Source organism: Pongo abelii, chromosome 2 (assembly GCF_028885655.2).
Source record: "Pongo abelii isolate AG06213 chromosome 2, NHGRI_mPonAbe1-v2.0_pri, whole genome shotgun sequence".
Lineage (NCBI taxonomy): Eukaryota > Metazoa > Chordata > Mammalia > Primates > Hominidae > Pongo > Pongo abelii.
Genome location: NC_085928.1, coordinates 27,503,818 through 27,647,996, shown reverse-complemented (window position 1 = coordinate 27,647,996; position 144,179 = coordinate 27,503,818). Strand labels below are relative to the sequence as shown.

At 36.4% G+C, this 144,179-nt stretch overlaps 1 long non-coding RNA gene and 1 other non-coding gene across 2 annotated transcripts; one reads left to right on the top strand and one right to left on the bottom strand.

Annotated features, from left to right (window-relative positions):
* Positions 1 to 49,340: 49,340 nt before the first annotated feature.
* On the bottom strand, positions 49,341 to 49,461 carry LOC112132912 (U6atac minor spliceosomal RNA). Its single transcript, XR_002914613.1, has one exon. It is a non-coding gene; the product is annotated as a U6atac minor spliceosomal RNA (small nuclear RNA).
* A 13,002-nt stretch (positions 49,462 to 62,463) lies between these two features.
* LOC129058482 (uncharacterized) lies at positions 62,464 to 100,434 on the top strand. Its single transcript, XR_008523607.2, has 3 exons — positions 62,464 to 62,577; positions 62,741 to 62,783; positions 100,101 to 100,434. It is a non-coding gene; the product is annotated as an uncharacterized LOC129058482 (long non-coding RNA).
* The last annotated feature ends 43,745 nt before the right edge of the window (positions 100,435 to 144,179 follow it).

Sequence of the window (144,179 nt, the reverse complement as noted above, 5' to 3'; positions counted from 1 at the left end):
ATTTAAGCTCTCTAAACTTGTGTTTTCTTTTCTGTAAAAGACTTATAATAGGCCGGGAGCAGTGGCTCACGCCTGTAATCCCAGCACTTTGGGAGGCCAAGGCGGGTGGATCACGAGGTCAAGTGATCGAGACCATCCTGGCCAACCAACCAGTAGAGACGAGGTTTCACCTCATCTCTACTAAAAATACAAATATTACCTGGACATAGTGGCACACACCTGTAGTCCCAGCTACTCGGGAGGCTGAGGCAGGAGAATCACTTGAACCTGGAGGGGGAGGTTGCAGTGAGCCAAGATCTTGCCACTGCACTCCAGCCTGGGTGACAGAGTGAGAGGAAAAAAAAAAAAAAGATGTATAATAATAGTATTGAACTCATAAGTTTGTCTGAAGACCAAAGAAGTTAATATATAAAGGTTTATTAGAAGAGTGTCTGACATAGAAATGTTAGCTGTTATTGTTTTGTAGCATTAGTACTGTTGTTAATATTATTATGTTCTAGAGAAATAGCATTGACTTTACAAACATAGACTTTTTGATGATGTCTATATAGTTTATACAGTGGATTTTGATTTTAAACCCAAGTTGAAAAAAGAATACATACAACATTTCTATCTGGAAGGTGTTATTTTAAAAAGACCTTTCTTCCAGGCAGGTGAATAAAAATCTAACAATGCTGGTTATCCGTGTCACCCAGATCAGGTAGTTATTATTAACTTTCAACATTTTCTTTACAGCATTCTCAGGTATGACCCCTAATTTTTTTTTCTTTTTATTATTATTATTATTATACTTTAGGCTCTATGGTACATGTGCGCAACGTGCAGGTAAGTTACATATGTATACATGTGCCATGCTGGTGCGCTGCACCCACCAACTCGTCATCTAGCATTAGGTATATCTCCCTAATATTTTAAGATTCATCAGAGTGATTTTTTTGTGTGTGATTATGTATGGCCAAATGTATCCTGGATGTAGGAAGTATGCCCAACTTTGTATCCTTTCTTTTTATAATTTGACACACAGTTATGCCTGTTATCACTTATTTGTGGGAGCTAAAAGTGAAAACAATTGAACTCATGGAGATAAAGAGTAGAAGAATGGTTACCAGAGGCTGTGACGGGTACTGAAGGAGTGGGAAAGAAGTGGGGATGATAAATGGTTACAAAAAGAGAAAAAATGAATAAACCTAGTGTTTGCTAGTACAACAGGGTGACTAGAGTCAAAAATAATTTAATTATACATTTTAATATAGCTAAAAGAATATAATTGAATTGATGTAACACAAAGGATAAATGCTTGAAGTGATGAATACCCCATTTACCCTGATGTGATTATTATGCATTACATGCCTCTATCCAAATCTCATGTACCCACAAATATATACACCTACTTCGTAATTACAAAAATTAAAAATAAAAAATTTGTAAAAAGGAATGTGGCATGGATTGTGTCAAAATACTACAAGAGAACATTCACTTTTAAGTTTTATATTTTTAATTCTAAATGATTTCGTCTCTACTAATAGATTAAGTTTGAGGCAGAAGGTGGCATTTTCAGGCTTTTTTATAAAACTTGCTCCTCAAAATATACTTTTCTATCCTCAGCAGGAAAAAGGCAGTCCTAAGTTCTTCAACTTAGCCTGTCTTTAACTCTGACCCCTGAAGTATTCACAAGAGGAAAAAAGAGCTGGTTTTAAGCTACCTGTGAAGTGGGCAAAGTATATCTTTAGTACCAGATAAGTGCTGTTTCGCTAAATGGGCAAGTTCTTTATCTGTCTTTATACACCTACAATGTTGTCTGTTCTGGTCTTCAGCTCTAAGTCAAGGATTCCATACACCCACAGGCTGTAGAATCTTCCCTGGGCGTATGTACAGGCTCCTAGGACAGACCTCATGTGTCCACTGGCACAGATGCTTGCCCCATGGAAACTGCCCTGTGTTACTCGTCTAGCCACTGATTCCATGGGCAGCCAGGCCTCTCCTGGTCTTTGACAATACCTATTCATTCTTCACTACTGCCATTAATAATAGAAACTGTATCTTATGTTGCCAAGCTGTTGAAGTTGTCCAGCCCTGGCAATCTTGTTGAATGTGTTTGAGGTCGGTTTTCCTGCATGCACTGCCCACATCTGGCACACAGACAGTATTCTGAAAGCCTTTGTCCCAATAAACTCTAGAGATGCAGATTTTCTAGTTCTTTCAACCCTCTACAGTCTACCATCAGAGAAGTTATAAGGCCTCTCATCTTTTGTGAATAGATTTATCTGGCCAGGTATGATGGCTCATGCCTATAATCCCAGCAGTTTGGGAGGCGAAGGTGAGAGGATAGTTTGAGGCCAGAAGTTTGAGGCCAGCCTGAAAAGCATAGTAAAACCTGTCTTCTCAAATAATAATAATAAAGTAGCCAGGTGTAGTAATGCATGCCTGTAGTCTCAGTTGCTTGGGAGGCTGATATGGTTTGGCTCTGGGCTCCACCCAGATCTCATCTTCAATTCCCACGTGTTATGGGAGGGACACAGTAGGAGATAATTGAATCATGGGGGCAGGTTTTTCCTGTGCTGTTCTTGTGATAGTGAGTAAGTCTCATGAGATCTGTCACTTTTATAAAGGCAAGTTTCACTCCACAAGCTCTGTTTTTTTGCCTGCTGCCCTCCATATAAGGTGACTTGCTCCTCCTTGCTTTTCGCCATTATTATGAGGCTTCCCCAGCCACGTGGAACTGTAAGTCCATTAAACCTCTTTCTTTTTTAATTTGCTCAGTCTCAGGCATGTCTTTATCAGCAGCGTGAGAATTAACTAATACAGAGGCTAAGGCAGTTAGCAACTGCACCCTAGTCTGAGCAAGAGAGCAAGACTCTGTTTCTGGAAAAAAAAAAAAAAAAAAAAAAAAGATTTCTTAGATGTGGTCAAATGAGAGTCAGACTCTAATCCACCAAGCTCCAGGGGATATATATGTAATACTTGACTTGGGAGACAAGGGTTCACCATTTCTCCTCCATGGCTAGAGCACTTTGGGAGGGAGATAATATAAAGCATATTGATAGTTCTTTCTAAAAACCCTTTTTTAACATCCATCTTGACATTTAGAAATACTTAGATATTGATAAGTATCAATAAATAATACTAATAAATAATAAAAATACTTAGATATTGATAAGGGGTTGGTAAGGAGTTAATTCATAAACTCGAATTGGCTACCTCCTGGCCAACACTTGCATGATGGCCCCTCACTGAATTTTGAAATGTTTTAGGGGTTCCAACAAAGCTGACATTAAAATAGCTTTTGTTCATGTGTTTTTTCTTTTTTCTTTTTCTTTTCTTTTCTTTTCTTTCTTTTCTTTTTTTTTTTTTTTTTTTTTTCTTTTTGCAACAAGGTCTCACTCTGGTAGCCCAGGCTGGAGTGCAGTGGCACAATCTCAGCTCACTGCAGCCTCGATCTCCTGGGCTCAAGTGATTCTTCCACCTCAACCTCCTGAGTAGCAGGCACTACCGGCATGTGCCACCATGCCAGATTAATTTTTTTGTGTTTCTGGTAGAGGTGAGGTTTTACTATGTTGCCCAGGGTGGTCTCGAACTCCTGACTCAAGCAATCTGCCTGCCTTGGCCTCCCAGAGTGCTGGGGTTACAGATGTGAGCAACTGCACCCAGCCTAAAATAGTTTGATTTCAAAATAATATTAAGAATGCATAAAATACTATGGAAGTAGTAAAAGGAGACTTCATTTTTGTTACATGAAACTCAAAAACTTTACTGGCCAAATTGTCCAGAAAAATCCCACGGAAATTGAGATTTCATTGACCTTCAGGAAACTATGCTTTTTAAATAACAAGGCTATGGAAAGGATAGTGATTAATGCAATCTGAAGTAAATAATTATAGCTTTTTCAAATATCAGTTGAAAGCATTATTTAAAAGGAGTCTTCCAAGTTTTGCAAAGATTTCTTCACATCCCTATGCCTATAATGACTACAAGATCAATTATTAGCAAAAGAAGACTCAAAACTGTTAAGTATATTTAGATTTTGTTTTCTACCAGTTCTATGCAATAGATTTTTTCATAAGATTTAAATTCAAAATAAGCTAAGCATGTGTACAGAGGAGCAATGGTAAAGAAATCAACAAAAGGAAAAAAGAGACAAAATTATTAAGACTCAACCTGTGCATCACCCATGCTTAAGCTGCCATCTGCTTTACTGAGCAGTTGTTTCTTCTTTTAGCCACACTAATATTGTTCACCATGCAAGGAATATTGGTTTCTCTCCATTTATGTATTTGTTTCCCACTACAGATTAGAAACTTATTTATTTATTTATTTATTCCGTAGGTTATTGGAATACAGGTAGTGTTTGTTTACATGAGTAAGTTCTTTAGTGGTGATTTGTGAGATTTTGGTGCACCCATCACCCGAGCAGTATACACTGTATGCTATTTGTAGTCTTTTATCCCTTGTCTGCCTCCCACCCTTCTGCCCAGTTCCCCAAAGTCCATTGTATCATTCTTATGCCTTTGCATTATCATAGCTTAGCTCCAACATATCAGTGAGAACATACTATGTTTGGTTTTCAATTCCTGAGTTACTTCACTTCACAATCTCATCCAGATCACTGCAAGTGCTGTTAATTCATTCCTTTTTATGCCTGCATAGTATTCCATCTTATTTATATACCACAGTTTCTTTATCCACTTGTTGATTGATGGGCATTTGGGTTGGTTCCATGATTTTGCAATTGCAAATTGTGCTGCTATGAACATGTGTTTGCAAGTAAGTATCTTTTTCATATAATGACTTTTTCCTCTGGTAGATACCCAGCAGTGGGATTGCTGGATCAAATGTTAGTTCTACTTTTAGTTCTTTAAGGAATCTCCACACTGTTTTCCATCATGGTTGTACTAGTTTACATTCCCATCAGCAGTGTAGAAGTGTTCCCTGATCACTGCATCCATGCCAACATCTGTTTTTTTTATGTTTTGATTATGGCCATTCTTGCAAGAGTAACGTGGTATCGCATTGTGGTTTTGATTTGCATTTCCCTGATCATTAGTGATGTTGAGCATTTTCTCATATGTTTGTTGACCATTTGTATATCTTCTTTCAGAATTGTCTATTCATGTTTTTAGCCTGCTTTTTGATGGGATTGTTTGTTTTTTCTTACTGATTTGTTTGAGTTTGTTGTAGATTCTAGATATTAGTCGTTTGTCAGATGTATAGATTGTGAAGATTTTCTGCCACTCTGTGGGTTGTCTGTTTACTCTGCTGACTGTTCCTTTTGCCATGCAAAAGCTCTTTAGTTTAATTAGGTCCCAGCTATTTATCTTTGTTTTTATTGCATTTGCTTTTGGGTTCTTGGTCATGAAATCTTTGCCTATGCCAATGCTTAGAAGGATTTTTCCAATGTTACCTTCTAGAATTTTTATAGTTTCAGGTCTCAGATTTAAGTCCTTAATCCATCTTGAGTTGATTTTTGTATAAGATGAAAGATGAGGATCCAGTTTCATTCTCCTACATGTGGCTAGCCAATTATGAAGCCAGCACCATTTGCTGAAAAGGATGTCCTTTCCCTACTTTATGTTTTTGTTTGCTTTGTCAAAGATCAGTTGGCTGTAAGTATTTGGGTTTATTTCTGGGATCTCTATTCTGTTCCATTGGTCTCTGTGACTATTTCTGTACCAGTACCACACTGTTTTGGTGACTACGGTTTTATACTATAGTTTGAAATCAGGTAGTGTGATGCCTCTAGATACGTTCTTTTTGCTTAGTCTTGCTTTGGCTACATGTGTTCTTTTTGGTTCCATCTGAATTTTAGAATGGTTTTTTCTAATTCTGTGAAAATGGTGGTATTTTGATGGGAATTGCATTGAATTTGTAGACTTCTTTTGGCAGTATGGTCATTTTCATAATATTGATTTTATCCATCCATGAGCATGGGATGTGTTTCCATTTGTTTGTGTCATCTATGATTTCTTTCAGCAGTGTTTTGTAGTTTTCCTTGTAGAGGTCTTTCACCTCCTTGGTTAGGTATACTCCTAAATATTTTATTTTATTTTTTGTAGCCATTGTAAAAGGGATTGAGTTATTGATCTGATTCTCAGCTTGGTCACTGTTGTTGTATAGAAGAGCTACTGATTTGTGTACGTTACACTAAATTCTTTTCTCAGTTCTAATAGCTCTCTGCAGGAGTCTTTAGGTTTTTCAAGGTAAATGATCATATCAGCAGCAAACAGTGGCAGTTTGACATTCTCTTTACCAATTTGGATGCCCTTTATTTCTTTCTCTTGTCTGATTGCTTTGGGTAGGACTTCCAGTTCTATGTTGAAGATGAGTGGTGAGAGTGGGCATCCTTGCCTTGTTCCAATTCTCAGAGGGAATGCTTTCAAGTATTCCCCATTTAGTATTGTGTTTACTTTGGGTTTGTCATAGACGGCTTTTTATTACATTGAGGTATGTCCCTTGTATGCTGATTTTGCTGAGAATTTTAATCATAAAGAGATGCTGGATTTTGCTGAATGTTTTTTCTGCATCTATTGAGATGATCATGTGATTTTTGTTTTTAATTGTTTATGTGGTGTATCGCATTTATTGACTTGTGTATGTTAAACCATCCCTGCATCCCTGGTATGAAACCCACTTGATATTGGTGGATTATCTTTTTGATATGTTGTTGGATTCAATTAGCTAGTATTTTGTTAAGGATTTTAGCATCTATGTTCATCAGGGATATCAGTGTGTAGTTTTCATTTGGGTTATGTCCTTTCCTGGTTTTGGTATTAGAGTAATGCTGGCTTCATAGAATGAATTAGGGAGGGCTCCCTATTTCTCTATCTTGTGGAATAGTGTCAATAGGATTGGTACCGATTCTTATTTGAATGTCTGGTAGAATTCTGTTGTGAATCCATCTGGTCCTGGAATTTTTTTTTGGTTGGTTTTTTTAAATTAATGTTTCAATCTTGCTGCTTGTTATTAGCTTGTTCAGGGTATCTAATTCTTCCTGATTTAAGGAGGGTTGTATCTTTCCAGGAATTTATCCATCTCTTCTAGGTTTTCTAGTTTATTCATGTAAAGGTGTTCATAGTAAGCTTGAATGATCTTTTGTATTTCTGTAGTGTCAGTTGTAATATCTCCCATTTCATTTCTTATTGAGGTTATTTGGATTTTCTCTCTTTTTCTTGGTTAATCTTCCCAGTGGTCTATCAATTTTGTTTGTCTTTTCAAAACAAAACAGCTTTTTGTTTCATTTATCTTTTGTGTTTTTTATTGTTTCACTTTTATTTAGTTCTTCTCTGATCTTGGTTATTTCCTTTCTTCTGCTGGGTTTGGGTTTGGTTTATTCTTGTTTCCCTAGTTCCTTGAGATGTGACTTTAGATTGTCAGTTTGTGTTCTTTCAGTCTTTTTCATGTAAGCATTTAGGGCTATGAACTTACCTCTTAGCTGTATCCCAGAGGTTTTGGTAGGTTGTGTCTCTATTGTCATCCAGTTCAAATAATTTTTAAATTTTTATCTTGATTTCGTTTTTGACCCCATGATCATTCAGGAGCAGGCTATTTAATTTTCATGTATTTGCATGGTTTTGAAGTTTCCTTTTAGAATTGATTTCCAGTTTTATTACACTGTTGTCTGAGAGAATGCTTGATATAATTTCAAATTTCTTAAATTTATTGAGGCTCATTTTGTGACCAATTGTATGGTCTATCTTGGAGAAAGTTCTATGCACTGTTGATTAGAATGTGTATTCTGTGGTTGTTGGATGGAATGTTCTGCATGTACCTGTTAAGTCCATTTGTTCCTAGGTATAGTTTAAATCCATTTTTTCTTTGTTGACTTTCTGTCTTGATGACCTGCCTAGTGCTATCAGTGGAGTATTGAAGTGTTGCTCTCTACTTCATTTCTTAGGTCTATTAGTAATTGTTTTATAAATTTGGGAGCTCCAACGTTAGGTGCATATATGTTTAGGATTGTGATATTTTCCTGTTGGACAAGTCCTTTTACCATTATAAAATGTCCCTCTTTTTCTCTCTTAACTGCTGTTGCTTTAAAGTTCATTTTGTCTAATATAAGAATAGCTACTCCTGCTCACTTTTGATGTCCATTTGCATGAAATGCTAGCAGGTAGGTGGTTGTTGAGTTCTTATCCATTCTGCAGTTGTGTATCTTTTAAGTGGAGCATTTAGGTCATTTACATTCTATGCTAATATTGAAATGTGGGGTACCATTGAATTCATCATCCTCTTTCCTGTGTACTTTGGGTTTTCTTTTTTTTTTTTTTTTTTTTTTTGCTTTTTAACTAGTATTTTTGTTTTATATATCCTGTGAGATTTATGTTTTAAAGAGATACTGTTTTGTTGTATTTCCAGGATTTGTTTCAAGACTTAGAGCCCCTTTTAGCAGTTCTTGTAGTGGTGGTTTGGTAGTGGCAAATTCTTTCAGCATTTGTTTGTCTGAAAAATACTATATCTTTCCTTCATATATTATGCTTAGTTTCTCTGGTTACAGAATTCTTGGCGATAATTGTTTCGTTTGAGGAGGCTGAAGACAGGGCCGCAATATCTTCTAGCTTATAGGGTTTCTGCTGAGAAATCTGCTGTTAATCTGAGAAGTTTTTTTAATAAGTTCTCACTTATTAAAAAAGCTTCTGTCTCACAGCTCTTAAGATTCTTTCCTTTGTCTTAACTTTGGATAACCCGATGACAATGTGCCTACGTGAAGATCGTTTTGTGATGAATTTCCCATGTGTTCTTTGTCCTTCTTATATTTGCATGTCTGGGGCTCTCTCAAGGCTGAGGAAGTTTTCCTCGATTATTCCTCCAAATATGTTTTCCAGGCTTTCAGAATTTTCTTCCTCAGGTACCCCGATTATTCATATCCCAGACTTCTTGAAGGCTTTGTTCATATTTTCTTATTCTTTTCTTTGTCTTTGTTGGATTGGGTTAATTCGAAGACTTTGTCTTCGACCTCTGAATTTCTTGCTTCTACTTGTTCAATTCTATTACTGAGATGTTTCAGAGCATTTAGCATTTCTAAAAGTATTTCCAAAGTTTCCTGAATTTTTGACTGCTTTTTCTTTAAGCTAGCTATTTCCATGAATATTTCTCTCTTCATTTCTTGTGTCATTTTTTGGATTTCCTTGCATTGGGCTTTGCCTTTCTCTGGTGCCTCCCTGATTAGCCTAATAACTAACCTCCTGAATTCTTTTTCAGGCAAATCAGGGATTTCTTCTTGGTTTGGATCCATTGCTGTTTAACTAGTGTGATTTTTGCGGGGTGTTGAAGAGCCTTGTTTTGTCATATTACCAGGGTTGGTTTTCTGGTTCCTTCTCATTTGGGTAGGCTCTGTCAGAGGGAAGGTCTAGGGCTGAAGGCTGCTGTTCAGATTCTTTTGTCCCATGGGGTGTTCCCTTGATGTAGACTCTCCCCTTTTCCTATGGATGTGGCTTTCTGTGGGCTGAACTGCAGTGATCATTGTATCTCCTCTGGGTCTAGCCACCTAGAGAGTCCACACGGCTCTGGGCTGGTACTGGGGGTTGTCTGCACAGAGTCCTGTGATGTGAACCATCTATGGGGTGTCTCAGCCATGGATACCAGCGCTTGTTCTGGTGGAGGTAGCAGAGGGGTGAAATGGACTCTGTAGGGTTCTTAGCTTTGGTGGTTTAATGCTCTATTTTTGTGCTGGTTGGCCTCCTGCTGGGAGGTGGCACTTTTCAGAGAGCATAAGCTATGGTAGTATAGAGAGGAACCGATGGTGGGCAGGGCCCTTGAACTCCCAAGAGTATATGCCCTTTGTGTTCAGTTACTAGGGTGGGTACAGAAGGACCATCAGGTGGGGGCAGGGCTAGGTGTGCCTGAGCTCAGACTCTTCTTGGGCAGGTCTTGCTGTGGCTGCTGTTGAAAATGGGGTTGCAGTTCCTGGGTCAATGGAATTATGTAACTAGAATTATGGCTGGCTCTGCTGAGTCAGGCAGGTTTTCAGGGAAGTGGGGGAAACCCAACAGTCATAGACCTCACCTCGTTCCCACGCAATCCGAAGGGCCAGTCTCATTCCCACCATGCCCTAGCTTCTGTTTTCAGGAAGTGGGCAAGCAAGGCTGAGAACTTGTCCCAGCCTGTGAAAGAAGGTAGGGTTTAGTTCTTCCTCTGCCTGTGGAGTCTGCACGCCAGATTTGTGCCCTCCCCTGAGTTCTGGCCAGGAGGTTTCTTGACCAGTTCAAATTGTTACAAAGTTCAGCTGGAGATTTCCTTCTCTCTGTGGCATTTTCCCCCATGCCTCTGGCTGCCCCCCGCCCCCGAAGGATCCCTGTGATGTCCGGCAGAAATGGCCTGCTTGGGGACCCAGCTAGCTCACAGGACCTTTCCCACTGCTTCCTCTACCCCTGTATTTTGCTCAGCTCTCTAAATTGACTCAGTTTCAGGTAAGGTTGGAATCTTCTCTTGTAAGCTAGACCTTCAGTTTCTCCAGTGCGGGTGTGTATTCGGGGGGGCAGAGGCCCTCCTTTTCCCGCTTTCACAGTTTGGGCACTCACAGTATTTGGGGTGTCTCCCAGGTCTGCAGGAGCAATCCACTTCCTTCAGAGGATCTGTGGGTCCTGTCAGATTTCCTGATTTATTCCTGTAGTCATTCTGGTTAAATGATGCAAGCCTCCACATGCTGCTCTCTCTGTCCAAGTCGGAGCTGCAATCTGGTCCTGCCTCCCATTTGCCATGATGCTTATTTGCCTCAGGAGCTATGTTTAAACTCCTTAAACCTTGTTTTTATAAATGCTCCCCGCTGAACACACAAAGACTCTATTCCTCCTTTCTTTCTCTTCTTTTTTTTTTTTTTTTTTTTTTTTTAATAGAAATCACTCTCCTCTCACTATTCCATGCACTTTCATCTTTCAATTTACGTCCTGGCAATTTTCAGATATTTTTCCAAATTGAGCCCTGCATATAATCCTTGTGACCCATTCTTACTCCTGTGTTTCTTTAATAAGACCAAATGTCCTTTGAGGTTTCCGACTTGTAAGTTGGGCAGAGGCTAGAACATTGGCACCTCACAAAGCCTCACCAGGAGATTATTCTAGGTATGACAAACTAATTCCTGCTCTTTATGTAAAGAGAAAAGGGAAGAAACATACATTTCTTTTTATTTCTGATGGTGTCAGGCAAATTGATTATTTTATATTGTCTGACAAAGTTTATATCACATCAGCTTATACATTGCATTAGAAAAATAATTTTATACTGGGCACCATTTGTGCAAAGCATACAAATATTCAAGCTATCCTTGAGTTTGGCAAGTAATCTGTAGTGAAGATATCTGATAAAATCCACCTTTGATACTTCAGCCTGTCATTAGTTTTAAAATGACTATATTGGTCTATCTAAAATTAAATTTTATTCATCTCTCATCAGGCTTAGCTCAGTGTTACTTATATTCACGAAACACTACTTTATGAGAGTTCACAAAAAAAAGAAATGCAATAATAATTTAATTTTTATAATAGCAATGAGAGCACAAGCTTAAAAATAGGTTATTTTATATGCTAAGATTGAATAATCACACTAAATATAAAATAGAAATAAAAATGTAAATAGAATTCCTCTTAACAGAAAAGATATAAATTGTGAATTTGATTCTCAACAAAAACAAATAAAAAACTAATAAATATATAGTCTCCTTTTAAATAAATTGGAAGCACACATTATCAGTAAGAAATTGTTAATCTTTTTAATTTTTTTAATTTTTAATTTGTGTGGGTACATCATAGGTGTGTATATTTACGGAGTACATGAGATGTTCAGATACAGACATGCAATGCATAATGATCACATCATGGAGGATGGAGCATCCATGCTCTCAAGCATTTATCCTTTGTGTTACAGCTGTTAATTTTTTTAAGGCATAAATTACTGCACACATTTACAAAGCTATTTTAAATGTTTCAAGAATATTAAAAATCTTTCTATCCTTTAACCCAGTTTCAAGACTTAAAAAGATGCATAAGTTACTTACAGTTGAGGATTTTCAAGGCTTTATTTATAATAGAAAACAAAGGCCTGGTGCAGTGGCTCACACCTGTAATCCCAGCCCTTTGGGAGTCCAAGGCGGGCAGATCACGAGGTCAAGAGTTCGAGACCAGCCTGGTTAACATGGTGAAACCATGTGTCTACCAAGAACACAAAAATTAGCTGGGCATGATGGCAGGCACCTGTAATCCCAGCTACTCTGGAGGCTGAGGCAGGAGAATTGCTTGAACTTGAACCTAGGAGGCAGAGGTTGCAGTAAGCTGAGATCATGCCACTACACTCCAGCCTGGGTGACAAAGCAAGACTCTGTCTCGACAAAAAAAAAAAAAAGGAAAAGAAAAAGAAAAAAGAAACTAGAAATAATGCCTATATCCAAAATTAGGCTAAATAATTTGCATTGTACACTTAAAATATTATACACATTTTACAAATCATGTTTTCAAGGAATAATGATATTAAAAATACCCTGAAGAGAAGGAAAACTGGTATAAAATTGTTTTTAAAAGGTTCTCTTATATGTTCTTATATATAAGTATGTAAATATTTAAAAATGTATGGATAAAGCAATATGGAAATGGAAGAGAACAGCACCGGAAAAAATACTCTAAGTGTTTAATAGTGGTCATTTCTTGGTGATAGATATAATTTTTGTTTACATACTTCAGTAAGCATATATTACTTTTATGATCAGAAAAGATGAAAGGATCATTTTATTTGTTATAGTTGGGAGTTTCTTATTGTATCTTTAATTGATATAGTTGTACAAATTTTAGAGATACATGTGATATTTTGCTACATGTACACAATGTAACGAACAAATCAGAGTAAATTGGGATATCCATCATCTTTAACACTTATCTTCTTTTGTGTGTTGGGTACATTACAATTCTTCTAGATATTTTGAATCACACAATAAATTATTAACTATAATTTTTCTAGTGTACTGTAAAATACTAGAACTTATTCTATCTAACTGTATTCTAGTGCCCATTAATCTACTTCTCTCCATCCCCCTTCCTCCTTTCCCTTCCCAGACTCTAGTAATCACCATACTAGTCTCTACCTCCATAAGACCCATTATTTTAACTCCCACATATGAGTGAGAATATACAAGCTTTGTCTTTCTGTGCCTGGCTTACTTCCCTTAACAGTTTCCTCCAGTTCCATCCATGCCACCGCAAATGACATTTCATTCTTTTTTATAGCTAAGTAGTATTCCATTGTGTATATGTACCACATATTCTTTATCCATTTATCCTTTGATGGATATTTAGGTTTATTCCATATCTTGGCTATTGTGAATAATAACATGGGATGATTATGCAATAAACATGGGAATGCAGATGTCTCTTCCATGTACTGATTTTCTCTCTTTTTGATATATTCCCAGCAGTGAGATTGCTATATCATATGGTATCTCTAGTTTTAGTTTTTTGAGGGACCTCTGTACTGTTTTTCATAATGACTGTATTACTTTACATTCACAGTAACAGTATACAAGAAAAATGATGTAGTAAAAAAGAACAGTATACATCAAAATGATGTAGATAAGGATGGAAGAAAACAATCGATTTGATAATAAATCAAAGGAAAAGAGAGAGAAACAGAAATGAAAGGAGAGAGAAAGAGGAGTGAAGAAAGGGTAAGAAAGTGAAAAAGGACCAATATGGCGAAACCAAACATTGGATACGCTCAGAAGGAGCACCGGAATTTCTGTCTAGGAAGGGCTTGGCACAATCCTACTAGGAAAATAAAATGAAATTTTAATTCTCTAATTGTTATATAAAATTATAACAATACTGTATTTAAGCTTTCTGTCACTCCTAGAACTATTAATAGACATTTCGGGCTTTTGAATAAACACTATATAAAACCCAGAGAAGAATACTACTGTTGTCATATTCCATTACCTTCTCTTGAACTAGTTATTTTTAATGATTTAAGTATTAACAAATATATTTATTCCCAAGTCTACAAGGATATTGGTGAGAATAAATTATCACCCTCTTCTGAAAAAACGACATTTGTTGAACTTATAATATATGACAGCCATAACTAGGTGCTCTGGAACAACCATACAACAAAGAGATTATTTTCCCCCCTCTTTTTTTTTTTTTTTTTCTGAGACAGTGTCTCACTCTGTCGCCCAGGCTGGAGTACAGTGGCATGATCTTGGCGCACTGCACGCTCTGCCTCCCAGGCTCAAGCGATCCTCCCACATTAGCCTTCTGAGTAGCTGGGACTTCAGGCATTCACCACCACACCCAGCTAATTTTCTAATTCTGTGTAGACACAGGGATTCCCCATGTTGCCCAGCCTGGTCTTGAACGCCTGATCTCAAGCAATCCACCCACCCACATTGGCTTCCCAAAGTGCTGACATTACAGGCCTGAGCTGCCACGCCCAGCTTATTTTCCCCATTTTGTAGTTTATCAAACTGAGGTTTAGACTGCTTAAGTCGTTTGCTCAAAGTCACACAATTAGGAATTCCTAAGTCATAATATATCCCTATTCTTCAACTGCTCCTTCTCACCACAATGCCTTTACTTAATGAACTCACTAATGATTTTTTCTCCTGCTCTATAAGCATCCTGCTAATGTATTCTTACTGAACAATCATTGGCTTAATAAGGAGACATTTCTATTTTCTGTTATTGTCTCAATCTATAACCAAGAGGACTATCTCTATTTACTGTGGAAAGTTCTCCATGAATCATTCAACGGATGCTCTAGTCTATAGCTAAAATAATTTCAATGGATACTGCTATGTACCACCTAGATCTCTCATCCAGATCTGTGACACTTAATCCCCCAGTTTCTCAGCATGTTGGCAGCTAAGTGTTCTCGGGTGAGTACATTTCCAGTACTTACTCAAAGTCATGCCCTGTTTCCTAAAGCCATGCGTATCCAATGACTGGTTTATTTGAGAATATAAAGACCCTTGTATCTATCTCAGACCATTTTTAAGGGTCATCCCAACACCAGCACTCCCTGTCAGATTGGTTAGGGCCTCTAACATAACTTCCCTGTAGTTAAATCTCTACCTCTGCCAGATCCTGCTTTCTTCACTTTCACCATTCCTAGATATTGATTCTGGGAGAAATTCCTAGTAAACGTTTTCCATGGACATTTTTAATCTCAGAAGCTGCTTTCTGGGAAACCCAATCTGAAACAGTTGTTGCTAAAAGTGGTCTGAGAAAACAACTCAAAAATGGAATTTTAAAACTGGATCACCTGCTGGCTAGCTGGCAAGGAGAATTCCATTACTAGTAGTAAATGTACAGATACAGTCCTTTGCAGGTGATAATAGTACTATTGTTACAATTTCTACTTGTTGTGAATTGAGATGGTACTGGTAAAAAGAAATGCACTGGTAGATGCAATATATAAAGCAATTGAGAAATATATGCGAATTATTATGATAAGGATTATGACTTTTGATGACTGTTGGGGCAATTGATGATTTGAAAAAAGACAATGGAAGACTAAAAGGTGATTAATCACCAATTAAGGATTAAATGTGAAAGACAGATGATCTTAATGACTCATTCGTTGCAGCTAGAGAGCTTCAGCATACAGTTGACCCTTGAACAACATGTATTGGAACTGTATGGTTCTGTTATATGCATATGTTTTTTAACCAAAAGGGGATAAAAAATGCAGCATTCACGGGATGTGAAAACTGCACACTTGCCACTTTTAGCTCACTCACTTCAATTAACATGATGTCATTGATGTAGTAAGTAGTGAACAAGTGTGATATTCTATGGGATGTCCTTGTGGCCCTATTAAACCTCAGGCTACAGGTGCCTGCCAGTTAACTTCAGACTCCTTGTGCCAAGACACCAACAAGCAAAGATGAGAAATCAATGTTTGGAAGTTTGGGAGGCTATTATACAGTTGGGACAGTGAATAATATGTTTGGCACCAAGTGATCTTACATAAATCACTTAACCTTGATGCCTTAATTGTCCCAATATTTATAATGAAGATAGTAATAGTGGTAATAATAAGGTTATTGTGAGAATTAAGTAGATTAATACATGTAAAAAATTTAGGACAATTGCTGGTATGTAAGTACTGTATAGTACTAGCTATCATTGGCAAGTCCATGCCTAAATTTTATTGGCCAAATTTACATTTTTTAAAGATATTGTATTTTTATTCCATTATTCCATCAGGGATTACTCAGATTTTTAAAATCTTGTTCTTCCTTCTTTTTTTTTTTTTTTTTTGCACTGCGTTGCTGTAGGATTTATTTTCACCTCATGAATTTGTGCAACTACAATGCTACTTTAAGGAAAAATTAATTTACTGCTAGGCACTGATCCACAGTTCAGTTGACTACCTTCACATTAATAACAGATGATGACCGTCGTTCTTGTATAGGCAGATAAACCTTTCTAAGCATGGTTGATGCAGAATACAAGACTAAAAAGACTATTTCCTAGATTTTCTCATTCAGAACCAGAAAATACAAAGTATAGTCTGATTTTGCTACTCATAGTATGGATTTTCTACCGTGTGATTATGCCATTCTTCATATGCTATATGTATCTGGAAACTGAATCTAATAGTTTACAGTATTGGTAGCCTAAATATGAAGCAAACCTACTATTTTCTTCATCAGTAGATTACAAAGGGGAAACTGGGTATGTATAAAAATCATAAGAATGTTTTACTAAACTACAATATCACTTTTACAGCTTTACACCATTTTATATGCTAAAACCATTCCCACATTGGGGTAGGCAGGGATGTTGGACATGAGCAACTGGAAAATTTCCGGTTAATTCTGGCAACTCCCCATGGTCAGCAGCCAATGCTTCATTCCTCTGATTTAAAACTCAGCTAAATCCTCTTCTTCCACTCTGCCCCTAATTGTGTTAATGAAACTCATTAAACCTCTGTACAGTTTGGCTTCTTGAGATTTTTCTTCCGACATTACTAGCAGAATTGTCTTCTCATTACCTGTGATGCTTCAAATCTGGCTATTTCTTAAGACCATGACTCCGAACTTTCTATATTATTGTCTCTAGAAAGTCCTTAAAGTTACTTGCTCTTTTTTTTTCTATCTTTTGATAGAACTTTATTTTAAAAGGCACTCAAATGTATTTTAGATAGTTGACTATTGGCCTGTTATCTTCTTGAGGTCTTCCTTGAAAATGGGTCTCTGCCTCATCCAACCATGTGTCCCCAGCATCTATTCCAATGCCTGGCACATAGCAAAAGCTTACTGTGTATTTTTCCATTTTCCATTGAGAAGTTAACATAAGAGGGTATAATCACTCTCCCTCTTTTCTTTATATAATAATTACCATGGGAAATTACTTAAAAAGTAGATGTTAGCCTCTTCCAGAAGAGAATTGTATTCAGTACATTACAGAAGGACTTAAGTAATCTGTCTTTTCAAAAACCATCCAGTGATTTTAATAATGATGGTCATTAGAACAGTTGAAAAAACAAGAATCTAGAGTCTAGTCTACACTTTCACAGGTTCAGAAACTTGATTTTGCCAGTAAACACAAAGGTGATGAGAATCAGAGCAACTATCTCACAATACACTTGACTATACTGGTAATATAATTTTTTTTATATTCAGGGTCTGGTTCTGTTTCCCAGGCTAGAGTTCAGTGCCAGGATCATAGCTCACTACAGCGTCCAACTCCTGGGCTCAAATAATCTTTCCACCTCAGCCGCTAAACTAGCTGGAACTACAGGCACATGCCACCACACCCAGCTATTTTTATTTATTTATTTATTTTTACTTTAGAGATTGTGTCTCACTATGTTGCCCAGGCTGGTTTCAAACTCCTAGTCTCAAGTGATCCTCCCACTTCAGCCTCCCAGGCTTCTAGGATTAGAGCCATGAGCCATCACACTTGGCAATATATTAATTTTAAATGAGAAATGAAACTGTAGAAAGACTAATCAGTGAGTCAGTTAATTCTCACCTATACGAAAATTAACATAAAATATTATAAAATTTTAATTAGAAAATTGTTTTGTGAACAAGGCCAGTTCTGTGGGTGATGTTCGACTTGTGTCTTCTGACACAGAAAGGTGGATGCTCTGGTCTCCACTTAGAAGTCCACCTGCCCAGCAGCCCATATAGTGTTAGTCAGTAAGCTAGAATGTACTAGCAAATGTTTGCCTTCAGAATCCCCACTTTCCATATGCCATGCAGGCATCGTCCCTTAGAAGTACATTCTTCTTAAGGACACGCTACTTTAAAATTGACATTCTATCATCTTTATTGGACTTACTAATCACTTTTTCAAGTGAGACAAATATATACAGTTCTGGTTACTTTAAAAAAACTTCCTTCATAATTTAATTCTCATTTCATAGATTCATTCCCAATTCCTAAGAATACTTTTAACTGTCTCAAAATAGTTTTGGTCATACGTTTCATAATTATTGCCATAAACAGACAAGTCTTTAACCTCTCTGACTCTGAAATTGGAGTGACAATAAATGGCCTATTTGAATTGTTTTGTAAATAAGAAATTGATATCATATAATGTATGTTTAATTATTTTTATTACTGTAAAGTTATTTTCAACAAACAAGTTCTAACTTTGCTGCAGAGTTTGGTATTTTGTTTCTATTGGATTGCAGTTTCTGGGAAAGGTACTGTGCATTTTCACTTGGCAGGCGAAGGAATTTCATGTGGATATGCACATGCACACACTATGTACTCATGCCAAAGCTAGATAAGATGAAACAGGGTGCCTTTACACATTGCAGGGGAAACTACAGAAACATAGGAAAAGGGCTGACTCACACCATCATCATCAGAGGCTAACTAGGCAATTCTACACAAACATTTACTGGCAACTGAAAAAAAGCACCAATTTTTTATCTATAAACAAAATAAGAAACCTCACAGAGAACTAAAGTGGCAGAACACACTCAGAAAAAACTTAAAGTAAAAGAATAGATTTGGATGAGACGAGAAACTGAGTAGAAATCTAGGAGGAGGCCCAAAAAAAGCAGCTTAATTCCCGAAGATGTTCACATAAATAAGATTGTAGAAAATATCCTTCTTCTCTTTGTTTTCCCCAAGACCAGTTGTTTAAAATAAATGTATGGAGCCAAAAGTTCTAAAATTTCAACTTGTGCTTATTGAGAATTAAGTAGATTTTCATGAGTAAAATATATTAACTAGCCAAAACTTTATAATATCTACTTGACATGAGAGGTTAATTTTCAAAGGATAAGGGAAAATAGCTATTTCAATCTGTAGAATCAGTAGGATAAAATCATCATGGAAAAAATGATTAGTCAAGTAGCTTTTTGTAGTATGTGTCTAGAACATCAGAGACTAAAACATTAGGAAATATGGTGATGAAAAAAAGCATTAAATTGAGAAAAGATTTTATTTGCACAAAAGCTGCTCATGCACATAAACAAGAATCTTTAAGATGTCATTCTGGTGGATTTTAACATACAGGATAGATTATTCACTTAAAAACCCTTCAGCAAGTAGAGAGTCAGATACTTAAAGAATGAAGAGCTCTATATACAATTGTTTTCACTGCTCTGACACCAATTTACCAAAAAACCTTGGTAGTAAGTCATTTGCTCCAAGCCTCTGTGTCTTCATTATTTTAAAAACATTAATAAGCCCTACAAATATGGGGCCTTAGTTAAACAAATAGCATAGGGTAGACTAAAGGCAGTCATGGAATCTTGGCTATTGCTTCTATTGAGAGATCAAGTCACTCTTCTAGTTGAATGTCAGCTTGCCCTAGGAATTACTCAAGTAGTAGAATGCAGAAATGATGTTCTGGAGCTTCTGAGGTTAGGTCACAAAAAGAATTGCATCTTTTATCTGGGACTCTTGGAATGCTTCTTCTGGGAAATTCAGTCACATGTAAAAAAGTCACACTTAGTCTAGGACTGCCGTACTGTCAGGAAGCCTAAGCTAGCCATGGGGTCACATGGATAGAGAAAGCAAACCAACTTTCAGAGCTCTAGGCTCTCAGGCCATGTGTCAGCTATGTACATGAAGAAACTTCAGATGACTCCAGCCCCAGCTACTATCCATTTGACTGCAATTACATGGGAAACCCCAAACAAGAATTGCCCAAGACGGGAGGGAATACACAGCATGAAGGTGAAGTGGATCACCTGTGGGATATGCGATAGACTGGGTGCAAAGGAGAGTCCTGGGAGGGGACTAGTAAGGGAGAAATAGAGAATCTCTTAAATTATCTAAATTATATTCTTATTTTAATGGAAAAATTTGGAAATTTTTGCCATTCCAGCTTTGAAGAGCTAAGAAGCCCTTTTTTGGGCCAAAGTCAGAGCAGAGAAATAAAGTGGTAAATAAGGAAGTAATACTGGATATCATTATTTAAATCTAAATGCACAAAGGAGTTTAAATGAAGTGACAGGTCCATTTAATGAGAAGTAATATTTTTAGCACTGTTGGTAATAACTAATTGAATGACTGAGCATGTGTGGAGCTAAGAAACCCTATAACTAGAGAGAACAAGAGGAATGTCAAAGTGGATCATCCAAAGTCTCACAACTTTTGACTTGGGAGAATCAGCTTATTTCTACTTCCTTTAGTGGTGGCATTCAGAGTTATATCATCATTGGAGGAAAGGAGACTCAACCTGGGATTTATTTGTCCTTATTCTACCACATCTTATTATATATGTTTATAGGTAAGTTTTCTTTTTTTTGTCTTTGTGAATACAAAGGCTGGCACAGTACCTTGAATGTATTAGATTTCTGGTAAATATTGAAATACATGAGTAAGAAAAAAAATATATACCTAATTGGTCCTGGTTTCTACTTCTTATTTTTGTTTGGGAGCAAAAAATATTGTACTCTAAAATCAGGTTTAAGATGAATTTAATATGATATTCCAGCTAGTCATAGGTACTCTATACCTATTTTTAAGATATTAATGATATACTCATGATGTAAGAATCTGAGGACAAAATCCAGTTAATTTCCATGTGAAAAAAGTCTTGAGAGTAAAATATTCAGCAATAATATGTTAAACTGACGAAGTCCTTATAATGAAAATTGGCTTTAGTTGGCTATTCCTGTTTCCAGATATACTTCTACTTCTTTACTATGATATGGCCACATGAATTTGAGGTGTTAATAATTTTCCAAAATAGAAAACTATCTTATTGATATTTTATAAGTCTTATAATTCACTCTATTTTCTTAGGAAAATCTAGGTTTATAATTTTAGAACTCTGGTAGTTCCTGTATTAACTTATGGCATGGTTTGGCTCTGTGTCTCCCCGCAAATATCATCTTGTTGCTCCTATAAATCCCATGTGTTGTGGGAGGCATCTGGTGGGAGATGATTGAATCATGGGGGTGGGTCTTTCCCATGCTGGTCTCGTGATAGTGAACAGGTCTCAGAAGATCTGATGGTTTTAAAAAACAGAAGTTTCTCTGCACAAGCTTCTTTTTTGTTTTTTTGTTTTTGCCATCCACGTAAGATGTGACTTGCTCCTCCTTGCCTTCCACCATGATTGTGAGGCCTCCCCAGCCATGTGGAACTGTAAGTCCATTAAACCTCTTTCTTTTGCAAATTGCGCAGTCTCGGGTATGTCTTTATCAGGAGTGTGAAAACGAACTAACACAGCAAATTAGTACCAGTAGAGTGGGGCATTGCTAAAAAGATACCCGAAAATGTGGAAGCGATTTTGGAAATGGGTAACAGGCAGAGGTTGGAACAGTTTGGAGGGCTCAGAAGAAGACAGAAAAATGTGGGAAAATTCGGAACTTTCTAGAGACTTGTTGAATGGCTTTGACAAAAATGCTGATAGTGATGTGAAAAATAAGGTCCAGGCTGAAGTGGTCTTAGATAGAGATAAGGAACTTGCTGGGAACTGGAGCAAAAGTGACTCTTGTTATGTTTTAGCAAAGAGACTGGTGGCATTTTGCCCCTGGCCTAGAGATTTGTGAAACTTTGAACTTGAGAGAGATGATTTACGGTATCTGGCAGAAGAAATTCCTAAGCAGCAAGGCATTCAAGAGGTGACTTAGATGCTGTTAAAGGCATTCAGTTTTATCGGAGCATAAAAGCTCAGAAAATTTGCAACCTGAAAATGCAATAGAAAAGAAAATTCCATTTTCTGAGGAGAAATTCAAGCTGCTTGCAGAAATTTGCATAAATAACGAAGAGCCAAATGTTAGTCCTCAAGACAATGAGGAAAATGTTTCCAGGGCATGTCAGAGGTTTGCATGGCAGCCCCTCCCATCACAGGCCCAGAGGTCTAGGAGAAAAAAGTGGTTCCATGGGCTGGGCCCAGGATCCCATGCTGTGTGCAGCCTAGGGACTTGGTGCCCTGCATTCCAGCCACTCCAGCTATGGTTCAAAGGGGCCAACATAGAGCTTGGACTGTTGCTTCAGAGGGTGTAACCCTCAAGCCTTGGCAGCTTTCATATGGTGTTGAGCCTGCAAGTGCACAGAAGTCAAGAGTTGAGGTTTGGGAACCTCTGCCTAGATTTCAGAAGATGTATGGAAATACTTGGATGCTCATGCAGTGTTTGCTGCAGGGGTGGAGCCCTCATGGAGAACATCTGCTAGAGCAGTGCAGAAGGGAAATGTGGGGTGGGAGCCCACACAGAGAGTTCCTGCTGGGGGACTGCTTAGTAGAGCTGTGAGATAAGGGCCACCATCCTCCAGACCCCAGAATGGTAGATCCACTGACAGCTTGCACTGTGCACCTGGAAAAGCCACAGATACTCAATGCCAGCCGTGAAGGCAACTGGGTGGGAGACTGCACCCTGCACAGCCACAGGGACAGAGCTGCCCAAGATCATGGGAACCCACCTCTTGCATCAGCATGACCTGGATGTGATACCTGGAGTCAAAGGAGATCATTCTGGAGCTTTAAAATTTGACTGCACTGCTACATTTTGGACTTGCATGGGGCCTGTAACTCCTTCATTTTGGCCATTTTCTCACATGTGGAATGATTGTATTTGCCCAGTGCCTGTACCCCCATTGTATCTAGGAAGTAACTAACTTGCTTCTGATTTTACAGGCTCATAGGCAGAAGAGACCTGCCTTGTCTCAGATGAGACTTTAGACTGTGAATTTTTGAGTTAATGCTGAAATCAGTTGAGACTTTGGGGGACTGTTGGGAAAGCATGATTAATTTTGAAATGTAGAAATAAGAGATTTGGGAGGGGTGAGGAGCAGAATGATATGGCTTGGCTCTGTGTCCCCTCCCAAATCTCATCTTTTAGCTCCCATGATTCCCACGTGTTGTGGGAGGGACCTGGTGGGAGATCATTGAATCATGGCGTCAGGTGTTTCCTGTGCTATTCTCGTGATAGTAAATGGGTCTCACAAGATCTGATGGTTTTAAAAAAACGGGAGTTTCTCTGCACAAGCTGTTTTTTTGCTTGCTGCCATCCATGTAAGATGTGACTTGCTCCTCCTTGCCTTCTGCCATGTTCATGAGACCTCCCCAGCCATGTGGAACTGTAAGTCCAATTAAACCTCTTTATTTTGTGAATTCCCCAGTCTTGGGTATGTCTTTATCAGCAGAGTGAGAATAGACTAATATAACTTATATTTGATGACAAAGTGCTCATGTTTCTTCTTAAAAACGTCTCTCAGCCTGACAATATATAACACCATGGACTAGGGAATGCCTTCTCTAATTTAGTGGTCTTTCATTTCATCCTGTGTCATTCATTTTCTATATCTGTCATCAATCAAATTTGTCTCTAATATATACTTGCTAAGTTTCCCTGATAATCACCTTCTCTAAAGTGCCATGCCAGATCCTTTAATCTTCCCAAAAGTGTGCCTTTCCTCGGTCATAATTAAATGATCATTTTAAAGCCCTACGTGACCCCAGCTAAGAAGATGTGGGTAATAAAATGAATATTATTTTGCTTCTGATATCTGAATTTCCTGCTGGACTGGATAAATTAACTTAAGAAGGAAAAGAAAGTATCTTTTTTAGATAAATGTATGAAATAAAGTTTTTGATGATAATTACAGTTTTCCTACCTGTTTCTGAAGTTAAAATTTCATATGGAAAATTGTACTTTTTTGAAAGGAGACATAATGTCTCTCTATATAGGTAACCCAGGTATCACTTATAGCCTTGACTGAGTGGTCCTGGTTTTTCTGAAGAATATTAGAGCAAGACTTAGTGTACATGGAGACATAGCACCTGCAAATTGTTTAACCCTTCATTGCTCAGAAGAGCACTATATGATTATAGGTCATACAATTCTGCAAGTGCAATGTCATCTCCTAGATTTAGCCAGGTATTTTCCCTTTGATGATGGTGTATGTTTATAAATATTAGTAAGTCATTTGGGTTCTCAGGTATCTGACAATATGACACTGGAAAGAATCTTAGAATTTAGAATCTTAGAAATTATGGCATTATTCAGTCAGAATCTGGTCTGCTTGAATACTTGTAAGACTGTGGGATCTGGCACATGTTTAAGCCCTCAAACACCTCCCAGACATTCCCCGGGGGTGACTCATCCAGTTTTAAGTATCACTGACTATATGCCTCACTGCTTCTTTTCACTTCCATATAGAAAGCTTATGGATCTTTGGGGAAATGTGAGAAATGAGTTTCAAAAGAGGCTTTAACAAGTGAATGGCACAGAGTTTGCACTGTGGAGGAAGAAAGGCAATGGGGGAAGTAATTAAAGTATTTAGAGATTCATTTAATTTACCAAGCTAAATAAAGGAGCTATGGGTTGAGCTGTCCCATGGTTAACATTACACAGGAACACTACTATTTTCTTTCATTCTTCGCTGGAAACAATCTTGAATCATATTCTTCCAGTTACTTCACAAAATGTGGTGCTTGTGAGAAATTACATGTTATTGAGATGTGGTATTCAGTCATTGAGATGTATAATTTGACTTGAGGTAAAGGAGCTCGCACAAAGCTTTCCACCTAGACTATAACCTAGTCATTTGATAGAGTAGTCTTAGGGGTTGTGAAATGGGAGATGACACGTATTCCTCTTCTTTTTGATCTGTCTATTGGCAAAACAGTGCATACCGAGCTTGGCTCAGAACATTCTTTATTCTGTACACAACTGATTATATCCTTCAGTGTTTCCACTTCACGTACTGCAGATTCCAAAGTCCTGAGTGTGGCCTAATAGACCCCTCCCAGCATGGCTTCTGGCTCCTTTATCCAGCCTCCTTCTTCCTCACCACTCCTCCCAACGCAGATGCCTGGTTTTGTCATTAAAAGTGTCTGTAATTCTTGCAAGGTTCTCACAGGTACATGTCGGAAGATGCTTTCTCTCCTGTTCTTCTACACAAGCCCAAGCTTCACTTCCTTTATGAAGGTATAAACCAAAAATTATCTGAGACAAGTCTCAATCAGTTTAGTTTATTTTGCCAAGGTTAAGGACATGCCCATGACACACCCTCAGGAGGTCCTGATGGTATGTGCCAAGGTGGTCAAGCTACAGCTTAGTTTTATACATTTTAGGGAGACATAAGACATCAATCAGTACATGTAAGATGTACATTGGTTCTGTATGAAAAGACAAAACAACTCAAAGTGTGGGCTTCCAGGTCATAGGTGGATTCAGAGATTTTCCAATTGGCAATTGGTTGAAAGAGTTTATCTAAAGATCTGGAATCCATAGAAGGGAGTGTCTGGGTTAAGACAAGGGGTTGTGGAGACCAAGGTTCTTATTATGCAGATGAAGCTTTCAGGTAACAGGCTTGAGAAAGAAAAGATTGTAAATGTTTCTTATCAGACTTAAAAAAGGTACCAGACTCCTTTAATTCTCTCCTGGATCAGGGAAAAGAACTAGAAAAGGAAAGAAATTCTCTACAGAATTTAGATTTCCCCCACAAAAGACAGCTTTGCAGGGGCATTTCAAAATATTTCAAAGAGATATATTTTAGGGTAAAATACTTCAATTTCTTTCAGAGCCTGCTGTCTGTCGTGTGACACAATACCAGAGTCAGGCTGGAATTCAGTGTCTTTTTGCTATAAAAAGTCTTAAAACCTTAAAACAACATTAATGTTAATGTTGGTTAGTTGTGCCTGATTCCAAAGGGAGGAGGGCATAATGAGGTCTGTATGACCTCCGCTTCCCATCACAGCCTGAACTGGGTTCTCAGGTTAAGTTTGAAATGGCCTTGGCCTAGAAGAGGGGTTCATTCAGATGGTTAGAGGGCTTAGAATTTTATTTTTAGCTTACAAAGGTAACACTTCTTACATCTTAAAAAGTTTTTCTGCTCCCACAACTCCTACAGCTTTTATAGCACCGATCACATTTCAATAGTTCTGCCTCCTGAACCAGAACCTAAGTTCCTGGAAGATAAGAAGTGAGCCATTTTATAGTTTCATCCCTTATCTTTCCACCCCTTAGAGCATAGCAGTTCCCGAAATAAAATAGGAGATCCATGCATTTTTGAAATGTATTTTTTGAAATGATTCATCTCTCCATGTAAGAGAAGTATTGTAGGTGGTTTCTAAGATGGTCTCCAAAAACCTCTGCCTCCTGTATTCATGCTTTTGTAAAATTCCCTCCCCTTCAGTTGGATTTCATGACTCACTTCTAGCGAAGATAATGCAGCAGAGGGAATGGGGTGTCACTTCCAAGATTAGGTTACAAAAAGCCGTGATGGCCATCTTGGTCACTCTCTCTTGTTCTCTCTCTCTTCTTCTTTGAGGAAGGCCGTGTTAGGAGTACATGATGAAAAGGTTTACATTTCATCTGAAAGAGGATTCTGGTCAGCAATCAGAGAGGAAATAAGGTCCTCAGCCCAGTATCTTGAGAAGAACTGAAATTCTGCCAACAACCATAATGTGAATGAATTTAAAAGCAAATTGTTCCCCAATTTCTACTTCAAAGGAGGCTGCAATGCCCTGAGAGACCTTGAGTCAGAGGCACCCAGCTAAGCTGGGCCAGTATTCCTGATCCACCAACACTGTGATCATGTAAGCTTCCAAATTGTGGGCGATCTGTTACACTACAAGCGATAATTAATAGAGGGAGTAAAGAGTTACATTAAATAATAAAACTCTAAATTACACAGTGTTGTGCCATGAGTTTGGTATTGTAACAGCAATAGTTTAGGTTTTACTCTGCTTTGTAAAGCAGAAAGAAAGATTGCAATTTCAGGAGAGAAAGAAGCTCAGTCCTTTCAGGATAGGAGAGAAAGAAAAGCAATCCTTCAAAAATAATTTGGCCATGTGCAGGGACTCACGCCTGTAATCCTAACGCTTTGAGAGGCCAGGCAGGCCGATCACTTCAGGTCAGGAATTCAAGACCAACCTGGGCAATGTAGTGAAACCCCATCTCTACTAAAAATTCAAAAAATTATCCAGGCATGGTGGTGCACGCCTGTAATCCCAGCTACTTGGGAGGCTGAGACAGGAGAATTGTTTGAACCCAGGAGGTGGAGGTTGCTGCGAGCCGAGATTGTGCCACTGCACTCCAGCCTGGGTGACAGAGTGAGACTCTGTCTCAAAAAAAAATAATGAAATAAAAATAATTCAAAAAATATATATTAAGTATCTATAATATAGAAAGGATTATTACAGCATCTGGGAATACAACAATAACAAAAGCAGGAATATGATTCAGTTCCAGTTAATGGTGAAATAGCATGTATTGAACTAGCCATCATACTGTTAACAATGTTAAATCTGGGGGAAAAAAATATTTGAAGCTATCTGAAAGCACAGGAGAGTGACCAAAAGCAGACAGAAATTGAAGAAGCCTTGAAAGAAAGTAAGAGATTCATGTTTATAAGTTTTTCCCCCAGGAAATCCCTCAGTCAGCAGAGGGATATGGAGGAGCTCAAACTTAAAAAGAAAGCTGAGATCTCACTGGTTTAATGATGGAGGGATGGATTTTAGGCTGCCCAGTCATTTCAACTTTCGAGAGAAGAGGTGGTCCTGGAAGGGAGGGAGTCACAAAGTAGATGTATTGAGAATATACAAATGATTCCTAAAACTTTGTAGAAAAGAAAAACTACTCAGTTTTAGAAAATGGGCAAAATAATCAGACACTCAAAACATCATATTGTACATGTACGTTTCACTCTATGTATTTTTTCATACAAAATTTTAAAGAAGAGAACAAAAGCAAAGCATATACCATTCTTATTCACATGGAAATCACATTTTAGACTAATATAATTTTATTTTTAACTGGTTAACTAATAACTTGAGGAGTTGGATTTGAAAATGAGAATGATCAGAATAATAATGTGTAAACTCAAAATAAAATCCTAAGGCCAACACCAACTGAATAAACACCCTGTGGCCAAGGGGACCCCAGGACAACCGTAAAACTGAATTCCTAGGCATGACAGCATGGGGGATCAGACATGCCTCACTACACCCCACTCCCTTTTATGATTTAGATACAGTAACTGATCAGCATTAATGTCAAAATACAGATCATAAGACTGACAGAACAGTCTCTTTGTAAAAGATACCAATTTATAGACAGGACCTAAGGCCATGCCAGGCAAGGGCTACATCATGCACCTCTATTAATACATTTAAAGAATAAGCTATGCTCTAACCGCCGTAAGATTTTTCTTTTTCTCTACCACATAAACAAGCACTGTTCATGAGACAAGCAATATTAAAACAACTTGTAACTTCACCAGATGCTGACTAACTGACCCCTAGCTCCTGTTCCACCAGCTATAACTACAGCTTTCATTGAACAAGAGACTGATTTTAGTAACTCTCTCAGATAAGACCACTGACCATGGATTGGTTCCAGCCGGTTTACAGAGACTGCACGCTTACATGCCTTTGTGTTCTGAAAGGACCTTTTGACGTATAAGGCCTAATTTTAATACATCTGAATATTAAGTTTCCATCTCAAATTGAATATAGGTCTTATGTTACCTGCATGTTTTTGCTATACACATGTGTCAGGACCACTTTCATGCATATTCATAGCTCTTCCTGTAGGCTGTTGAATACATATGTTTAGCGAAACTATTCAGCATAAAGCTGTACCACAATCCCTCTTCCTTTAAAGTGCCTGGTGGCACTTGTCTGGTGGCTGTACTTCCCAACCTGCGGGATGGCCACCTTACAGGCTATAACCCTTTATAAGAAATAAAATCTTCTCTCCTTCCCAAATTTATACACTGTGATTATTTTTTAAGTTGGCAAAGGGTAAATGCATAATAAATCTAGTGGGGTGTATGCAAACAGATACAGTGAACCTCGAAAGAACAACTGAAATACTTAACAAGGAGTTTGCCACTATGTGATACTGCCTGGCTCTGGTGAGCGAGATGCTTTACCAAGTTTTGCAGATACTCAGGTTCATGTAAATTTTTTGCCACACCTTGAGCTTAGTCTTGCGGGCAAGAAAGGTGATTATATGCCTTTCCCAAATGGGTGTCTTCAGTGCACACCAAACCTGGGACTTGTGGGAAGGTTAGACCCAGCAGAGAATGACTTTGGCATAGACACTGTTTAGATTTACCTTTGCATGATAATAACAACAGCAGATTGACTTTCAGTCAGTTTTATTTTTGCTTTTATATTCTCTGCCAAGAATGAAGAAAAGTACACCCATTATTGTCTGCACCAGGGCTGATTTCTACCATTTGTTCCTTAGCATAGCATTGAAATCTCCATTTGTTAAAAGAGTTTAGAGATAGGACACTCTTCTTTACTTACCCACCATAGTATCCCAAATTCTTAACAATTCCAGATTGTTTTGCTTCACCTTCCTCCATCTGCATAATGGAAAGAATGCTAAACAGAGACAGACTCAAGAAACCCGGGAGTTGCAATTTTATCTTTGCCACATAATCATATGTGTTAAATGAGATAAGTATATGGAACTGAGATCACACTCTCCTTTGAAATTTAAATGAAATTGCTCAAGATCACTAACTCACAATTTTGTGATTTTGTGAATTCCTTGGGATTTAGTTCCCCGTAATTACAACTGATTCTGAGTCACCATCTCTCCTCACTTCCTTGTATCAGTATCTTCTTTACTCCAAAGTTGTTCTCTTCTCTGTCTTCTTTCTGACCCAGGTGTGAACACACAATGTCATTTTCTAGATTTTTACCAAATTCTCTCACCCAAGAAAGGAAATTATGTGTGTTGAAGACTGTACTGGAATTTCGGGTCAGGAAAATGATTATAATCCAATAACATACATAATTAAAACTGAATATTAGACCTCTCTACTGATAAGTCCTGTAGGGGCCCCATCCATGGACTTGTTCAGTAGCATGATTTTCAAGTACCAACTCAAAACATGTCACCTGGTTGTCTGTTCCTCATACTCTCTTCCCAGCTAGCCTGTCTTTTTCTCCAAGCATATACGTATGTCCTTTTCCGAAGAGAAGCCTACCTATCTACTCTGGATCCTAAATTTAAGTAGCCCAGAAAAATAGGCAGAAACTAGGCATTCTTTTCTGTCTTTTTTCTCTCCCCACAACACTCTATAGTAAAAAGAATAAAGATATTTGTCCCCACTGAGATGGTTTACATCATCCCTCAGAGATAAAAGGCTATATTACAGTTAGCTGTGTTTTTAAATATAAATGCTTTTCCCTACAATGTACATACATGTTTAGCACATAAAAGTAATTTAATTAATTTCTGTTTCATTTCTGTACTATTGGTCAAATTGCTTCACCTTCCTTGGCCTTGATACCCATTTAGCAAAGCCTCAGTGCTGAACATTGCAAAGCCATGGGGGTGGAGCTGCTCAAGGCCTTGAAAGCTCATCCTTGCATGAGTGTGCCCTGGATGTGGGACATGGAGTCAAAAGGAGATTATTGTGAAGATTAAAGTTTTAATGAATGCCATGCTGGATTTCAGACTTGTGTGGGGCTTGTAGCTCCTTTCTTTTGGCTGATTTATCCCTTTTGGAATGGGAATGTTTACCTAATGCTCATACTCACATGGTATTTTGGAAGAAACTAACTTGTTTGTTATTTTACGGGTTCAAAGGTGGAAAAGACTTGCCTTGTCTTAGATAAGACTTTGGACTTTGGACTTTTGAGTTAATTCTGGAAAGAGTTAAGACTTTGGGGGGATTATTGTGAAGGTATAATTGTATTTTGAAATATGAGAAGGATATGAGATTTGGGAGGGGCCAGGGGCAGAATGATATGATTTGGATGTGTGTTCCTGACCAAATATCATATTGAAATGTAATCCCCAATGTTGGAAGGGGCCTGGTGGGAGGGGATTGTATCCTGGGACAGAGTTATTAATGAATGGCTTAGCACCATCCCCTTAGTACTGGCCTCACAATAATGAGTGAGTTCTCACAAGATCTGATTGTTTTAATGTGTATGGTACCTCCCCACTTTTTCTTGTTCCTGCTTTTGACATGTAAAATTTCTTCTCCCACGTCACCTTTTTCCATGATTGTAAGTTTTCTCAGACTTCCCCAGAAGCCAAGAAGATGCCAGCATTATGCTTTCTGTACAGCCTGCAGAACTGTGATCCAACTAAACCTCTTTTTTCTTATAAGTTACCCAGTCTCAGGTATTTCTTTACAGCAATTAAAGAACAGCCTAATACATAATCTTACTCAAACTTTTCCTAAAAATAGAGAAGGAAAGAATCCTTCCAAACTCATTCTATGAGGCCAATGTTACCCTGATACCAAAGCAGACAAAGACATATTAAAAACAAACAAACAAACAAACAAACAAAAAACCAGACCAATATCCCTGATGAATATTGATGCAAAAATCTTCAACAAAATAACAGCAAACCAAATTCAGAAACACACTGCAAAAATCATCCATCACTACCAAGTGGGATTTATCCCCATGATGCAAGGATGGTTCACCATACATGAATCAATCAATGTGATACATCATATTAACCAGATGAAGAAAACAAAAAATTATCATTTCAATTAATGCTGAAAATATATTTGATAAAATTTAACATCTCATTGTGATTAAAAAACCCCAACAAACTTGGTGTAGAAAGGACAAACCTCAACACAATAAAAGACATACTTGTCAGACCCACATTGTGTGTCATGTTTTATAGAGAAATACTGAAAGCCTTTCTCCTAAGATCTGAAACACGACAAGGATGCCCACTTTCACCACTGTTACTCAACATTGAACTCAAAGTCCCAACTAGAGCAATCAGACAAAAGGAAGAAATAAAGGGTATCCAAATTGGAAAGGAAGAAGTCAAATTATCCTTGTTTGCATACACTATAATCTTATTATTTGGAAAAACCTGAAGACTCCACCAAAAAAACTATTAGAACTAAGAAAAGAAATTAGTAAAATTGCAGGATACAAATCAATATACAGATATCAGTAGCATTTTTATATGCCAGTAGCAAACAATCTGAAAAAGACATCAAGAAAGTAATCTCATTTGAAATGGCTACAAATAAAATACCTAAGAATTAACCAAAGAAGTGAAATATGTCTGTAGTGAAAACTGTGAAACACTGATGAAGGAAACTGAAGAGGACATAAAACACATGGAAGAATACTTCATGTTCATGTATTGGAAGAATCAATATTGATAATATGCCCATACCAGTCAAAGCAACTCACAGATTCAATGCAATTACTACCAATATCCCAATTATATTCTTCATAGAAATAGAAAGCACAATCCTAAAATTTATATAAAACTACAAAATACCCAGAATAACCAAAGCCATGTTGAGCAAAAAAGAACAAACCTGGAGGAATCACATTACCCGGCATCAAATTGTACTATGGAGATGTCATAATCAAAACAGCATGGTATGGTACTTGCATAAAAAGAGACACACAGGCAGAGCATGGTGGCTCACGCCTGTAATCCCAGCACTTTGGGAGGCCAAGGCAGGTGGATCATGAGGTCAGGAGATCGAGACCATCCTGGCTAACAAGTTGAAATCCCATCTCTACTAAAAAATACAAACTTTAGCCAGGCGTCGTGGTGGGCACCTGTAGTCCCAGCTACTTGGGAGGCTGATTCAGGAGAATGACGTGAACCCGGGAGGTGGAGCTTGCAGTGAGCTGAGATTGTGCCACTGCACTCCAGCCTGGGCGACAGAGCGAGACTCCATCTCAAAAAAGAAAAAAAAAAAGACACATAGACCAATGAAATACAATAAAGAACCAGAAATTAACCCATACGTCTAGAGTGAACTCATTTTTGACAAAGGTGCCAAGAACATACACTGGGGAAATATAGCCTTTTCAATAAATTGTGCTGGGAGAACTGGGTATCTATACACAAAAAAATAAAACTACACCTCTATCTCTCACCATATACAAAGTCAAATTATAATGAATTAAACACTTAAATCTAAGACCTCTAACTATGAAATTACTGAAAGAAAACTTTAGAGAAGTTCTCCAAGACATTGGACTGGGCAAAGATTTATTGAGTAATACCCCACAAGCATAGGCAACCAAAGGAAAAATGAACAAAATGGAGTTACATCAAGTTAAAAAGTTTCTACCCAGCAAAGAAAACAACCAATAAAGTCAAGAGACAATGCACAGTGTGGGAAAAATATTTGCAAACTATCCATTTGACAAAAGATTACTAACAAGAATTTATAAAGAGCTCAAATAATTGTAAAGGAACAAATCTAATAATTTTATTTAAAAATATGCAAAATAGCTACATAAACTTCTCTCAAAAGAAGACATACAAATGGAAAATAGGCATATGATAAGGTTCTCCACATCACTAATCATCAGAGAAATGGCCAATCCAAATTATCATATCTCACCTTATTTAAAATTGCTTTTGTCCAAACGACAAGAAAAACAAATACTGGTGAGGAGGTGAAGAAAGGGGAACTATTATGCAGTGTTGTTTGGAATGCAAATTAGTACAGCCTCTATGGAGAACAGTGTGAAGATTCCTCAAAAAACTAAAAATAGAACTATCATATGTGCCAGCAACCCCACTACTGGGCATTTTTCTAAAGAAAATTGCATCAATATGTCAAAGATATATCTGCACTCCCATATTCCTTGCAGCACTGTTCACATTAGCCAAGATTTGGAAGTAATCTTTGTGTCCATCAACAGATGAATGGATAAAGACAATGTGGTATTATACAAAATGGAGTACTATTCAGCCATAAAATATGATCTTGTCATATCATTTGCAACAACATGGATGGAAGTGTAGGTCATTATGTTAAGTGAAATAAGCCAGTCCACTTACAGAAAGAAAAACTTTGCATGTCTTCACTCATTTGTGGGATCTAAATATTAAAACAATTGAACTCATGGAGATAGAGAGTAGAATGGTTACCAGACACTGGGGAAGGTAGTGGCACAATGCAGGGAAAGTGGGGATGATAAATGTGTACAAAAAATAATTAGAATGAATAAGATCTAAAATTTGATACCATAACAGGATGATTACACTTAATAATAATATATTATACATTTAAAAATCTAAAAGAATATATTGAAATCATAACATAAAGAAATAATCATGCTTGAGGTGATATATACCACATTTGCCCTGATCTGATTATTACTCTTTGCATGCCTGTATCAAAATAGTTTATCTAATCCATAAATATGTATGCTTACTACATACACTTTAAAATAAATACTACTTTTTTAAAAACATAACTTATTAATCTGATAAAACCAAAAATGATGTGCAACCTCTAAGCAGGTATTTCACTGTGAATAACCCCACATTTCTTGTGTAATTTGGTAGTCATTTAAATACTATGCCCTCAACTCAAGAGTAGCATTGAGGGTGAGAGGTGACAACAACAACTAGAAGATAGCCAGAAATAACCTTCATGGGAGTTGTTTATACCAATGGGTTCATGTAATTCTATATTAAACCAGAAAAAAAATATATGATACTGGACTCCCTCACAGCTCATTAGAATCACCCATAGATTTCCTAGATCCTTGCTTTTCCCAGTGGAAAACAATCTTCTACAGTTTCCTGATACTGAAAATATAGCAATCATATATCTGGCTTTATCCAGGACCGTACCTATTTAAGATAGCCTGTCTCATTGCTAGACCACATACCAACAAATATGTCTCAAAATATAATCCTGCCAACAACAAAAAAACGAAACCCTAGAAATTTCAGAACCATTATTTTATCCTGTTTTAAGTCAGTTTTAAATTGCCAGTTAGCTGCAATTTCCTCTTCTCAAGTAACTGAGCATTATATCAGTTCCACTAAAAATGTGGCATTAGCTGGCCGATGGAACAAAATATTAGTAATACTTCACCTCCAGCCACTGGACTGACCAGAGGTGAGCCCTGCAGCCTAGGGGACAATCTTTAGCTGCTCAAGGATCAGATTATCTCCCTCTCTCCCTAACATGAATAAAGACATACTGAGACTTTAGTACAACAGTTTAGGTACTTGACCTGCAAGTTCACACAGGGTCAAATTTGACTCCTTCATTTTTGACCACATGTTCAAAGATGAGATGCAGACAAAGATGGTCTCTTCTCTTGGACAGGAGAACAAAACAGACATACAAAGAAAAGCCTTGTCCCTAAAGGCCCCCAGGTCCTCAAAGGTCATACATCTTCCATGGTGCCTGGCTGAGATTTGCTTCTTTATTTTTCAATATATCTTTCCATTTAGGCTTGCCTAAATGGTTCATTATTACCAAATTGCCTTCACTAAAACACCAGAATCTGAGACACAAGTTGCTAACTGCTGAAGAAAACACTTCATAAAATTGAAGGAAATTTCTGGGCCATACAAATTAAAATATACTTTGAGGGGAGATACTCAATGGAAGATAGATTTTTTTTTTTGTTCTTCACAATAATACATCTTTTTTTTAAAATCTACCACTACAAACACTTTAAACAGGACTTTCCTTAAGTGCCATTCACTTTAAAAAATTGGAAAGATCATTTACATTACTATTTCAACCAAGTAAAGCGTGCAGGAAAATAGCTTGATTACATCCACTTGTCCTAACTTTCAACAAACTAGCTGTATGGCTGTGGGTCATCACTTTCTTTCATCAGTGCTCTATCCCCATCTAAAAACAAAGAGGTTAAATTAGATGCCGTCAAAGATTTCTTCAAGTATTGGAATAATTGTAGCTCTAAATTGATAAGAGATGACAAATTGTGCCTAAGAAAAATTATAGTCACCATTAGGTTTCTCCAAGGTTTCAATTAACTTACTAAGCTGCGCATTGTGATAAGATTGCAATATAATTGTGATTAATGTTATAATCACTATGATAATTTTTATCATAACAAATCAGGAGATCTTCTACAGCTACAAAAGCAACAGTATAATACAGGTTGTTGCTAATATTAACCATGCCTTTATTTACATAGAGTTTTACAGCTTAAGAAAACATTTTATATACATTATCTCATTTGATCTCACACCTACTCTACGAAATGCTCCTTAATTAAATATGCTCACAGAAATCGAGAATATTTGAAGACAGAATAGTGGAAGTTTATAGAATGAGAACCTCCAACTTAATGGAGAAAATTAGTTTGATTCATAAGGCAGGTAAAACAGTGATTTCCAACATTTTAAGTGGGTGTGTAGGTCACAGATCATTTAAAAATCTGAAGAAAGCCATGAACCCTCACCCCAAACATACATATGCCTACAACTATTAAAAGTTAAATTTAATATAGGGAACCTCTATGATATGGTTAGGCTTTGTGTCCCCACCCAAATCTTATCTTGAATTATAATCCCCGTAATTCCCATGTGTCAACGGAGAGACCAGATGGAGGTAATTGGATCATAAGCAACTTCCCTATGCTGTTCTTGTGATTATTAGTGAATTCTCAACTAGATCCGATGGTTTTATAGGGCAGTTTTCTCTGCTCTTGCTTGCTCTTCTCTCTCTCACCTGCCACCATGTAAGATGTGCCTCTTCTCCTTCTGCCATGATTGTAAGTTTCCTGAGGCCTCCCCATCCCTGTGGAACTGTGAGTCAATTAAAGCTCTTTTCTTTATAAATTACCCAGTCTCAGGTATGTCTTTATAGAAGTGTGAAAACAGACAATTACACCCTAGAGGCCCATATACCTCTCACTATTCACCCCTGATTTTAAGTCTAGAATGTTGCTCATTTTGGGAACTCAGCAAAGGGAAAAGAAAAAAGAATTTTTCTCTATTGTCTATGAATTTAGGTAGCAGAAAATATTTTTAATATTTGTTGAGTAATGCCTACATGTTAAATATTTTCCTTCCTTATCTCATTTAATTCTAACAATAGCCCTATAAAGTAGGAATCACCTTCAATTTACAGTTGAATCTCAGAGAGATCTAGTAACTTGTCACACAATTAGAAAGCAACAGAAGGAATTTAAAATTAGGTGTCTCTGATATGATAGGGTATACTCTTTCCACTACACCACACTGCTAACATGTAGACACATTGTTCAGGAAAATAAAATTAGCACTTTTGTTTCGACTGCCCTTGTAAAAATTGGGCTTAAAAATTTAGGTGACCATATTTGCATAACTACATCCTTAAAGTTCTTAACAAGCGAGGAGCGTTAATGTTCCTAAAGAGGTAATGGTGTTGCTTTACATGTGGGGAATTGTTTGTATTGTGAGGATACAACGAGGTAAATAGAACAGACTAAGGATAGAGCCAGGCTCAGGGAAGCACATCACAGATAAGCCAATTAGGAAAGATGTTAGAAAATTTATGATATCAGAAGCAAGAAGGAGATACAAGCATTTCCACCAGAGGGAAATGTGGGACTACCATGAAAGATAGAGTAGGGTCATAAGTGTCACCTGTTTTCAGATACGTAAGCACTGCAGCAGGACTGGAGCCTCCCCACAACGTTTGGAAAAAACCACCTCCTGTGACTTGTGTGGTTCAGTCCCAGAATTCTAGGGCACAACCCTATTATTCCTTTATTGGCCCAATCCCGTAATTCCTACTCTCACCTTCTTTAATGAACTCCCAAATAGTGTCCTTAACACTTTTCAGGGGTCATTAGTAACAGCCTGTTAATGAAACCAAAACACGTTAGCTCTCTGGGCCATTGTTTCCTTTCAGCTCACCTGACTGCTAAAGAAAGGAACTAATACCCTTATAACAACTGCTAACAGAAGGCTCCATCACAGCAGTTCCCATGGGAGCTTCTCCTGAGAATTGGATGCTGCCATCACTGGATAAAGAGAGGGTCGTTTCTCCAGGGACTAAGTCCTTGGAAATCCCAGTTCTCACCTTGCCATTGTACATAATATGTTTCTCTCATAGTTTCCACTGCAATGCCAGACATCCACTGCTATTATAGGGCCAAACTGGGGTCTGCCCACCTGGCACAGGAAGACCAGATATCCACACTGAAGTTTGCAGTGGGAGAGAGGAGGGCATTTATTTGCAGGGCACCAAGCAAAGAGGAGTAGGGAGCTAATACTTAAATCCTGACCTCTCCAGAGACTTGAAGATAAGGGATTTTAAAGGCAATGGTACATTTTTGGAAAGCCAAAATTATAAATTAATAAATGGTGGCTACATATTGATTTTAACCTAAAAGGGCAGGATGGCTTGAAGCAGGAGCTTACAGGTTATATGTAGATTCAAAGATTTGCTGAATTGCGGTTGGTTAAGGAGGAGAAGCTTTGTTTTAGAATTTGGGGTCAGCAGAAAAAATGTTAGCTCTGGCTTGTGGGTGTGACTCCTTTCAGGCCCCTCAGGGAGAAATTGAGAGCAAAGAAGAGTAGAGTTGAGTCTTCACTTCCTCCTTATCTGAGTTCTATGTGCCAGTGGATCAATTCACTGGGATCCAGGTTTTTGAAAAACAACTTTGAAACGTATGTTAAGATGTTTTCTTTAGTTTCTATAGGGGCACCAAACATCCCATGGTTCTAGGTTCCTTGACTATTGTTTTAGGCTACTATTACTTTCTTGTTTATCAAGTTGATTATTTACTTCTCAGGGTTATCTAGGTGCCAGGAATGTCCCTTGAAGGAATTCAAAATTTTACGTAATTTCCATGCTTTTGGTACAGAGGACACAAGTCCTTAAGAGGGCATTCCTGCTTTGTCTCACTCCTAAGGCTTCCAATTGGTAAATCTGGTAAGAGAACAAAAATGTATCTATTTATCCATCCATCCATCCAACCATCCTCCTGTCTATCTATTTTTGTTAACTCCTGGGGTAGTACTAGTAATCAGTTTGGAATATCTCTGCACTACAGAATATGCATAAGCAGGTATGCAGTTCAGATTTTTTACATGGAATATCACCAGAAACAAATATTCAAAAATTATTTCAGAGTCTAGAATATGCTATAATGCATTTGAGGATGAATAGTAATTTTTATTAGATCAGTTTAGGAGAAGAACTGCATGCATTTTTTGTAAGATGTAAATACACAATTATGTGTTATTCATTATTTGGCACAACTTGTAGTTGTCAAAAAGTTAGCACTTTTCTCTCTTCTAGACCCACCTCTATGCTTAAGACTTATTTTCTTAGCCTCAGGCTGAACTGTCCCTCTAGACATCCAGAGAAAGCAAGGCACTCTTCTGTTTGAAATGCTACCTTATCCCCTCGACTCCATGTGCAAATTGACCTCCTCAAAGTCTCTTGAACTGTGACTCAAATTTTATCTGCTATAATAAAATTTTATCTGCTTTTATCTCAATCTCAATCTCAATGACCACATCCCAGGTTTACCTCTGATTATAATATTATAGATATGTAATATTTATATTCATATATTATATTTATATATAGTATTATATAATTATCTTTCCTAATAACCGTAGCTTTATTTACATCCTTTCGCAGTTCTTATTTACCAAGTAGGTGCTACTGTAATAGATTCACATTTCAGCTATCTTGCCTCAGTGTCATGATTTCCTCTGGCATTATGAGAGTTACTCTCCTACGTTTCTGTTTTACACCATGAACCCTGTTAAACAGGGATAACCCAGCTTGATTTGTAAGAGGTAGTTTCTACAAAAAATTGACGGGCTTTAAATTTTGAAAACTATTGTGTGGCAAATATCACCACAGGGCTTTGAAAACTCCAAATGAAAACTAAAGAATCAGTATTTTAGAATTTGCCATTTTAAGACCTTAGTAAAGATGCAGGAAATAAGACAAAAGGACAGAAGAAGTTAAAGAAGTAAAAATTACATTAAAAAAGTAAAAGTTTAAGGTCACTTGTAGGATAGAGGCTAAAAATTAAAAGAACAATTGATAGCAGAATGTTAAAAATCCTGGCAGTGATTCCATACCTCAGTTATTTCAATATAGTTATCCTACCACATTTTTACAAGGTTTTGCCCATTTTGTATTCATATGGAATACCACATGGAGTTCATGTGTGTGTGTGGGAGACTCAAATCTGCTATTACCCAATCTCACTAACACATTTTCTTTAAATTGCCCTGCAATTCCCAGTGACTTCAACTTCAATTTAATACCAGAATAATTGACTCCTGGTTAATTCTGAACTTCATTCACAGAAAAGAGGCTGATATTGTACTGTATTTTCTGAGAGCCATGCTGACTGTGCTCAGAGGGAACTGGACTTTGTGTCTTATCTTCAGGCCAGAAATCATGAGTTCTGTTGAACACAGGGAAGCAAGAGTCGCAAATGTTATGCATGCAGCAAGAAGGCATTTACCAGATGCCAGTGTCATGCTTCCCAGTCTCCAGAACTGTAAGAAATAAGTTTATTTTTATTATAAATTACCCAGTTTGTGGTATTCCATTATAGCAACAGAAAACAGACTAAGACATTATGTGTAGAAAACTCAGATTTATTAAATGTTAACATATTGCTGTATTTGTTCCAGATCATGCTTTGAAAAAGAAATAAAACATTATAAATACAGCTAAGACCCCACTCCTTATTTCTTCTTCCTTCTTTTCCAGAGGTAACCACCATTCTGATGTTAATATTTATCAGTTTCAAACACATTTTAAAAAATACATATACTATCATTTGTATATTTCTAATTTACACACATATTATCACACTCTTAAATATCATTTTATCACTCAGTCTATTGGTCTTTTAAGTTATATGTCTTGTGATACATGAAGCTCTGACTAATTCATTTTAACTGTTATGCAGCATTCCACTTTACTAATTAAAGATACACACTTACTACTCTATTAAGAGATGGTTAGGTAGGTCATTGTCATTTTTCTTCTATTTTAAAAATACAATAATTATCCTTCTTCTGCAAGTTTTGGAAAAATTTTATAAGTAGATATCTAGAGGTCTACTGTTTTAGATACATAGTAGAATCAATGGGTATCTTTAGCCCTACAAGATTCTGATAAATTGCTTTCCAAAGTTTTGGTAGCAATTCATACTCTTACAAAAGGCTATTTCTCTTATCTTTACCATAGTATCACACTCTTAAATCTTACAAATTGATAGTGTATAAAATGGTATATAATTATGTATTTTTAATTTGTTTTGCTCTGATTACTAAAAGAATAAAGCATCTTTTAATAGTTCCCTTATTATTACCTTTACATCTTTTTGTTGGTCTTATTAAGGGCCTGGGAAGTGAGCAAGATAGAGAACAAACACAAGAGTCCAACCAATAAGTTACAAAAATAAGTGGCTCCTGCCTAATGATAGCCTGGATATTGCATTTATAACATAAATATAAAATATTATAAATGTTATAAATATATATTTATATATTATATATATAATTGTATATAATTTTATATGTATTTATATATTATATACATGTATAATTATATATAAATAATATAAATATATATTTCTGTTATAAACACATATAAATATGTGTGTAATAGCTTACATTGACTCTGTTGCCTTTGTATTACAGCATTCCTCATCACAATTCTTATGTACTTATTCTGCCCTTCTTAAAATAATTGTCAACCAAAGAGAAAAACAAAAACATAAAAATACTTTGAAATAATGGAGTATATTTCTCTCAAAATTGTGATGAATGAGAAAACTCACATGTCTCTCTGGGATAAAATGACCCTTTGAATATTTAAGTGAGTTAGGAAGATACGATAAATTTAATCAATGAGCTACAACTAAAATACAAAGAAAGACCAGCATGGCCAAAGTCTATCAGCTATTTCTGACAGAGAAAAACTAACATGACTATGAAATACCTGTTTATTTTTAATTAAAGAACTATCAATCATATAAGATTTTACTGTGGGGCATCTTTTTAGAGCAAGTCATCCACTATTGTATCTCACGGAAATTTAAAAATAGAAAATCTTATTTTCTCCATTCACTGTCATTACCTTTGGTATTAATTGCCATAGACATTGTGGATATATAGGATGAAATGTTTCAAGCAAGCACAATTACTATGGCAGCTCTGCATTTTTTGACATTTTGTATTTTTCCCTGATTTATATGCTTTTAGGTTACCCATTAACATGCTTTGTTGCATTCCATATAAACTGAAATTGGATCAATGCACATCTTAAACTCATTATGCTGATATTACAAATGCAAATTGCCTACTACCTACAGAGTAGTTAAATATCATCCTGCAGTTTCCTGTTACTTATGAAGAATTTAGTAATAACATCTGCAATTTTAAATATGTTTTCTTTGTCTACTCAACCTTGCAGTGCTCCCAAATATATGCCATATCTTGGAGAAAGACTTACAAAGTCAAACAGACCATGACCCCTTTGCTTGCCAGATTACTGAGTTAGAAATGAAAATGCATAGCCACAGTGTTCAAGTCAAAATACTAGGAAATTCTCAATGGCTTTATTGTATATTTGTTTGTTGAAGTAACAACACAAACACCTTACTGTCCACACACGGGGGCCAGACTTCCCAGCAGGTGGCTTTTGGATTTTACAGCCTCTCATGACAGAGCAGCAAACATTGAATATCCCAGAGCATTCCAAAGTGATGCTTTGTGAGGCTTCTCCCACTAGCAGCATTACAGAAAGGTACTGATCAGAAAATAAATAGCCAATTTGACCACAATGTGTAATGGCAATTCTAGGATAATATGGGTTTCAAAAGCATAATTATGAAACTAACTCTTTAAAAATATTGTATGAGATGTCTAAGCAATTCGTATAAGGACATTCTAATCTTAATCATCAGGAAAAAAGTTTGATTCGTTTACCTCTCTTGGATCTCACCCTACTCAAGCATAAGGCTCAGGGTTTGATTAATAATTTGTGTTTTCCTCCTCAGGTTTGGGACTTCATTTGATCTCTCAATAAATGACAATGTATAGCTGGTTTTCCTTTAAAAAATTATTTTTCTATCTCTTATTTCTTCTTTATATATTTACCCACTAGTCTACTTGTATACGCTCCTTCCTAGATCTCATGTCCTGTGAACCTCCCAGAGCAGCAATTCACTCACTTGATAAGCTCATCAATGCTTCTATGCCATAGGAAAGGAGATAATCACTAATGACATGCATTTTAAGGTTTCTTTGCTTATTTCTTTCCTGTTGTCCAACAAAGATGATTTTAATTGGAAAGCTCAAGCCAGAAGGAAGAGAAAAACAGTGAAAGAGTGGGTTGGTAGTACAAAAAAGAAAAGCGGCATTTTGAGGATACTCTAGGTGTTATTTCTTTAATTTCTTTTACTATAGCATATGTAATGATTCAAATGCATTATCCCTTTATTGTATCATAATAAAAATTTGTAATTAAGTTCATCTAGTGAAGTATTAATAAAGACACTGTACTGGTTTGCTAGGGCTACCATAACAAAATACCACAGACTTGGTGGCTTAAATAACAGAAACTTATTTTCCCACAGTTCTGGAGGCTGGAAGTCCATGGCAGGGTGTGGTAGGTTTGGTGTCTCCTGAGGCCTCTCTTCTTGGCTTGCAGATGGCCCCTTCCTCACCATGTCCTCCCGTGATCTTTCCTTTGTGTACATGAATCCCTGGTCTTTGTGTATACAAATTTCCTCTTATAAGGATACCAATGAGATTAGATTTCAGCCTACCCTAATCACCTCATTTGAACTTAATCACCGCTTTAAGGCTTTATCTTCAAATGCATCCACATTCTGTGACACTAGGGGCTAGAGCTTCAATAGATGAATTTAGGAGGAACACAACTCCTAAATGGAGTGCTGAAAATCTCGCACTCCATTTTGAATGCTTCGCTTTAAAAGGAATTTTGACAAAACAGAGTATATACATGGAATCATGACATAGTTTTGAATTCTGGTCATTCTTTCTTATCAAATATAGTTAAACAAATTGGTAACAATAAATATTTAGCAGAAATACTATGTGTCCCCTGTTTAACAAATCTGACTGGCATTAACTGATTAGCACATTACAAGCCTGGACATGGTTTCTGAGTGCTTTTCACTCCTGCTTTCTTGGCTGTTGCTAATAATTGATAAGAATTGGTACATAAAAAGAAACTTATTTGCCATGGCTGATTCACATCTTAAACTGGAGGACATAAAATTAAAAACATATATTGTAAAGAAATTAATTTATTCGTGTTATTCCTCCATACCTAAACACTATTGTATTAATACAGCCTATAAGCACAAGTGCTCAGTGTTTTTCAAAAATAGTATGTATTATTGGCATTTATGTGGACAAATTCATTGTGCTGTACTCTGCATTGGCTACTGCTGCGTTGTCTCCTACTCTACACTGCCTACTCCTAAATGTTTGCAATATCCCCCAGTCATTTTGACAACCAGAAATGTCCCTTCACGTTTCCAAATGTCTCTTGAGGTAGGTTCTGCTACAGTTATGAAGTGCAAAAAGCTACCAACGCAGTCACATCGCATTATAATAATATCACCTAAAATCCTTTAAGATTTTTCAAAAGTTGTGTTTCTCAACCTGCTTTGCTTGTTCTCGGAGTTTTGTATGTATGTTCGTTAAATTTTATCTTGCTGATTTAGCAATGTATACCAGATTTTGAAAAAGTTTGCCATTTGACCCTGCATTTCCATTTCTAGAAACTGAATATATATACAGGCAAGTATATAGAGATGAATACACACAGGTATTATCAAAACATTCTTGATCATGATGACACATATCAAACTACTAAATGTTTGTCCGGAGTCCATTGTTAATTATAGTATATCTACCTAGTGGAATACTTTGTAGCCACCATGATGTTGAATGACACATAAATTTATTAACCTGGAAAGATGATAATTAAGAAAACAGTGCAATAAAATAACATTCTAATATGTTACAAAGTGTGTGTATAACAATACACAGAAAATATATATATATAGTTTTAAAATGCATTGTTTCAAGGTACTAGAAAACAATGTTAGGTTATTTAATATATGTGTATTAGGCCTGGCATATAACTTTTTTTAATATGGCTCCTAGTTTTTTACAATAAATACTTATTACTGTTATGATCAGAAAAAAAATTCTCATAATTTATCTTGTCACGTTTGATTCATAATTCCACTCTTAGATCTTCCACATCCCAATTGAATCATTTGATGTATTTTTGCATCATTCCTAAACCTGAAAAAGAGTCTCCAAATCTTGACTCAACTTTTGAATAGACTCAACTATACAGGACTAAAGAAAGAACCTTAAGCTAAGTCACTAGAAAATCCCTTTATTAGCCAATACCCTTTTAGTAAAGTTAATCAACTATATGATTCACAAGATCATCAATAAAGATTTAGTGTAAATTGCCTTGTTGAGTTCCCCAAATGATGTATCAATTGCCTTGTCCTTATCCAGAGTAGTAGTTATAAAATTTTTTTAAAAATTAAGAATGGAAGGAAGATCAAGAGAGAGAGAAAGGAAGGAAGGAAAGAAGGAAGGTAGGAGGGTAGGAAGAGAGGAAAGCAAGAAAGTAAAGAAGGAAAAAATGTGATAATTTGATTTGATTTATTTTTTGTAAACCCATGCTGATCCCCTTCAATAAGCTGTTCTAGAATCTTTCCTGAATCCCTAATATGCCTCCCAACTATGTCATGCTCTTTTTTGCCTTCAGATCTTGACCCATGCCATCTTTTTCTTCTGAAGAGCTCTCTTAGCTCCGTGTCCCCTCCACACGTCTGTCCTGCCTTCCCCCACACATATACCTTCACATCTTAATTTTCATTTTTTAGTGGACCTTCTGGTAAGAAATTAAAATCTTTTACTTTATACTCTTTCGAATCCCATTTTGTACTATTTGCTTCTGCATTAACTGACTGCTTACTTGTATGTAATCTCTGGATCATAAACTCATTAAAGATCAGGTTAGTTTTCTGTTTACTACTGCATTCCTAACACCTAATACCATATCTGGCACATTGGTATAAATGGTATAAATGATTACTGAATGACTAAATGGCTGAATAAAAAAATTAATCAATCAATATATTGCCCATAGTGAACATCAAAGTCACCAGTAGTCTGGAGTTTATGGAATGGGTAATTTCATCTGCCTGTTTGCCACCTTCTAGAACATTTCCATTCTCTAAAGAGCCTTTCCAAATTTTTAGACAGGGGTTTAGAATTAACATGTGAGACTTCTGAGCCCCCAGTATGTAATTCATCTAAGTTTACAAACTTGAATTTACTCAAAGGTCTCAAAGCCTCTCTTACTTTTCCTGTACTTCAGTTTCCTTTTACCAATATTTCTCCAGATGCTTTTTATTCTGTAGAAATCCTATTTATAATTCATATTTAATTAATTAAAATCATGAAAGTTATTATCAGAATTTAAATTCCTACAAATTAAGTTATTGATTTTAACATTCTAAAGCAAAGTATGTTTTCTGAATTAATAAACAGTCTTTGAATATTAGCATTTGGGAGAACAAAGGAAATTTTGTGAAAAAAAAATCTATCAACTAACCCCTGATAAATGTTGACCGGAAAGAATTAAATGATAATAGTAATAATCAGAATCACAAAAGCAACCAGGTCTGGTGTCTCATCTCATATTTAAATACTCTCAACTGTAAAATCCATTATAAACTGTGAAATTACAATTGTTTCCCAGCAGAACGTGATCATTAATAGCGCTTGTGACCAATTCCTAATTTAGACAGAATTTTAAAGACCTGCCCCTGATTCATAGTATGTAGGAAAGAAATCAGACACCCAAAACTGGGATTTTATTATGAGCATTTTTTTGGTTCACAAACACCAGCTATTCTCAAATAGTTTATTTAACATGTCACCATTGTCTAGTAAGTATCAACCATTTTATTGCCCAGAGGTTATAAAGGGGCTTGTTTGACATTAGCTTGTATTTGCCCTCACAATTCAAAAGACATTTTTCAAAGAAGATAATCAGCATAGAGAGATATTAGAAAGGAGTATGCAATGCAGAGGTGAATACAAGGTCACACTCGCGACTTTCTGAAGCAATAGCAAAAGCAAAAGGAAAAAAGATAACAAAAAATTTTTAAAATGGTCTTTTAACAGAGACAAAAGCAGTTTACTTCCAAAGGCATGTTGTTTACTACTCTGCCTATTTGGAATATCATATCCCCAAATCTAGCTCACAAATCAATTATAAATATCTTTACAATTTAAATATATAGCCCAGTTAATTCTGAAGCACAAATGTGTAAAGTTCCCTCACTTCCCTGACTTGAAGAGTGAATATTTTCTCGTGTTGTACATGAAAACAATTCCTGAAGGATTTTTATGAACCATAGAACTGTAGGTCTCACCTACACTTCCACACTAAGCAAGCTGGTAAGATCAATAACAAAGAAAAACAGTCTTGAAGCAACCAAACAAATAGGAGTTTGGTAGGCTCACAATGGGATGATCCACTTAGTTCTTTGAGGGATTGTGGATAAAAGAATAAACATCTGGGGTTACTATAGTTCTCTATTTTAAATCTTTATTTTCCTAACTTTTCACAATTTTTATGTATTATGTTTGCCATTGTAAAGAAAATTAAATATTTCGCTATGGCTGTCGAGAGTGGGGTGGCATATCTAAGCTTGGGTACATACGAATAAAGGTAGATTGAAAAGGTTTGGGCTAAATTCCATTAAAGGTTGTTTTAAACAATGAGTCAAAAAGAGACTGGGGAAAAGAAAAAGTCATTTGATCAGATAATAAGTGTCTTTTAAAAAGCAAATTGCTGGTAGAGAGAATCGATTACTTCTATTTATGGCAAAGGGAAAAGAGTGGGATTTTTCATGAATAATTCTGGGGTCATTTTTATCTAACATCTCATAAATGATCTGAAGCAGAAGCACAGAGTAAAATCTCACAGTTCAGAAGCACGCAACTCTTCCAGAGAGTAAAGTGACAAGTGAATGAAGATAAGCAGTAGTAAATCTCTCAGTGTCTGCAAAGGACAGTATAACAGATAGAGGGCCCTTTGAAGGTAGAGACCATGTAACTTCATTCAACTCTCTATCTCTAGCTCCAATCACATGGTATGCACTCCAATATTTTTGCATAGAAAAAAGAAGGACAGTTTGTAAAGTGGAAAACCAAAAAGTTAAGTCAAGGAGAGCAATCTATGATACTAAAGAAGTACAATTATAAACTTAAGAATAGTCAGCTGTTATTTACATCCCTGCAAAAGGACAAGAAGATAGATGGAGGTAGTGAGCTCCATATGCTCCTGGGACTAAGACCATAAAGTCAATTCAGTTCAATGCAGCAAACATGGAGCACATGAGGAGACCCTGGTGTAGATAGACTTGAAGTGAATGACAGCAAAGGGGCCTGGATTAAATAATTCCACCTCCCACTTGAACGTAATTGAGCTCTTTACAATTCTCTAATTTTAGTTAGCTATTTTCACTTGGCTTATACTCTGATAAATGTTAACACTTGTAGTAAAGCAACTTCATGAAAGACAATGGCCAGAGAAGTTAGAACAAGAGATTATTTTTCGAAAAATTTAGATGTTTTTATCCTGAGTTTTTTTTTTTCAGACTTGATTTTATAGATTGCATTTCCATGGCCACATTTGATATGTTTCTCTGTCCCTTTGGTTTTCTCCAAATTGATAGTTTTACAGGTTCCAGCAGATTTAGGTTCATCTTTAGCAAAAATATTATTTGAGGATATATTTATTTTAAGGAGACTCTCAAACGTCTTCCAGAGGCCAATGTCATGGGAAAAAGGGAATTTACTTGGATAATATCATTTTAGGGGTGTATTTCAGAAAAAAAATGTAACTCAGAAATAAAAAATTTATTTACTCATTTCACTCCAAATAGCTGTACAGACAATTCCAAAAATAGTTGCAAAGACTTTTTTTTAAAGCTCTGTCATTGAAATAAATGAAAGATATTCTCAAGGTGACAATTTTCTTGTGAAGTATGAAATTCCCTGTATGTTTGGAAAATTGATCCTTGTTGCTGTTGTTTTACTATTTTGTTTTATGATCCTGATTCTCAAGAGTTTAAAGCCTAGTTGGGGATCCACAATAGACAAAATAATTAACGAATACAAACAAATGCATTAGAAGGTACTTAATAAAATGTCCTTGGAAGTAGGTGACAATGCCTGAATAGTTGTCAGGCCCAAGGGCCCCTTCCATTCTTGTCAAGGGGAGTGCTAGCCTTCTCTCCTTTCACAGAACACAAAAAAATGTCCTTGGGAAGAGATAATTCTCACCAAGAAGAGGGAGAGTATTTTCTATATTTGAGGAATATCCAATACTATTAAATTCTCGATTACTAAGTCAAATTGGAAAACATGTAGTTATTGGCAGGAAGAGATGCTTAAGGATGGAATCATTTGATAACTCTTGAAAGAAACAGAATGACAAAGGAAAAAAAGGACCTATTAAAATTATTTAAATTTCCAAAATTCAATGACAATACAAATGTTTAGACAAGTTACACCTGTGCTTGATTTTAGGTTCATATTTTACATGTCAAACAGGTTTAATAATGTCTTGTTAAATGTAGCAAAGTTAATAATAAATTGTGTTCGCTGTGAACAAATAAATAGGCAGTGACTTTAATAACTACTATAAAAATAGCTTAGGAAGTAGTGGGTTGGAAAAAAATTATAAGTTAATACAGTATTAGAGTAACATTAATAGAATCTTTCAGAGTGTGAGAAAATGTGTTCACAAGTGGTTATCAGTGGTTAAGCTGATCAAGAAAGAAACTCAGTAGAACTTTTAGTCCAAGGACATTCCCTTATCAAGATTTTTATTTAGGAGCTCTCACATAAGTCATTCTGAGAATTACAAAATATGTCTTCATGAGATGCACTTCTCAATGGAATACAAAATAAACCATATGATAAAATATGCTATAATTCTACAATGGTATTCAGTGTGGGGCAATGTGATACAAAAATGAGTAGATCATAACTTGGAAATTACCTGATGAATGTGTTGTGTAGGTAAAATACAAAACATCTTTTTGCCACACCATGTCCCTCCTCATGGTAGATCCTATGAAATATCCTAAATTGTGTCCACAGAAATATTACCTTCAGTTGTACTGTGGGCCTATAAGAGAGCTGGGTATCTGTCAACAGTAATCATGATATAAAAAGAAAGTATGAGTGCATATTTATGTGTGGGTGATTGTTTATCTATTTGGGATGAAACTGTGACCAAATTTTGTGTCCACTGAAAATTGACCTACGCTTTTCTCCCTGCCTTTTCATGTGGCTAAAAGATAGCAGCAGTTTAACTCATCCCCCTGACATTTTCTCAAACATATTTCTAGTGATCTAGGTAATGTATTCTAGCTAATGTATCTTACTTGACCTATCAGGAGTATTTGACACACTTAATCACTTCTTATTCATTGAAACGCTTCTGTCTTGGCTTCCAGGACACCACACTTATCATTTCCCTCTCCACATCACTGAATTCTCCTTTGCCTTTTTCCAGCTATTTTTCATCCCTTTGACCTCCAACCATCAAAGTGCCCCAAGGATGAGTCCATTGATCTTTGCTTTATCTACACTCCCTCTCTTGGTGATCTTATTCAGTCTAAAAATGTAAATACTAACTATGCCAAACACTCCCAAATTTAGACCTCCTGCCCACTTTTCTCTCAAACTGTAATCTTCTATTTCCAACTCCCTCTTCAGGATCTTCACTATATCAAATAGGTAATTCAAATGCAACATGTCCCAAACTGTACTCCTGTATCTCAGTCCCAACCTACATTCTACAATCTTCTCCATTTGGTGAGTGTGATGCCATCTTTCTGGTTGCTGAGACAGGACCACTAGAATCAGTGATGGTTCTTCTTTTCTTCTCAAGTCTCAAATTCAATCTCATCAAATCCTGTTGATTCTATTTTCAAAATATGTCCAGAACTGACTGTTTTCTTCACTTCCCAGGTGCTGATACCACCCAGTTCGAAAGCATAGTCATCGTTCACCTGGATTAAATCTGTAGCCTTGTGACTGGTTTCCCGGCTCCAATCTTGGCCACAGTCCTTCCACCCCTTACCAATCTGTTCTCAACCCAGTGGCCAGAGAGATTCTTTTAAGCCTAAGTCATGGCACAAAACTCTTTCCAAACTTCTTCTCATCTTTCCTAGATTAAAATCACTCTGGAATAAGGGAAAGAGATGGAATTAGAGAGGAAATGGAGGTGGAGCCTATCATGAGGGCTCTGAAGGCCTTCTTGAGAGCTTGGGATTCTTCTGTGGGAGAGAGGAGAGACTTTGCAATGTTTTGAACAGACTATTTTATGTCACATGGTGATAATAGCTCCAAGGAAAAATAAAACAGAGAAGTGGGGAGGAAAGAGTACTGGTGTGAGAAGTGATGGCAAAAACCGCAATTATTTTTGCACCAACATAATAATATTAAACAGACTGGGTCAGGAAAAGCCTAAAACCCAGAAGAGAGCAAGTTGTATGAATATCTGGGGGTATGTTATTCTCAGAAGAAGAAACAGTAAATGTAAAGGAAGACCCTAATTTGGGAGTATAGCTTACTTATTCAAAGAAATTTTACTTCACATGATATGCATTTAATAACAACTTATTGAATAAATGATTAGATAACTCTTATTTTAGATGTAATTATATATATTGACCCAAACTTTAAAATTGTTTTCAGTGGTCTGATTCCATGATTAATACAGTCCCCATAAATTTCACAATCTACTGGCTTTCGCTTTTCACATGGCACTAGGTAAAGAGAAGAGAAGATGCTGTGAGTACACATTAAAAAAATCCTTTTTTTAATGGATTTTAAAAATCCATTAAATTTAAATTTAAAAAATCCTTTTTTAAATGGATTTAAGAGTGACAGCTCCACTCTTCCCAGTCTGGATAAAGTATCCCTTCCCTGTGCTATTATTCTTTATTATGCTTATCTTAACCCTCATTATATTGGATGTACTTGTGTCTAACCCCACTATTGAGATTTTAGAGGTTAATAGATGAATTCTTCCTTGTATAAGAAAGGTAGATAGATGCAGGAATTGAACACATAGAAATTTTAAGATGTTAGTTTTATTGTTGACTTATTAAAAGAAGAAAAATTTTGGAATAAAGATGTATGACCAAATAATCATGATAATATTCATCACTGAGTTAGATATCTAATACTCACTTTACTAGTTGTCACAGCTGGACTAATATTGGCCTCCTCTGATCCGTGGAAAATGCCCCTTTTACCGCATAACAGAAAGCTGATACAAGCACTTGCTTCCTGTAAGCAGAAAGATTCCAAATCTGAGTATTTCCACAGGGGTGAAGTCATGTATGCCTAGTACTCAATCCTAAATTCTCCATCAGATAAAACATTTAACCTTCTCTGGGGAGGATTGGTAAAGAGGCAGAGAAAACTCCAGATTGATGATTTTCCTCTACTTGGAAACAGGATTGATCCATAAAGTCTCAACATTCAAGGATGCCTGTCTGTCATGTTCTCCATTTAATTCTCAGTGCTTAAGAAAGTGCCTGGTATATAGAAAGTTAAAAACAAATATTGGATTAAATAAGTAGTTAAAGATCATGGTAAAAATCTAATGTTATCCTTGCCTCACACCCTAAAAACTAAACCCATCAAAATTATCCAGAGGAGGCAGGCTAGATGGAATATATGCTTAAGGTTCTTGCTTAGTTTCCACAGCATCCTGCCAATACTGCCAAAACTTATCTTTATGTCTAGTTTAAAATTAATCACCAAGATAGTATTTCTCATTCATCTAGGAAAACTACACAGTGAAAACAATATTAAGAACCACTGTCTTGTTTTGGATAAATAGGAGCCAAGGACTGGCCAGAGGGTATGGAATGGGTGATCCGAGTGATCCAACACAGTATAGATGAAAGGAACATGTACCACCCAACTGAGGTGTCACTCCAAAGAAACCAGGCAGAGACACAAAAATCCAATTTATTTTTATTTTTAATGGCTACATAGTAGGTATATATATTTATGGAATATCAAATATAAGATATTTTGATACAAGCATACAATGCATAATAATCATATGAGGGTAAAAGGGGTATCCATCACCTCAAGCATTTATCCTTTCTTGTGTTACAGACAATCCGATTATACCTTTTTAGTTATTTTTAATTGTACCATAAATTGTTGACTGTAGTCACCCTGTTGTTCTATCAAATATTAGATCTTATTCATTCTATTTTTTTGTACCCATTAACCATTCCCCAAACTTCACCACCCTTCATAATCTCTGGTAAACATCATTCTACTCTCTATCTCTGTGAGTTCATTTATTTTAATTTTTAGATCTCACAAATAAGTAAGAATACGTGAAGCTTGTCTTTCTGTGCCTGGCTTATTTCACTTAACCAAATGAACTCCACTACCATCCATGCAGTTTTGAATGAAGGATATCATTTATTATGACTAAATAGTACTCCATTGTGTACATTTTACACATTTTACATTGTGTACATGTACTACATTTCTTTATTCATTTATCTGTTGTTGGAAACTTAGGTTGCTTCTAATTCTTGGCTATTGCAAATCATGCTGCAATAAACATGGAAGTGCAGAAATCTCTTCAATACAGATTTTCTTTTTGGAGGGCGTATACTTAGCAGTGAGATTACTGGATTATATGGTAGTTCTATTTTTAGTTTTTGCAGGAAGTTCCAAATTATTCTCCATAGTGATTGTAATAATTTATATTCCCACCAATGGTGTACAAAGGTTCCTTTTCTTCACATGCCAACCAGCATTTATTATTACCTTTCTCTTGAATAAAAGCTATTTTAATTGGGGTAAGATGATATCTCATTATAGTTTTGATTTGCATTTCTCTGAAAATCAGTTATATTGAGCACCTTATCATGTACCTGTTTGCCATCTATGTCTTCTTTTGATAAGTGTCTACTCAGATCTTTTGCCCATTTTTAAATCATATTATTAGATTTGTTCCTAGAGTTGTTTGAGCTCCTTACATATTCTGGGTTTTAATGCCTTGTTAAATGGATAGTGTGCGAATATTTTCTTCCATTATTTGGGTTGTGTCTTCACCCTGTTGTTTCCTTTGCTGTGCTGAAAATTTTTAACTTGATGTGATCCCATTTGTTCATTTTTGCTTTTCTTGTCTGTGTTCATGAGATATTACTCGATAAATCTTCACCCAGTCCAATGTCTTGGAGAGTTTCCCCAGAGTTTTATTTTATTAATTTTATAGTTAGAGGTCTTAAATGTAAGTCTTCAGTCCATTTTGATTTGATTTTTACATATGATGAGAGATAGGGGTGTAGTTTCATTCTTCTGCCTATGGACATCCAGTTTTCCCAGCATCATTTATTAAAAGGCTGTCCTTTCCCCAAAGTATGTTCTTGGCACCCCTGTCAAAAACGAAATCACTGTAGATGTATGAATTTATTTCTGGATTCTATTGTATTCCATTGGTCTATGTGCCTGTTTTTATGACAGTACCATAATGTTTTGGTTACAATAGCTCTGTACTATAATTTGAAGTCAGGTAATGTAATTCCTCCAGTTTTGTTCTTTTTGCTCAGGATAGCTTTGGCTATTCTGGATCTTTTGTGGTTCCATATAAATTTTAGAATTGTTTTTTATTTCAATGTCTGTGAAGAACATCATGGTGTTTTAATAGAAATCACATTGAATCTGTAGGTTGCTTTGGTTAGTATAGATATTTTAATTATATTGATTCTTCTAATCCACGAACATGGGATATCTTTCCATTTATTTGTGTTTCCTTCAATTTCTTTCATCAGTGTTTCACAGCTTTTACTGTAGACATCTTTCACTTATTTGGTTAATTATGAGGTATTTTATTTCTAGCTATTTCAAATGAGATTTTTCCTTGATTTTATTTTTTTAATTATACTTATTTATTTATTTGTTTATTTTTGAGACGGAGTCTCACTCTGTCACCCAGGCTGGAGGGCAGAGTGCAGTGGTGCCATCTCAGCTCACTGCAACCTCCACCCCCTGGGTTCCAGGGATTCTCCTGCTTCAGTCTCCTGTGTAGCTGTGATTACAGGCATGCACCACCATGCCTGGCTAATTTTTTTTTTGTATTTTTGGTAGAGATGGGGTTTCACTATGTTGACCAGGCTGGTCTTGAACTCCTGGCCTCAGGTAATCTACTGGTCTCGGACTCCCACATTCCTTAATTTCTTTCTCAGATTGTTTGCTGTTGGCATATGGAAATGCTACTGATTTTTCCATGTTGATTTTGTATCCTGCAATTTTACTGAATTTTTTTTAGAGTTCTAACATTTTTTTGGTGGAATCTTTAGGTTTTTCTAAACATAAGATTATCTCATCTGGAAAGAAGACTAATATGACTTCTTTCCTTCCTATTTGGATGCCCTTTATTTCTTGTCTGATTACTCTAGCTAGGACTTCAGTACTATGTTGAATAACATTGGTAAAAGTGGGCATTCTCCTCTTATTCCAGATCTTAAAGTGAAGGCTTTCAGTATTTCCCCATTCACTGATACAAGATATCGGTCTGTCATACATGGCTTTTATTGTGTTTATGTATGTTCCTTCTATACCCAGTTTTTTATGATTTTTTATCATGATGGGATGCCGAATTTCATTAATTAGGTCTTCAGCATCAATTGAAATGACCACATGGTTTTTGTCCTTCATTCCATTGATATGATATATCACATTGATTGTTTTGCATATATTGAAGTATCTTTGCATCCCTAGATAAATTCTGCTTGGTAATAATTATGGTTAATGTAATGTGTTGTTGAGTGTGGCTTGCTAGAAATTTGTGGAGGATTTTTGCATCAACGGTCTTCAGGGATATTGGCCAGTAGATTTTTTTTTTTTTAATATGTTTTGTCTGCTTTTGGTATCATGATAATGCTGGCCTCATAGAACGAGTTTGGAAGTATTTTCTCCTCCACTTTTTTTTGGTTGGGGGTGGGGAGAATAATTTCAGTAGCACTGTTATTAGTTCTTCTTAAAATGTTTGTAAAAATTAACAGTAAAGTCATGGGGTTCTGGGTTTTTCTTTGCTGGCAGATGTTTCTTTACAGCTTCAGTTTCATTACCTGTTACTAGTTTGTTTAGGTTTTGGATTTCTTCATGGTTCAATCTAGCTGGGCTGCATGTGTCTAGAAATTTATTCATTTCTTCTATATTTTCCAATTTACTGGCATATGGTTGTTCCTAGTTATCTTTGAATTTGTGTATTATCAGTCATATTGTCTCCTTTTTCATCTCTGACTTTATTTATTTGGATCTTCTCTCATTTTCTTAGTCTGGCTAAAGGTTTGTAGATTTTGTTTATCATTTTAAAAACCCAGTTTTTCATTCTGTTGATCTTTTGTGTTGTTTTCTTCATTTAAATTTCATTTATTTCTGATAAATAAAATTTTATTATTTATTATTTTTTTCTCCTACTGATTTTGAGTATACTTTATTCTTGCTTTTCTAATTCTTTAAAATGCGTCATTAGGTTGTTGATTTGAAATTTTTCTACTTCTTTGATGTAGACATTGCCATGAACTTTCCTCTTAGTAAAACTTTCCCTGTGTCCCATAGGTTTTTGCATGCTGTGTTCCATTAGCATTTGCTTCATGAAAATTTTCAATTTCCTTCTTAATTTCTTCATTAACCCACTGGTTATTTGGAAACATATTGTTTAGTTTTCAAGTGGTTGTATAGTTCCCAACATTTTTCTTGTTATTGATTTGTAGTTTTATTCCATTGTGGTCAAAGAAGATATTTGAAATAATTTGAATTTTTTTGAATTTTTTAAAACTTGTTTTGCAGCCTAACATATGATCTGTGCTTGAGAATTACATGCTGAGGAGAAGAATATGCATTCTTCTGTAATTGGATAAAGGGTTCTGTAAATAAATATTAAGTTTATTCGTTCTATAGTGCAGCTTACATCCAACATTTATTGAATTTATGTCTATGTAATTTGTCCAATGCTGAAAATGAGGTGTTTATATCTCCAGTTATTATTGTATTGGGATCTACCTCTCTTCTTAGCTCTAATATCTGCTTTATATGCCTGGGTGCTCCAGTGTTGTTTCCATATATCTTTAAAGTTGTTGTATCTTCTTGCTGAATTCAACCCTTTATTATTATATAATGACCTTCTTGTCTCTTTTTATAGTTTTTGTCTTGAAATCTATTTTGTCTGATATAAGTATAGATTCTCTTGCTTTTTTAAAATTTCCATTTGCGTGGAATATCTTCCAACCCTTTATTTTTTCAGTCTCTGTGTGTCTTTATAGGTGAAGTGTGTTTCTGTTTGGGTAGCAGAGCTTTAGGCCTTGTTTTCTTGACTCAGCCACTCTTTGTGTTTTAATTGGAGAGTTTAACCCATTTACACTCAGTAATATTATTGATAAGTAAGGACTTACTCCTGTCATTTTGTTATGTGTTTTCTGGTTGTTTTGTGTTCTCTCCCTTCTTCTCTTCCTTTTAGTAAAGAATATTTTCTCTGGTGGTATATTTTCATTTCTTGCCTTTTGTTTTTTGTGTATCTTTTGCAGGTTTTTAAAAAATTTGCAGTGACTATGAAATTTGCAAATACTATCTTAAAACCCATTATTTTAAACTGATGACAACATTTATTGCATAAACAAACAAGCAAAGATAAAGATAATAAACACTAAATTTTATCTTTATTCCCCCACTTTTAAACCGTTTGTTGTTTCTATTTATACCTTATTGTACTGTTTATGTTTTGAGAAGTTTTGTAGTTATTTTTTACTGGTTCATCTTTTGGTCTTTCTATTCAAGATATGAGTAGTTTATACATCACAATTACAATGTTTTAATATTCTGTGTTATTCTGTGTACTTACTATTACCAGTGAGTTTTGCACCTTCAGTTGATTTCTTATTGCTCATTAACTTTCTTTTCTAACTTCCTTTAGCATTTCTTGTAAGACAGGTCTGGTGTTATCTCTCAGCTTTTGTTTGTCTGAGAAAGTCTTCTCCTTCATGTTTATATGTTTTTGCTTTTATGTAAGTAAAAAAGAGTGAAACGCACCTAGAAGATTTAGAAAATTTATTTTCTTTTGTCTCATCTGACTGTGTATTTTCAAATAGCCTGTCTCCAAGTTCACCAATTCTTTCTTTTGCTTGACCTATTCTGCTGTTAAAATATCCTGATGCATTCTTCAGTATGTCAGTTGAATATTTCAACTCCAGAATTTCTCCTTAATTCTTTTTTAATGATTTCAATCTCTGGTTAAATTTATCTGCTAGAATTCTGAATTCCTTCTCTGTGTTATCTTGAATTTTGTTGAGTTTCCTCAAACCAGGTGGTTTGATTTCTCTATCTGAAAGATCACATATTCTATGCCCTATAGGGTTAGTCACTGGTGCCTTATTTACTTTGTTTAGGTCATGTTTTCCTGGATGGTCTTGTTGCCTGTTGATGTTTGTCAGTGTCTGCGCAATTGAAGAGTTATATAGTTATTGTAGGTTTCACAGTCTAGGCTTGTTTGTGCCTATCTTTTTGGAGGAAGGCCTTCCAGGTATTCAAAGGGACTTGGGTGTTGTTATCTAAGTTTTTGATGACTGCCATCTTATCTGCATTAGGGAACATCCCAAGCCAGTAACACTGTGGATCTTGCAGGCTCGTTGACGTACTACCTTGTTAGTCTTATTAGATAATATCTGGAAAAATTATTTGTATTATCACACAGAGTCTCTTACTCTCTTCCCTTTCTTTCCTCCAAATAAATGGAGTCTCTCTCTCTCTCTGTCCTGAGCTGCCTGGAGCTTAGGATGGCATAACACACTCCTGTGGCCACCACCAAAAGCCAGCACAGCACTGTGTCTCACCAAAAGCCTGTTTTAACAACTGCATTGCCACTGCCTCCATTTGCTTAAGGGCTAGGGCTCTGCAATTAGCAAGTGGCAAATCCAGCCAGGCTTGTGTCTTTCCCTTCAGGGCGGCAAGGACTCCCCAGTCCCAGGTGGATCCTGAGATGCTGTCTTCTAGGTGGGGCGTGATGGCGAAAACTTTAGGAGTCTACCTGATGTCCTATTCTACTGCAGCTTAGCTGGCACCCAAGCTGGAAGACAAAAGCCTCCTCATTATTTCCTCCTCTTTACACAAGGAGAGGAGTGTTTCCCTGTGGCCACCAATGCCCCAGACCCACAGCAAGTACTGCCTGGATATTGCTAATGTTCATTCAACGCCCAAGTCAGATTCTGGTGAATGCTGCCAGGTCTGGGACTCTTTTCTTAGGGCAGGTGGCTCCCCATGGGTGCAGGTAAGTCTGGAAGTGCCATGCAAGAGCCAAAGCCTGAAATCAGAGCTGCTAAGAGCCCAGTTGGTGCTCTACCCTACTGTGGCCAACCTGGTACCCAAGCTGCAAATGTCCTCTTTATCCCTTTATTCTTCTCTCTCTTTTTCTCAAGCAGAAGTGCTGGGTCGTACCTGAAGCCAATATTTCTCTCAGTCTCACCCAAGATTCATGGTGAGTACTTCCTGGGTATCACTACTGTTTATTCAGGGCCTAAGGGCTCTTTAGTCAGCAGGTGATAAACTGTGCCAGGACTGGGTTCTTCTCTTCAAACCGACAGGTTCTCTTTTTACCCAGGGTATGTAGAAAAATGTTGTCCAGGAGCTAAGGCCTGGAATGGGGACTTCAGAACTCTGCCTGGCGCCCTATCCTGCTGTGGCTGAGCTGGTATTTAAGTTGTAAGACAAAGTCCTCTTTACTCTTTCCTCTCCTCTCCTCAAGTGGATAGGAGGTGTGTTTCCCAGAGCTGTGAGCTCAACTACCTGGAATTGGGGGAAGGTGCAAATGCTCTCTTGGCTACTCCGGGTGGTGTCTCAATAGGTTTCATGCCCCACAAGTCTACTGACTCTGAGCCCAGAACAGCACCAAGATCTATCCAGGAATTGCAATTATTATGGCCTTAATTCCCTTTCATGTTTATTTAGGACCTCAGAGCCCTTTAACCCATGGTGGCAAGGCTTATCAAAACTCAATTTCCAACTGGTGGGATAGACGATTCCCCTCTGAGTAGGGCTGGTCTAAGTGCTCCTTCTGTGAGCACTGGCTGAGTCGTGCTTGGTGGTGTTTTCTGCTGTGACAGGGCGGTACTGAATTCCAAAGCAAAGTCCCACAATCACTGCATTCTCCTTCCCCCAAGTGTACAGCTTTTCCATGCCAGGCAGCCAGTGCCAGGGAATGGGGGAGGAGTGGTGTCAGCAATTCAAGACCATTTTTCCTACTCTTTGCAGTGTCTCTTTTTAAATATCTGTTTAAAATCGAATTTTTGGTTCTTTTAAGGTACTGTTTTTGTGTACAATTTGGTGATCTTAGGAGAGGAGATGATCAGTGGAGGCTTCTATTCAGTCATCATGCTTTGCCTCCAAAAATCCAATTTTAATACATTGTAAAAGCTAGGAATACTAGACCACAGCACAAGAGAGTAGGCAAGAAGGATAGGAGATAATGCCTGGAGAGATTCCCATTCAGATAATACAGGAGGTTGACATTTGTGCTTTAGATGCTCCAGATTTCTAGCAAAGATTTAGATCCATATTCACTTGCTCCCCCATTGGAAGAGATTAACAAAAAGAAGGTCCACAAAGAAGCACTTGTTGTTTCAATTGATATGATTACTGACACACTGGGAATCGTTTTACATTTATGTAAATCCCTACTCCCATTTGGCAGAGGTCATGCTCATGCTTTTTTGAATTTTATATTTAGTTTTTAGCATGTCTGTATCTAAGCATATTTAGAAATAATTAAATAATTACACTAGCCTATCCTTAAATTTATTGGTTGTGTTCAATAAATTTGTTTTTTGTTGTGTTTTTATTGGTTGTGTTCAATCAGATATTAATATTGTTGATTATATTTGATTTTTTTTTCTGAATCCTTCCTGGAATTTCCCCTAACTGTACTCAATTATTTTCCTGTAGTTTCATTAACATATTGATCACAGTTAGTTTAAATCTCTTCACTGATATTTTCAACATCTTGATTATCTGTCCCTGCTTCCACTGACATTTTTCTAATTTTTGCAGCTTTTGTATTTTTTATTGAATTCTGAGAAGTGTGTTTGAAAGAACAACAGGGGGCTATGATAAGCAGACTTCTGAGATGGCCCCTAATTAACTCTAATTTTTGGCATCGCTGACTTTCTGTAATGGCTTTCCCTTGAGTGTGAGCTAGACTTAGTGACTTGCTTCTAACCAACAGAACATGTGAAGGTGATGAGATAGCACTTCCATGATTAGTTGACAAAGGAGTGTGACTTCCATCTTGATAGCTGACTCTCCCTATTACCTTCTTGTCTTGCACACTTTGATGAAGCAAGCCACCATTTGAGAAAGGCCCATGTGACAAGGAACTAAGAGTGGCCCCTGGCCAACAGGCAATAAGGAACTGTGTCCCTCAGGTCAACAACATTAAAAAAAAATCTAAGTTGTCAACAATCATTGAATAAGCTTGGAAAAGATCCTTTCCAGATGACACTTTAGATAAGATAGCAAGATCTTGGGCCTTGGTTATAAACTGTGGGAAATTGTAAAGCAAAGGGAGATGCTAAGCCACATAATCTGTGCAATTATAAGTATGTTTTTGTGGCAATTTGTTGCACAGCAATAAATAACTAATGAGAGGTCTTTACTTTGTGAGGAAGCTACAGTAAAATTGTGATTAGTTTATTTCAATAAGATTTTGAATAAGTTCAGAGAGAGGCTGAAACTTTAGTCTTTCTGGCAGGGCAGAAGAATTTAAGTACCAGGAGATTAAAGAAATATCTCTTTGCTTTTCCACCTAGCTTCCAACTTTCTGCATAGCCACAAGGTGCTGATATATTTGATCTCACCAGAGGTTAAAATGAGTTGTAGCTTTCATTATTTTGCCTCTGGATTCAAACATTTTGAAGGTGAGTTCAAGTCTCTTCCTAAGATAGGACCTTGGAACCAAACACCATTAGACTTCCAGACCTCCAAATTGTGGAGAGTTTGAAAATGGCAGACATTGATACCATGAGAACATGGGGCTGAAAACCTTAGGACTGCAGGGCCATGAGACTTGGAAACTGTGAGATTCAGAGATCATGAGATCTCTTTCCAATTTCTAGTGCTGCTTTCAACTTCTACTTACTCAGCAAAATTCTCATATGAAACAATTACTTCAGGAAGAGAATTCTTTTGGTGCTAGGCAATGTTATAGACTCAAATTCAACATTCCAGCACAACAGTTCATCAAAAGTTTGGCTGGTTTCTCCTTCTCTGGACAAAATCCTGATCTGTAAACTGTAGCTCCCCTTTCCCCAACACCAACAGGTGAGTTCAAATATGAAAGCATCTTCTGTTACTTGTTCAACTGGAAAAGTTTGTCCCTGTGGAGTTTAGATATTTTAGATTTATTTGTGTATGTAGGTCTTCAGTGAAATTTTTAACTGTGTGATTTTTTGGTTAATCCTTTTACTTTTTTTTGTTCTTTCAGCCAGAATAAAGGCCTTTCATATTCTTCTACACAATATTCAAAAGTAAGTCACCTTGATGTTCATTTGTGAATTTACAAATTTGCTACTTAAAATAAGTTCATTGTTTTCATCTATATAAAACTACCTATTCCGTTCATAATTGAAGTGAATATTCAGAACGTCTAAGTTGAAATCTCTTAAATGCAATATATTCACACGTTGCTGCGATACATGTGAGTAAAATTGTTTAGCTCAAGCTTTGTATTATTTTAGCCTACATAAGAGCAAAATAAAATTTATTTTTTCATTATTTAACAATCCTTAGACAATCTAGCCAAGTGTTAATTTGAACACGCAGGAAGATCAATAAATATATTTTTTCTGATTAATTGATCTCATCTTCTTTTTGTATAGCAGAACTAAATGCTACTATAGAATCTAATTTCAGAATTTTAAATAAAGTACATTATATTATCAAATAAAATTGATATCCGTCTTTAAGATTTCACTACAATATCATGAAACCAGCATATAACAAATTAAAGATTCATTTTAAATGATTTTCTCAAGATCAAATATATTGATAAACAAGAAAATATTTATTTATTTATTTATTTATTTATTTATTTATTGCGAAGCGAAAAGGTTGATCACTATTTGGAAAAATATACTCATATTTTCCTTAATAGTTTAATCCTCTTTGATTTGATATAGTTACGGTGAACCTTCTTCTAAAGTGTAAGTTTAATGGTGACTTTTTTTCTTAAAGATCATAGGAAAGGTCATTATGTAACTTAAATTGGAAAGCCATCTTTTAATTTAAAACTGAATAATTAAATTCCAGTAGTAGTTAGTGTTCACGAGAAATAATCTCCAATAAAATATTGAAATATATCATTGCTGTTTGTCTGTATTCAAGATAATCAAAAGTATTATTCTGAAAATTCTAAACAAGACAGAAATACCCTTCTCCAACTACCAGATAATTATTCTTATTTGTTAGGTAAATGGTTTATTTACATCTTTTTGTTATAATTTTTCAACAAGTTAAATAATTCATTAAGACTTTATATTAATCAGAATACCCAGATATAGAGAATACAAATACTGTTGTCCTCTTGCATGCATTATTTCCATAATGAAACTCAAATTGACAGCACCATATGTTTAGTTAGTTATATAGGTAGTATGAGAAGAGGAAATAGCTGTGTTGGGCATAAGTTAGTATTATAAATGAAGTTTAGTTGAGAATTAGCCTATGTGGCAATTTTATAAAATAGTCTATAAAACTTTCTACTCAGAAAGAATGGTCCATTATTTCTGGGCATCAGATTAAAAGCAAACTTTCTGGTCTTTACTCCTTAATCTTCTCCAAAGTTTAAGGAATATTTTCATACTTAGTTTTTCTGAATTCAAAAAGCACTTTTATTCTCACATATCAGGACTCAATACCTGGATAATTTTAGCCTTTTGATTACTATTATTGTAGGCAAAAGAGCACTTTACAGTTTTTTTTCCTTTCTTTCTTTCTTTTTTAAAATCTGGTACTAAAACTTCAAATTCATTTATTTCAAGCTGAAAGTTAAACCCAGATTGACTTTGGAAAAATCTTCTAACATCTTAAAAATGAAGAAACGTTACATTGATCACAAAATAAATATTAAAATTTTATTGATAGATCAATAATTTAATTTATAAAACATTCAAGGCCTGTTACTTTTCTACAAAGTTAATCAGTGAAGAGAAAATGGAAAGCCAGAATATATGTCTGGATATCACAATACTAAGAGAAATAAAATGTTTTCAATTGTCTCAGCATACATAACATTTTTATTTAAAATGAAGTCCTATAACCCAGAGTGCAGAATATTTAAACTCTGCTACAATGTATTGATTGTCTTGATATAGAAAACTACTGCCTTTCATAATGATCTCAAATTTTATGTTTCCTTTGCATCCACAGTGATTAAGATGGAATACATTAACGAAGCAAGAGGGCATTTTTCTGTCAAAGTTGGTGGTGTTCTTGGATGTACTGTCTCCTTCTTTACCTTTTCTCTGCTACATTTATCCTCTCCGATGTACTCTCACGTGTAAAGGCTGGGAATTCCTGAAAAAAATGATACACTAGCTTCATTCTCTACTAGTATAGTTTAAACATGATGAGCTCATGTTAAACAAAAAGGGCAGCCACTAAGGGATTTAAAATTTACAATTTGGTCATCTGAGAGGGTTTTGTTCTTATGATAAGGGAGGAGACCACCCCTCATACTGTCTTATGCCCAATTTCTGCCTCCAAAGAAAGAAAAAGTAAAAACTAAAAGGCAGAAATGAAATCCACAAGCAGACAGCCCGGCACCACACCCTGGGCCTGATAGTTAAAGATCGACCCCTCTCCTAATCAGTTATGTTATCTATAGATTACAGACATTGTATAGAAAAGCACTGTGAAAATCCCTATCCTGTTTTGTTCCGATCTAATTATCGGTGCATGCAGCTCCCAGTCACGTACCCCCTGCTTGCTCAATTGATCAAGACCCTCTCACGAGCACCCCCTTAGAGTTGTGAGCTCTTAAAAGGGACAGGAATTGCTCACTCAGGGAGCTCGGCTCTTGAGACAGGAGTCTCGCTGATGCTCCCGGCCGAATAAACCCCTTCCTTCTTTAACTCGGTGTCTGAGGAGTTTTGTCTGCGGCTCATCCTGCTACATTTCTTGGTTCCCTGACCAGGAAGTGAGGTGACTGGGGGATGGTCGAGGCAGCTCCTTTGGCGGCTTAAGCCGCCCTGTGGAACATCCCTGCGGGGGACTCTGATCAGCCCCAGCGACGCGGATCCTGAGAGTGCTCCCGGGTAGGCATTTGCCCCGGTGGGACGCCTCACCAGAGCAGTGTGTGGCAGGCCCCCATGGAGGATCAACGCAGTGGTCGAACACTGGGAAGGAACGGGCACTTGGAGTCTGGACATCTAAAACTTGGTAAGACTAGTCTTTGAAACTTGCCCACTCCGTTTGAATGGAGACATCTAAAACTTGGTAAGACTAGTCTTTGAAACTTGCCCACTACATTTGAGTGGAAGTGTGGCCTGATCACCCACGGTGTGCCTGTATAGGCACTTTGGTTTTTGTTTTTGACTTGACTTGGATTGCTTGATGCTTTGGTTTTGGTTTTGACCTGGCTTGGATTTCTGGATACTCTGACTTTGGTTTTGATTTTGGTGTGGTGTAAACTACAAAAGTGTGTGTGTGCCCTTTTTACCCATTCTTTGTTTTGTGGTGTGCATGTGGTGTAAGCGTGGTGTTTTGTCTCAAGGAAACAGGGGTGAGGCACAAAGTAAGCCCACCCCACTAGGAACTATGTTGAAAAATTTCTTTTTTTTTTTTTTTTTTGAAGGATTTTTTCTTTTTTTTCTTTTTTAATTTTTTTTGTTTTTTTCTTTTTTTAATTTTTTAATTATTTTATTTTATTATTATTATACTTTAAGTTTTAGGGTACATGTGCACAATGTGCAGGTTTGTTACATGTGTATACATGTGCCATGCTGGTGTGCTGCACCCATTAACTCGTCATTTAGCATTAGGTATATCTCCTAAAGCTATCCCTCCCCCCCCCCCCACCCCACAACAGTCCCCAGAGTGTGATGTTCCCCTTCCTGTGTCCATGTGTTCTCATTGTTCAGTTCCCACCTATGAGTGAGAATATGCGGTGTTTGGTTTTTTGTTCTTGCGATAGTTTACTGAGAATGATGATTTCCAATTTCATCCATGTCCCTACAGTACTATGACACCAGGAAAACTTAAAACTTTGTGTGAGATAGACTGGCCAGCATTAGAGGTAGGATGACCATTGGAAGGAAGTCTGGACAGGTCCCCTGTTTCAAAGGTATGGCACAAGGTAACCTGTAAGCCAGTGCACCCAGACCAGCTCCCATACATAGACACTTGGTTACAGCTATTTTAGACACCCTGCCCCCAACACACAGTGGTTGAGAGAACAGCAGCATAAGTGGCTGGCAGAGGCAAGGAAAGACCAGCAGAGAGAGAGGAAGGAAAGAGACAGAGAGGAAAAGAAGCAAAAAGAGAGGGCAAGAGACAGACAAAGAGGCAGTCAAGGAGAGAGAGAGAGTCAGAGAGAGAGAAAGAGACAGAGGCAAACGGAAAGTCAAAGAGAGAGAGACAAAGTCAAAGAGAGAAAAAAAGCAAGATGATTTAACATTAACCACTGAAAATTCCCTTAGCCCAGCAGGTTTCCTAACAGGGGATCTAAATCTTAATTACCATATGAAGGTCTGACCAGACCTAAGAGGAACTTCCTTCAGGACAGGACGATGGATGTTTCCTCCTGGGTAATTGAAAAAAAAAACAAAAAACAACAACAACAAAAATCTATACCAATTCTAATTTGGACAAAACAAGGTCTTATTAATAGCAAAGGATAATTAAAATCCCAAACTTACAAGGTTTTCAACAAAAGTAAAGTTTGCTAAAAGTTAACAGTGTAACATGTATTATAGTAACTTCTATTCTTGTGGCCTTAGACAGTCTAGTCCACAGACGTAAAAAAAGATTCGCTTTGGAAAAGAATGGTTATCATCTTCGAAAAAAAAAGGAGGAAAAAAAGGGGGGGTGGAATTTATATAAAAAAGAGTGTTATATGGTAAATTCTTGTCCTGAAATAAATTAACTGTTTTTTTAAAGAAAGAAATGTTTGCAGTAAGTCAGAAAGTTAAGGCATGTCAAAAAATTGCCTGTAAAAGTCATGAAAGAAAAAAAAGGTTATTAAAAAAAGTGTGTTAAAAAAAGAATTTATGCAAAAAATGTGGTATAATTTAAAAGAAAGTAGGCCTCCTGAATGTAAAATTATTGGAAAAAAAAACACAATTTATTTGCAAGGTGTATAAGAAAAGTAAAATAAACCTTTGGTAAAAGGATTATAAGGAGGCATAAGAATGTACATTTTTGCCTACATTAAAAAGTTAAAAAAATTATTTAAAATGTTAATTGTAAAGAAAATTCTGTGTGTAAACATATTAGCTAAAGTTAAAGAAGTATCATCCAGTTTTTCTGTGAACTGGACATTAAAGTAAAAGCATAACAGGTTTTTCATAAAGCACCAACCTGCTCTTTAGCAAAAATTATAAAAGGTTAAAAAGAGTCTATAAAATCTTACCTTATGGTCAAACATTAAAAATTAGATAAATATGTCTACAAGGTTTTATTAAAATTAGGTTTAACATTAATAACACAATAATATAAAGATAAAATTTAGCTTATCTAGTATAAAAATCATATAAAAAGCATTATTAAATATAAAATAGTGTTTAGATTTCTTTGGTCTAAAAACTAATAAAAATAGGTGCTAAAGGAAATTTCTCAGTAAAAAGGCACTAACGACTATAAAGTCCACTGCCAAGGTCCCCACATTTAAAACAAAAGGTCAATTTCTTAGAAATTGCATACTTTGTTTATCTTCCACTTTCCTTTCTCTCAAAAACTAAAAGTCTTTTAGCACATGTACCACCCCTGGAATTTCCGGTAAACCAGTGCCAGCCTGAAGATCACGTTCTCCTCAAAAAGTGGAAAGAAGAAAAACTCCAGCCAGCCTGGGAAGGATCCTACCTTGTGCTGCTAACCACCAAGACTGCTGTTCTTACAGCAAAAAAAGATGGACTCATCACACCCGAGTCAAGAAAGTGCCACCCCCTCCAGAGTTGTGGGCCATAGTCCCAGAGGAAAACCCTACCAAACTAAAGCTAAGAAAAATCTAACTATTTTCATCTATTCTATTACTCATTCTTCTTTCCTCATTCTATTGCTGACCATCTAGTTATTAACATAACCAAGTCAATTTCTCCTCAAACTATTGCATTTAATGCTTGCCCTGTTTTACCCTGTGAGGACTTGCCAAGTTAAAGACAGCTTTCTACTTCAGAAAAGTACTTCTGTCCCTCCTGACTCTCCTCAGACTGGGCATTAGTAAACTAGGACCATTTAATCCGGGGAGATTTCGATAAAGACCCCAGTGCCAACCAGGAGTCTTTCCCCCCGATGTAGAGCTTTCATGCCATAGTTGGTCCAATGTTCTGTGGACCACTAAAGAGCAAGGATGGACTGCCCCAACCAGTTTTTGTAATTTCCTAAAACCATACATTCATTTTACTAGAGGATCATAGAAGTTGAACACTTAAAACAAACTTTAGCAATTAAGACAGTCTACCAAGATGCAAATGCCTGGTTAAAATGGATCAAATATTCCATCTGCACGTTAAACAAAAGCAATTGTTATGCTTGTGTGCATGGCAGACCAGAGGCCCAGATTGTCCCCTTTCCACTAAGGTGGTCCTCCAGTTGACCAGGTGTGGGCTGCATGGTAGCTCTTTTCCAGGATTCTATGGCCTTGAGTAATAAGTGGTGCCAAGCTCTCTCTGCTATATCCCAAAGTCTGGCACCCTGTGGGCCAGCCCCTGAGGGCCATCCAGCCACCATCTCCCAACACTAAGTTCACTTCATGTCTCTCACGACAGGGAGAAAACTTAGCGTTCCTTGGAGACCTGAAGGGATGCAATGAGCTTAAGAATTTTCAAGAGCTTATCAATCAGTCAGCATTTGTTCATCCCTGAGTGGACGTGTGGTGGTATTGTGGTGGACCTTTACTGGGCACTCTGCTGAATAACTGGAGTGGCACTCATACTTTAGTTCAATTGGCTATCCCTTTCACCCTGGCATTTCATCAACCAGAAGGAAAAAAATTAGACTTCGTAAAGCGAGAGAAGCCCCTTATGGGTCTTTCGACTCTCATGTCTATTTAGATGCAATTGGAGTCCCACGAGGAATACCAGATCAATTTAAAGCTTGAAATCAAATAGCTGCAGGATTTAAGTCAATATTTTGGTGGGTGACTGTTAATAAAAATGTAGATTAGATAAACTACATCTATTACAACCAACAGCAATGAGCTTTTCATGAGTTAAAAGAAAAAGTCATGTCGGTCTCTGCCCTGAGGCTACCTGACCTGACAAAACTCTTTACACTCTATGTGTCAGAAAGAGAAAAAATGGCAGTTGGAGTTTTAACTCAGACTGTGGGGCCCTGGCCAAGGCCAGTGGCCTATCTCTCAAAACAACTAGGCAGGATTTCCAAAGACTGGCTCCCAGGTCTAAGGGCCCTAGCAGCAATGGCCCTGTTAGCACAAGAAGCAGATAAACTAACCCTTAGGCAAAATCTGAATATAAAGGCCCCCCATGCTGTGGTAACTTTAATGACTACCAGAGGACATCATTGGTTAACAAATGCTAGATTAACCAAGTACCAAAGCTTGCTATGTGAAAATCCCCACATAACCATTGAAGTTTGCAACACCCTAAACCCCACCACCTTGCTCCCGGTATCAGAGAGCCCAGTTGAACATAACTGTGTAGAGGTGTTGGACTCAGTTTATTCTAGCAGGCGCAACTTCCAAGACCATCCTTAAACATCAGTAGACTATGAGCAGTACATGGACGGAAGCAGCTTCGCCAACCCCTGCAAAGTGACTCTGAAGAAGAGGACAAGCCCTGCTCCAGTCACACTCGGAAGCTGACTGGTCCACACACGGCCGAAGCATGAGAAAACTCATTGCAGGACTCATTTTCCTTAAAATTTGGACTTGTACAGTAAGGACTTCAACTGACCTTCCTCAGACTGAGGACTGTTCCCAGTGTATATATCAAGTCACTGAGGTAGGATGAAAGGTTGCTACAGTCCTATTATTTTACGGTTATCATAAGTGTACTGGAACTCTAAAAAGAACTTGTTTGTATAATGTTATTCTATACAAGGTATGTAGCCCAGAAAATGACCAACCTGATGTGTGTTATGCCCCATCTGAGCCTCCCATGACCACAGTTTTTAAAATAAGATTAAGGACTGAGGACTGGTAGGGGCTTATAAACGATACGAGTAGTGTTAGCCAAAACAGAAGAAAATGGGGTGCCCAAACAAGTCACCTTAAAATTTGATGCCTGTGCTGTCATTAATAATAATAAGTTAGGAATAAGGTGTAGTTCACTTAATTAGAAAAGAGGCTACATGGCAAAAAATAAATACATCTGTCATAAATTAGGACTGTGTGGAAATAAATGTAAATACTAGTCTTGTGTCATTTAGGGCACTTGGATAAAAAAATAAATAAATAAAAAGCATCCAGTCCACCTTCAGAAAGGAAAAAATGGCCCTTCCTGTACTAAAGGACAACGTAACCCCTTAGAGCTAGTAACAACCAATCCCCTTGATCCTCACTGGATAAAAGAGGAGCATGTGACCTTAGGAATCGACGAGGCAGGACTAGACCCTCGAGTAAATATCTTGGTTTGAGAAGTTTACAAATGCTCTCCTGAGCCAGTGTTTCAAACTTTCTATGATGAACTAAATGTGCCAGTACCAGAAATTCCAGGAAAGACAAGAAATTTATTTTTGCAATTAGCCGAGCATGTAGCCCAGTCTTTCAATGTCACTTCATGTTATGTATGTAGAGGAACTGTAATAGATCAATGGCCATAGGAAGCCCGATAATCAGTAGCTACAGACCCAGTTCCTGATGAATTCCTGGCTCAAAAGAATCACCCTGATAATTTCTGGGTCCTAAAAGCCTCAATTATTGGACAATATTGCATAGCTAGAGAAGGAAAAGAATTCACTCACCCCGTAGGATGACTTAGTTGTCTGAGACAGAAACTGTATAATGGTACCACAAAAACAGTCACTTAGTGGAGTTCAAATAACACAGAGAGAAATCCATTTAGTAAATTCCCAAAGCTGCAAACTGTGTGGACCCACCTGGAGTCCCACCAGGACTGGACAGCCCCCACTGAATTATACTGGATATGTGGGCATAGATCTTACGCCAAATTACCTGACCAGTGGGCGGGTAGTTGTGTTATTGGCACTATTAAATGATCTTTCTTCCTACTGCCCATAAAAACAGGTGAACTCCTGGGCTTCCCTGTCTATGCTTCCCGTGAAAAGAGAAGCATAGCTATAGGAAATTGAAAAAATGATAAATGGCCTCCTGAGAGAATCATACAATATTACAGGCCTGCTACTTAGGCACAAGACAGTTTGTGAGGATACCAGACCCCATTTACATGATCAACCAAATCATACGGTTACAAGCTGTCTTAAAAATAATCACTAATAAAACCGGCAAAGCCTTGACTATTCTGGCCTGGCAAGAAACTCAGATAAGAAATGCTATCTATCAAAATAGATCAGCTCTTGACTACTTGCTAGCAGCTGAACGAGAGGTCTGTAAGAAATTTAACCCTACTAATTGCTGCCTACACACAGATAATCAAAGGCAGGTAGTTGAAGACATAGTTAGAGATATGACAAAATAGGCATATGTGCCTGTGCAAGTGTGGCATGGATTTGATCCTGGGGCCGTGTTTAGAAAATGGTTCCCAGTGCTAGGAAAATTTAAAACTCTTATAATAAGAGTTATAATAGTAATAGGAACCTACTTACTTCTCCCTTGTTTGCTACCTGTACTTCTTCAAATGATAAAAAGCTTCTTTGCTACCTTAGTTCACCAAAACGCTTCGGCACAAGCATACTATATAAATTGCTATCGATCTGTCTTGCAAGAAGACATGGGTAATAAAAATGAAAGTGAGAACTCCCACTATTGAGTGAGAGTCTCAAAGGGGGAGAATAAAGGAGGAGACCACCCTTCATATTGTCTTTGCCCAATTTCTGCCTCCAAAGAAAGAAAAAGTAAAAACTAAAAGGCAGAAATGAAATCCACAAGCAGACAACATGGCACCACACCCTGGGCCTGGTAGTTAAAGATCGACCCCTCTCCTAATCAGTTATGTTATCTATAGATTACAGACATTGTATAGAAAAACACTGTGAAAATCCCTATCCTGTTTTGTTCTGATCTAATTACCGGTGCATGCAACCCCCAGTCATGTACCCCCTGCTTGCTCAATCGATCAAGACCCTCTCACATGTATCCCCTTAGAGTTGTGGGACCTTAAAAGGGAGAGGAATTGCTCACTCGGGGAGCTTGGCTCTTGAGACAGGAGTCTCGCTTATGCCCCCAGCGGAGTAAACCCCTTCCTTCTTTAACTCGGTGTCTGAGGAGTTTTGTCTGCGGGTCGTTCTGCTACAATGAGAGTTGTATATAGCTTTATGCTATTAAATGAGTACAGCATAACTTTTATGCCTCAATTAGCATCTTTGAAGCTTTCTCTTTTCGTCTCCCCTCTAGTAGGTAGATCCTTTCTCTATTGCATACTTTTACGTCGGTGTGGTTTAATTTCAGCTAAATCCTACAGAAGCATATTGAATACTCACTGTGTGCTACAGCCACGAAGATGAACATGACATTGCCTTGCCTCAAAAATACTTAATATTTAGCAGGCCATTAAATATTATATATTCAAGGAATACTTCAAAGCAGATTCAAAAACTATGGCAATTCATCAAGAGGGAGCCTCTTCCTCTTGTAGGTACAAAAATCTAAGACCTTACTCGATAAACATGCTGAAGAAAACTACCATAAAATCTGGACATATTGCAAACAGCAACTCCCTGAAGGTGCTGGAGATTGAGCAGAAACAGATTCTGCACAGACTAACCTGAGGAAGAAAGACAGAAGCTGGACAGGGAAGTAACAGTCTCCACAGCTTTTAACCTTGAACTAATTTCAGTTCACACCTCTCATACAGTGGTAACAAAGACATATGTACCAAAAACCCACAGTCTTTCTGGCCTGGGGAACCAGAATACTGAAGCAGAGAAACCATAAATGCTGCAGAGAGTCGGGGAATAGCCGAAGGGAAAGAGTCATAGAGGGAATTCCTAAAGTTTTCTCACATCTCTGACTAATTCCTGAATCATATGGATCTACGTTTTCAAGATTTCTATAATTGATTTTAAGTAGTATGGTGTTAACTATAAGTGGACTGTGAAAAGTTAATGATGTATGTTTTATAAAAAACAACCACTTAAAAATGCAAAAGTGCCACAAAAATGTTTATTAAAAATTTTAAATAAAATTCAAAGAATCATCCAAATTATTTATTTATTTATTTATTTATTTATTTATTTGAGATGAAGTCTCACCCTGTTGCCCAGGCTGGAATGCAGTGGTACGATCTCGGCTCACTGCAACCTCCGCTTCCCGTGTTCAAGCAATTCTCCTGCCCCAGCCTCCCAAGTAGCTGGGATTACAGGCACGCGCCACTACCGCCCAGCTAATTTTTGTATTTTTAGTAGAGGTGGGGTTTCACTACATTGGTCAGGCTGGTCTCGAACTCTTGACCTCATGATCTGCCCGCCTCAGCCTCCCAAAGTGCTAGGATTACAGGCGTGAGCCACCGCGCCCAGCCCAAATTATTTTTTAAAAGCAGAAAAGGAAGAACAGAGGAACAGAAAACAAAAAAGATAAGCAAAAAATAAAAAGCAAAATAGTAGTCTCAAATGTAAACATATCAATTGTTACATTAAAAGTTAATTAATTAAATATTCCGATAAAAAAAGAGTTTGCCAAAAAAAATTTTAAGCCAAACATTTACAGACCACTTACAAGAGATGTGCTTTAAAATATAAAGATAAAGATTAGTTAGAAATAAATGAATAAATGTGAACACTGAGCATAGAGGCTAGAATGACTATATAACTATGAGAGAAAATAGATATTAAAACAAAAAAATTCATAACTGTAAGTGTCAGTTCATCAGAAAACAATAATAGCAGATATACAGATAATAGCAGAAGTTTAAAATACATGATGCAAAAATTAACAAAATTTCAGGAAAAATTATCCACTTCTATAATTTTATGTGAAGACAAACTCATTTCTCTAAGTAATTTATTAAATAACTACACAAAAATTAGCAGACATGGATCTGAACAGCACTATCAAATATCTTTAGTTGATTGATATTTATAAAACACCACACCTCAAAATAGAAGAATGCATATTTTTAAAATGTATATTGTTCATTTTTCAGGGTAAATTATATTTTGAGGAATTAAAAATGCCTTAATAAATGTAAAAAGCTTGAAGTCATACAGTATGTTCTCTAATCCCAATGGAATTAAATTAAAATTTCATAACAATATTGCCAGGAAAATCCCTGGTGTTTGGAAATTACACAATATATTTCTCAATAAATATTTGGCTAAGAAGAAATTATAAAATTGGTGATAATAAAAATATAAAGTATCAAAATTTGTGGGGTTTTACCAGAGCAATGCTTAAAGGAAAATGTGTAGCACTAAAAGTTTATATTAGAATATAAGGATGTCTGAAATCTATGATCTAATTTTTTACTCTAAGAAACTAAAAAAAAAGCAAATTAAGTCCAAAGCAGGCAAAAAATTAGAGCAATAATCAATGAAATACAAAAAAATAATAAAAATCAATGAGATTCAAACTTCTTTTTGAAAAACAGTCAATATAATGAATAAATGTTTAGCCAGAGAAAATGAGGAACAAAAGAAAAAAGGAAAGAAGGAAGGATGAAAGGAAGGAAGGAAGGAGAGAAGCAGAGTTAAGGCACAAATTGTTAATAACAAATGAAAGAATTAACATCATTACAGAGCCTTAAGAGTTCAAAAGGATAGTAATGAAATACTATGAACAACTTTATGGCAATACATTTGACAATCTATATGAGATTAACACATTTCTTGAAAGAATAAACTACCAAAACTAATGTAGGAAAAACTAGAAAATGTATATTGATGTACACAAATTAAAGAAATTGGATTCATAATTAATCCACTTCCTCCTCCACATTATTTTAAAATATTTCTTCCAACTTATAAGGCTCCATTGATTATTCTTTTTTCAAACATTTAAGAAAGAAACAATTCCAATTCTACAACTTCAGAAAATAGAGGTCTGAACAATTCTCAACTTATTTTGTTGAGATATAACAGGAAACAAGAATGACAGACTAACAGTCCTCATGAACATAGACACAAAAACTAATAATATATTAGCAAATAAAATCCAATGAAATATAAAAAGAATAATACATTGTGACTATGTGGAAGTTTATCCTTGGAATTTAAGGTTGGTTTATATGTGAAAAATCAATTTAATTCAGCATTTTAATAAAATAAAGGATAAAACCATATGACCCCTTCAATGCATGAAAGAAAATTATTTGAAAAAGATTTAAACCTTTTCATTGATAACAATTCTCAGAAAACTGAGAATAAAAGAAAACTTTCTCAACCTGATTAAGAAAATCTGAAAAATCAACAACTAACATTATTCTCAAAGCTGAAAAGATGAGTGATTCCTACTCAAGGTTAAAACAAAGAAGGTTAATTCTCACTTCTATTTAAAATTTGACTGAATGTTCAACTAACACATTAAAGCAAGTAAAAGAAATAGAAACCATATAGAGAGATTATAAAGGAATTATAAAACTTTTCTTATTTGCACATGACATGATTGTATATGTAGAGATAAGCTAAGAAATGCATAAAAACTTTACTAATATAAATAAGTGAATGTTACACTGTTTTGGGATGCAAGATCAACATACAAAATTAGTTATATTTTTATATAGTAGTAAAAATGATTAGAAAACAAAATTTTAAAAAAGCAACATTATTTACAATAGCAACTGAAAATATAAAATAATTAGGGCTAAATTTGACCAAAATGTGCAAGAACATAAGTTGAAAGTGTAAAATTTAAAAAAAAATGAAGTTAAGGAAGACCTTAATATACAAAGATATATACTATATTTATGAATGGAAGATTCTGTAATGGTAACATGACAATCTTCTTCAAATTAAATTGTAGGTACAATGTAATCACAATCAGAACACTACTGGACTTTGTGAAGAAACTTGTAAGCTTATTTTAAACTTAATATGAAAATGCAAAGGAGCAAGATTATTCAAAATAATTTTAGAAAATAAGAGCAAATGTTGAGCACTTACATCAACTAATTTAAAAACTTATTCTAAAAATAATCAAGCAATATGGTCTTGGTATAAGGGTGGATTAACTGATCAATGTGACAGATCGGAGAGACCAGGAATAAACCACACATATATAGTAAACTGATTTTTGACAAAGGTCCAAAGTAATTAATTAAGAAAAAATATAAGCATAGCCTTAAAATGTATGAATTTTATTATATGTAGGCAGTATTTTTAAAAGAATATGAGAGATTACACCTTGCTCAGAGGTTCAAGAGAGTTTTCATTCACAGTTGATATAGAAGATAAGGCTTCAATGATGGATAAAATTTTTATTGTGCTCTCAGAGGTAAAAAAAATTCCAATAAAGAAAATCAAAATATTTCACACCAAAATATACTTCTTTGGCATATTTTGAGATTGTGGTTCAGAGGGCCTGCAAACAGAAGTAACCTGGAAAGCTGTCTTTTGTGGGTGAGATTTGCATCTGTAGCACAAATTGGCATCTGAGGCAGCCAGGATTTCTCTGAGACCTTCCCTTGGCTGAATTCAGGGAAAATTAACAGAGAGTCTGATACCTTTAAAAGTCTGAAAGAAATATTCACAATAGCAAAGACTTGGAGCCAACACAAATGTCCATCAATGATAGACTGGGTTAAGAAAACGTGGCACATATAGACCATGGAATACTATGCAGCCATAGAAAAGGATGAGTTCATGTCCTTTGCAGGGACATGGATGACACTGGAAACCACCATTCTCAGCAAACTAACATAGGAACAGAAAACCAAACACTGCATGTTCTCACTCATAAGAATGATATTCTCATGTTCCGTGTATTCTTGAACAATAAGAATACATGGACACAGGGAGGGGAACATGACACACTGGGGCCTGTTGTGGGGTGGGGGACTAGGTGAGGGATAACATGAGGAGAAATACCTAATGTAGGCGACGGGTTGATGGGTGCAGCAACCACCATGGCACATGTATGCCTGTGTAACAAAACTGCAAGTTCTGCACATGGAGCCCACAACTTAAAGTATAATTTAAAAAAATTTTTTTTAAATAAAAAAAAAAAAAAGAAATATTTACCATCTATTCTCTCTGAGGGCTGCTACCTGTGAGGTTTCATCTACAGGACAAGGCTGTCTTTGCTTGCCAGGCCTCATCTTTCTCCAACTCCCATAACCTGTTTACCAGCAGAATCTATTTGGCCACAGTCCAAGCCCCTATTCTTTCTATAAACTCAAGATGATAAATAAGCTTCTGAACCCCATGGGAAGGTTGAGGGAATTATTCTGTAGCTCTTCTCCATGTACACAGTCTCACATATTTATGCCTTTTTTTTTTTTTTCAGTTAATCTCCTTTTGTGAGCTGATTTTTCAATAAACCTCAGAGGGGAAAAAAAAAAAATTTTGTGTCCCCTTTGGCCCCTACACCCATTGTAGTGACTGCACTACTTAGCACAGCATCTAATTGATATAAAAACATCAGAAATATTTATAGAGGAAAGATAGGAAAAGGAAAATAATACAGAGAGATAAGCCACGATCAAAAGAGGAGAGAAAGTTCAGGATGGTCAATTTGTTTCAAGTTCCCAGGTCTCTGAAAAAAAAGAGTACTTGATTTGTGAAAGCATTTGGATTTTGTTTAGACTATAATATAAATGTAGAGTGATGCTTTCTCATGTATGTTTTAAGGTTATTCTGGCAGCTGGGTAAATTATGTATAAAGGGGGACAAAATGGACACAGGAAGAAAGAGTAGGAGGAGAATATTATCACAGTGTACATGAGAGATGTTTGGAATAGGATGGTAGCCCTGCAAATAAACAAGTGAAGAGCTGTATTTTGGAAACAGATTTACAAGATTTGCTGGACTAGTGGTAAAGGAAAAGAGTGAAAAAAAGGATGATACCAATACAAATCACTTGAGCAAATAGGTAAGTGGTGATGCCCTCTCCTTAGATGGAGAAAATTTTACTAAAGAACAAGGTAATCTTATGAATTTTTAACATTTTATAATAGTCCCCTTTAGTATATATAATTTGACTTTTCACCATTCAATTTTTGTGACCTTATTTTATATAAAGGTAGACGAAGATCTGTACTTAAAGATGATTTGCTATATCACACTTCACAATTGGGTACTGAAGTTTAATATTCCAAGCAGCAAGTTTCTTAAACATGAGATTTCTGATATCAAAATATAAGAGTGTTCTGGAAAAGATGTACTTTCATTAAGCACTGGGATACAAAGTTTAAGATAAATATGTTAGATAAGATGCCTGAGAGTTTTACAAGGCTACATAAGCAACGATTGGCCAGCTTCTGATTCCATTTTCCTAATTTCTCCAGAATCCTGACAAAAACACAGTCTGAGGGAAAAAGGAACCACTTTTCAGCTGGTTCCTTGTGGTGATGTCTTGTTTGCCATGAATTACTTCATTAAAATTAAACCGCATATTGTTGTGAGGATTAAGATGACTTGAAATTAAAATTAAGCTCCATGGATGAAAAATTTTTTCATAAATATTTTTCCATAAATTTTCCATAAATATTTATGGGCACTGGAAATCTTGGGAGCTTGCAAGTCCACACGATACTACAGAATTAAAAGCAACAAAAACACCTCTGAAGTGACTGCCCAGATTTAAGGCTATGTAGCTGAAAGAAAATCTAAGGCAACTGGATCCTCATAATTCATTAAAGTCCAGGAAGAAGGGCTCAGAGCCTACTCCCTGCCCAAACCACATCTGCCTTTGTAGCTGACAAGCATCAACACCAGGAGGTGAATCTGTGGGTACCATGCTAAAACTGGAAGGGAATTCTCCAGAGCACGATGAGGACATTTTGCTTCAAAAACGTATGTTTTAATACTAAAATTTGATGTCCAAGAACTTCTTAGTATGTTAATACTATCATTCAAGCAAGGAAAGAAACAAGTTGAGAGATGGAAGTAGATAGATGCAAGCAGGCACTTACTTCAAACTCCTGAGTGGACACATAGATGTTTTGTAAATTTTTGTTTAGTGATGTATTCATTGAACAAAAAGCATTTAAAAGAGGATGGAAAAGATATGATTCCATGTCTTGAAATAGCTCACTTTACCAGAATATTTACAAATGATACTATACGCTATATATGTGACATGTAAGCATTATTAGCATATTTTAAAACTACAAAGTCATCCTTTTATTAATTATTTGTAACACTCTTCTGTGGCTTTTTAATTTTTTTGCATTTACATTTGCACATTATGTCATTATTGGTTACTACAAACTGTAAAGCTCTCTGATAAGGGGTTTAATTTTTTTTTAAAAAAAAAACATGATTTCAAACACTAATCAATTACAATTTGAAATGGGTTTTGAAATAATTTGGTTTCAAGGTAAGCTATTGTTTTCCCTGGTGCCATCTGTAAATATTTATAAAATAAATTAGTTCTTTAATAAGCCCTCTTGTTCACTCCCTGACACCATTGCTACCCCAGTTGTACTGAAGAATATACCTTTCAATCCATTTTGAAAGCACTTGTTTACATGATATAATGCACTCAATTTTTCCATATGTCATTATTAAACACCCACTTCATGTCAGGCACCATATTAGGCTTTTAGAAAGAGAATATTAATAATAAGTCTGTTTAAGTTATTCATTAAACATGTGTCCAAATGATTTCTAGGCAATGTTTTGTTGGCTAATTGTTAAAATAATACTTTTGGTAATAATAAATTTGTATAAATTTTGTAATCGTTTAAAATTTTTACTTAAAAATGAAAGGATGAGTATATCTGATAGTTCTTGCCTCTGGTCAGGACTTTTCAGTTCATCTTAAACTCCAGCCCTTTCTATGCACAACCTTTGATAATGTACAAATACAGCACCTACTCTCAGCTCAACCTAGAATTTCTCATCTTCTGTTCTTGGGCATCTCTGACTCAGCATCAAGCAGTCATGCAAATGCAATGCAAACAATGAGGAAGTTAATACCCTGTGGAGCAATTGTGAATAAATGTGCCAATCTTTTGTTCCTTGGGTAGGTTTTGTGAGATGACTCCACAGAAAGCCCCAGCCTAGTCAGCCCCAGATGCCCTTGCAAGGACAGCTTAGTATTTATTGAACCTTGCATTGCCTTGTCCTCCATCCTCGTTTCCCTCATCCCAGCCTCACTCTCTCCTGACTCGGGATGATTTCTCAAAACAAACTACCCCCACGCAAACCTGTGTCACAGGCCCTGCTTTCATAGGGGAAGCCAGGCTAGGAAGTGAGTTTTCACAAAAGTCACAAATCCAGGTAGGCATGTGGCTGCAAATTCATACACCACTGCAAAATTAAAAAAATAAAAAGCCTTCATTATTATATTCTGTTCACAACTTACCTAATAAGACCTACATTTCTTGCTTAAGGTTAAAGATTTTTAATACTCTGTATCTCAACCCTGGCCCCTTCCACTCTCAGTATCCAATCTTACTCCCTTTTTGTAAACTAACCATACTTGCTACTCAGCCAGGACCTCCAGCTAAAGGAAGGCCCCTTCTATCACACCTACTAGTCGAGCATATCCTGCTTGGACATCTTTCTTCTCTGAACTCCCATTGCTTTCATAGCCTGCATTACCAAGTTTTTAAAAAATTGTATTGCCACAAAATCTTATCTAATAATAATGGGGATTTTTTTTTTTACTCTCTCCAATTATATTTTAGCAACTTGAAGACAGAGACACTAAATTTTGTTTTTACATTTCATAGCATAGAGCAAAATTGTGGGCACATAGTAGGTATTTAATAAATGTACAGCGTTGATGGATTCTCCTTTCAGTATACTTGACAGAATCTTAAAATCTATTCTAATATCAAGATGCCAGGAAAGACAGCCTAGCTTTTCCCTGAGGTCAGACTCATCACTCTCTGCTTTCAAGAATGATTAAGATTATGACCAAGTCTCACAGAAATTAGCACGTACACATGCACACAGACACGCAAAAAGTAACTACTAAACTTCTGCTTCATATTAAAATGTCCTTATTTTTTTCAAAGGAAATTTTCAGTATGAAGAAGTCTAATTATTAGAGAAATGTAGCATTTTAACTTTCTTGGCCAGTTTGGGGTACAGAGAAGCCTAAATTAGCTGTGAGGAAATACTGCCCAGACAAGTTGTGATGCTGTTCTTGAACTTCCTTTCTGCAGTAAACAGAACTACAGCATGCCTTAGTTCAAGCCCGTCTCACTCCCTTTCTCGATTAGTATGTAAAATTGCCCAGGGGCTGTTCATTGGATAAAATGCAGTCTTCTTGTGGGAAACTTCGAGGTCCTTCCTGATTTTCTCTCTGAATACTTCCTCAATCTAGTCCCATAAGGCTCTACCTTTCCCAGTCTTAAGTTCCAGTCATTTGGAATTAATTGAAATTTTCTTTTAACATCGTCTTTAAACATTCTATTTCTACTTTTTGAAATGTTTCTTCACTTGACTAACTTATTTTTGATGTTCAACACTCAGTTTAGTTACTATTTCCCTTAGGAAGATACCTCTGATGTTTCCACTCTAGTTTTATAATGTATTGTTCTCTGCCTATCACTATAATCCTATGCATCACCTTGAACTGCATTTAGCCGTTTATCTGTATCTAAGTTTCATTAACCTCCACGTTTCCTATGATCATAGACCAATTAATACTAGTATTAGTTTCCTCAACATATAGTAAGAATTCAATACATGTTTAAAGAATAAATTGACACTAAATGAGATTGAAGTAAGAGTGGGTATGTGATTAGTGTTATGAAGGAAGTGGTGAAGCAAAGCTCTTAACTATAAAAAGAAAACTGAAAAATTGGGACTAAAATGAATTGAGCAAAACAAAGAGCAACAGTGTGGGACTGAGGTGGTCACATAAATCCGTGACTAGTGATCCCCAAGCAGGGCTGACTGGGATGGCCTGTCAAGGAGCAAACAAGATCAGATCAGAGAGAACAGGAGAAAGAGCTCTGTACATGTGGCTTGCTGTACGTGATTTACAAAATGAAACTCTTCACACTGGTAAGCACTTCTTGCATATTAATTAACTAAATGATGACTAAATTTGCATTTGGGGGCTACAGCGACAGGTACAGATCCTGTGTTCACCATTTACTTTCTGTGTGTGTTTAATCTTTCTAAATCAGTTTCTTCACCTGCAATATGAGATGAGCAATATATCTGAGTTATAATGGGGACTAATAATAGAGCATACAAGGATTTCAGGACAGATCCTAACAGATCCTATTCAATAAATGGCAGCTACTGTTCTTAAAAGCAGTAGTAGCAGTTACTGCTTTCATTTTAGTGGTAGTAATAATAATCTTATCTGAAGAAGAGAAAAACCTCAGATTTTTTTGGTGGCAGCAGCAGAACTAGCTGGAGGTAAAAGTGAGAATTCCTCTACTGAGGGTCTGTTATATACCCTCCATAGGCTCTGCAGAGGTCATTTCCTCTTTTACCAGATTCGCTACTGTCAACAGTCTGAGCTACTTGAAGCACATCAAATTAGGGAGGTATTCATTATTGTGTGACTAAGAAGATGCTTGAGCCATGGTTGTCTTCATTACAAGCATTCCAGTAATTGAGCATCTTCTCACCCCTTTATTTCATGATCATTTTAAGGGCACCAGAAAAAATAAAAACAGAGAAGTCACAGTGAATTGGATACAGAAATATTGTTCATTTTTCTTCTACCATGTTTTACACGTCTTTCTCAGGTAGCCTACTTGCCAGCAGCTTCGGATACCTCTAAATCCTGGAGGCTAGGCAAGTATATTTTCTAAAATGCCTGAGTAGCAAATTAATTTTAACAACACCTCCCGTCTCTCCTTCTATGCAAGAGCATATGACTCAGAAACTACCCTCCCTCCTGCTGACTGCAATTCCTCTCTCATTCCAGGATAAATAGACCAATTTAGTGTCGGTAACCACTCCATTTATGCTGGGATTGCCTAGTTAAAGAGACCTATGCTTGATATCTGTAGGGGTCCAATTAGATATTACTAGAAAACAGATCTTTTTCAAGGTTGATCTGCTGCAAGGGTTTATGCACAAAGTAAATATCGATTGCTTTGCCAGGATTTTGCTTGCATCTCTCCTTTAATTCAAGTTTGAAGCAAAATATAATAATGAGACACAAGGCTACTGAACAATATTCAAATACCTGTCTGATGGCAAAACTCATTAAAAGCCACAGAGCTCTTGTGATGAGCCAGTGCTTTCCACATGACATCAAGACAATATGTGTATGACCTTCTCAAAAAACCTGCTGGAAATTACATCTTTTCAAAAAGCAGGGTCAGAACTGTGAATCAGCCCACAGAATATGTATAAAAATCACCGGCATTTTGGTGAGCTAAGAAACACGCTAACTGCCTGCAGCAGCATCCATTTAGTGACAAAAAAGAAAACACTAGATTTCTGTAGTGATCCATCTCTGTAACTTCTATAACCACCTAATCCTAACATCTAGCAAATTTCAGAAATATAGAAGGAATACATTTTATCTTCACACTTATATAGGATATTCCTACCACTTCACTACATTATTTTAGTAAACAGTAGGAATATTTTAAGATAAATTTTAAAAGGATACCTTCTCAGTAATGCAGTTGAATATGGTATGTATCTTCACACTGAGAGAACACTTTTTGGAACTATAATCACTACTGTACAAATTAGAGCCCAAAATAAGATAACATGTTATCAAAGGCCTATACTTATTACTCTATATAATTCATAACATAGTAGCTTTCAGGAAAATTACATGTTTCTATAAAAAGGCCAAGCCACAGTCTTTGGTTTAGATAATTCTTGTGAAGCTGCATCTTGTAAACCTAGGAATACAGAGTTTAAGAATGTCATACCTGTAAAATCAAATACTGTTCTTGATGCTATTGCCTATCCAGGATTTTAAATAATCCTCTTGTTCAAAATTTTGTTTATAGTAATAGATGTGTGTAGCAACACACTTTTTAAAAAAATTATTTATTTATTTTATTTTTATTATTTTTTTGTGTGTGAGACAGTGTCTCTCCCTGCCTACCCAGGCTGGAGTGGAGTGGTGCAATCTCAGCTCACTGCAGCTTTTACCTCCTGGGATCAAGTGATCCTCCCACCTCAGCTTTCCGAGTAGCTGGAACTGCAGGGCACGTGCCACCATGTGTTGCTTTTTTGTTTTGTTTGAATATTTTTATAGAGATGGGATTTCACCATGTTGCCCAGGCTTGTCTTAAATTCATGGACCCAAGAGATCCACCCACTCAGCCTCCCAAAGTGCTGAGATTACAGACATGATCCCAGTCTTATTTTTTTATTTTTCAATAATGTCAACGTTTGTTTTAGAGTTGGGGGTACATGTGAGGATTTTTACATGAGTATTTAGTGTGATGCTGAGGTTTGGGATATAATTGAACTTGTCACTCAAAAATTGAGCATAGTACTCAATAGTTTTTCAACCCCTGTCCCCTCCACTCTTCCAGCAGTCCCCAGTGTCTACTGTTGCCATCTTTTCATCCATAAGTACTCAATGTTTAGCTCTCACTTGTAAGAACGTGTTGTTTGGTTTTCTATTCCTGCATTCATTTGCTTAGGATAATGGCCTTCAGCTGCATACATGCAAAGAACATGATTTCATTCTTTTGAGTAGCTGCATAGTATTCCTTAGTGTATATGTACCGCATTTTCCTTATGTAATCTAGTCTCTATCTAATTCATCGTTGATAGGTACCTGGGTTGATTCCATGTCTTTGCTATAGTGAATAGTCTTGCAATGAAGATATTAGTGTATGTATCTTTTTGGTAGAATAATTTATTTTCATTTGGATATATACACATTAATGGGATTACTGTATTGAATGGTAGTTCTGTTTTAATTTCCTTGAGAAATCTCCAAACTGCTTTATACAGTGACTGAACTAATTAACATTCCTACTAACAGTGTATAAGTGTTCCCTTTTCTCCACAGTTGTGCCAGTATCTGTTGTTTTAACTTTCTAATAATGGTCATTTTTACTGATGTGATATCCCATTGGGTTTTGATTCACATTTCTCTCATGATTAGTGACATTGAACATTTTTTCAAGTTTGTTGGCTTCTTTTGAGAAGTATCTGTTCATGTCTTTTGCTGATTTTTTAATGGGGTTATTTGTTTTTGGCCTGGTGTCCAGGCTGGAGTGCACTGACATGATCTTGGCTCACCTCAATCTCGACCTCCCAGGTTCAAGTGATCTTCCCGCCTCAGCCTCCTGAGCAGCTGGGACAACGATCAGATGGATGTAGGTGTGCAGCTTCATTTCTGAGTTCTCTATTCTGTTCCATTGGTCTATGTGTCTGTTTTTGTGCCAATACCATGTGTTTTGTTTACTGTAGCCTTATAGTATAGTTTGAAGTTGTGTCATGTGAGGCTCTGGCTTTGTTCTTTTTGCTTAGGACTGCTTTGGCTATGTGGGCTCTTTTTTGGGTCCATATTAATTTAGAATAGTGTTTTCTAGTTCTGTGAAAAATGCTATTGATAGCTTGATAGGAATATGGTTGAATTTGTAGATTGCTTTGGGCAGTATGGTCATTTTAACAATACTGATTCTTCAATCCTTGAGCACAGAACGTTTTTCCATTTGTGTCACCTATTATTTCTTTAAGCAGTGTTTTATAGTTCTCTTTGTATAGGTCTTTCACCTCTCTGACAGAGGGTGACTTAGACAATTTTGGCTGCTATAACAAAGTCTACTTAGTTAGGAACAACTTCACATACATAAAATATCTATTCTTCAATGGTTCTTGTACATGGTTCCAAAACATACCCCAGGATTAAAATGAATTTTTCTCACATACATGCCAGTGTTTTTTGAAACCACTTTATTACATCCTGCTACTTTTTTTTTTGCCACAGCAGTTCAGTTTGAGAGGTTCTGTGAGATGTCTTTGATATGGAAGAGTTACTAAAAAAGGAAACTTAGAGCTTAGAGAAACAGGAAATTTTGCTTCTAAACATTTAAGTATAGAAATAAACACAGCCATACATTGGTGAAGACAACATACTGTTAGTATCACAATGAGATGTGGCATTTGGATTAAGCTGAAAGGAAAGTATTTCTAATTATACAACTGAATTACAGATGACAATTTGAACTGCTTAATGTAGTTTATAGATTAAAAAGTTCATAGTGACATTTTCCTTTTTCTTCTCACCACCCTTTGATAACCCCTTTAATGGAATGTTGTGAGCCACAGGTTCAAAAGTAGTGAACACTTAGGAGGCTTAACTTATCCTAATGACCTTTCAATGCAAAGCAAAAGGTCAACAGTTAGTGTTACGTACATTGAGACTGACAAAGAATGTTGCCTAAACCTGAATGACAAAGGCTTGCTATTGGAGGTCACCTCTTAATTGACTTTCCTGACATTAATGCTTGTTGTAAACCAGGAAACTCGTTTTGAAGTTGCAGTCCTTTCTTCAAAGTCTTGCTTATTATAGATAACATATTTGTCATAAGATATCGGTCACTGTTTACTCAGCCTGATGAGTGTTTTATAGAAACCATCAAATGTTGCTCATTCTTTCACAAGTCACGTATTAAGTACAATTTCTTTCAACTCAATTGGGATTTCAAGCTTTGTCTCTAATATGTACATGCAGCTAATGAACTTTAGGTCTTTGGCATTCCTGGTCATGTCTATTGGTGTGTTCATCATTTACAGAAGGCAAGGTGGAATGCAGACTGGACTGAGCAGACCAGTGTTACAGTGTCCACACTAACATACCTTATTTTTTAACTTGGCATTGTTGAAATGCTACTCCTAAATTCAGGAGATGCCTAAAAGTTTATATGTGAGCCTAGTAGACAACAGTCCTGTTTCTCAAACTTTCTAGGTCTCATTGTTCTAATTTATAAATTTAGGACTTTTGTAAGTGATCTATAACTGTAGTTATACTGATATTATATTTCAAACATGTTTGTTCTCTGTTACCTTTAGCTGAAATAGAACAATGTGAATATTCCATAGCCTCTGATTATTCATATTTTGTTGAATATCTGTTCTCTACCACTCCTTCAAATTTGGCAAACATGTCTTTAAAGTACTTCAGACAATCCATAGCATATTCATCAGTCTTTTCCCCCTAGATGTCTGTCCCTTATTCCTCATAGAGGAAATATGATCTCATAACCTCAAGTTTAAAGAATCATACAATCTTAAGCTAGAAGAGACTTTAAAAAGTCATATACTCCAGCAGTGTTATTCATTGGCCACTCAAATCTGTTCCACTCTTCCCAAGAGGTCTGCTAGACCTGCATTGTACAATACGAAAACCATCATTTAAATTTAAATTTAAATTTATAAAAATTAGGTAAAATTAAACTTCACTTCTTCAGTTGTACTAGCCACATTTCAAGTTCTCATAAGCTACATGTGGCTATCAGAGTCCATATTGCATAGCACAGAAATAAATTACTTCCACCATCACAGAACGTTCTATTAGACAGTGATGATGTAGACTAAGCTTTAGTACTTTCATTACAGTAAGCCCACTACCTCCCAGGTACTTTGATACTTTTACAATATTATTTTGTTAAAATTTTTTTTCCATATTTGTAATCAAACTCTTGAAATATCTATCCATTTATTCTTAATTTTATTTTTAAAAATTAGCCTTCTAGTCACACGCTCTTCTACATTTCTATCCTTTCAGATATTTAAAGAAAATTGTCATGTGCCTCATTTTCTCTTTTCTGTGTCCACCTATATGTCTATCTCCTGTGTTTTAGGTGTATGATAGAATTTGCCCTGGGAACATATTTTAAAATCACAAAGTTTGAGTTGCATTCTTAGTCACAAATTGACAAACTTAAGTCACAGATATGTAAATGCATAAACATTTACATAAAAAGAAATGAGAACTTTTCCTCCTAATCCTCCTACCCATCCCCACTGCCAGGCATAGAGTAAGCAATCAGTAAATCCTAGCTGAATTAATGCATGAATAAACTTAACCATGTTGCTCTTAATATATTAATGCTTGTTCTTGATGTGTTATCTTCTCCATGTAGTAAATTAAAAACTCTTCTTATTATAAAAATAATTCTTATTATAAAAATAATATTCATCCTAGATAACCTGGTATATACATGAGAAAAAAAGATCAAAATGCTACCATTTGAATGGGAAGTCAAATCTGCCTAAGTCAAAACTTAGACATGACTAATATTAATCTTTTTTTTCCTATATAGGTTTTGTTTAACAAAGTTGAAATACATATTTATGTTTTCTAAATTTATTCTTTCACAACATATTATGTGCATCGTTTAATGTCATTGAAGAAGCCTCTAATTTTTATTAACTATATTATGTTAGATTATTTTATATCAGTTTATTTTGGATCATTTAATATTTGCTTAATGTTATGAACTGAAGGGTATACTCCCCAAAATTTTTAGGTTGAAGCCCTAACCCCTAATACCATAGAATGTGACAGTATTTGGGGATAGGGCTTTTAAAGAAATAATTAAGTTAAAATGAGACTGTTAGGGTGAGTCTTGAATCCAATATGACTGATATTCTTAGAAGAAGAGATTAGGACAGAGACAACACACAGGGCTAACCATGTGAGGACACTGCAAGACAGCAGCCATCTGAAAGATGAGGAGAAATGCCTCAGTAGAAAGCAGGCCTGCTGACACCTTCCTCTTAGACTTCTGGCTTACAGAACTGTGAGAAAATTAATTTGTATTTTTAAGCCACTCAGATTGTGATATTTTGTTATAACAGGAAAACTTTATTTTCAAGTTTTTATTGTGATAAATAAAACTAATTTCACAGAATTTTTGGCCCATCTCTGATTATTTTCTTGCACAAAATTTTTACAAAAAATTATCTTTTAAAAATCTATGAAAAAGACTTTATATATACTTTTAAACTGTCTCATGAAAAGTTGTACTTTGCAAACATGCAACATTTTCCTCAATTCAATAAGGAAAAAAATCATGTCACTCAGTGTATTTCATTTTGCATTTTAAAAAATTAAAGTGAAGTACAACTTTTGTAATGGCTATTGTCCTTTTTTGTGGTATTGTGATGAGTAAACTTTATAGTCTTAACTCACATGTAAGTACATATTATTAGTTTTACATGTATTTAGACATATATATTTATATATGATATGTGACCTCTGTCCCTTGCTTTTATCACTTAAAAGATTATTTTGGTGTGAATTTGCGTGGTAGAGTCAGTTCATTTTCACTGTTGTGTAATATTATTCTATATGACTATATCTTGATTATTTATCCATTATGATATAATGGATTTTTAAGTCATTTGTTTTTTATTTTTTCACTAACAGCATAATTGCTAAGAAGATTGTCTTAATGCATTTTGAGCTGCTATAATAGAATATTACAGACTGGATATTGTAGCAAGAAAATAAATTTATTTCTCACTGTCCTGGAGGCTGGAAATTTCAATATCAAGGTGTAGGTATCTGGCAAAGGCCATCATACCTCATTATCCCATGGCAGAAGGTAAAAGGGCGAGTGAGGGCAAGAGCGAGAGACAGAGGGATGAACTCGATTTTTTTTTTTTTTTTTGAGATGGAGTTTCGCTCTTGTTGCCCAGTCTGGAGTGCAATGGTGCGATCTCAGCTCACTACAACTACCAGGTTCAAGTGATTCTCCTGCCTCAGCCTCCCGAGTAGCTGGGATTACAGACATGCACCACCACGCCCAGCTAATTTTGTATTTTTAGTGAAGACAGGTTTTTCTATGTTGGTCAGGCTGGTCTCGAACTCCCGACCTCAGGCAATCAACCCGCCTCGGCCTCCCAAAGTGCTGGGATTACAGGTGTGAGCCACCGCGCCCAGCCCTGAACTCAATTTTATAGCAACCCCCATCATGATTATAAACCCACTTCAATGATAACAACATTAACCCATTCATGAAGGCAAAGCTCCCATGATCTAATCACCTCTTAATGATTCCACCTCTTAATACCATCACAATGATAATTAAATTTCAACATGAGTTTGGGAGAGGACATTTAGCCTATAGCAAACATATTCATACTGTTTCTTTTTGCCATGGGGAAAATTTCTCTATGATATATGTCAATAAGTGAAATTACTGGCTTTACTTGTTGGAAGGGACAGCATAATATAATGGTCCCTTATAAAGGGACAAACTCTGAAGCCAGACTGCTTGGGTTCAATGTTGTTTGTACCATGAATAGATTTTTTGATTTTGGCTGAGTTACCCAACCTCTCTTTGTCAGTTTCCTCATATATAAATAATGAAAATGGTAGTATTTACCTCACAATTATTAGGATAAAGTGATTTTGCATTTGCGCATTTAGGAAAATAACGAATATAGAGCAAACACTCCACAAATGTTTATTGTATTTTCAACAAACCTGATAATCATAAATTATTTTCCAACGTGGTCACATAAATTTATATTTCCACTAGTGATACTATGAGGTCATGCTAACTCATCAGCACTTTGCATTACAGGACTTTTTTACCAAGATGAATGTGATTAGCTATAGTTTATTCATTGTCACTACTGTATAGTATGCCAGTGTTTACATTTATCTCAGTTTAATCATTCTTTCAAAGGACTGTTGAATTGTTCTCCATTCTTGCTATTACAAACACCACTGATACAAACATTCTGATATGTGGTTCTTGATGTCCACTGGCAAATGTTTCTCCTTAATATATGCAAAATATAGGCATCCCAAAGACAAGAACATGCCCCAAATTTGAGAGCAAATCAGTTAAAAAGCCTTAGATAATGTATCCATGTCTAAAGTTTAGGCTGAAATCACCAATTCCTGAATATTTCTAAAGGTTTCCCAAAAATCAGCCCTGATACATACAGTATTTCCAAGTCATAAAAACTGATTAGCTTCTTCTCCTAAGAGATTCAGTGGTGGCTGTGTTTCTGGAAAGAAATAAAGGGTTTGAGAGAAGAACTTCAGAAATGAAGTAACAAGTGGTACAACATGCCAAGATAGTAGGTATTATCTACAAATGAATATTCTCAATAGCTTGAGTTTGGGAGAGGACATTTAAACTATAGCAAACATACTCATACTGTTTCTTCTTGCCATGGGGAAAATTTCCCTAGGATATATACGTTAATAAGTGAAATTACTGGCTTTACTTGTTGGAAGGATTGCGGATTTGAACATTCCCTTCACCATCCACAGATTCTGATCATTGGAAAAATAGCACAACAATAGCATTGAATAAAGGAAATATTCTAAGTTTATTCCAACATGTGTAGGTGAGGAGCACACAGTAGCAGAGACATAAAAAAGACTTTATCTTCTGCCTTTCCTCATCTGCTTCCCTGCTGGGATGACACCAATCATGCTCAATTTCTTGCCTTTTTATTTAGTCGCTTCTTTAGTATTCATCTTTAATAATGTGTAACCACAACCTGTCATTACAATCAAAGGACAAAATCAAACATAAAAATGTGAATAGAGGCTACATAAAAAAATAATCAGTTTGCTCATTACAGAACCACTGGCAGCTGCCTTAATTCATATTCAGCCCCATCATCACATTTTATCTTCCTCAGGCTTGGGCTCTCATTCTTCCTTCTGCAATGACCAGAGAGTCTTTGGCTTCTTCCATCTTGCTGGAAAAAGAACATTCATGGGTACATATGATCTTTTAAGAAATTTCTACATTAAGCCTGTAAAAACAAGGTGGTAGAAATCTCCATTAGATTAGACGTTACAACATGCCATTCAAGTTAGTTAAAATCTAGAGTCCTAGATCTTGGAATAAAGGCAGAAAAGAAATATCAAATATTATGTGTGAAAAACATGCAATGAAAATAGTGCTGGTTTGCAAATGGTTTGAACGTGATGCTTTCAAATTCCTCATAGTTATAATGTTAGAAGCTATTTTAAGTGGTAAGTACCACTTGATTAATTTTGACATGGCCAAAGCAATATGTAAAAATGAAACACCAGAACTGAAGTCAGGAGGCATGACTGGTCTTTTACAGGCTGTGTAACTTTAGACAGACCACTACATTTTGTGATTTATAGTCTCACTTTGGTAATAACACATGTGGAATTAAATCACTTTCACTCAATAATCAGAATAGTCCTCCCCTTGATTCATGTACAAGGACAAAAATCAGAAACCCCCTTCTCCATGTTAACCAAAGCTACTTTAATCTGTTACACATATTGGATCAGATGATCTCTAAGGGGCCTTGCAGGGTCTCTAAAATCATCTTAAATAACTAAAGCCATTATGCTCAACCTTGGCTGCAAATTAGAATCATCTTGAGAACTGAAGAATTCTCAGTGCCCAGAATATACCCTCAGAGATTCTGACTTAATTGGCTGGTGGGGTCTTGCCAGCAATAATATTTTAAAACTCTTTAGGGAGTTCTCTGCAACCAGGTCAGGAAACCCTTTTCTCAGGAATTATAAATACATGACTGGATTGGGATTCCTGCTTTGTCCCTTCACATTAACCCACATGCCAAACACCCAAAACCATCCAGTTGGCAAGAAATTAGGCAGCAGACTTGAAAGAAATTGAATAAATATTGTCTCTCCTTGTTAATCCCTCTGGCTAGACTTTCTGTGGAAATAGATTGTTATAAAGTTAATGTGGGCAGCAGAAGCTGGTGTATCCTTAGGCCACGAAGATGAGGAACCAAGAACTGCCTGGGAAAAGCTAGACAGGGTGCATAGATTCAATGAAGTTCAGTAAACTTGGTGGAAACTTTGTAAACCTTTCAGAAAACCTGCAGACTTCCTGAATCAATGCCCCAGGGCAGAATCTCAACAATAACCATGCCAATGTTTGCTACTGGTTATGGGTGAAGAAGCAAAATTTCATGAATTAGTGGAAGATTTATTCTCATTCAGTACATCTAGTCTGCCCTGATTCACAGAAAGTAGACACTCGGTTGGTTTTTTATTGTGAACTTTGTAACCTAAACAATCTGTCTTCCTCTAGGTATAGAGCAACTCTGTAACCTTAATTCATTAGTTCATGAAGCAACATGCATTAGTTCCATTAACGTTCTTCCCAAGACATGAGATCAATCTACATTTCATGTTTTACAGCACTGTTCTTTGCAAATTATACATCATAGAACTGTGTTAGTTCCATTTCCATTGGAAAAAAAAAATTATTCATCTATTTTAAACAAAACTGAGAAAAACTATGAAAATTTCTTTGTAATATGAAAGTGCCTATTATGAACATAAGCTTCGTTAAATAAAAAGCTGTCTCTTTATCACAGTATGGCAGCATATTGAAAAATGGTGAATAAAAATAATAATTTGTTAGTATTAATATGTATTAATGTATTAAGTACACAGGATCTTATATAATCTGAAAATAACAATAAAACTAGATAGATGATACAAATTGGTAGATAGCAATACAAATGGGATAATATAAAAATAACTGATGAAATCATTAAAATTGAATAGAAATGGCAAAACACAGAATTGAATAGGACATCAGTGCATATATTCTTGTTTTATATAAGAGGCTACATTTGTAGAAATGGTTGAGTCTTGTTTAAAGCTGCTAAATATGATGTCAGTTTTTACTTAACACTCAAATGCTCAGTTTTTAGGGCACATTGCTGAGGAGGGGACAACAGAAAGATGACTTCTCTTCTTTATTTGAGAATATAAGTGTTAGAGGCATTAATATGTAATAACTAAATGTTATATAAATAATGTCTATCATTTGAAATTACTATGTTTCAGGTACTAACAGACGCTTTATATATCTTATTTTATTGAATTACGAAAGATGAATATTACTATCTTTGTGTTACATGTGAAGGGACTGTCTCTCAGACCTTACATAACTAGCCTAAATCCATATAAATTATAAATAAATGATAGCCCTCTGTGAGTAACAATGAATATAATTACTATAATGCATGACAACTGATAAATGAATCTGAAAATTATTCTGGCTATGTAAGGAATTGGTAAAACATCTTGGAGGAAATAAGCCACTTATTAGCCATTATTTTTGTCAGTCTCTATTTCCTCATCTCCAAGATAAATAACACCATCCTTGAAGCATATTTATGCTCGTTTAATGAGATTCCAAAGCCTCTATCTCTATGAATGACACCAATAACCACTTAGCTAAACACCTGGAAGTCATCCTGACCTCACTTCATGTCTAATTAAGCCATCAAGTCCAAGTATTTTCCTCCTAAACAGCTCTCAAATTCATGTTGTAGTTCCTATCTCACTGACATGGATTGGTTCAAACCCTTATCAATTCTCACTAAGATTACTCTCACTATTCTTTAACCCATTCTTTCCATTGTAAAAAGTATCATTTTAAAAAAGCTAATATAATTGGTTTGTATGTTCATTGTTTTTACGTTACTATAAAGAAATATTGGAGGCTGGGTAATTTATAAAGAAAAGAGGTTTAATTGGCTGGTTCTGGAGGCTATACAGGAAGCATGGCATTGGCATCTGCTCACCTTCTGATGAGAGCCTCAAAGAGCTTACAATCCATGACAGAAGGACATGCAGGAGCTGGTGTATCACATGGTGAAAGTGGAAGCAAGAGAGAGAATAGGGGAGGTGCCACACTCTTTCATAAAAACAGATCCCATGTGAACTTTCAGGGCGAGAACACACTCATTACCAAGGGGATGGCACTAAGTTATTCATGAAGGGTTCACACCCATGATCCAATAACTCCTACCAGGCCCCAGCTCCAACACTGGGAACTAGATTTTAACATGAGATTTGAATGGGACACACAACCAAACCATATCATTCTGTCCCTGGTCCCCCAAAACTTATGTCCTTCTCACACTGAAAACTACAATCACCCCTTCTCAATAGCCTCCCAAAGTCTTAACTGATTCCAACCCCAAGTCCAAAGTCCAAAGTCTTATTTGAGACATAAGTCAAGTTCCTTCCACCTATGAGCCTGAAAATAATATATTTTTTAAAAGAATGTATTTAACTTCCAAGATAAAATGGTGGTAAAGACAGTGGGTAAACATTCCCATTCCAAAAAGGAGAAATCAGCCAAGAGAAAGGAGCTATAGGCCCCAAACAAGTCTGAAACTCAGCAGGGCAGGAACTAAATTTTAAACCTCCAGAATAATCCTTGACTCCGTGTCCCATATCTAGTGTAAGAGGTGGGTTCTCGAGGCCTTGGGCAGCTCCACCATGGTGACTTTTCAGGGTGCAGCCCTTTAGCTATTCTTTTGGGTTAGAGCTGAGTGCCTGTGGCTTTTCTCAGTGCAGGCTGCAAGCTGCCAGTGGATCTAACATTCTGGGGCCTGGAGGATGGTGGCCCTGTTTTCACAGTTCCACTAGGCAGTGTCCCAGTGGAGACTATATAGAGGCACCAACCCCACATTTTGCTTCCACACTGCCTGATATGGTTTGGCTGTGTCGCCACCCAAATCTCATCTTGAATTGTAATTCCCACAATCTCCATGTTTTGTGGGAGGGACCATGGTTCCCTCCATGCTGTTCTCATGATAGTGAGTGAGTTTCTCACAAGATCTGATGCTTTTATAAGGGCTTTTATAAGGGGCCCATCCCCTGGCCCTTCACTCTGCACTTCTCCTTGCTGCTGCCATGTGAAGGAGGACATGTTTGCTTCCCCTTCCACCATGATTGTAAGTTTCCTGAGGCCTCCCCAGCCCTGCAGAACTGTGAATCAATTAAACATATTTCCTTTACAAATTACCCAGTCTCAAGTATTTCTTTGTAGCAGAATGACTACGAAGAATAAAAATGGACTAATACAGTAAATTGGTACTGGGACTGGGGCATTACTAGGAGGATACCTTAAAATATGGAAGCAATTTTGGAGCTGGGTAACAGGCAGAAGTTGGAACAGTTTGGAGGGCTTAGAAGAAGATAGGAAAAAATGGGAAAGTTTAGAACTTCCTAGAGAGTTGTTAAATGGCTTTGACCAAAATGCGGACAGTGATATGGACAATAAAGTTCAGGCTAAGGTGGTACCAGATGGACATGAGGAACTTCTTGGGAACTGGATTAAAGTTTTACTATGCAAAGAGACTGGTGATATTTTGCCCCTGCCCTAGAGATCTGTGGAACTTTGAACTTGAGAGAGATGATTTAGGGTATCTGGCAGAAGAAATTTCTAAGCGGCAAAGCATTCAAGAGGAAGCACAGCAAAAAAAGTTTGAGAAATTTGCAGCCTGATGATGCAGTGTGAAAAAAAAAAAAATTTCTAGGGAAAAATTCAAGCCAGCTGCAGAAATTTACATAAGTAACATGGAGCCAAATGTTAATCCTCAAGACAATGGGGAAAATGTCTCCAGGACATGTAAGAGACCTTCAAGGCAGCCCCTGCCATCACAGTCCTGGAGACCAAGAAGGGATAAATGGTTTCCTGGGCTAGGCCTCCAGGTCTCTATGCAGCCTTAGCACATGGTGCCCTGCATCCTAGCTGCTTCAGCTCCAGCCATGGCTAAAAGGCGCCAAGGTATAGCTCGGGCCATTGCTTCAGAGGGTGCAAGCCCCAAGCCTTGGTGGCTTACACATGATGTTGGATGTGCAGGTGCACAGAAGTCCAGAATTGAGGTTTGGGAACCTCCACCTAGATTTCACAGGATGTACAGAAATGCCTGGATGTTCAGGCAGAAATTTGTTTCAGGGGCAAAGCCCTCACGGAGAAGCTCTGCTAGGGCAATGCAAAAGGGAATTGTAGGGCTGGCACCCCCACACAGAGTACCCAGCGGGACACTACCTGGTGGAGCTGTGAGAAGAGGGCCACCATCCTCCAGACCACAGAATGATAGATCAACCAAAAGCTTGCACTGTGCACCTGGAAAAGCCACAGATACTCAATGCCAGCCTGTGAAAGCAGCTGGGAGTAGGGGCTGTACCCTGCAAAGCCACAGGGTCAGAGCTGTGCAAGGCTGTGGGAGCCCACATCTTGCATCAGCTTGACCTGGATGCAAGACATGAAGTCAAAGGAGATCACTTGGAACTTTAAGATTTAATAACTTCCCTGTTGGATTTCAGACTTGTATAGGGCCTGTAGCCCCTTTGTTTTGGCCAATTTCTCCTCTTTGCAACAGGTACATTTACCCAATGCCTGTATTTCCATTATATCTAGGAAGTAATTGATTTGCTTTTGACTTTACAGGCTCACAGATGGAAGGGCTTGCCTTGTCTTAGATGAGATGATTGGACTTGGATATTTGTGTTAATGCTGGAATAAGTTAAAAGTTTGGGGTACTGTTGGGAAGGCATGATGGTGTTTTGTAATGTGAGGACATGAGATTTAGCAGGGGCTAGGGGTGGAATGGTATGGTTTGTCTGAATCCCCACCCAAATCTCATCTTGAATTATAGTCCCCATAATCCCCACGTGTCACGGGAGGGACCCAGTGGAAGGTAATTGAATCATGGAGGCAGTCACCTCCATGCTGTTCTCGTAATAGTGAGTGAGTTCTCACAAGATCTGATGGTTTTATAAGGGGCTTTTCCCCCACTTTGCTCCGAACTTCTCCTTCCTGCTGCCATATCAAGAAAGGTGTGTTTGCTTCCTCTTCTGCCATGATTTTGGGTTTCCTGAGGCCTCCTAAGCCCTGCAGAACTGTGAGTCAATTAGACCTCTTTCCTTTATAAATTACTCAGTCTTGGGTATTTTTTCATAGCAGCGTGAAAACGGACTAATACATTGCCTTAGTAGAGTTTCTCTGTGGGGTTCTGCCCCTGCAGCTGGCTTCTGCTTGGGCACCTAGGCTTTTCCAGACATTCTCCAGAATCTAGGTGGAAACTGCCAAGCCTCCTTTATCCTTGTATTCTGTGTGCCAGCAAACTTGACACTATGTGAAAGCCACCAAGGTTTATGGAAGCTTGCAATCTCCAGAGAGATATCTCAAACCTGTCTCTGGGGCCCTATGGGCCATGGCTGGAGCCAGAGGGGCTGGGGATGTAAAGGGCAGTGTCCCGAGTCTGAGCAGAGAGGTGTTGCCCTGTTCCTGGCCTGTGAAACCAGTCTTTTCTCTTAGGCCTCTGGGCTTGTGACGGGAGGGGCTGCCTGAAAGATTCCTGAAATGCCTTTGAGGTCTTTTTCCCATTGTCTTAAATATTAACACTTGGCTCCCTTTTAATAATTCTAATTGTTTTAGCAACTGGTTGTTCCACAGCCTGCTTGGATTCTTTACCACAGAGGCAGACTGTGAATTTTTCAAACTTTTATGCTCTGCTTTTATTTTAAATATAAGTTCCAGCTTTAAGTCATTTATTTTCTCTGCATCTGAAAATAGTTTATAAGATATTAGAAGCAGCTAAGCCACATCCTGAATGCTTTACTGCTTAGAAGTTTCTTCTGCCAGATACCCTAAATTATCACTCTTAAATTCAAACTTCCATAATTCCCTAAAGAATGGACACAATGCAGTCAATTTTTCGTTGTTGTTGTTGTTGTTGCTGCAGCATAACCAGAATGACCTTTGCTGCAGTTTCTAATAACTTTCTTATGTCCATCTGAGGCCTCATCAGCCTGGACTTCACTGTCCATATCTCTGTCAGTGTTTTAGTCACAACCACTTAACAAGTCTTCCTTTGACTTCCTGTCTTCTTCTGAGCCCTCCAAATTCTTCCAACCCCTGCCCATTAACTGCTTCCAAAGCCACTTCCATATTTTCAGATATCTTTATAGCAACACCCTATTCCTCAGTACCAATTTTCTGTGTTAGCTTGCCTTTGTATTGCTATAAAGATATACCTGAGGCTGGGTAATTTAAAAATAAAAGAGGTTCATGGTTTTACAGGCTGAACAGGAAGCATGGCACTGGCATCTGTTTGGCTTCTGGTGAGGGCCTCAGAGAGCTTCCAATCATGGCAGAAGGTAAAGCAGGAGCCAGTGTGTCACATGGCAATGTGGTGGGGAGGTGCCACACTCTTTTAAACAACGAGATCTCATGTGAACTACCAGAGCAAGAATTCACTCATCAACAAGTGGATGATGCTAAGCTATTTATGAGGGATCTTCTTTCATGATGCAGTAACTCCCACCAGGCCCAACTCTAAATTTCAGGATTATCTTTCAACATGAATGGAGGGGACACACCTCCAAACCATATCAGTTACTTTCCTGCAATTCTACAATCAAACATAGACTCTGATCCAGCAAATCCATTCCTAGAGGTATGCCCAACAGAACTGCACGTGTTCAACCAAAGGGTATATACTAGAATGTGTATGATAGCTGTACTCATAATAGCTAAAAACTAGAAACTAAGTAAATTTCCAACTATAGACTTGATGAAAACATTGTGGCATATTCACACAACTGTATATTACATAGTAATGAGAACAAACTAACTATATATAAGCAAAATGTTTATCTATACAAACCTTTTTTTTGTTTTGTTTTTTTTTTGAGACGGAGTTTTTTTGCTTTTGTTGCCCAGGCTAGAGTGCAATGGTGCGATCTCGGCTCACTGCAACCTCCACCTCCCAAGTTCAAGCAATTTTCCTGCCTCAGCCTCCTGAGTAGCTGGGATTACAGGCATGCACCACCACACCTGGCTAAATTTTTTTGTATTTTTAGTAGAGACAGGGTTTCTCCATGTTGGTCAGGCTGGTCTCGAACTCCTGACCTCAGGTGATCCGCATACCTCGGCCTCCCAGAGTGCTGGGATTACAGGTGTGAGTCACCGTGCCCAGCCGAAACCTTTAAATAAAGCTCAAAGACATGCAAAACTAAGCTATGCTCCCAATTCCCATGGTTACCCAGGCTGATAATGTTACCCACTTACAATGTGTTTACTTTATGTGTTGTATGAAAAAAAAATTTAAATAAAAAATTTTCAATTATTCTCCATTGCTTTTCATCTCTTGTTTTTCTCCTTCTATGGAGTTCCTCAAATGTACCCATTTCTGTAACCTCTTCTCCTTTACACATCTTTTCCCCCTAGCAATTTCTTCTTAAATCTTTGTTATTCCTCTTTCTTCCTCCCTTTCCTGCCTCATTTACTGTAACTCATTCTTTAAGCTTTAAGTGGAAACCCTTCCTGAGCCTCTTACTTCGTCCTACCTCTGCCATAGAACATACCACCATGCATCAGTGTTATGTTGGGGAGTTCTCTCACCCTCTAAATCACTGAGTGTCTTAGAGATCACCACAGCATATATATCCTTATTTTGAATCACAGGCCAACTGAAGGGTGAGATACCCTGAGGTCCAGCATTCTATGCAGACACTATAGTTGTCTTCCTTGTAGACAAGGAAGGTCTGGTTAAATGAAGGAATGATTGAATGAATGTGTAAATGGAATTTGAACCTTCTAATGCAGACCTTCTGGACACTATTACTGCTATACAGAGTTTAGTTTCTATACCACCACTCCTTATTTGCCCCATGCCATTTTTAGTTCAAAATTTAGCAAATGTCTGAAGTTATTCTTATGAAATACCAAAATCACCACTTGATTTGTCAGTAAAATCAAACAAAAATATTCTGATTATTTCCCTTTAAAATGAACGTATCTATTGTTACTGCACTAACAGTTTAGTGTATTCAAAATAATTGAATACACCCTAATACACATCATCCAGTTAAATAGAGACATAATTGGCATAAGTTTGGATTACTGGAGTTTTTATATTCCAGATATGTTTAGTCCAGAGGTTGAGAATAGGGGAAAATACAATTCTCTCAAAGTATTATTTTTTCTAAACCAGTGGTTGCTGCCAATTTTTGCCCCTCCCTCCCCATTTTGTAACAAGTTAACTTGGTCTAGGTATTTCTGTTTTTCTTCCACCATGTCATTAATGATATATTTATTTTGATGTTGTTATAAAATGTAGTTCATAGGCATTAATGGGGAATTTGTTCCAAAAGTCTAAAGGTCATAGTTAGTAGAAATATTGATTTTATAGGTCATTATTTAATGGCAAATTATGATCTGCTCTCTTGACAATGCCTAAATTGATGGAAATGTTTGCTTGTTGAATAAAATTTAATATTTTCTGCTTAAAACTATAACTTAACAATTTTTGAATCTTTTTAAAATAAATTATTTTTAACTTTTCCAAAGTCCAAGAAGATGTTTACTCAAAATCCTGTACTCAAACATCTTCGGTGAATGCTATACCTTTCTTCTTAAAACCTCTGAAAGTTTCTGCTTCAGGAAAATCTGTTCAAACTAAAATTTTCTAAACCTATTTGACCACGGAACTTTCCAATTTTTAACCCAAGAAAACCATTGTATTCATTTATTTAAATCTGTTGATACAAACTAATTTTAACTATTTTTATTATGGGCTTTCTCCTATGCAAAGCATTGATTTGGGTAGGCATGCAAAACATGTAGAGGGATAAGGCATGGAGTCTCAAACACAAAGTGCAATATATTCTAGAAGAGAGGTAGAAAATGAATAGCAATACTGTACATTGTAAATTCAGAAAGACCTGAGCTTAAACTTCAGTTTTCCACTTAAGAATTTTGAAAACTTGGACAAAATACTTAAAATATTTTATATCAGTGTTTTCTTCTAAAAAAAATGAGGATGATAATAATATGTACTTCATACCATACATGGCACACAGTAGGTGTTCAATAAAAAGCAGCCAAAATCAGAGTTAAAAAAAAAGAAGATGAAAGAAGAAGGAGCATAATTTGATGGAGGCTTAAAGACAATATAAGAGATTTTGTTAAAAGTCGAATTAATTATATGATTATTCTGATCAATTGCAGAAAAGATCAACTAAAATGGATGAAATAAATCAAACAAGAACCAATTTAGAAGTCATGTAGAGATTAGTCATTTGTGTTCACATTTTGCCATGTACATCTATTTCTATTTCAATGCAAAGTCAATGCTAATAATTTTATTATAATTAAGATTGTTTATATTTATCATCTTTTTTAGATTATGCAAGCTTTGAAACAGGCAGATGTTGTTATTATATTTCTTTTTACAGACAAAGCGGTTCTAGAAAGAAAATTAATTTATCAAAGCCAGTTAGCCTTCAACTAAGTAGAATCTCCTAGTTTCTATTAAAAGCTCATCCATTAGACTTCACTAATTCCAGGACCTAGTCCTAGACCTAAAACACCGATATGTTAATTTACCTGGCCCTACCTATGGACAAAATTGCATGGCTGGCTTTCAAATCATGAGTTGATAGCACTTGCTTTAAATCATCACAACTAATCAGCCTTGTAAATAGTAAGAATATCCACAGGGATCAGCAAATATTTTCTGTGATTTACCAGATAGTAAATATTTTAATCTTTGAGGGCCATATGGTCTGTCACAAATACTCAACTCTGCCCTTTTAACACTAGAACAACCATAGATACACACACACACACACACACAAACATACACACAACACCATAAGCCATTATTATTAATATCACATTAAGTAGTCAGTATTAACTCACATTTACTCATGTAAACCAAAAATAAAATTCTGAGTCCCCCAATTGACTGAATACACTTCTCATCTTTGTCAATGGAATTTCAAATAAAACCTAAAAAACTACTTCAGGCCATGATGGGAAGGGAGGTCAAATGTGCCTCCTTATATACTTTTTCCTTCAGAATTTAGGCACAACTGACCAGCATTAACATTAAAATAGCAATCATAAGACCCTCAAAACAGACTCTTTGTAGAAATGAGATACTAAATTCCAACCTGACTCTGGTGTAACATCACATGATAGATAGCAGGTTCTAAAGAAAATCAAAGCATTCTATCCAAAAATATATTTCTTTGACATATTTTGAAACGGTCATCCAAAGCCTTCTCTTGTGGAGGAAATTTGCATTCTATAGAGAACGCCCTTCCCTTTCCAGGTCTTTTCCTGAAGCAAGAGATTTAACTAAAAGTGTGACACCTTTTAAGGTGCCATAAGAAACATTTACCATGTATTCTCTCTGAAGCCTGTTACTTAGAGGCTTCATCTACATAACAAGAACTTTGGCTTCCAAACCCTTCTTACGTTAGCTCATGCATTTCTTTATGTTGACTTAAACTCTTCAGGCAAAGCTTAACTCTTTTAACCAATGGCCAGTGAGAAAATCCTTGAAGCTGTCTGTGACCTGGAAGTCCCGATTTTGAGATGTCCCACCTTTCCAGGCCCAACCAGTTTATACTTTAGATGTATACTTTACATGATTTATGTCTTTGCCAATGACTTCTGTCTCTCTAAAATGTATAAAACCATGCTGTAACCAAACCACCTTGGGCACACATTCCTGGGATCTCCTAAGACTGTGTCATGGGCCAAAATTATTCAAATATGAAGCTTAGAATAAACCTCTTTAAATATTTTACAGTTTGGTTTTTTTGTCAACACTCACATAAATAACTTTCTTGTTGCTCTTCATTCTTTCTTTTGTCATTGTATTTCAGTCTGGGATTATTTTTCTCCTGCCTAAAGAGCTGTCTTTAGTGTATGCTTTCATATGTATCACACAGCAATAAGTTTTTGTTAATTTGAAACATCTTCATCACTTTCATTTTGAGGAAAATTATCATTGAGTATAATTTTCCAAGTTGACAGTTATTTTTGTAGTTCTCTAAACATGGGATTATTTGTCTTCTGGCTCCCTTTATTTTTCCAAACAATATACATTGTTGATATGTTTTTGCTTCACTGAAGTTAATGAGCATTCACTACTTCTATAACTGCATGCATTTAAGATCTCTTGTTTTTAGCTTTCAGTAATTTTATTATAATATGTCTGGGTGTGCTTTTCTTTGTATTAATAATTTCTGGAAGTCACTAAACTTCTTAAATCTCTGGGTTCATGTCTTTAATCAGTTTTGGGAAATTCTTGACCATTCTATCTTCAAAACTTGCTCCTTCCCATTCTCTCTCTTTCTTTTCTCCATCAAGAATTCCACTTACATATATGTTGGGCCTTTTCATATGTCTTGTAGTCTCTTATCATCTCTTCTGTTTTTCCATTTTTTTGGTTTTTCTTTAATTTAAAAGTGTTTTCTGGTCCTACATTTCCATTCTGTAATCTTCTCTTCTTCTTCATCTTTTTTTTTTTAATAAAGTAAGCAGTTAAGCTACTTTTTTCTACCAATGCATAATAATACTAGTAAATTCATCATTTAAACTTAGGTTTCTGTTGTTTATTTTCGTTTCTCTTGGCTTTCAGTTATTTGGTCTTCCTTCCTGAAATGCATGGCTATTTGAAAAATTCTGGAAGAATAAGAGGAAAAAGAATGGAATAAAGACTAGTAGACTTTTGGAATTTTAATCTTTCTTATGGGAGAATTTAATTTTATCCAGGAAGATAGATAGAGTATGATCAGAAACTATGGAAAATAAAGATGAAGTCTTAGAGACACATCAACCAAACTGAAAAGAAATTAGGTCAATTATATATTAACACCTTAACCATTACTAGATGAGAGTTGCTTTGGGAGAGTTGAATATTCAGAGTTTCCAGTGTGCCCATACATGAAACAAATGTATTTTTCCATAAGACAAAGCTTTCAGGCAAAAAGTCACAGATACATTCAAAACTTAGAGATGAGTATGCTGACGAAATTGGTGCAACATCAAAAATGTCTGCTATAAATTTTCTCTGTAATCTTGGACCCTTAAGTCTTTCTGCCATGAAAACTTAATTCTTTCATGAATCTTTAAGTTCTTAATTATTTTCTTATGCCTTTAAATATCTGTTTTATGTAATAATTATAAACTTATTAATGATTTAGAAATTGTTTAGCTTAACAATCAATAATTTTAATTATTTAATTACATCAATAACTGTTCTTGGTGGGAGAAAAGAATTTCCACCACAACGGCCACAAGTAGAAATCAGCTCATCCTTCCCCTTCTAAATTTAAGCTATAAACACTGAGAAAGAAGCTCCAGGACACCAGAAAAGAGATGAATCCACAACACCTTCCATTAAGTAGTTTTACAAAATTCTAGGTTTGAGGCTCAGCAAAAATGGAAACTGGGAGAAAATCCAAATATTTGAAACCAAATAACATACTTTTAAGTAACCCTCAGAATTCAAGGAAGAAAACAAAAGGAAAATTAGGAAGTATTTTGAAATGAATGAAAATGAAACATGTTAAAATTATGGAATGTAGTTAAATCAGTGCTTAGAAAGAAAATTATAACACAGAGTGCCTATGGTAGAAAAGAAGAAAGATACCAGAAATAAACTCTCAGCTTCTACCTTAAGGAAATAGAAAAGAAAATTTTAAAAAGCAGAAAAATATCAGAGGACAAATCAATGAAAGAGAAAACAGAATGATACAGAAATTCAATAACACCAAAAACTGGCTCTTTGAGTAGATCAAAAAAATTGATAAACCCCTAGTTAAACTCATCAAAAAGAAAAAAAAAGACACATATTATCAGTGTCAGGAATGAGACGGGAAAAATCACAACAGATTTTACATAGGTTAAAAGGAAAATCAAGAAATACTATGAACAACTTTATAGTCATAAATTCAGCAACTTAGAAGTGGACAAATTTTTAAAAATACACAAGTTCAAATAAACCATATAGCCTTATATGCATTAAATAAATTTATTTCATAGCAAAAATTTTTCCTATAAAATAACCTTTAGGCCCAAATGACCTCATTAATAAATTCTACAAAATATTTATGAAAGAAATAATATAAGTTCTACAAATACTCTTCCAGAAGATTAAAGAGAAAGGAACGCTTGCCAACTCCTGTGAGACCAGCAGTACTTTGGTATCAAATCAGAGAACAACATCACAAAAAGAATACTAAAGATCAACATCTTTCATGATTATAGATATTTAAGTTATTTTTATTAATTTAGTAAATCAAATTCAATAATACATTAAAAGAAAAATGCAGTATGTCCCAGTGGGGTTTTTTCCTGGGAAAGCAAGCTTGGTTTAATATTTTAAAATCCATTAGTATAATTCACCATATTTACAGTCTAAGCAAAGAAAAACCACATAATCATCTCATGTAATGCAGAAGAAACACTGATAAAATGCAACATCTATTTCTGACTGAAATCCTTCCTAACTTGATATGAGGAATCTACAAAAAACATAGTTTATATCAGACGTAATCCTGAGATACTGAATGTTTTCCCCCTAAAATCAGGAATAAGAAAGTCCTATTTAACACTGTCCTCAATGTCCTAGCCAATACAATAAGGCAAATAAATGAATAAATGCCAAAATCAATCAATAAATGGCACCCAGATTGGAAAAAAATTCTGTCTTTATTCACAGACATCCTGATTGTCTATGTAAACAATTTTATGCAATGCACAAGAACACTACTAAAACCAATAAGTGAGTTAATCAAGTTTGCATAATGAAAGACCACTATACAAAAATCAGTTATTTTTCTATGTATTAGCAAAATGCAACGGGAAGTTTCCATCTTAAAAATATCATTTATAATAGCATTGAAATTGTAAAATACATGGGAATAAATCTAACAAGATATGTACAAGACCTGTATACTAAAAACTACAATACATGAGAGAAACTAAAGACCTTTTAAAGAAGTAAAAATATGTACCATTTTAATGTGTTAGAAAATTTTGCTATTTTTATAATGCTAATTATTGATAAATTAATCTATAGTTTTAAGACAATTCCAACCTACATTCCAGGAACATTTTCAAAGAAGGTCACAAGCTAATTCTAAAATTCATATGGAAATGTAAAAGTCAGAGAATATTTAAAATAACTTTAAAAGTACTAATAATTTCTTGTTCCAAGACTTCTTATCATATTACAGCAATAAAGGTAGTTTGGTATTGTCATAAAAATAGACAAATAAACAATTATCGGAAGATGGCAGCGGAAGAAGCACCAGGAATCCCTCTCCCAACCTAGACAACAATTGCACTGATGTGACTATTTTGAAACTCTGGAGTCTATTGAAAGATTGCAACCTCCAGAGGAAGGCTTACATGGTAAGCTGCATCTAGTTCCAGCCAGTTTTAACTCTTACCACAATAGCAGCTATCCATGCCCTACCTCCACCTCCATTACAAGCAGCTGCCCACAAAATCCGGGAGCAGCTTGCACACAGTTTGTGGGTACCAGGGTGGGCAAAAAGAAACTTGTTCTTCAAATATTGAGTATCTGTTCTGAATACTGATTGCTCCTTATGCTCACAGAGTTGCAGACAAAAAGGAAGGTGGCCATTGTTACACCTCCCTCAATTGTTCCAAATCCCTCCCTCTCTGGTCGAAGTGACTTCTAGAAAATATGAAGGGCCAGTGCCTTTTCTCCCTCTTTATTTATTTATTTTTATTTTTATATGTTTTTTTGAGATGGACTTTCACTCTTGTCGCCCAGGCTGCAGTGCAATGGCACGATCTCGGCTCACTGAAACATCCGCCTTCCGGGTTCAAGCGATTCTCCTTCCTCAGCCGCCGGAGTAGCTGGGATTACAGGTGCCCGCCACCACACCTGGCTAATTTTTTTTTTTTTTTTGAGACGGAGTCTCACTCTATGGCCCAGCCTGGAGTGCAGTAGCGTGATCTCGGCTCACTGCAAACTCCGCCTCCTGGGTTTACGCCATTCTCCTGCCTCAGCCTCCCGAGTAGCTGGGACTACAGGCGCCAGCCACCAGGCCTGGCTAATTTTTTTGTATTTTTAGTAGAGACAGGGTTTCACTGTGTTAGCCAGGATGGTCTCGATCTCCTGACTTCGTGATACGCCCACCTCGGCCTCCCAAAGTGCTGGGATTATAGGCATGAGCCAATGTGCCCAGCCTAATTTTTGTATTTTTAGTAGAGATGGGGTTTCACCATGTTGGCCAGGCTGGTCTCGAACTCGTGACCTCGTGATCTCACCATCTCAGCCTCCCAAAGTGCTGGGATTACAGGCATGAGCCACCGCGCCCAGCCCCTTTTTATTTTTTTATTTCCCCCCCTTTTTGGTACCAAACATTAAAGACTAGGTCACTAAGAAGCAACTGCTTATATGAGGAAAATTAGAAAGTGACCATACATGCCCAGAGAAAGACACAGGCTCAGAAAACACCTGAAAAGACCTTAAGTTTACACCTCAGGCTGATCCTTGGCACGAAAAAAAAAAAGCCTACAACAATAAAAGATAAATAAAATAAAATAAAAACAATAAACAACTGCAGTAACAAAATAAGGTCAAACTCTGGAGAATTGGGAGAACCTAATTACCAGAATTACCACATTATTAAATTTAAATGTCCAGTTTTCAACAACAATAACAACAACAAAGTCACAGGCATACAAAGAAATAGGAAAGCATGTCACATATAAAAGAAAAAAAATAAATAAACAGAAACTGTCATTGAAAAAGACCTATTATGCAAAAATTCTAAAACAACTGTCTTAAAAATGCTTCAAAAATTAAAGGAAGATGTTGATACATGAACAAAATAGAACTATCAGTACAGAGACAGGAAACCTAAATAAGAAACCAAAAGTAAAGTCCAGAGCTGAAATACAGAATAATCAAAATGAAAAATACACACAAGGATTCAAAGGCAGATTTGAGTAGGCAGAAAAAAAAAAAAAATTTGCAAATTCACAGATAAGACCGTGGAAATTATAGTGTCTGAGGAAGCAAAAGATAAAAGATTAAAGAAAAGTGGACAGAGCCTAAGGGACCTGTAGGACAGCCATCAAGTGGACCCACATATACATGGCTGAGTCCCAAAAGGAGAAGAGAAAAAGAAAGGAGAAAATAAAATATTTAAATTAGTTATGGCTGAAGACTTTCCAAATTTCATAAAAGGCATTAATACAGAAATCTAAGAAGCTCAACAAATTTCAAGTAATATGAACTCAAAGAGACTGACTGGAATACATTATAATAATACTTTCAAAACTCAAACATAAAGAGAAAATCATGAAAGCAGCAAGAAAGAAGCAACTCACCATATAAAAGGATCAACAATAAAAATATCAACAGATTTCTCATCAGAAACTTTGCATACCAGAAGGCAGTGGGCTGATGTATTTAAAGTGGTAAAAGAAAAAAATAAAATCTGCCAAGCAAGGATCCTATCTCCAGCAAAACTGTCCTTCAAGAATGAGAGAGAAATTAAGACATTCTCAGATAAAAACTAAGGGGGTTCATTACCAATAGGCCTGCACTGCAAGAAATGCTCAAGGGCATTCTGCAGGGTGAAATGAAAGAGCACTAGACAGTAGCGCAAAGCCATATCAAAGATCTCAATAAAGGTAAATACAAGTACAATTATAAAACCTAGTATTATTCTAACAACTGTTAGCAATTCTACTTTTTGTTTTCTACATGATTTAAGAAACTAATACATATAACTAATACATATAATATATATATAAATATATATAATTATTAGTCTAAAATCTAGTATTATAACCTTGGTTTATACCTACATTTTGTTTTTCACAAAATTGAGGACTCTAATGTATGTGAAAATTATTACTTTATGTTTTAGGGCACACAATGTATAAAATTATAATTTTCCAGCATCAATAACAGAAAGGGGTGGGGACAGATCAGTAAAGTAGTAGAGGTTTTATATTTTATTAAAGTTAAGCTAGCATAAGTTGAAATTTGTGTTGTAACTTTAGGATGTTTAATGTACTCTTTACAGAATAGCAATGGAACATACATAGAAGAATATGGGCAAGAAATTCAACCATTTTACTTCAAAAAATAAACTAAACACAAAAGAGATTGATGCAGTGAATGAGGGACAAAAACTATAAAGCATCTGAAAAACAAATAGCACAATGACAGGAATAAGTCCCTCCTTATCAGTAATTATTTTACACGTAAATGGATTAAACTCTCCAATCAAAAGACAGATTGTAAGAATAAATTTCTTAAAAAACATGTTTTAACATAATGTTATTTATGAAGACTTACTTTAAACACAAAGGCACAAATAGATTGAAAGTGAAATAATGAAAAAGATGTCCCATGCAAATGCAACCAAAAGACAGCAGGTGATAGCTATGCTAACACCAGACAAAATACACTTTAAATCCTAAAGAAGCTACAAGAGATAACAAAGGACATTGTATTTTTTTATTAACCAGTTATAATTGTATATATTTATAGTATAAGATGTGATGTTATCTGTATATAATGCACAATGATTAAGTCAAGCCAATTAACATATTCATCACTTCACCCACCATTTTTTAGGGTGAGAATGTTTGAAATGTACTCCCTTAGCAATTTTGAAATATACAATACACTATGCATGATGTGTGCAATAGATCTCAAAAAATTATTCTTCTATGTAACAGAAACTTTATACACTTTGACCAACATCCCCCCATTCTCCTCATCACCACCAGCCAAGTGTAATAATCATTTAACTCTGTACTGTTACAAGATTGACTATACTAGATTCTATGTATCTGTGAGATCACGTGGCATTGTCTTTCTGTGCCGGGCTTATTCACTTAACATAATGTCCTTCAGGTTCATTCATGTTGTTGCAAATGAAATAATTTTCTTCGTTTTTTAAGGCTGAATAAATTCCTTTGAATATATATATAGATATTCTTTTAATCCATTCATTCTTTGAGGAACCCAGGTTGATTCCATATCTTAGCTATTATGAATAATGCTTCAATGAACATGGGAGAGCAGATATCTCTTTGACATACTTATTTCAAATCTTTTGGCTATATACACAGAAGTGAGATTTCTGGGGAATATAGCAGTTCCATTTTTAGTTTTTTAAGGAAACTCTATACAATTTGCCATTGCAGCTATACCAATTTACATTAATATCAAAATGTATACAAGGATTCCTTTTATTCTGTATCCTCTTCAACATTCATCTTTTGTCTTTTTGATAATAGCTATTCTAACAGATGTGAGGTGATATCTCAATGTGGTTTTAATTTGTTTTTCCCTAATGTTTAGTGATGTTGAGCATTTTCTTCAACTACATATTGACCATTTGTGTGTGCTCTTTTCAGAAACGTCTCTTTAGGTACTTAGACATTTTTTAATCAAGTTCTTCCGTTTCTTGCAGCTTAGTTATTTGACTTCCTTACACAGTTTGGATATTAACCCCTTATCAAATGTATGGTTTGCAAATATTTTCTCCCAATCTGTGAGTCATCTTTTTATTCTTTCAATCATTTTATTTGCTGTGCAGAAGCTTTTAAGTTCTATAATACCATTTATCTATTTTTGCTTTTGTTGAATGTATTTTTGGGGTCACATCCACAAAAATCATTTCCCATATCAATGCCACAGAGCTTTTCCCCTATGTTTTCTTCTAGTAGTTTTACAATTTCAAGTCTTACATTTACGTTTTTAATCCATTTTGAGTTAAGGACTTCAACACTACACTCTCAGCAATGGGTAGAACAACCAGACAGAAGGTAAGGAAAGAAATACAGGACTTGAACAACACATTAAACCAACCTGATTTAACAGACACATACAGAACACTACCTAACAAAAATAACATACATATTCTCGTCAAGTATACATCAGATTTTTTTCAGGATAGACCATATGATAGGCCACAAATAAAGTATCAATATATTTTAAAATATAGATGTCCTATGAAGTATCAATTAAACAACATGGAAACAAGCAATGGATCAAGGAAGAAATCACAAGAATAAATAGAAAATGCTTAAAAATGAATAAAAATGTAAACATAATGTACCAAAACTCATGAGACACAGAGAAAGCAGTGATAAGAAAGAAATTTATAGCTATAAAGGCTTACATTTAAAAAAAAAAGTCTCTAATCAACATCTTAAATTTATAACTTAAAGAATTAGAAGAAAAGGAAGGACAAAGTAAATCCTGAGCTAGCAGAAAAAAAAGGAAGTAGTAAAAATTAGAGCAGAGATTAACAAAATACAAATAGAAAACCATTCAAGAAAATCAATAAAACTAAAAGTTGATCTTTTAGAAAGATCAACAAAATTGAAAAATCTTTAACTAGATGGACAAAGTAAAAAAAGAGAGAGAGAAGGCGTGGCCAGACATGGGGGCTGATGCTTGTAATCCTAGCACTTTGGGAGGCTGAGGCAGGAGGATCACTTGAACTCAGGAGTTCAAGACAAGCCTGGGCAACATAGTGAGACCCCATCTCTATTATTTAAAAATAAAAATTTAAAAAGATAGAAGACACAAATTACTAAAATTAGAAATGAAAGTGGAAACATTATTACCAATTCTACCTAAATAAAAAGATTATAAGTGAATACAATGAACAATTATACACCAATGTATTGGATAATATAGATAAAATGGAAAAATTTCTAGAAATACAAAAATCTACCAAGACTAACTCATGAGAAAACAGAAAATCTGTATAGACCTATAGCTAGTAAGGAAATAGAATCAGTTATTTAAAAACTCCCAAAAAAGAAAAGCCATGGAGCTAATGGCTTCACTGGTGAATTCTACCGAACATTTAAAGAACTAACAATGATCCATCTCAAACTTCTCTCAAAAAAATTGAAGATAAAGTAACACTTCCTAACTCATTCTATGAGGTCAATATTACCCTGATACCAACTACAGACAAAAGCACTGCAAGAAAACTACAAACCAATGTCCCTGAAGGCCACTGATGTAAAAATTCTTAACAAATAATAGCATATTGAATGTAACAGTATATTTAAAAGATTGCACCATGACCAAATGCAAGAATGGAATGCAAGAATGATTCAACATACAAAAATAAATCAATGTCATACACCACATTAAGAAAATGGGGAAGGAGAAAAAGCACATGATTATCTCATTTGATGCAGGAAAAAAACACTTAAAAAATTTAACATTCTTTTATTATAAAAGTACTCAATGAACTAGGAATGAAAGGAAACTACCTCAACATAAGAAAAGCCATACGTGAAAAAGTCAGTGAACAACATACTCAATGGTATAAGATTGAAAGCTTTTCATCTAAGGTCAAGAATAAGGCAAGGATATCTACTTTTACTAGTTCTATTCTACACAGTACTGGAAACTCTAGCCGGATCAGAAAGACAAAAATTTAAATTTACAAAGGCATCCAAGTAAAAGAGAAAGAAGTAAAATTATCTCTTTTCACAGATGTTATGTTTTATGTAGAAAACTCAAATGATTCCACAAAAAAATGACTAAAACAGATAAATGAATTCAGAAAAGTAGCAAAACACAAAGTCAACACACAAAATTCAGTTACATTTCTATGCATTAAAAATTAACAATAAAAATGGAAATTATAAAACAATTCTATTTACAATAATATAAAAAATATAAATTAATGTAAGAAATAAAAGACATCAACAGTAAAATTACAAAACATTGCTGAAAGAAATTAAAGAAGACATATATGGTTGGAAATACATGCCATGTTTATGGATTTGACAACTTAAAAATGTGAAAATGTCAATATTACTCAAAATGATTCATAGATTCAATTTAATCCCTATCAATATCCCAATGACCATATTTGCAGAAATAGAAAACCCCATCCTAAAATTTGTATAAAATGTCAAAGGACTCCTGAATGGCTAAAACAGTCTTTAAAAAGAAGAACAACCTAGAAGACTCACACTTCCTGATTTTAAAAGATACCAAAAAACTAGAGTAATCAAAGGAATATGGTAGTAGCATAAAGTTAGACATTTAGACAAATGGAATAGAATGGAAAGTTCAGAAATAAACTCTTACATATATGTTTGTGCATCAAAAACACTATCAAACACTATCAAGAGAGTAAAAAGGTCACCCATGGAACAGGAAAAAATATTTTCAAATTATATTTCTGATGAGGGATTAATAATACACAGAACTCCTAAAACTCAATAACAGAAAAAACAAACAAGGTGATTCAAAATGGGCAAATAATTTGAATAGACAAATACATGGAATAGAATATAGTCCAAAAATAGACCCACATACTATAAAATTTAACAAGGGGCAAGGGCAATTCAGCAGAGAGAGAATAGCCTCTTAACAAATGTTGCTTGGACAACTGGATATGCGTATGCCAAAATAAAAACAAATAAGCAAAATAAACAACCAAAAAACTTTAACACTATATCCATCACACTATATATTTTTTAAACTCAAAATGGTCATAAACCTAAAACAAAAAGAAAACATAGAAGAAAATCTTTGTAAGCTTGTACTAGGCTTGGATTTCTTAGAAATAACACCAAATGCATCATCCATAGAAGAACTATAGATAATTTGGGCTTTATCAGAATGTAAAACTTCTATTTTCTGAAAGGCACTGTTAACAGAATGGAAACATAAGTCACAAATTTGGAGAAAATATTACAAATCATATATTTGGTAAAGGACTTGTTTCCAGAATAACAAAGAAAGCTCCAAACTCAATAATAAAAAACTCAGTAAAAAATAAACCGAAGGTTTGAAGAGACACTTCGCCAAAGAAGATACATGAGTGGCAAATATGCACACACAAAAAACATTCATCAGTTGTTCTTAGGCAAATGCAAATTTAAAAAATAATGAGATACTGCTATACACCTAGTGGAATGGCTAAAATTAAAAATCTGATGATTCGAAGTGTTAACAAATTTGTGGAAGAACTGAAAGTATCATACATTGCTGATAGGAATGTAAAGTAGTTCAACTACTTTGGAAAACAGTTTAAGAGTATCTTAAGAAGTCAGATATACCCTTAGCATATGTTCAGCCATCTCATTCCTAGGTATTCATCCAAGAGAAATTAAAGCATGTCTGCCCACACAAAGACTTATACACTGATGTTATCACATTTGCAGATTTGTTATTGTAGTTGTAATTTACAAAAATGTATTTGTAATTTACAGAAACTAGAGACAACCCAAATATCCATCTTGAGTGAATAAATAAACAAACTTGTAAATTGATACAAGGAACCAATCAGCAATAAAAAGAACGGACTATTTATACCTGTAATAACATAGATGAATCTCAACAATAATTATGCTGAGTGAGAGAAGCAGTTTCTATAAAATTGTAAAAACTGCAGATGAATCTCTGGTGAGAGATGGGAGATCCACTGATGCCTGAAGGTAGGGGATAGGAAGAATAGATGGTACTGATTAAAAAGGGGCATAAGGACACTTTTTCAGGTGATAAATATGTTCACTATCTTGATTGTGGTGGTGGGGAGTTCATGGATATATATATATGTATATATATATATGTCACATATTATCAAATTGTACATCTTAAGTATATGCAGTTCATTTTGTGTTAATTATACCTGAATAAAAGTGCTTTTATAAAGTCCAAGGAGCTCAATATACTCTTTCTCTTATACTTGGGGAAGGAGATAAGGGTTTGCCTGTCACTTCAGCATGGGTTCAAAGGTACTACCTACACTTGCTGAGGAATGATGGGAAGTGATTACATCCAGCGCTAAATTTGTAACCTCACTTGAGAAAGTTCCAGTGGGTTAGACTTCATCTAATCTTAAGGATATGCATTAACAAATCTAAGAAAAGTTTCTGTACAAAGAATCTTCTCCCCTTATTTTGCTAAGATTACTTATTACAATATTTCGTTTCTGAGAAAAGCTGTAGAAAGCCTTACGCAGTACACTTTATTGTCACATTTATTAATTCTGTTTTTCCCCAGGAAAAAGAAAAAATTAATTACACAGTAAAAATCTAGAAGGATATCTTTAGGCTCATGAAAGGAAAGTACACTCAAAAAGAGGATTTTACTGAGGACTGTCTAGAACCAAGGTACGTTATGAACTGAGCCCTTAAATGCTAAAATTTGAGAAGGAGGGGGATATTTTAGGTGAATAAAATAGAAAGATCAGATCAAGCAATTTTAACATAAGAGTAGTAAAAAATTACAATGATTCTTTCCCCAATATCCTTATTATTGCTTTCCCATCTTGTCAGACTTGTGCTTAGATGTCATCTCTTCACTCAGAACTCTTAATGCCATTCTGCATAATGTTAGCCTTCAACTCTTTTGCTCTACCATCTTACCCTGCTCTTTTTTTTTTCTTTTTTGGAGCATTATCAGCACCTGACATCTGTAGCTTGTTATGAAGTATTTATTTGTTTCCCTTTTCCCCACAAGAAAATAATATCCATAAATGTCAAAACATTGTCCAAAGGTCATGTTCACACAATGTCCTCAGATCCTAGAACAATGCCTGGCACACAATACCAGCTCAATAAATATTTGTCGAATAACTGGAATAGTAGTAAACTACAAATAAGCAAATATTTGTGCCTCTTCCTTACTACTACTCTGTTGTGAAGGTTTTAGAAACCAATCAATAAACTAGATTCTATCTTGTGTTTCTTTCCCCAAACTCAGAGCTTCTCCTGGATCACAAACACCTGCTAACACGATCCTTTGAAGCCAGAGCCCATTCTTCATTTTAAAGCTTTTTTTATGTGTTCTGTATCCCAGACTGGCAAATAAGTCCCCCACATTCCAGAAGCTTACATTCTAGACTTGCTTCTTATTACAGGCTTCCTGGATACCTCTGTCAATAAAAAAAGGAAACAGGTGAAAAATAATTAGATTTGCATATCTGCAAGAGTCGTTTAATTTTCTATCATAAGTGTAGCTCCTGAAAAAAAATTCCACTAAGATTTATGCAAATCACTTCCAAAAGACCTCACACTGAATAAAATTCTTAGAGTAAAATAGTGTCTTCAAGGGTATAGCCAGATACGCCTCTGTAAAGTTTAGTGTATGAATGTAGACATGGGCATCTGTTTGATGGGTTTGATGGATCACAGCACCAACTGGCGACAGGGTCCGTGGCTCCCTTGGTCCCAACCCTGAAAATCTCTCCTCCACTATGGATATGTAGGAGTAATTGTCCCAGGTCCCAGACTTCAAGATGGGTCAAAAGATAAATAAATTATGTGGTTTTCTATAAAAGGAGCCTGACAGTGGTATCTCGGTTCCAGATAATTTTAATAAGATCCATGGTCCTCTCTATAAGCCATAGAAAAGAGAAGTACTGTCAGAGTTTGTCAGACACCTTCATGCTAACTCAATGGTATATGAAGCAATTAGAACTAACTTGTGCTTATACCATTTCACAGCAACACCTCAAAATGCTGCTAACCTTTAGCTAGAACACCATGCTCAATCATCCTCTAATATTACCGGTGCCAAAAAAACTAAAAATTCCTTAAGAGATAACAATAAAAAGTCATCCATTTATGCTGCAAAATGCATCTCCCCATGCATATAGCACAGAACCCAGAAGCTGGGAGGACTTTAATTAATAAGATGCTTAGATTCTGATTCAACTGACATAAAGAAGTGAAAGATACAGGAGGTTAAATAATTTTCTCACACTCTAGGAAACGGAGCTAGGATAAGAACCTGAGTCACCCAACTCCCATTTCAGTTATTTTTCTACAACCATCAATAATGTTCTAGATTTGTGGTATTTAAACATTTTTGTTTAGCAGCAGGACCCTTTCACAAACAAATTTCTACTAGAAATCTAATATAAGCAACAAAGATGAGGTGCTCTGATGGGAGAATTGTGGAGCCACCCCTCCACAAAATAGCAGAGTCCCAGCTTTGCTTTTTGATATGGTTTTCCAACCACACCTCACCTTGAATTGTAATAATCTCCATGTGTCAAGGGCGGGACCAGGTGGAGGTAACTGAATCATGGGGGTGGTTCCCCCATGCTGTTCTCATGATAATAAGTGAGTCTCATGAGATCCAATGGTTTTATAAGTGTTTGGCATTTTCCCTGCTTGCACTCATTCTTTCTCCTGCCGCCCTGTGAAGAGGTGCCTTCCACCATGAGTGTAAGTTTCCTGAGGCCTCCCCAGCCATGTGGAACTGTGAGTCAATTAAACCTCTATCCTTGATAAATTACCCAGTCTCATGTATTTCTTTCTTCATAGCAGCACGAGAATGGACTAATACACTTTTCCTATCAATAGTTGAAGACTAGAAGAAATGACTAAGAAAAAATTGCAAAGTTTTTGAAATCTGACTACAGCTCACAGCACCACTGTTTCTAATACACTTTTCTCCATTTGGTGGTCTAACCTGTCCTAATTTATGATGCATTTAGCCCCTCTGAACAATAACTCTATTATTTAAAGCTAGAAGCAGTCATTGTTACATTGATTTAAAACTATTCTCACTAATGCTTATCCAATCACAGTCCAATTTGCCTTATAAGACTCTTTTTAATTTTGAAATATAAATTTCCCTCCTATTAAACATTTTAAACATTTGAGAACAGTTTAGGGCAACCATGTAGACAACAGAGCTATAAATCTGCTACATGAAGCAGAGATCTCTAACTGGCTTTAGTTATTTCAAGCAACCTGAGCTGAAAGCAGGAGGACTATACATTTTCTTTTCAGCTCTGCATGCCTGAATTGCAAAGCTGACCCAGCCAGTTACTTGCTATGTAACCTTCAGTACATTTCTTTACTTTTCCTAGTATCAAATGTTCTTATCTGCCAATTGGGCTTAATCATTCTGTTTCAAAAGTTTGTCAAGAAGCATCAAAGATGATAAAGAATATAGTATAGCGTACAGTGCTTAGGGCAACAGTAAACATTGATCCAGTGTCTAATTTCTTCTCTCCTTTTGGGGAGATGATGGTTTAAGTAAAATAAGCTGTGACTGCTAATGTCCTATTCCGGGTAGCTAGTGGAAAGGAAGATACAATCAGCTACAGTGTTTTGGAACTGGTACATATTCTTCCCAAATAAAAGCTCACCCTTCATTCCTGCCCCTTCCCAATCTTGATTTTTACTCCTTTGCTTTCTAGATGGTTCATTCATTCAACAAACATGTGGTTTTAATTCCTGGTTTCTCTCTCTCTCTCTCCATCTCTCTCTCTCTATGTCTCTCTCTCTCTCTCACACACACACATACACACACGCACACAAATAAGGCACAGTTTATTTTCTTAAGGGTTAAGGTTCTGTATAGAAAAGCTACACATGTTTCTCATAGCCACACACACCTAAGGCTTTCACAAATACTTATAGGGGTGGTTTATCATATGTAGGAGTCCTTAAGATAGTAATAGAATTATATAAATAATTATAGGTTAGGATATGAAAGTGGTTGTGTACATACACCTGTTTATCCTACAGTTTTATAAATGGCATATAGTTAAGTCTACAAAATGGGTGTTAATTCTCATCTTTATGTGGTCTTTGAAAACTCAAACTAAAATAACTTTTCAGAAATTGAAAAGAAGAAACTTGATTAAATGGATGCCAGTGATAAATGTATTAGGATTTTGGTGTCCAGAGTGGGCAAATAAATCTAGAAGTCTTCCTGTCTCAGTCATACAGCATCACTTGACAAAGGGCTTCCTATCAGTCGCCGGCTTAGTGCATCCCCCCCTTCCCCTGCTCTGTTTTTGTTCCACAAGAAATAATATTTCCTAGGATCTTCTGCCTCTGGGCCTCTGGATAGATTTGGCCAATAAGAAGGCAGTGGCAGGGGATTGGAGGATAGGATGAGGAAGTAAGCTGAGGTACTTCTCCACCTTCTCTATTTCCTGTAGTGTCTTCAGCAGTGGCTATGTTTCCTCCGTGACAACAGCTCCTGTTGGACAAATGGACTGTGGTCCAGTTCCTGTGGAACCGCCTCTCTATCTAGCCAGGTGATAGAGACTTCCTGCTGATCCTGATTGCTTGATTGCCTCACTAGCTATTTGGCTTCCCAGAGATTCTAGCACCTGTTTAATCAATTCCAAGAGTCTAATTTTCTTGTTTTAAATGTTTACAGTGATCTCAGTATTTGGACTTTGCCTTATACACAAGGCTTGTTCTGATGTAAGTATACTATACATTTAGATATGTGCTGTGCATATGTCTGTGTAAATGCTGTGAACACAGATAAAAAATTAAGTTACGTTATATCCAACACATTACCTGGGATGCAGTAGGTATATAATGTGCATTACTTAATGAATTGACTATACATGATATCAGGGAAAATAGCATAAAATGTAATTCAAATGTGGAAAATATATACTAACTACAATCATTTCATGACTTAAAACCATTTATGCCTCTTCACTGTTCTGACAGTAATATATGTGTCAAATCAACAATGTTCAGTTTCAATTGACTAGGTATATAAACTATATATAGGTCCACCCCTTTATTTTTCACTCATTTGAAGTGATTGCCTTCTCAACACTTAAATATTTATACTGCAGCCAGACGCGGTGGCTCACGCTAGTAATCCCAGCACTTTGGGAGGCTGAGGTAGGCGGATCTGAGATCCGGAGTTCGAGACCATCCTGGTCAACATGGAGAAACCCCGTCTCTACTAATACAAAATTAGCCGGGCGTGGTGGTGCATGCCTGTAATCCCAACTACTCAGAAGGCTGAGGCAGGAGAATTGCTTGAACTCGGGAGGCAGAGGTTGCAGTGATCCGAGATATCTCCATTGCACTCCAGCCTGGGCAACAAGAGTGAAACTCCGTCTCAAAAAAAAAACAGATTTTATATTGTCTGTTTTATAGGAGACTCCTTTCCTCAAAACTCCAAAATTTGGTTAATGTAGTTTTTTGTTTGTTTGCTTATGTTTTTTGGTTTGGTTTCATTTGGTTTTCTTTTGTTTTGAGAGACAGGGTCTCACTCTGTTGCCCAAGCTGGAGTGCAGTGGCACAATCACAGCTCACTACAGCCTCGACCTCCTGGGCTTGATCAAGCAATCCTCCCTCCTCAACCTCCCAAATAGCTGGGACTACAGGCACACACAACCATGCCCAGCTAATTTTTAAATTATTTTGTAGAGACGGTGTCTTACTATGTTGTCCAGGCTGGTCTCAAATTCCTGGGCTCAAGCAATCCCCCTGCCTCAGACTCCCGAAGTGCTGGGATTACAGGTGGGAGCCACAATGGTTGGCCCTGATTAATATTCTGTTTAGCAACAATTAATCAATCAATATTTTAATGGCATTATATCAATACTCTCTGGAGTTTATAGGGCAAATGAGAAATCAAAATTGATTAAAAAATTAAGCATCCCCAGAGAAGATATAATGATATAGTTGATTTTTTAATCTAGACTATCCCTATAAGATATAAATATGCTGAGTTATGGAAACAATTAGAAAATAAAATTTTAAAATAATTTACAATGGAAAGAAGTAGAAAAACTGATTAGAGAAACATTGTTAGCAAACCGCTTAGAGTATGAAACCAATATTTTTAGGAAGATTAATCAGTAATGTGGCAAAGTAAGTAAAAGAGATTAGCAAGCTATCATAATTAATGCATGAGATGAGAAGAGCACAAATGACAGTGGTCACTATTATAGTGAAAAGAGTGGAATGAGTGCTAGAAACGTGGTGAAGAACACATTTTTAAAGAGTTATGTCTTCTTGATTAATAATACAAATAATGCTAATTGCCATTAACATTCAAAAGAAAAGATGGCAATAACAATGACTTCAAAGTTTCTAGTCAAGATCCAGAAGACTGGTGATACTGTCTACAGAAATAGTTAAGGTAAAACAAGAAACTGGCCTGGCGCTGTGGCTCACGCCTGTAATCCCAGCACTTTGGGAGGCTGAAGCTGGCGGATCACGAGGTCAGGAGATAGAGACCACGGTGAAACCCCGTCTCTACTAAAGATACAAAAAATTAGCCGGGCGCGGTGGCGGCACCTGTTGTAGTCCCAACTACTCGGGAGGCTGAGGCAGGAGAATGGCGTGAACCCGGGAGGCGGAGCTTGCAGTGAGCAGAGATAGCGCCACGGCACTCCAGCCTGGGCAAAAAGGCGAGACTCCTTCTCAAAAAGAAAAATAAATAAATTAATTAATTAAAAAAAAAACACACACACACAAGAAACCAAGCGGGAGGGAAGATGGTTAATTTGGCAGGTACATGGAGTTTAAATAATGCCAAATATCCACATTTAAATGTCCAGCATAATGGGAAATTTCAACCTTCAAACTGGATTATTTTCAAAACTTAAATTTATTTATAGGTGAACTACATTCTTACCCTGCTAATTTGTTGGTGAAATACTTTAAATAGAAGGAAACAACTAAATTTACACTTTAAAAGTCCATGGAAATTTTTTCTAAAGCACCAATGGGGAGGAAAGTCAATATTTTTATTTGCTCATATGATTGATAGTAATGAATACTGGCTTTGCTCAGACAAGGCAAAGAAATTTAGGATTTCCAAAGCAGTAGCCAAGTTTGATTTGTTTGTTTCATCCATAATCTTCTAACTGAGTGTTTCTTTCTGAAGAAAATTACACTTCCTCCTCTTAACACCACTGTAAAGAGTGGAGTGCATAACGTTGCTTCCCCTTCAGCAGGTTTAATTTTATTTTGTAATTAACAATAGCTAGTTTGGGAATTATACTGTGATATCACTTGGTTTTGAATTTTCATTGAGTCTTTTTATGAAAAATTACAAACTCCTCAGAGGGACTGATGTAGTTTGTTGCCATGGATAATTGTCTCTAAATAAACTCAGGGTAGTTAAGTGGATATGAACAGATGGAAATAAATTGATGGAAGTTGACTATTGTGCCTCTTGGCTCCTGTTTATTTGTTACCAGCAGCATATCTTTTTGTCTTGTCAGGCCTGGCATTTTGTGCACTTGAACTTTAACAATGTCAGCTGGATTCCTCCTCAGAACTGGCATAGAAATTGCTCCAGGGTACAGCCCTCTGCCAACCTGGCCAGAACCACAGCAGAAACCAATAGCCTAATTACAGTTCTCTAAGCCCCATAGGAAGAAGGTCACATATATTGGTACAGCTGTCTAACGATGTCCAAGTTTACCTAACCTCAGATGAATTGCAGGCAGGTTCTATTAAAGCATCACAATCTCTCCACTCTTATTTTACATTTAGGGAAAATTAAGCTAGGGGAGAGAAAATTATTCAGCCTGGTGTTTAGTCATTCGTTAAACTAATTTCACAATTACGTATATTAAGTGCCAACTACAGGCCAGCCACTATTCTGGACACCAAGAATTCAATAGTGAAAGGCACAGTCTCTGCCGTGGTGGTGGTAAGGGTGACAGACAAGTCAGTAGGAAATTAAGATACAGTATGATCAATACTTTGATAAGCACAAGCTAAGAATGTAAGAATGGTATAGGAGCTCACAAGAGGGACACTTCCCTTAGTCTTGATGACTAGTTTCCAAAAGAAGAAACACCTATTGTGACCTGAAAGAAGATTAGATAGCTGGCCAAAAAATAACTCACTGCCAAACTTACTGGCCATCCAATCAACCTTGGCTCCTAAATATTTCAATTTAAACCAATAAATGCTTATGAGAATCCTGCATGTTTCTAACACTTTGATAGAAATTTTAGGAGAATTCCAGAAAAATATAATACCAAGATGCCTGCCCTCAGAAGACTACAGTTCTATTGGAGGAAGCAGAATCAAAACACTTGAACCAATTAGGAGATAGTAAGAAGAATATTAAAGACTATGACATGTGTTATAAATAATATTATTGTATGAGAGATCCTCAGTCACTAGATAGACCTCAATTGAAAGGCAGAGCTAAGCTGAGGCTTGACAAATGGGTAGGCAGTAAAGTGAGAATTTTTATCTTCTCCAGATACCACTAATCTCACCTCAAATTATGGCTACATTCTACCCACAACATTAATGCTGAAAACATTTTTTTTCAGACTGATTCTTTTGGAAACCACTTCTTTTCTCAAACCAACTCTTACAGGCTCAATGGCATTGCCCCCCAAAACTAGGCTGAACTCCCAGTACCTGGAAATGTTACCTTATTTAGAAATAGGGTCTTTTCAGATATAATCAGGTTAACATGAGGTCATACAAATTAGAATGGGTCTGAATCCAATATGACTGATGGTCTTATAAGAAGAGAATCAGAGACAGACACACCAAGAATTAGTATGGTGTGAAAAAAACAGAGAGAATGTCATGCGATGATGGAGGAAGACAGTGATGTGTCTACAAGCTAAGGGGCTCCAAAGATTGCCAGTAACACCAGAAGCTAAGAGAAAGGCATACAACAGATTCTTTTACCGAGCCTTCAGAGAAAGCATGAAAGTAAACGACACCTTGATTTCAGACATTTAACCTCCCAAACTGTGAAGGAATAAATTTCTGTTAAGTCACCTGGTTTGTGGTACTTTGTTATGGTAGCCCAACAAAACTAATACACAAACTGAGCATGTTGACTACTGAAAGAAATTTGGCATGTGTGAATACTGTAAATGAATAATAGCTTTAAGATTGTGTGGAATTTCAAGTGATATGGAAAGATAAAGGATTCAGCAGCAGGGCAAGGTTGATTACCCAAAGTGGGTTATTGCAGGTAATGAGCTTCTGAACACAGAGATTAAGCCCTCCATAGCATCAGCCTCAGACATAACGGCATTAAGGAACTGGAGAACCTCTGCCATAACTAGTGTAGGGTTCTCAGGGGCTCTGGCTCTCCTCTCCTAGGAATATCCTTTTAAATAAAATATTATAATATCAAAGATGTGAATATTTTGCTCAAGGAGTATGAAAATTGCAATAGTGTTTTATGTAGTTTTGGTTAGCTGATAAGTTTCACAACATTATGTAGTTTTTTAAATCATATTTAAAAAATACATATAGAAAGAAAACAATAAAGAAAAATACATATATACATGATCGCCAAATGTTTACAAAGTACATATTTACATTGATGGTGGCATTTCAAACATCCTGGTAGCTCTACTTTTAAAATACACGCGACCACTTTCCATAAATAGCAAATCTGCATTTATGGTCCAAGCCACTGCCACCTCCTACCTGGATTATTGCAACAGGTTCCTCACTGTTTTCATTCTTACCCCACAAGGGTCCACACAACAATCAGAGTAATGTTAACAAGTCAGTCTACATCATTCCTCTGATCAAAACTCTCCAATAACCCCCTATCTCTTCTAGCATGAAAGAAACGAAGAGCCCTTACAGACAGTTCTTCAATGCCTTATAAGATCTGGACCCAGTTACCTGTCTGATCTCATGTCCTACTATTCTACTCCTACAGAATTTCTATCTTCCTAGGACTACAATCACGCCGGGCATGTTCTTGCCACAGGCTAGATATCCCAGAATGTATCCCTCACTCCTCAAAGCCTTTGCTCAAATGTCACCTTCTTATCAAGGTCTTCCAGACCATACTATTAAAATGACATCACACACTCTCTACATTCCCCAACCCCTTTCTTGCTTTTTCTCCAATGCACTTATCATCTTGAAGTATACAACATAATTTGCTTATTTAATTGATTTACTGCTTGTTTCTTTCCCAGCAGCTATAAGATCCATGAGAACAAGAATTTCTATTTATTCTGTTGACTGCTATATTTTATTGCCTAGAATCATATCTGGCATAATAGGTACTCAATAAATATTTGTTCAATGACAGGATAAGGATATTTATCTCAGCATTATTTAAAGTAGCAAAACATTGGAAATGACCTACATGTCCAATAAAGGAATGGCTAAATGAACAATGATACTTTTCAACAAAATATTATATGCCTGTTAAATTAACTATATGTGCTGCATCATTTGTGCAATTATTTACAATTAAATAATTTTAAAAGTTGAATACAATCATAGGTTTCTTTTAAAGGCAACTACATCAAATTGCTTGTGAATATGGAATAAGAAAAAATAAAAATGCTTCATTAGGGTGATGGAATTATAGTACATTTTGGAGTTTTAAATAATAATGTTTGATATCTGTGTCACTATACATATTTTTAAAGTAAAATTGAGCTATATTAGACTACTAAAAACAGAACCAGGTTATATTTTGAGAGAGCTACATTCATTGTCACTTGGTGAAGTTTTAAAAATCAACTTTATTCTGATTATTAAAACTAATAGCTTCATTCTTGAAGAGCAGAAAATGTCATTGATGTATTCAAGTTATATAAATGAAGCAGAACTTTTCTGTCATGCATGCTGAGTTAAACTATTACATAGTTTAAATTTACTCAGAAAATTCTGAACATAGTTTCCCTATGGTTCAAAGTAGGAAAGTGTTATTATGTTGACTAATACATGCCCTGAATTCAAATGGGCTTAGGGAAATTTGGGACTTTAAAGAAATATTGACATACAGGCCAGGTGCAGTGGCTCACACTTGTAATCCCAGCACTTTGGGAGGCCAAGGCAGGTGGATCACTTGAGATCAGGAGTTCAAGACCAGCCTGGACAACATGGTGAAACCCTGTCTCTACTAAAAATACAAAAATTAGCCTGGTGTGGCGGCGGGCAGCTGTAATCCCAGCTACTCTGGGGGCTGAGGCAGGAGAATCCCTTGAACCTGGGAGACAGAGGTTGCAGTGAGCCAAGATTGTGCCACTGCACTCCAGCCTAGGCAACAGAGTGAGATTCTGTCAAAAGGAAAGAAAGAGAGAAAGAAAAGAAGGAAGGAAGGAGAGAGAAAGAAAGGAAGGAAGGAAGGCAGGCAGGAAGGAAGGAAGGAAGGAAGGAAAAGTTTTGACATCCAACCATATGTAATAAAGCCTGAATATCAACAGGGAAACCCAAGGCTTTAGGAGAAACATTGCTTATGATAAAAAATATTCCTGCTGAAGGAGAAAGGCTGATACATTTCCAGAAAAAAATGTATATCTAAACTTTAGGTGAAGTTTTTTTCTGGCTTTGCAGTAATTACCCCAATATCCTCAATCTTCTCTAAAAGTCTAAGCTGCCCAGTATTTATATTGATTGTGCTCTGTAGAACCTGGGTTCATCCTTGGAGCAATATATGAAAGAAAACAGAAAACAGCCACAGGAGCCTGGAGGGACAGAGGAGCTGGTCGCTTTGTGGATCACTGTACACCTGAGAAAGGTGACTCTTGAAAGGAAAAGAGGAAGGAAGACACAGGATCCTGCTGCCTCTTGGGTGGACACCATGCAGGTGGGAACACTTTGGTTATACGCAATTCCTTTCCTATCTACAAGGTTGCATCCTGTCACATTTTATGAAAATTAGTGGGACAGCATACATGGCAGTTGATTTTTTATACACACATAAAATAAGTAAAATGAATAAGTAAACAATATAAATAAATGAGTGGAAGAATGAATGAGGACGAAGAAAAAGCAAAGGAAGAGAATGAAATGAAAAGAAATGAAAAGAAAGGAAAGGAGGAAACACTATCACTAAATATGAAAATCAGAAAGAAAGGAAAGAAAAATAAATGACTAGGAAAATAAATTTGGAATGAAATAGATTAAAAGAATGGCAAAAATATAAGAAATTTAAAGTAACTGGAAAAGAAAATAAAACCCAATTGTTAGAAAATGCCTAGTTTTCCAAACAGCATTTCAAATTTTCTCAGTATTCTGTGGGAGTCACACATGCAAAGAGAATGATGGTTTGGTCCGAAGGAGAGTGGACAGATATCAACGGAAAGATTACTCTAAAATGTTGGTTTTTAAAGTATCTAGTGATTTTTGTTCTCTTACCACTTTTTACATTTGGAATCAATCATGCTAAAAGGATAGTTCACTAATATTAGGTTTCTACATACAGTTAACAAAGTTAATAGAGAAGACATTAGGTTGAGAGAGCTCTACCACTTTGATTTTCTGTGTAAACAAACTGAAGTCCAAGGTAACCAGTAAAACAAAACTAGACTTAACCAATCAGAAACCTCAGCTAACCTCTAACTAGGGACTTTCCATCAGATAATGCCCAAATAAGCCAAATGCTGAGCTGTTGCCAATCAGTAATTTCTTCACTTTGCTTCTATAATCACCCTATGAAAGTCCATTGCCAAAACTGATGAGGCAGAACTCTCTGAATCTCTTCTGTTCCTAAAGCTGCCCAGTTCATGAATGGATCCTTGCTCAGATAAACTCTGCTAACTTTAATCTGTCTAAAGTTTTTTCTGTTTTTTTTTAGACAGTATCTTAGAACAAAATATTTCTTCATATTTCAAAAAGCACATTAAATCATGAGGCAGATATTAAAGAATTCATCAACCCTTTGATGAAGGGCATTATTATTATTACATTTAAAAATAATTAATATTTAAAATGATATGGTTTAAAGATGTTAAACCCTTGGTGGAGTAAAGAATTGTCCTAAAAATAATTCTGGAGATTGGTTGTATAACATTGTGAAAGTACTTAACACTAGTGAATTATACACTTTAAAATATCTAAAATGGTAAGTTTTATGTTATAGGCTTTACTATAATTTTTTAAAATTTTAAAAATTAAAGATGTCTTAGATCATAGAGCAAGAACATTAATAATTCAGGGAGAAGCACTTAGTTATATTATAATAAATCTGATATAAATTTAAATTGCAAAATCTAAATGCCTATCCTAAAGTGATGATTTTGTATTTGTAAATACCTTAAAATTAGGCATGTGGGGAATTGTGAACGTAATAAGATAGTTGCCTAGGAGATCAAATTTTGTAAAATGAAACAGAGCCTGAATCCAAAAGTGATTAACTTCCAGAAGCTTGATAAATAAACATCCACAAGATTTTAAACCTTAAAAAATTTTGATTTTGCTATTATCTCTGAGACTGCAATGCTTGAAGTTATATGCATGCATATTTTGTATTATGCTATCTAACTATCTTCTTATCTCCTCTTTGCTAACCTGTAACATCCCCATCTCCCCTGCTTCTCTTATGGGGGACCCAGGTAAGTAGCTACAGCTGTTTACTTCTCTTTCCCTTGCCATCAATTGTTGGGTTTCAGCTTAAGTTGTTTAAGGAAACGTCATCACTCAAAACTGCCTTTGGCAAAATTCCTCAGATGCTAGCCTGTGGAGAAAAAATTATATGCTGAACTTTAGAGAAAATCATTATATTATGTGTGGTGAGAAAATATGAAAATTCTCACATATAGAGACCCTCTAGGAAACTGAGGTCTTGATACTACCTACATGTAAGGGCATGAAGAAGTAAAACAGGAGTGAGATAGACTGTCACATTGTGAGGAAGGGTATTTGACAGATTTAGGTAGAAAACAGCCAAGTATCAACCGTGCTCCTCTCTCTTCCAAGAAGCTCTTTCCCTAATAGCCTAAGTAATACTAATAGATGGACCTGCATTGAGTGAGAGCAGAGACCTGAGCACCTAACACCTCCACTATCATGTAGATTGTTAAGAGGCAGACACTTCCACTTTTTGGTGATTCTCCTGTGATAGAAATATTTAATTTATCAGTACTTACACTCTTCCATTAAGACTCCCCTGCTTCCAGCCTTACAAGGAATAGAAGGCCATGAGTATATCAGTTATGCTTGAGTGAGGTCACTGATGTGAACGCAGGTAGGAGAAGCAAAATACAGCCTGGCAGCTTTGCTGCAAAGGCTGCCAATTTGAATGCCTAAGGAGCGGCTTAGTGGGAACTGTGAACTGCTTTGAACCAGAGTAAAAAGTGCCTTATGAGAAGAAAGTCTAGGGTTACCAGATCTTCTAGTTTGTCAAGAAATGCTGAGATATCTGGATTTTAACATGAAATATCCTGACTTTCAAAGGTTGGCAAGCAATTCAAATTTTTCAACACTATGTGAAGGCAAAACTCCAGATGCCCGAGGGCTATATTCAGACTGCAGGTTATCAAATTGTGGTCTCAGCTTTCCATACCAAAGACTGAGCAGCTGGAGGGGGACTGGAAGGGAGAGATAAGTAAAACTGAGCTTTAGATAGCTGTTAAATGGAGTGGAATTTGGAGAGAAGGAGATTCTTAAGGGAAAGTTTTAGGGATGTTTTCTGTGTAATGGGTGGTGTAAATCCATTTGTAAACCAAAACACCTTCAGTGCTTTTAAAATTGGATTTGTATTTTTTTGGATATGACAACATGCTAATATAGGCTTTAGAATAAGAGGGAAAAGGCTTAGCTATACATGTTTACATTCACAAATGATAAATATTGCACTGCCATGTTTTTATGAAAAGATCCTATTGGATCTCATGTCACAGTTTACAATAAAACCACAACTCTCAGAGATTTAGTAAGGCCATCAGAGCTGTTCAAATAGAGTATAAAGGTGTAATGCCTCACCAGGTTATTACTATTTCTAGCCAGCAGATGAACCCAATCCAGAGCATAAGTGTGAAAAGATGGACTGTAATACTTTCAAGATATCTATTTTCTAATCTCCAGACATACACACACATGTGCACACACACATCTGACTCTATAATAAATGCTATGGACTGAATCGTGCCTTCTCATATTCATATGTTGAAGCCCTAGTCCTCAATGTGATGGGGTTTAGATGAGGTCATCAGTGCGGAGCCTTCATGAATGTGTTCGGTGCCCTTATAAGAAGAGACACAAGAGAGCTCTCCCTGCCTCCCCGGTCCTCCTGACTCTGCCATGTGAGGAAACAGCAAGAAAGCAGTCATCTACAAGCCAGAAAGAGGGCCTTTATCAGGCCCAACCATGCTCTTACCCAAATTTCAGACTTCCTATGCTTCTAGAACTGTGAGAAATAAATGTCTGCTGTCTAAGCCACTCAGTCTATGAAATTTTGTTATAGCAGCCATAGCTGACTAAGACAAATGAATACTCCAAAAGTGCAACATATCATTGGGAAAGTATTTATAAAATACCTAATTCTTCCAGTGAGTCTTCAAACTACCTCCATATGTGGGCAAAAATCTCCATTATCCAACCAACCTACTGAGGGACTAAGTGGCTAAGTTGGCTGGACTTCCTGGGTCAATAGGGACTTCACCAAGGGGACTTTCCCCTAAGCCAAAATGAGTCATAGCTGCAAGCTAAGGGATTGAAACTTCAACCAATCATATAGGAAGTTTAAGCTGTAGCTGCAGCCTGAGGGTTTTAACCAATCAGACCCTCCAACCCACAAGCAGATAGAAAATAGGCTAATCTTATAGAACAGAAAAAGGAAAAGGGGAGGAGTCATAAGGGGATATAAGCATAAGACACCCAAGCCAGAAACAGCAACCCTTCTGGGTCCCCTTCCACTGCATGGAAGCTTTACTTTCACTTTCGCTTTAATAAATCTTGCTGCAGCACTCTTTGGGTCCCTGTGTTTCTCTAATCGAGCTATAACACCCGCCACTGCGGTCCACGGCTTCATTCCTTGAAGCCCATGAGATCACAAACCCTTCGATAGAGAAAAATCTTTGATCAGAAGGAGACTCCTTATCTCATTTCTAAAATAAATTTTAAAATCAGCCCTTAAGTAGAGTGTAATTATAGAAGACCCGACTATTAACTGAATGTTTGGGTCCCCCTAAAATTCATATGTTGAAATCTAACTCCGGAGGTGATGGTATTAGCAGGTAGGGCTGTTGGGAAGTAACTAGGTCATGAGGGTGGGACTCTAATGAATGGGATTAGTGCCCTTAAGAGAAAAGGCCAGAGAGCTAGCTCTCTGTGCTCTCTCCCATGTGAGAATACAAAGAGAAGATAACCATCTGCAAATCAGGAAGAGGGTCCTCACTAAACATTAGATCTGCTAGCACTCTGATCTTGGATTTCCTAGCCTCCACAGTGTGAGAAATAAATGTTTGTTGTTTAAGCCGCCCAATCTATGGTACTCTGTTATAGCAGCTCCAGCTAACCAAAGTGGACTCCCTTCACATTTTATATTCTTAGTTATTTCACTTATTTACGTATGGTTTTTACATTTAGTTCTAGAGGCATCTATAACATTAGAAATATCACTTGTACAATCTACACTCCCTGTTACATTAGATGAGAGAATTAAGTTTGTTTAAAGAAAATAGGCTTGAAGTCAACAAGACCAGATTCTACTGTGACTCTGCCACTTACTAATTATGTGATATGGGGCACCTTATTTAAGCAATCTGAGAAAAGAATTCCAGCTCTGTAAAATAAGGATATTACTGAAACTGCCTTTGCAAAAATTTTAACAGTGAGAAAATTATGACAATAAAAGGGATCTGATCTAACTAACCCCCATCTTGCCTTTAACCTCCAAGCTGCCCTTAATCATTCCTGGGCTAAGGCCAGGCTAAGATTGAGAGACATTTAGTTTATAGCTTAAATGATAACAGCCCTTCTCCCAAACTAAACCACCTTTGTAAAGCTAATGAAAGACCACCAGGTTAGGAGGATAAGAAGGCTAAATTCTGCCAAGGTGTAGACATAAATGATTACCAGCCATTATTCTGGAGGTCACAAGGTTTGCAACTTCTCCAATTACTCCTGCAGATAACATACGTATTGTAGAACCTAAGACTGGTCTCTTGAAATGTCTTTTCAGGTTTTTGCATTTCTGACGACCAGTGGCTCCACTTGGACCCATCAATTGGTCCTGTGGCCCAATATAGAAGTAGACTCCCTGGCTCAACAAACTATCCTGAAAAAAACCCTAGCCTCCAAATTTTCAGAGAGATTGATACGAGTATTTGATTTGAGAGACTGACTAAACTCTTTATTGCAATGGTGTGGTCTCAGCGAATTGATTTTTTCTGTGCAGTGTGCAGGAAGAACCCATTAGGCAGTTACACTACTAACTAGCTACAGGATTGTTCAAAATATTAAGATTTGTAAATGTATCTAACCCATAGAAAACCATAATATTTATTTTGCCATTTCTCCTAAAAGTGAAGCTATTGCTTAAATCTAACCAAAAAAATTATCCTTGGTAGTTGTGAGGAGCTAAGTTTTCCCTAGCGGCAATTGCTAACTCAGGAAGAGGTAACTAAAAGTATAAGAAGCTGATCAGAACTTCCAACAGGCCAAACGGACAAAACTAAAAATTAAAAAAAAAAAAAAAATTGGACTCCAGGGTCCTCCAAAGTTGAGGCCTCTTCAAAACTGCAAGCTTTAGGTCAGAACACTGAAGGACCACACACTAACAGAGAGGTTGAACAGGAAGCAGGTGGTTTATGTACTGAAGCCTAACTTTGAATTAACTCAATGCACAAAACTAAATTAAGAAAAGCTTAGCTTTCGATTGCCTCAAATTACCAGAAGAAAAAAAAAAACAAACTGTTACAGGAAAGGGGTCCTGATCCAGACCCCAAGAGAGGGTTCTTGGATTTCACACAAGAAAGAATTTAGAGTGAGTCCACAGTGCAAAGTGAAAGCAAGTTTATTAAGAAAGTAAAGGAATAAAAGAATGGCTACTCCATAGACCCAAAGAGCAGAACTGAAGGCTGCTGGTTGCCCATTTTTATGGTTATTTCTTGAAGATATGCTAAACAAGGGGTGGATTATTCATGCCTCCCCTTTTTAGACCATATAAGGTAACTTCCTGACATTGCCATGGTATTTTTAAACTGTCATGGTGCTGGTGGGAGTGTAGCAGTGAGAACAACCAGAGGTCACTCTCGTCGCCATTTTGGTTTTGGTGAGTTTTGGCCGGCCCCTCTACCGCAACCTGTTTTATCAGCAAGGTCTTTATGACCTGTATTTTGTGCTGATCTCCTAACTCATCCTGTGACTTAGAATGCCTTAACCATCTGGGAATGCAGCCCAGTAGGTCTCAACCTCATTTTACCCAGCTCCTATTTAAGAAGGAGTTGCTCCGGTTCACACACCTCTGACAAAACCACATATCCTCTCTAGAGAAAGATACCATCATGCTAAGCTGGAAAGTGTTTTTTAATTTTTTCACATAAAATAACTAGCACTTGGCCGGGCATGGTGGCTCACGCCTGTAATCCCAGCACTTTGGGAGGCCGAGGCAGGTGGATCACAAAGTCAGGAGATCAAGACCATCCTGGCTAACACAGTGAAACCTTGTCTCTACTAAAAATACAAAAATTAGCCAGGCGTGGTGACGGGTGCCTGTAGTCACAGCTACTTGGGAGACTGAGGCAGGAGAATGGCATGAACCCAGGAGGCGGAGCCTGCAGCGAGCCGAGATTGTGCCACGGCACTCCAGCCTGGGCGACAGAGCGAGGCTCCGTCTCAAAAATAAATAAATAAATAAATAATAAGTAGCAGTCAATAAAAAATGATCACGAATATGAAGAATCAAAATGGTATGAAAGAGGAAAAAAAAAACAGACATTAGTAGGTTTGAGAGGCAAAGTTAAGTCACTTGCAAACAGTTCGATCCTTTCTAGTCTTGCTTTTAAGCAGGACTACTTCACAGGTATGTGACCTGGTCAGTCACACAGGATCAAAGGTTAGAGAGGCTGTAGGCTTGATTTGATACTCTACTCTTGCCAACGTGGAAGTCTTAATAATTTTGAATAAGGGGTATGACATTTCCATTTGGCATTGGGCCCCTGAAATTATGTGGCTGGTCCTACTTTTAAGATTCATTAGATGAGACCAGAGCAATGTTTAATCTAGGGCTGAGTATACTACTGAAGCAAGACTTTGCAAAGTACTCCACCCAATGCCCTGTGAAAAATCAGATTTTCCAGGTGGACTGGAGGGATCAGGTGCTGTTCCCAGCCCTGTGTGAGGGCAGGGTATTTTCTCTAATATTCTCAGTTAGTTTTTCCATCTACCTCAGATAGTATCCTCACATGCACATGCTGATGTGTTCTCCTGAATACCCACAGAGACTCTGAAGATTCATAAAATTCTCCCTATGTAGCTGTCCCCTCTGTGGTCTTCTTTCTTGAAAACCAAGGGAGTCCACCTGGGATCTCCGTTCCCGCACCATGGCCTGCAAACTCACTCAGTAATCAGTTGTTTGGCCACCTCATTTATTTCTTATCTCATAGGTATCACTGCCCTTCATTGTCTAACATCTTGTGTTTTGAAAACAGTTGTTATATATCTTGTCCAGTTTTGTTGTTGTTACTATCTCAGATGGAATAATTTATCCCATCCTGTTACTCCATATTGGCTGGAAATAGTAGTCCAAAAGCATCTTATGTAACAGCTTACAAAAGTCTAAACATCCCCAATATTGACCAACGGTAATACCACATAATCGTGGTATGTTCCTACGGAAAAAAAATGCCATTAAAGAAATAAAAATAAATAAAGTGCAACCACATTCAGCAACAAGGATGAATTTCATAAGTAATATTGAGCAAAAGAAACCGGACACAAAATAATGTAATAATCCATGCTGTATGACTCCAACACAGGCAAAACTAAACTGCTGTTAGAAATCAGGATAATGGTTATCTTTCAAAAGAAGAGAGGGAGAGAGGGTCATAATCTGAGGGTACATAAAGGAGGCTTCTGTGCCCTGGCCATGTTTTTTTTCTTGACCTGAGTGGTGGTTATGCAAGTGATCTCTTTATGATAATTACTGAATGTTCTTTGTACTTTTCAGAATTCTAACAAGTGCATTTGGAAAGCATTTGTGTCAAGTATATAACATACTTGCTGAGAGTATTCTAAAATTCCTGAGACACAAGCTATATGTGCTTACTAAAATAGAGTGGTTTTTGACATTGATATACATTGCCATGATGTATGTATGTTATATGTCAAGAAGCTTCTCTGCTAAAACAAGCCAAATTTCACTAAATTGTTTCCTTGTCTATGGAGACTTTTAAGTGTATTTGTTTGCAGTCATTTCCATTAAAATATTTAGTACATGACTAACACCTTAAGTTTTGGATTATTGACAAGTTGCTTGACGTACCCTTTGAAGTTCACGGGCACTGCAAAGAATGCATTTTTGTAGCTGATCCAGCTCAAATGCCCAGATTCATCCACATCTGCAGCTTATGTCACAGGGCTGGCAGCTAATAGAAACCATCAGCTCTGCCTTTGTTTTGTTATCAAATCATATGTGATAATGTCACAACCAGTAAGTTGTGTTTTCAGGTATGTGTTTGTACTGACTTGACAATGAACCTAAAAAGTGAAATAAATATGAAGAACGAGAAATTCTAAATTCTCACCCTTCAGGGGTGTTGATATTATCAATTTGCCTGTGTTGTCTTTAAACACACACACACACACACACACACACACATCTTCTTTACCTCTGGTGTATAGAAAAGCAGGACAAATCCTACATTGACAAATTAATGACAGTACTAAGCTAAGTCATTTTAAACTGGATAGCTGAGGTATTTGGATTTGCATTTTAATGGAGGTTTTCAGAAAGATAATGTGTAATCCACTGTGTTATCCGCTAGATAGAGAAGTAGTTTGTGGTGGAAAAAAAGGGAGAGTATTTGAAGGCAGGAGCTCAGAATTGGGCTTTTCACCCCACCACTTAATAGCTGTGCTACCTTCACCAGTCACCAAATTAATTTAATTTAATTATCATTTTTCCCATCTGTGAAATGAGAACTGCTTCACTTGGTAGTTATGGATATAAGATGAGGAAAAGGTGTTTTATGCCCAAAAATGTGTGACTACCACCTAAATGTTTAAACTGAGACTCAGAAAAGGAAGTGACCTGTTCAAGGTCACAACTAATTAAATACCTTGCATATAATGTTACCTTTTGTGGAAGAAACTTACTCCAGCCCTCCCATTCCAATGCCATGTTGCTCTTGCCAGTGCTGTGAGGACCTCAGCTACTAAGGCCACTAAGGTATTCTGAGCGGCAGGAATGCTGCAGTTGTTCTGACTAGAAAGCAAAAGTCATTGAGCATGATCTGAATTTAAATTAAATAATAGAGTTGTGTCAATGCAGGTGAACATGATAATTTTTCATTAACGGTCTTCGTAGCCTTTAATTAAAATTGACTCAACCTGAGAGTAATCTTCTCAGCTGGACTTTATCACATAATTTGCTTATATTTGGCTGATTTAACTCCTCAGCAATAAAGGGTAACTAACATCGTTTTTAAAAATCGACGGTATAACATTTTATCAGCTTCTGAATCCCCATTAGGGTTCAGATCTACCTGAAGTTCGGCTCCAGCTCCCCATCCTATGATTTTTGCTTTATTCACAATAAACTCACACAGTCTTCCCCCAGCATGTTTCCTCACATTTCACATGTAAAATATGCCTTCAAGTAATGTATTAGGAAGAAGTAAAGCCATTGTGTGGAATAAAAAAGAAAGTACTACATAAATTTAAACAGTTATTGAGATGAGTAAAGAAGTTTATTGATTTTGATTGTAGAAGATCTTGTTGAGCATGTACTTTTATACTATAGGTAATGGGAGGTTAAAACAAAAAGGCAACATAAGAGAAAGTCTCTAATTTCATAGAACTCATAATCCCATTATGAAAACAATATGTGTATCCATAAAATATCAACAGTACTAGGCATTTAATAATTAAAGACAATTACTTAGAATTGGAACTTAAGGATTTATGGGCTGGAGGAAATGATACTTAAACTGGGTTTTGAATAATAGGAAGGTTTTCCACAGTGGAAGGGAGAGAAACACACACACACACACACACATACACACACACACAAACAACCTAGATGAAGAAATACCAAGAGAAAAGGCTAGGAAGTAAAGTTCCAAGTGCTTACAGAGATTGTGTCAGGGAACTTGTGAAGGAGATAAGGGGGATTTTAAATTCTTCTGGCTGAACAATCAATTTCTAGGTAATGGAAAATGATTGAGAGTTTTACGACCAACTCATAGCCGTATCTCAATGACCTAAGCTCCAAGTACACTTTGTTCCAAAATTGAGCTTTCAGACAAAATGTCCTTTCTATTATGATTCTGACACTAACTTAAAATGGATTGAAATGCTGATAGATATATATTCTTTTAAACTCCAAATCAGGAAGTAGAGAAATGGGACAGATCATTGATCTCCCCATTCCCATACTCATTAAGTATCCACTTGCTCTCTGGGAACACAGATTATGTGTACTCACAAAGCCTGGTGCATCGAGTAGGCGTGGATCCCTTAATATACTCGAAGAAAATGCCATATGAATGGATTAGAATATGTCTCATATTTGGTGAAGTAGAAGCATTTTCCAGTGTCTACCTAAATGAGCCAGAAATATTCCCAATAGTTCTGCATCATAAATGAAGAAAGGGTAGATAGTTCTTCCAGGAATTCTTGAGTGCTTGCAGAGCTTATTAATGTATTAATTTAGGAACAGAATTCCCAGGAATATAAACAACACTTGCCTCAAAATATCAAAACAATCTTGGGGCAAACAAATATGAATTTTTTAGAATTAAATTTTTTCTTTCTATTCAATCTAAATGATATATGTTTATAGAGAAGTGGTAGAGGTAAAATTCTCTCTGTCTCTCTTTCCTTGTCCCCTTTCCATGTATGTGCGTGTGGGTGTGTGTGTGGGTGTGTGTGGGTATCTTTCTGAACAAAAAATATACTGTGAAAATACTGACTATAGCACAGTAGTAGAAAATATGTTAGAATCAGCTTAAATTAAACCTATACTGTTATTGATAGCCTCAAAAACATTTAAAATTTTTTAAACAAATGAAAGTCTTCATTATTAATGTCATCATAATTGTTATCTACAATGAGCTATTTTTAGTTTAATAAGCAGCTATAGATGCGAGTATTTTGATTTGAAGCATTTATTAAAATATATATTTTTTAAACTACCCAAGGCCAGGATTATAAAAGCATTCAGTTAGTCACTTTAGTATATATACTCATGGGTAGGGGGAGAGCAAAGAGAATATAGAAAAAAAGAAAGCATTTACCTGACTGATTAAAGATTTTATGGATCCAGATATAGCCTTAGATTTCCTAAGAGGCAGCTTTAGGCCACTAACTGCATTTTCCCTCTGTTCGTCTGATATCTCCAAATTGTAGAGCAATTGATGCTGTTTTAGGAACAAAGCAAATACTTATACGTATATTTCAAATAATTAAAATATGTAGAAATCTACAGCAATGCAAAAAAAAGTTACACTCCATGCACAGGCTAAATTACAAACAGCATAGGCTGAAACACTTCAATTCTCCAAAGACCACAACTCCCTTTGTCAACCAAAACCACGTTTTTTGCATTTTCCTGAAAACAATCATGGACCTTTAATGCAAGAATCTAAGAAGTAGCGATGATTCTGAAATTGATTGGTGGCTAAGACCCTAGTTCACGTACTGCAGTTGGCTTTAATGGACTTCAAAAATAATTTTTTCTAGGACACCTCAGAGACATGAAACTAGATAATAGTGACAGGTAGAAGCCACTTTTTTTGGAAATTTCAAGGCATAGGTGAGGGAAAATTAAAGACAAAACTTAATGTGAAAGAAGCTTAGAGATGACTCTTTATATATCATTTGGAACCACAGATTTCGAAGCGACTTTACACAGCATAATATTAGTTGGAATTTGCAAACAAAAATAAAGCTTATGCCAAGTAAATGAATTTATATACACCTTTGTATAATTTGTTGGGATCCTCTATTTTTTGATGCACTGTATCTATTTCCAGGAAACATTGATGTGGTATGCAAAATCTTAAGATATATCTCAACATTTCTATCCCCTAGAGTACACATCTCCTATAACACTCTTCACTTGAATCCAGGTGCCATCTATGATTATGATGGATGTCACTCCAGTGATTATGCTAAATTATACGGCAAAGAGATTTTGCAGATTAAGGTCCCAGATTAGTTTGAGTTCATCAAAAGGGTGATTATCCTATGCAGGCCTGACCTAACCAGGTGACCCTTTCAAAAGAGGGTCAACATCTTTCCTAAAAGGGAAATTCAAAGAGATAAATTCACCTGCTGACTTTGAAGAAGCAAACTGCTTTGGATGAGGCCATGTGGCAGGGGGACCTCCAGTGGATAAAAATGGCCCCTGACTGACAAAACAAAAGAGCAGGGACCTCAGTCTTACAATCCCAAGGAAGTGATTCTGTCAACAACTAGTGAGTTTGGGAGAGGACTCTGAGCTCCAGATTAGCAGGCAGCCCTGGTTGACACCTTGATTTCAGATGTGTGAGACGCTGAGCAGTGAACTCAGCTATGCCATATCCAGACTTCAGATGTGCCAAAACTGAGATAAGAAATGAGTATTATTTTAGGTTGCTGAATCAGTAGTAATTTGTTATTCAGCACAGAAAACTAATACAGTCAATCTGTACTGAACAACTACTATTTTTTTCTGCTTCCTGTCTATCCATCTACCCATCACTTTTTCCTCTTTTTCTAGAAACAAGTCATATTTCCTTTAGCAAATTGGTCCTCACAAATTCCAACCACATAATTCTCTTAGAGGTTGTTAGTCACAGTATTCTCTTCCCACTGACCCTAGCAAAGGGTCTGTGACAACCCACACCCGTGATACAACCTAGTGACAGTGGCCTGGCATGCTGAATGGCCCACGCATTACCATTTGGCTCAAACAAGGCCAAGAGAATTCCTCTACAGGAAGATTCTTAAACTATCTAACAGGGAATCTGATTTTCACTCACTAAACTGAAATTATGCCCATGGCTCTGTTCTCTAACTCTTTGTTTGCTGAATCCTGGAAAAAGCTTGACTTAATATAAAAGTATATGAAACCAACAAGTAGAAAGAAGCAGACAGGAAATATGGGAAGAGAGAGAGCCCTGACCCCAGTAAAGTCCCCAGTTCTAAATCTTGGAGCTGTTCTTGTCCCCACTCCACTTTTTTCTATTACTTGTTCTTCTAAAGTTAATTTTTATTGAGTTCTGGTAACCAAGAGTGCTGAATTGGGTTTTGGTACCAAAAGGGAGCTATTCATTATAATATCTCACTTTCTCACCCCAAAATTTCTAATGTAACACCCAGAATTTTTTCTCTTGCCTAGAGAAGGTAACTTAACCTAGAGAAGGTAAATCTTTGCTTTTATACCAGATGCTATAACATGCCCTTTTGACTTATTAAGTAGGAGGAGAGTAGAAATGACACTCAACTCTTAATAAGATGAAAGAATTCAGACACAGACATGTGTTCAGTAAGGCTTTCTTTCTTTTTCATTCCCCACAAAGTTAGTCTTGTCAGGAAAATCATTGCACTCTTTGAGCAAGAAATTAAAATCTCTCAAATTGATATGAAAACACCATACCTTTCAGGCTACCAACTAAAAATGGAGGCCAACACAGGTACAGTGATATGCTTTGGCTGTGTCCCCACCCAAATCTCATCTTGAATTATAATTCCCATAATCCTCACGTGTCAAGGGAGGGACTTGGTGGGAGGTAATTGGATCATGGGGGTGGTTTCCCCCATGCTGTTCTCACTATAGTGAATGAGTTCTCACGAGATCTGAGGGTTTTATAAGCATCTTGCATTTCCCCTGCTTGCACTTCTCTCTCCTGCCACCATGTGAAGGTCCTTGCTTCCCCTTCACCATCTGCCATGACTGTAAGTTACCTGAGGCCTCCCAGGCCATGTGGAACTGTGAGTCAATTAAACCTCTTTTCTTTATAAATTACACAGCCTTAGGTATAATATCTTTATAGCAGTGTGAGATTGAACTAATACACAGAGGGTGACCAAGTGACTCAGTTTAGACAACTCCAAATGAGAAAATGTTATGGAATCATTTAGGACATTGTGCTGAGTCCTTAATTACAACCTACACTTAAGAATTCTGTGACACTCTGGATTTTGATACTTATTTACCTAATTCATCTGCAAGACATTTTTATTTATAATCTTAGCCTTAAATCCTCATTGGTAGTAATAAAGCTGTGATTTTCAGTTGGTGATGGTCTCATTAGAGTATTATAAAGTCCTAGGACACATTAGAAGAGAAACATTCTTTATGCAAGAACTAAAGCAAATACAGCTAAGAAGCCATACCTTTTATACCTGATCAGCTACTGCCTTTGAATTTTATCTCTGTGATGCAATTACTACAGTTTAATATACTTCTCCCATCTGTGGTCCCTTACCCACCACACTAAAATTTAAAAAAGAAATTATACTTTTCTCATGTGGATTCAGAGATTAATTATCAAAATTAAGGAATAGCAATAACTTCATTGAAAGTAAAGTAAGGGAATGAATAGTGATTACTTCTTCCAGTCCTTCCTGTGTAAGGTTCATCTAAGAGAATATCATCCTGAATTCAGCTGCTGATTCCCAGGGAAACTATCAGCAGTGGCATCCTGTAAAGATCTGCTCTATTTAAGTGACAAAAATGCTAATCAAAATGGAGAGGAAAATTTTATAACTAAATACAAAACTTCGATTTAATAATTATTTATCGAGGGAAAATTATTGACTGAGTAATGTAAGGACATGAAAAAAGTATGAAACATGGCCTCTACCCTCACACAATATAGTTGGGAAGAATTAAAAAAACACAAAATTTCTAAGACACAATAAAATATTATGTATCATTAGCTTCATGGAAGAGCTAAATATTGTTGAATGTCAGCAACATACATTTTGTAATTTTTAACTCCTCTAGTTTTCAGTATCTTCATCAGTAAGATATGAACAATAATCTTCCCAAAGTGAGGACTGCCGAGTCTGTCCCGCAGGCTCTGGCCGGGCGATGGATGGAAGAAGTTCACTGACACAGGTATTTTGCCTGACAGCATGACTAGGGGACCACATGGCTCTGCCTCGCCGACGAGAGAGTCCAGCAGCCACTGAGAGAGTGCAGCCCCCATAAGTCAGCCCCTCTCAAATTTATTTAGTACAGGTTTAATGACAAAGGCTTGTAGTAAACACAATTTGTGGATAATAAACATTGTTAACCCCACCCCGCCCCCCCGAGTAGAGAGCAGTCCTGTGCGCAAATGATCAAAGTTTGATTTCTGGAGGCAGGAGTAAATAAATTTATCTAGTTAAGGTCCTTTACATTCCCTTGTTATCTAACCCTTGCTCTTAAGAAAATTTAACCACCTTCAGCCAAACACTCTTTCGAAGATTTGCAAAACCTCCCAGACTTCCGAGAAGGTTTGCATCTTTCCTTATAATTTTTATAACTTTTCCCACCACCCTGACTGATCTCCTACAAGGATTAAATGGGATAAGGTGGAGGTACTCAATATGGGATACTATTACTTTTCACATTTTTTATACACTATACTGTTGCCCTTTTCCCTAGAGCCAAACAATTGAATATGAAAGATACAAACCTATTAAAGTGAGATTATTGTTCAGTAGGTAAAGACTTACCAAACCAGGCAATCTATGTCAATAGAAACAAGATATAAACTCAGGAGCTCAAATCAAGTGAAAAGAAACTTCTACTGAAAGAAACTTAAAGAGAGAAAGTGTAAGTTGGTCCACTTCAGGGCTTAAATAACCTGAAAGAAGTCAATTAACTAATCAGAAACAGATTAAATAGTCTGATGCTCAATAAATGTATCTTGTGAAAAAAATTTAGAAAAGAATGAAAAAAGATACTTCCATGCACATGAAATCTAGGATTTGAGGGGCAAACCTGAATTTCATTCTAGACAAATGGCAAACCAGTAGCTATAGGCCTTCACCATTTAATCCCTAGGATTTCCCCAAGGAAAGACAGGAATGAAGAAAAGGGTGTATGCTTTCTCAGCAAATATGGCTTCAAAAGAAATAATCTTGTTCACCTTCTAAACAGATTAAACCTAAGATACTCCTACCTAAAATTTCTGACACCATTACTGTGTGAGTTTGGGACAAAAGAGACAGTGTATACCTTAGTCAATAAACACAGCAGCTTAGATTTACGTACATAAAAATACATATTAGATAAGAAATTGGAAGTGAAACAAGAGGTGACAATTGAAGTCTGATCATTATTTTAAGCTCCGCAAAGCAGAATTAAATAACAAGCCTGGTATTTATGAT